The sequence below is a fragment of the Rattus rattus genome, chromosome 9 (assembly GCF_011064425.1).
Source record: "Rattus rattus isolate New Zealand chromosome 9, Rrattus_CSIRO_v1, whole genome shotgun sequence".
Classification (NCBI taxonomy): Eukaryota; Metazoa; Chordata; class Mammalia; order Rodentia; family Muridae; genus Rattus; species Rattus rattus.
The window spans coordinates 1,164,584-1,286,479 of NC_046162.1; the positions used below are offsets into that span (position 1 = coordinate 1,164,584).

The 121,896-nt window shown below is 48.0% G+C and overlaps 6 protein-coding genes and 3 pseudogenes across 6 annotated transcripts; 7 read left to right on the top strand and 2 right to left on the bottom strand.

The window, feature by feature from the left end:
- Positions 1-5,396: 5,396 nt before the first annotated feature.
- Positions 5,397-11,479, top strand: LOC116909639 (serine protease 33-like). Its single transcript, XM_032913283.1, has 5 exons — positions 5,397-5,762; positions 6,224-6,386; positions 7,668-7,948; positions 8,913-9,076; positions 10,773-11,479. The coding sequence occupies exons 1-5, from the start codon at positions 5,633-5,635 to the stop codon at positions 11,037-11,039; spliced, it is 1,005 nt and encodes a 334-aa protein (XP_032769174.1). The 5' UTR covers positions 5,397-5,632; the 3' UTR covers positions 11,040-11,479.
- An 8,247-nt stretch (positions 11,480-19,726) lies between these two features.
- LOC116909640 lies at positions 19,727-20,203 on the top strand (annotated as a pseudogene).
- Positions 20,204-22,290: 2,087 nt separating this feature from the next.
- Positions 22,291-27,299, top strand: LOC116909641 (testisin). Its single transcript, XM_032913284.1, has 6 exons — positions 22,291-22,432; positions 22,534-22,560; positions 22,835-23,000; positions 23,452-23,735; positions 26,534-26,688; positions 26,971-27,299. Exons 1-6 carry the CDS (start codon positions 22,321-22,323, stop codon positions 27,211-27,213), a joined length of 987 nt encoding a protein of 328 aa, XP_032769175.1. The 5' UTR covers positions 22,291-22,320; the 3' UTR covers positions 27,214-27,299.
- Positions 27,300-36,042: 8,743 nt separating this feature from the next.
- Positions 36,043-37,952, top strand: LOC116909824. The gene is made up of 4 exons (XM_032913540.1): positions 36,043-36,120; positions 36,209-36,292; positions 36,492-36,594; positions 37,559-37,952. The coding sequence occupies exons 2-4, from the start codon at positions 36,217-36,219 to the stop codon at positions 37,875-37,877; spliced, it is 498 nt and encodes a 165-aa protein (XP_032769431.1). The 5' UTR covers positions 36,043-36,120; positions 36,209-36,216; the 3' UTR covers positions 37,878-37,952.
- A 6,185-nt stretch (positions 37,953-44,137) lies between these two features.
- LOC116909114 lies at positions 44,138-44,614 on the top strand (annotated as a pseudogene).
- Positions 44,615-54,963: 10,349 nt separating this feature from the next.
- LOC116909489 lies at positions 54,964-55,340 on the top strand (annotated as a pseudogene).
- Positions 55,341-64,679: 9,339 nt separating this feature from the next.
- Positions 64,680-67,736, top strand: LOC116909488 (prostatic spermine-binding protein). The gene is made up of 3 exons (XM_032913086.1): positions 64,680-64,734; positions 64,846-64,951; positions 66,999-67,736. The coding sequence occupies exons 1-3, from the start codon at positions 64,680-64,682 to the stop codon at positions 67,573-67,575; spliced, it is 738 nt and encodes a 245-aa protein (XP_032768977.1). The 3' UTR covers positions 67,576-67,736.
- Positions 67,737-78,880: 11,144 nt separating this feature from the next.
- Positions 78,881-91,258, bottom strand: Zg16b (zymogen granule protein 16B). The gene is made up of 4 exons (XM_032913321.1): positions 91,224-91,258; positions 81,695-81,800; positions 81,480-81,585; positions 78,881-79,385 (listed from the first exon to the last, which is right to left on the bottom strand). Exons 2-4 carry the CDS (start codon positions 81,747-81,749, stop codon positions 78,881-78,883), a joined length of 666 nt encoding a protein of 221 aa, XP_032769212.1. The 5' UTR covers positions 81,750-81,800; positions 91,224-91,258.
- A 14,182-nt stretch (positions 91,259-105,440) lies between these two features.
- On the bottom strand, positions 105,441-109,485 carry LOC116909938 (serine protease 30). The gene is made up of 7 exons (XM_032913712.1): positions 109,339-109,485; positions 109,055-109,154; positions 108,088-108,106; positions 107,796-107,981; positions 107,434-107,705; positions 106,536-106,696; positions 105,441-106,366 (listed from the first exon to the last, which is right to left on the bottom strand). Exons 2-7 carry the CDS (start codon positions 109,104-109,106, stop codon positions 106,112-106,114), a joined length of 945 nt encoding a protein of 314 aa, XP_032769603.1. The 5' UTR covers positions 109,107-109,154; positions 109,339-109,485; the 3' UTR covers positions 105,441-106,111.
- Between the last annotated feature and the right edge of the window lie 12,411 nt (positions 109,486-121,896).

Here is a 121,896-nt window from a genome sequence, read left to right on the forward strand (position 1 = left end):
AAAGAGCATAAGAGAAACCTGACAGACAGTGAATGATACTTTTGCACAGGTACATCCTGCAACACTTTGCAGGTCTTCCCAGATCTTCGCTTGTCCTGACTGTGTAGAGAGAAATGCACCAAAGAATTTCCGGTGGGATTCTGGCTGCTTCTTGCCTTGTGCCGATTTGTTGGAGCCTCACGATTTCTGCCGGATCAAGCTGCAGCTACTGATTCGTGTTTGGCATTTGCCATTGGACTTGGACTACTGACAACGGAGATTGGAATCGCCCCAAAGAACTATTTCTAAACATGTCCACAACCACCATTTTCTATTTTCTTTGTCCCTACCTCTGGTGGGAGGTTGATGTGTTTAAGAACCTTTATTAAAGTAGGTTTTGAAAAAGATCTAACCCTACAGGCTGCCTTCTGGGTTATTCATCTCTGCGTGGTTTAATTAGGTATGACGCTCCCCACGTAGGCTCATGTATTTGAATGTCTGGCCCATTGTGAGTGGCACTATTAGGAGGTATGGCCTTGTTGGAGTAGGTGTGGTCTTGTTGGAGGAAGTGTGTCACTGTGGGGGGGTGGGCTTTGAGGTCTCTTATGCCAAAGCTATGCCCAGTGTGACACAGTCTCCTGTTGCTGCAGATCAAGGTGCAGAACCCTCAGCTCCCTCCAGCACCATGTCTGCCTGGATGCTACCATGATTCCCACCGTGATGATAATGGATCAAACCTCTGAAACTGTACACCAGCCCCAATTAAATGTCCTTTATAAGAGTTGCTGTGGGCATGTTGTCTCTTCACAGCAGTGAAACCTTAACTAAGACATTCTCTTCTGTTGAAGAGGCAACCCTGTATGCTTAACATTCCTGATCTTTCTAGTACTTATTGGTGAGCACAGGGACCTTTGGGTTCCCAACACGCAGCAACATAAAGAAACTAGGTCAGCGACCAAAAGATCTAAGGATGGATTAGCTGTAGAAGATGTGTCTAGCACAAAGAAGGCCTGGTTCAACTCCCGGTATTACAAAAAGGGGAAAAAAAGAACAAAGAAAACTGAGAACAAACAGCCTTTGGGGGGTGGGGTCTCCTAAATTTCCTTAGAAAGACTTTTTTTTTTTTTTTTTTTTTTCATTTATTTATATGGTACACTGTTTTCAGATACACCAGAAGAGGGCATCAGATCTTTTTCAAGATGAGAGCCACCTGTGTGGGCTGGGAATTGAACTCATGACCTTTGAAAGGCAGTGGTCTCCAACCTCTGAGCCATCAATTTTGTTTTTTTTTTTTTTTTTTTTTTTTTTTTTTTTTTTTTTTTCTGGGGAGGGCCTTTTAAAGGCTGCTACCACCCTCCTTGGTTTTTTTTTCAAGACAGGGTTTCTCTGTGTAGCCACAGGCTGTCCTGGGACACTTTCTGTAGACCAGGCTAGTCTCCAACTCAGAGATCCAACTGCCTCTGCCTCTGAGTGCTGGGATTAAAGGCTGCACCCCTCCTGGCTCCCCTTAGAACCCCTGGAGAGGTGCCTGCACGCATCGCATCGTGTGAGAGCAGTGAGAGCATAAGTGTGACAGGAAATGTGAGCTGTAACTTCTGGTAAAGCACTTTAGCAGAAGAGATGGATGGATGGTACGGCAGACCTGGCTAGCAAAGAAAGGGTTAAGAGAAGCAGAGGTGAGGGCCTGAGATGTTGGAGAGAAAGAAGGTTGTGCAACCTCAGAGTCTAGAGGCAGGCCTGGGGCCTCTTTGTATTGCCGTAGCAATGAGTAACGAGTGTTTTCCACAGTAGAACCCAGGCAGATGATGGCTCAGGCCATACGGTGCTGAAATTCAGAGTTAACAAAAATCCAAACAGTTGGGCATCCCTGTGTGGGATTTCCTAGATCACTTGAGGTGGGAGGGAAGAACCCTGAAATCTGGGCCGTACCTTCCGATGGCCACCTACTGAAGAGGACGTGAAGGAACAAGCTCTTGCCTTTGCCTTTGTCCTCTGTGGCAGGCTCATTGGTCCCGGTGCTGCTGTGCTCCTTTGTTGATGCTTCTTCAGGAAGCCAACGTAGACTGAAATCCAGTTGAGACGTCCATCCTCACGGACGGAATAACTGCAGGATTCCTGGGTCTGGTTCTTTTTTTGAGGGACAATAATTATGCTTGAACTAGGCAGCTCTACCACTGAGCCTAAATCCCCCAACCCCTGGTCTTTCTTTTGAGAGACAATAATTATTGAACTAGTCAGACCACAAGCCTGTAAGCCACTCTAATAAAACCTCGTTCTACACACACACACACACACACACACACACACACACACACACACCACCACCACCACCACCACCATCATCATCATCATCATCATCATCATCATCAGTTCTTTTTGAGAACCCTGATTAATTCAGATCTCCAGCACCCACCTAAGAAGCGGGTATGATGGCTTACATCTATGATCCCAGTGCTGGAGGCATAGGCAAGAGAATCCCCAGGACTTTGCTGATCGGCCAGTTTAGCTAAATCAGTGCGCTCCAGACACAGTGAAAGAACCTGTCTCCAAAAAGAAGGTGGAGAGTGATTGAGGGAGATACCCAGTGCCAACCTCTGGTCTCCACATATGTGTGCATTCACATGTGTCCTCACCCCCACACATATATGCACAACACACTCAAATACTCAAATATATATACATGCATGCACACACATTTTTTTTTTCCATGACAAAAAGTGTTAGTTGGGACGGCTCAGTGGCTGAGAGAACTTGCTATCCTTGTGGCGGCCCAGAGTTAGGTTCTCAGTACCCACACGCTACTTACGAGAGGATCTGGCATCCTTGTCTGGCCGCCATAGGCACCAGGCACACGAGCAATGCTTGTACATGTGAGAGAGGCATTCAAGCACACAAAAATGCATTGATTTTAAGGGAAAAAAGTGTTAAACTAAAATAAAGGGTTTGGAAAGTCTGAACAGTAAGCCGGACTCTAGGATCCCCATCCTACCACAAGTCAGGGTGTTGTTGGAGGCCGGCCTGCACACGCCAAGTGTCTGTGTCAGGGGAAGCGTCCCAGGTGGTGAGGTCTGACGAGGGAGAAGCATGGCGTGTTGATTATTCAGAGCAACGCTTGCTGAAATGAGGAACTTGGTAGACATGGCTGGGAAGGAGAGATCTATGGCTCCCTGCCGTCCTGGTAAAATCCGTCAGAGGCCCAGGGAGGTTTACTGGTATGGCACCCAGCAAGGAACTAGGTACCTGGGAAGACAGAAAGGGTTGTGGATGGGCATGAGACCTAAGGACCCAAGATTAACAGAGTGGACACTGGCTTTGGTCTTGGAGGAATTCTCCATAGCAATTGCTTTTTCCTAATTCTTCCCTGCCCTTCCTCTCCCCTTCTCATCCCTCTCCTCCCCTCCCTCCCTTTTAAAAAATTATTTATTTATTTATCATAGTACACTGTAGCTGTCTTCAGACACACCAGAACAGGGCATCAGATCCCATTACAGATGGTTGTGAGCCACCATGTGGTTGCTGGGAATTGAACTCAGGACCTCTGGGAGAGGAGTCAGTGCTCTTAACTGCTGAGCCATCTCTCCAGCCCCCTCTATTCCTCCAGACTGGACACCAATGACAGATGTAGAAGAGGTTCAGCCCACTAATGCATTGATATTGGGGCTACTGATTAGAACACAGGTCATTCAGAGGCAGCTGCATCACCAGAAGTGAACACAAGAAGAGGATGACTCAGAATACAGGCAGCTCTGCCAGCTACACACTCCCTCCCCTCAGCGATCACTAACCTCTTTTATAACCCAAGGAAGGGCCTTTATAAATCTTATCTTGCAATTCTCTGAGCCCTCCCCGTGAGTGTGTGTGTGTGTGTGTACTTGCACAGGCGTACGTGCTGTATACCTTATTTATTTATCCCCCTTCCTTATTTCCTTCCTTCCTTAAAGATTTATTTATTTCTATTTTATGTGTTTGAGACTTTTACCTGCATGAATCTAAGTGCACCACATGCATGCAGTACCCACAGAGGCCAGAAGAGGGCATCAGACCCCCCAGAACTAAGGTTACAGATGATTGTGAGCTGCCATGCTCTAGGAATCGAAGCTTGGTCCTCCACAATTGCCCCAAGTGCTCTTAGCTGCTCAGCGTCTCTCCAGCTCTACCCCGGTTTGTTTACTTTGAGACAGAATCTCTGGGTAGAGCCTGGGGCTTGCTGTTTGGCTGGCCCGCAAGCTCCAATGACCTGTCTTTGCCTCCCTGGCAGATTACGAGTATGTGCTGTCGTGCCAGTACAGAAAGCATTTCGTTTCAGGGGGTTAGTACATGATCGTCATGGTGGCGGACAGGCAGGCATGGTGCTGGGCAGTAGCCGAGAGCTCTGTATCCTGATCCACAGGCAGCAGGTTGAGAGACACTGGCCTGGTGTGGACTAGTGAAGCCTCCACGTCCACCCCGAGTGACACACCTCCTCTGACAAGGCCACAGCTCCCAGTTCTTCTCTTTTTTTCTTCTTTCTTTCTTTCTTTCTTTCTTTCTTTCTTTCTTTCTTTCTTTCTTTCTTTCTTTCTTTCTTTCTTTTTTTTCCGGAGCTGGGGACCGAACCCAGGGCCTTGCGCTTGCTAGGCAAGCGCTCTACCACTGAGCTAAATCCCCAACCCTGCTCCCAGTTCTTCTCAAACAGTTCCACCAACTAGAGACCAAGCATTCAAATATGTGAGCCTAAGGGGAGGGGACGTTCTCTTTCAAACCTGCACAGCCTCAAACCCACTCTTGCAGCCTAGGATGCCTCTGAACTTTCGATCCAATTGTCTTGACCTCCTGAGGACTGGAACTGCAGGTGTGTACCACAGCCAGCAACCTGGTTTATGCAGTCGCTGGGGAACCGAAGGCAGGGCTCTGTGCATACACGCAGTAGGCACCGCGCCGTTACAGATGTATTGGGGAACACATTGGAGGCAGGACGGAAGTGGACGTAGAAACTTTAACATTGGATAAAACGGGATCTGGGACTAGTGTTCTGAAGCATAATGTCATCGTACGGTGACTGAAGTCACACTTCAGCTGCTGACGTAATCACCTTGTACAGTTTCCATTTCAGTGGGGGCATCTGGGTGTTCGGAAGGCCAGTGAGCCTTTCCGGGAACAATCCTTCTTGAAAGGAGTTGCCTAGAGACCGAGTGAAGGGTAACCAACAGGATAGAAGCTTCTGGAGAAGACAAATACCCCAGGAGTTGAAAGGATGTCTTCACGCGTCCTGCTCCGGCCCAATGCTGGATGCCCTTCTGCCTGCCCCTCTCTGAGAAGGCCCCTGGAGCCAAAGAACCAGGCCCATGACTGCCCTCTGGTGGACAGCAATGGACATGAAGGCTCACTGTGGTTGGTGCAAGTGCCAGGCACACTATACAACCACTCTGCATCAATGAAGGACGAGGGTTGTAGACGATGCGATTCCTGGATCAGGAAGGGGAGGCCCAGAGGACCTCAGAGCATGAAGCATGTAGGCTCTCTGTGCCCAGGAGCGGTGGAGGTGTGAGGACTCTCCCAAGGCTACAGGATAGGTGTGGAGGCTGAGCCCCACCCCAGGGCAAGTCCTGAAGCCACATCAGCGCGGTAGTCACTCTTCCTCCTTCCTGGAGTGTCTGGCCCCAGCAAATGTAGCATGGAGCTGGCCCTTGCCGTCATCCTATATACCCTCTTTCCTGGAGTCCTTCTGGGGAGCGAGGACCTCACAACTGACTCTTACAGCCTGTCTACTCAGACGGGCAGGAGTCCCATTGCCCTGGACTCAGGTACGGTGGGGATGGGGAGCGGGGCTTCATGAGGGTACGTAGGATGCAGGTTTTGTTACATGGGTGCTTTTCCGTTTGCTTGTTTTTTGTGTGTGTTTTTTTTTTTTTTTTTTTTGTTTTTTTTTTTTAAGTTTTATTCCGTTTCTTTTAGTTTTGAGTTCGGGTCTCACTGTAGTCCAGGCTGGCCTCCATTTTACTGCATAGTTGAACTCCTGATCTTCCTGACTCAGCCTTCAGGTGGGATTACAGGAAGGAGGCAGCAGAATCATAGGTTTGGTGGCAGACCCAGAGAGCTGTCTGATCCTGGCTCCTTCCGGCCTTATATTAGAAGCCAGGCACTGGGGACATCCTCTGGTCCCCACTGGTCAAGTTCCCAGGGGCTGTGACAAATGAGGCAGGTTTGAGGGTACAGAGGAAGGCAGAATAGCCATGTGTTACCCAATCCTACCGATTTCTTGCAGTGTGTGGACGTCCCAGGGCATCAGGCCGCATCGTGTCAGGACAGAATGCCCAGCCGGGCCAGTGGCCTTGGCAGGTCAGCGTGAGGGAGGACGGGGTGCACGTGTGTGGGGGATCTCTGATTTCTGAGGACTGGGTGTTGACTGCTGCCCACTGCTTCAACCAGTGAGTGTCTCCCTGTGGGTCGTGTGGGCTGGGGCCAGTTGGATTTCCCTACGTTCCTTCCAGATGGCTTCATTTCTCCTTGAACCACGGCCTCTGCCTACTACGGCAAGAGATGAGGCAGGGCCATGTCATTTTAGTGTCTCAGTTACCTGCCCAGGTTGTCTATCTGGCCCTGGTAGGCAGTCACCTAATCTTATTCCCCAAAACTACCTCTTGGGTGGAGGGAATGGCTCAGAGGGTAAGAGGGCTTGCTGTACCAGCATGAGGACCTACCTGAGTTCAAATCCCCTGCCCAAGTTTGTGCAACAAGCTAAGTGTGGCCTATGCTTGGGGTGTATGTGGAAACAGGAGGCTCTCTGGGGATTGCTGACCTCCAGTATGGCCCTAGGTTATGTGGGAAACCTTGTCTCAAGCCAGGAGTAATGGAGTAGGACATCTGAGATTATCCTATGCTTTCTATATATGCACAAGAACATGAATGCCCACTGACACACAGACACACATGGGGAGGTCGGGAGGTGGAGAGAGAGAGACAGAGAGAGAGAGAGAGAGAGAGAGAGAGAGAGAGAGAGAGAGAGAGAGAGAGAGAGAACACTTACTGAATCAGCCCTTGAGAACCCAAGGTCTTTGTGTACATAGATGGGCATAAGTGAAGTATGAGGTCATAGGGGTGTGAACGTGGGCACAGACATTCCACAGTGCGTGTGTGACAGGGTCAGGGGACACTCCCAGGGGTCACTCCTTATCTTTCTTTCACTTTGCTTTATTGTTGTTGTTGTTGTTGTTTTTATTTTTTATTTTTTTAAAATTTATATGTATAGTGTTCTCTTTAATATGTTTGTATAGGGTGTTCTGCCTGTAGGCCGGAGAGGGCATTAGGCCCCATAATTGTGAGCCATCATGTGGTTGCTGGGAATTGAACTCAGAACCTCTGGAAGAGCAGTCAGTGCTCTTAACCTCTGAGCCATCTCTCCAGCCTTACTGTAAACATTCTTCCACACTGACCCATCTGTGTAGGTCCCAAGAGTCTAAGGGCTTGAATATACTGCTCAATAACCAGGTGACCTTTGAATGGATGACTTGACTTTCCTACCTGTGTTCCGCACCTGGAAAATGGAGGGAGTGATGGGAGATCATGGTTCCAATGATCATTAATGGTGGTCATTGAAGGAGGTGTTTGGCATTGCTTCCACGAGCTTAGCTCTCAGAAAAGCCCAGTGGCAGTATCACAGCCTCTGCCTAAAGACTCTCTTTCATTTTCTGACCTCCCTATTCTCCCAGGGACCAGCGTCTGTCTGCCTACACCGTACTGCTGGGTACCATCTCCTCCTACCCTGAGGACAATGAGCCGGGGGAGCTGAGAGCTGTGGCCCAGTGTATCAAGTACCCAAGCTATTCAGCAGAGGAGCACGGTAGTGGAGACATTGCCCTGTTGCAGCTGGCTTCACCCGTCTCCTTCAATGACTACATACTTCCAGTCTGCCTCCCGAAACCTGGCGACCCCCTGGATCCTGGCACCATGTGTTGGGTCACTGGCTGGGGGAACGTTGCCACAAATCAACGTAAGGATGTTTGAAGCTGTTGGCAGGGTAGGGGGAGTATGGGAGGGCCAGTCTTGACACCCTCCCTAGGGCTAGTGCCCACCCTCAGACAGAACCCACATGGAGTCTATGCAAAGAACGCCCACCACAGAGGGGGCATTGAAACATTGTCACAGCTCCCCACCAGCTGGCTGCTGCCAGCTTCCAGATGCCCTCCTGGCGTCTAATAACCAGAAGGATGGTGTTACATCCAGCCCAGCCTGCATCACAACCTTCCTGCCCTCCTTGCTGCCAAGGCCCTTGTGGACAGTGCTTGCCAGGGACTCATTTTTGTCTGGACAGCACTCACTATCTAATGGGGTCCTGGTTCTTCCTCTGGTCAGTGAGTTCTCGAGAGTGCTGACCCAGTGGGGTTAATGCCGGAGGTACACAGCATGATGCTTTTAAAGGCTTTTCCATTTCCGATGGTCATCTGCATGGTCCTCACCTCTGTTGTCATATCTGCAATCCTATCTTGCTTTTGTGTCCTGAGGCTGAGGGTAAATCAGATAGGTGGTCACTCTCAGTTTAGGAGACCAGAAACCTGCAATTAAGGTATTATCTGGGCTTCAAACCTTTCAGGGTTCTAGGGAGAGCCCCTCTTTTCCTCTCCCATCTCATTCCAGTGCTGTGTGATCCGGGCTCTTCCTGCAATAATCCAGTCTTAGCCTTGGAGTTCACATAGAACTCCACTGCTGTGCGCCTCCCCAGATCTCCTCTCTGTGTCTGTTAAGAGCCTGATCTGCCAGGTTGGGAACGTGAGGACGTCTCTGTCTTCACCCTCGGGTACTACCTTTGCAAAGCTTTCAGGGTTTCATGTAGGGAAACAAGGCCCTGATCAAAGAAGCAGAGGAAATGAGCCTGGTCACCGGGTTCAGTTAAACGCGTGGAGCTGGGAGGCAATGGAGTGTCCTCTTCTCCTAACTCTGCTCTCTCCCAACCCCAGCGCTCCCACCACCCTTCACCCTGCAGGAGTTGCAGGTGCCTCTTATTGATGCCAAGACCTGCAATACCTACTACCAGGAGAACTCCGTTCCCAGCACGGAGCAGGTCATTCTCGAAGATATGCTGTGTGCTGGCTTCGTGGAAGGCAAGAAGGATGCTTGCAATGTGAGTGAAGCCACAGACGGCGCCACCTTGCCAACAACCCCAGAGGGCAGGGTGTTCCTCTCCCTACCACACTGAAACCTTCCGGGGGCTTGGGCATCTTAACGATAGTAGTGCAGTACACACACACACACACACACACACACACACACACACACACACACACACACACACAGAGAGAGAGAGAGAGAGAGAGAGAGAGAGAGCATAATCAGAGGGCTGGGAGGATGGCTCATGGTCTTCATCACAACCATGAGGAACTGAATTTGAGTCCTTAGCACCCATGTATTAAAAAAACGTTAAAAAGCCAGATGCAGCCAGGCAGTGGTGGTGCACAACTTTGATCCCAGCGCTCAGGAGGCAGAGGCAGGTGAATCTCTGAGGTTGAGGCCAGCCTGGTCTATAAAGGGAGTTCCAGGACAGCCAGGGCTACACAGAGAAACCCTGTCTTGGAAAAATAAAAATGAAGAAGACTTGTAGATTAGTACAAGTCTATGACCCCACAGTGGGGGTGGGTAGAGTGTCAGAGACAGGCAGGTTCCAGGGCTTGCTGGCCCAGCCAGGCTAAGCGAAATGCACGTTCCCAAGTTCAGTGAGAGACTAGGTGGGGACATGCAATGCTGACCTTTGGCGCCTACAGGCACACACAGAATGGCACACACCTCTCTCTCACATGCCTCACCTCTGTCAAATAAAATAAAATAAATTATGACCAGAGAGCTGGGGTGCGTGAGTGAGTGAGTGGTAAAGTGTTTACCAAACGTTTGAAAGGCCTTGGGCTCCACCCTCAGCAGAGTTTAGGGGGGGAGGGGAGAGAAGGGGAGGGGGGAGGGAGGGGAGAGGGATGGGGATGGGGATGGGGATGGGGACAGGGAGGGGAGATATTGAATAACTGATTTTACTTCTATCAGTGAGGGGGAGGGAGGGGGAGGGGGAGGGGGGATGAGGAGGGGGAGATTTTTTTTTTTTTTTTGGTTCTTTGAGGAAGGGAGGATGGGGATGGGGACCAGGGAGATTTGCTTCCTAGGCAACTGTGCTTCTATCACTGAGGAGGAGGGGAGGAGGGGGGAGAGGGAGAGGGATATTGAATAACTGATTTTACTTCTATCAATGAGGGGGAGGGAGGGGGAGGGGGGGAGGGGGAGAGGGAGAGGGAGATATTGAATAACTGTGATTTTACTTCTATCCTGAAAGTTTTCTTTTGGGATCAGATTCCATCCCTTTCCTCGCCGATAACACTAGAAGCCTTTGACTTCATTTTCGGCAGGAGCAGGGCCACGTTCGAGCTTGCCTGGTTTTATCCTTTCTCGTTTTCTCTACCACACACCCCGACTGCCAAATACGTCTTTAGTGTTTCTTCCAAGAGACGTTTTAGATCAAATCAAACAAGCTGAAGGGAGAAGCAGTCAGCCGCTCTGAGGGGGCCTCCCGCTCTTGGCTCTGAACGCGCGGCTGCCGCAGGAGTTCTTATTTTATTTAGACACTAGGTCAAGTGTCCCATCTGCTAGGGACCACTGCTTCCTTCGGTTCTCAGAGCACCCATCCCTGAGACCTTCTAGAAACTCCCAATTCCACGATCCTGTCTAGTATGATGAAGAGAGACTGCCTTGGAGAACTTCAACCTGTGCTTTCTACCGGTGCGGCAAAGGTAACGTGCTCAGGCCACCCCAACACCTGTGTATTCCTTCTTTCTCCTCAGGGTGATTCCGGAGGTCCCCTGGTCTGTGACGTTAACGATGTCTGGATCCAGGCAGGGGTGGTGAGTTGGGGATCCGACTGTGCTCTGTCCAATAGGCCGGGCGTTTACACCAATGTCAGCGTCTACATCTCATGGATTCAGAACACAATGTGGAATATACCCACAGAAGGAAAAAATTTCTCCCCAAGCCTTTCAAGCACCCCACTCTCGGGCCTGTTGCTCTTTCTCACATCCCTCAGTAGCGCCTTCCTCCTCCTGGGGCCCTAACCTGCAGCCTCATCACCTCGGCATCTATATCCGGAACTTTTACCCTCCATCTGCTTCCAGGCTAGCATGGCTTCTCCCAGGGACCCCCTTCCTGTGTCCTTCTTGCACAGCTACCTGAAGACAAGCATCCCATCCATGCTCTGCCCTTTAGGGACCCTCTCCTCACCCCACAGAAGCCTCCTAACTCCCACATCACTAAGACCCTTGGGGCTGACAGCTAAGCTCTGGTCTCCTAGCCCCCGTGGACTCCAAGCTGCCTCTCACATCCTGTGGGTTTCCAGGGGCAGAGGGCAAGAGTCTTTCTTGCCTCTCACTCCCTGGTGGAGCACAGGCTGCAGCCACCTTTCAGGGTATCCTTTGGTGGCTTCTGTGACTGGGCTGGTCTTTCTATAGTGTACCTGTGTCTGAAACAATAAAGACTGGATCCAACAGCACACACTGTCCCACTGCATGGTTCCTCCTCCACTTTGAACTTCAGCCTCCACAGGCACCCAGAAGGGTGCCCCTACATGCCTCCCACATAAGCAGGCATCACCCATACAGTGTCACCAGATTCTTGTCACTCCTGTGCACACAACGCTCTCAGCCCCACTGCTTGGGAGCAGGAAAACGAAGACTCGGGAACTCCGGCTTGTCCAGGTTCTCAGCTCAGCTTCCTTGCTTATAGGGAAGGTCCTGGGGCCATTGGCAGGACTGGGGTAATATTAGGGTCACATGTAAGACATGGGGTCACTTACAGGCGCGACGTAAATCCTAGAGGCCATTGGTAGGACCAAAATGATTCTCGATATTACCGGCAGGCGGTGAAGCCCAATCACTGGGTTATGAGCAGGGCTGGTCATAGGTTGGACCTGTGGCTCCTGGGCTGGGTGGATCGGATGCCAGCTCACATTTCTAGGTGCAAATAGTTTGGGCGTGGTGCCAAGCTGGGGTTGTTTTCAACCTCTGTCCTTTGTGTCCTATCCCTCCAGGAAGGCCTGGAAACTCCCTGGGTGCATGATAGTTCGCTGGAGGGCAGCACCCTGGCTGTAGCCCAGGCACAGCCTCCCAAGGAAAGGAGTGGGAAGGAGGTGGGGACACACTAATCATGTTTGAGTGGGAGCTTCAGGACACCCCCTGTCCCACAGGTCCCCTCTGGCTCAGGTCCACCTTCGCTACTTTTGCCTGTGTTGGCAGGATTGTCAGCCTTTGGAACTAGCTCCTGCCGGCTGGGCAGCCCCAGAGGCATCCGCTGGCCCCTGGGCCTCCTGACAGCCTAGCAGCAGACAGGAGTGGGGATTGCAGTGGTGGTGGAGAAGGGGTGGTGCTGGCTGGGCCTTAGGTGGGACATCATGTCCCACGTGCACAGCATCCCGCTGAGGTAAATGGTTCACACCTGTCTCCAGATCAGTCATTCAGTCAGCCAGTTACCGTGGTCAGATATGACCGTGGTGTGGTTCCCCGTGGCTCCCAGCTGGGGTATATCAGGGAGGTGTGTGGATCTCTTTCACTCCTCCTCTCTCTCTCTCTCTCTCTCTCTCTCTCTCTCTCTCTCTCACACACACACACACACACACACACACACACACACTCTCATGCACTGCAGCTGGGGACATGGCCTCTGGACTGTCACTGTCCACTTTTGCAGGAGCCCCATGGAGTGGCAGCCTAACGAGGCAGAGTAGGGGGGTCAGGGAAGAAAATCTAATCCCTCAGAGGGAGCTGGGGACAGCCAAGGCTCCTCTGAGCTTCAAAGATCCTGCCTCAGGCTTCCAAAGAGTGCTGGTTGTACAGCGGTCTGAGGGCCGCTGAGGGAGCCCAGGCAAGGCCACTCCTGATTCCCTTGGCCCTAGGAATGCTGACAACCTGTGTGCTTCCTTTTCCTCTTCTATCCCCTCCATCCTTTCCTCCACCATCAACCCCTCAGCAGATGCTGACTCAGCAAGCACATGGCGCCCACAGGCGGCTCAGGACAGCAATCAATCACCAGGCGGCTCGCTCTGGCTCTTGAGCTCTGTGGCTGTAGAGTAATGGTTCATAGGGGTCTCTAGCATTCACGTTTGTTAAGATCAGGGTGCAGAGGGCCCTGCTGAGGAGATGCCACCAGCACAGGGACCTGAAGGGCCAGTTCTGTAGCTGTCTCAGGATAGTCTGTGGCCCCCTAGTGGCTGGGGCAGATGCAGATTTCAGTGTAAAAGGATGGTGGTCTAGGGCCAGAGAAGGGAGTCGGCTGGGCTGGGCAAGGCTGCTGAGGAAGTAGAGGCACAGTGAGACATCTCAGTGGGTAAAGGCACTTGTCACTAAGCCTGATGGCGTCACGTTGATCCCTGGGAGCCACATGGTAGGAGCAGACAATGTTAGTAAGTTGTTCTCAGACCACACACACACACACACACACACACACACACACACACACACACACCACTCCATAAATAAACACACACACACAAAAACAAGCACGCCAGCCCATATACACACGTACACACAATTCAATACACACACACACAAACACAGACACACACACCACCCACACACATAACACACACACACACACAAACACACACCAACACACACACACACACACACACACACACACACACACACACACACACACACACACACACACACACACACACACACACACACACACAGACACACACACACACACACACACACACACACACACACACACACACCCCTCTCCATAAATAAAACACACACAAACACAAGCACACCAGCCCATATACACATGTGCACACAATTCAATACACACACACACACACACACACACACACACCACCCCCATAAACACATATGCACACACCACCCCATACACACACACACACACACACACAACCCCATACACACAAGCACACATCAATACACCACACAGACACACACACACCATACAGACACACACACACCATCACACACACACACACACATACACACACACACACACATATATACACACAGACACACACACACCACCCCATAAATACACACAACCCCTCATATACACACACATATGCACACACCACCCCATACACACATACATAGACACACACACACACACATACAGACACACACACAGTGTAACAACAACAACAACAACAGAAGCTTGGACAGCCTTAGAGGTCAGTTAGGGACCTGGGGTCCAAGCAACCCCTTGGGCTGTAGTCAGGTCAGGACTGTGTCCCAGTGGGCAGGTGGCACTGTGCCTGGGTGGCGACTGTGTCTGTAGCAGCAGGGAGTACACAGAGACTGGCTGAGACACGAATGCTAGGGTGTTAAGGGACAGAAAAAGAAAATCTTGCTCCTTTACCGTCTCATACACCGGGTCCCCTAACCAGCTGCTGCCTCAGGACTCATTCTGCCCCTGAGTGACCTGGCCAGCTCCTGTGCCCACTGGGCCTTTCTTGGCAGGAGTGACTGAGCACAGCATGTGAAGCTCTGGAGATTCTTGGCCATCGTTACCACACCAGCACCTCCTGAGGTCACCATTTGGGAACCTGCAGCACCTCCTGGTGGGGTCTCTGGCTGATTGCTTCTCCCTTCCCTCCAGATTTAAGGCTCAGGACTCCCAGGAAACAGAAAAGTCTGCAGGGAGCCCCTGAAGGTAGTGCTGGGGAATTCGCCAGTGTCCCAACTCACTGTATCCTGGAGGCGACGGGGCTCAAGACACACAGAGAGACACCACACAGGTGCAGACCCTGAGACTGTTAATCATTTATTTTCTGGGACAAGCTTTCTTCGTTATGTTGCTCTGGATGTCCTGAAACTCACTATGTAGACCAGGGTAGCCTTGAACCCACAGAGATCCGTCTGCTGGGGTTTAAAGTATGAGCCATCACCCTGTCAATGATGGTTAATCTTAACGTTTAGCTTGGCGGGCTTAAGGATCATCTAGGTTGGGCTGGAGAGATGGCTCAGTGGTTAAGAGCACTGACTGCTCTTCCAGAGGTTCTGAGTTCAAATCCCAGCAACCACATGGTGGCTCACAACCATCTGTAATGGAATCTGACGCCCTCTTCTGGGGTGTCTGAAGACAGCTACAGTGTACTCACATATAATAAATAAATAAATCTTAAAAAAAAAAAAAGGATCATCTAGGTTATAGATAGCAAATGTGTTTCTGGGTGTGTCTCCAGAGATAATTTGATCTCTAGGATTCTGATCCAAGGAAAGAAACAATCTCTTGATAGATTTATAACATGATGGCATTATCAGGAGATAGTAAGAATAGATGTGGTGATTTGAACAGGCATGGCCCCCACAGGCTTCTGTGTTTGAATACTTGGTCCCCACTTAGTAGAAATGTTTGGGAAGGATTGGGGGGTGTGGCTTTCCTGGGGGAGGTGTGTCACTGGGGGTGGGCCTTGAGGTTTCAAAAGCCCACACCACTCCCAGCTAGCTTTCTCTGCCTGTGCTTGTGTCTCAAGATGTGAACTCTCAGCTGTTACTCGACCACCATGCCTCCGTGCCTGCTGGCATCTCCTGTCACAGGTCATGGACTCTCTCCCTTTGAAACTCTAAGCCCAAATAAACTCCTTTTCCTATAGACTGCCTGGGCCATGGCATCTTAGCACAGTAATAGAAAACTAACTGAGAGCATAGGTGAGGTCTAGCAGGAGGAATTATATCACTGGGGCACTGTCTTTGGGGTTGTATCCTGCCCTGTCCTTCTCGCCCCTCCCCTTTTCTGCTTTCTGACCTCCATGATATGAAGTGTTGGGCTCTCCCATACCTTTCCTGCCATCCCTTAAAGTGTGAGCTGACATAAAGCCTCCCTCTCTCAGGTTTCATTGGGTATTCTGATTATAACAAGAAGCTGACTAATACAGACCTCCTCCAGGGGTCTCCCTTTTGTACACTTTTCTTGACCTCCAGACATCAAAGTTACTAATTAATTAATTTACTTATCATTGAGTATGTGTGCATGGTGTTCTGGGGATATCTATATATCTATATCTATATCTATACACACACACACACACATATATGTGAGGATCTAATTCCTCTGGCCTCTCAGGACACCTACATGCACATACACACACCCCTGGCTCCCAACATACATACATAGTTGTACAAAATCTTTAGGGGCTGGAGAGATGGCTCAGTAGTTAAGAGCACCTGCTCTTGCAGAAGACCTGGGTTCATATCCCGGAACCCCACTTGCTTCTCACAGCCATCTCTAATGTCAATTCCAGGGGACCTGATGACCCCTTCTGGCTGCCACTGGTTCTGTATACTCACGTGTTGTGCCTGCACGCAAGCAGGCAAAACATTTTAGAATTAAAATGTAAAATCTTTTTGCTTTTAATCACATGTATGTGTGTGTGTGCCCACGGAAGCCAGCAGGACTGGAGCTGTGTTACGGGGAGTTGTGAGCTGCCCAACACGTGTGCTGGGAACCGAACCTGCGTTCTTCTGGAAGGGCACTATGTGCCGCCTACCACTGAGCTATCTGTCCAGCCCTGTAAAATAAATAAGCCTTAAAAGTATTTAATTCATATATAAGAAAGCAGAAAGAAGAATATCTAGGGAGAAGGAAACAGAATAACAAGAAGGAGAGGGCGCCTGGGCGCAAGCACATCAGGCTGGCCCTGGTGTCGTGGGCGCTCGTGAGCTGGCCCCGCCCCTTGCCAGCTAAGGCTGTTCAGGGCAGTGCTGGAGAGCTCCCCCTGGTGGTGTGGGGGCAGGACAGCTGGCAGGCTGACCAACTAGCTATCACTCAGGCCCAGATCCAGGGCTTTGAGTTGGCCCACCCCAACATCCACCCATCTAGGAACTGCTGGAGAACATGGAAGAACCAGTCCTGCTGGTTCAACCCGGCAGGACCTCTATGACATGCGGCAACAACAGGATATCTAAGAGTTGGCCCGATGAGGATCCTGTATGGATTGCGTAGTGACAGAGTTGAGCCCGAACGGGGTTCAGGTCCCAAAAAAGAGATGTGTAGTCAGCATGGGAAGGAGACTGATACCACCTGAGGATGAATCAGGAGAGCCGTGTTTATTGGAGGAGGGAGGAGGCTACCTCTTTTGTACGCTGTGATTGTGTAACGGCTTAGCCACGTGTAATATTGAAAGCAGACTTAATGATTTCAAGAGATGCATGACCCTGTCACAGATTGTTTTTAACCTATTTTGGCCCTATTTTCAACATCCAGAATGAAAGAGGCCATCAACTCGATTACACTGTTTATCTCTGAAGCAAAAGCAGGAAGCTCAGCAAACATCTAAGTCCCTTTTGTTCTCTGAGGTCCAGGACCTCACCAGGTACCCGTTTACGTGTCCGCCTGCATGGTCTCAGACTTTGTGGTTGGGAGAACCAGACACTGAGTTCTGAGAAACAAACTCATGCAAGCAATTTCCACTCCTCAGGGCGCCATGCAGGTTTGCACCGTGCAGCACAATAGCACTGAGCTGTTTCCTAGTTGGGCTCCTATGTGCCTCGGTCCTGCAATATGGCCCGTTCTCCTCACACAATCCCCAAAGGGAGGTCCTGACTTCTTACTCTTTTTCCAGTGTGCCGATCCATCCTGATTCCTTCAGTGTATGCTCCTGAGTATGGCAGAGGGGATCGAGTCAATGTTAACTTAACAGGACCTGCTCCTGTAAGTCTCGTACCCAGGGAATCAACTGTGAGCACTGCTCTGTACTTACTAACTGATCCCTTGTCCTCAACTGCCAGGTCCTCAAACTTGGTCCATTGTTTCTCTGGTTTGTGCTTTCATCCTTGGGACTAGGTGTACCCGAGAGTTTCTGGCAGCATCTCTCTGTTAATAAATCTTTAACTTCTCTGTTTTTGGTGCAAACGGGGGGGGGGGGGGGATTATGGGGAGAGGCAGAGTCATCATGCTGTATGGTTCCAGGATGGTGGGGATCTTTTCCAAAGAATTATCTTGTTTAGAGAGACTGCCGCTGTATGTGAACACATCCTCCACCAAAGCCCATAGAAAACCCCCAAAGGAAAAGCATAAGGCGTCTCTCTCATAGCGCAGAGTGAGGATTGTCAGGCAGAAGTAAAATGATGCTGGAGAACTGTGGCCCTTGACGTCCATCTGCTGGGTCTTTGTCAAGCAGCAGTGCTCCATGTGGTCCGAGTCAGTGAAACGGAAGCCAGAGACCACCAACCGGGCTCACCGTAATGAACATTTGAACGGAAAGATCTGTGGACAAAAGGGTATGACACGCTGTATACTCGACAGCTTACAGGGCAAGATGATGTTGTTGTTGTTCTTGTTGGTTTTTATTTTAATTTTAAGTTTTTATTTTATTTTGAGGGGAGGTTGCACAGGACAAATACAAATGGATGGGAGATGAGTGGGATTGGGGTGCACGCTGGGAAAGTCACAGAGAATCAGTAAAAAGTTTTAAAATAGGAGAAGGGGTAACCACAAGATGAACGTCACGTGTTTCCATTCAAGTGGAATCTAAATTTAAATGCTCTACTATTTTCTAATTAAAAATATTTGTGTCAGAGTTTTTTGCCTGCATATATGCATATATGTGTGTATGTATGTACATGTGTATGTATATATGTATGTGTGTGTATTTATGTATGTATGTGTATGCATGTGTGTATGTTATGTATGTGTGTATGAATATGCATGCGTGTTTATGTGTATGTGTGTATTTATGTATGTGTGTATATGTTATGTGTGTATGAGTATGTATGTGTGTATGTGTTTATATGTATGTATGTGTGTATGTGTGCATGTATGTATGTGTGTGCAGCACATACATGTATCAGAGGTCAAATCCTCTAGAACTGGACTTAACCTATGTTTGTAAGCTTCCCTGTGAGTGTTGGGGGCCAAACTGAGGTCCTCGGCAAGAGCAACAAGTGCTCCTCACCGCTGAACCTTCTCTCTCTAGCCCTGCACTGCTGTTTGTAATTTGGAAGGGGACCAGTGGGAAGGAGCGAAGAGAGAAGACCAAGGGAGAATATGCAAAAAGCACAAAGGTGCACACAGGATGGAAATGTCGACACTGCCTACTGCTTGTATCATAGTAAAGAAATTAATTGAAAGATGAAGATGAAAATAATTTAACCCAGACCTCCAGCCTGGGCCTGTTCACTGAAGCAGCCAAGACACTGGCTCAGCAGGGACATTGTCAACCGACACAGGATCAAGTCTGTGGTGCAGATGTGTAACCGAATTATCATTCAGTCACAAATAGAACAGGATCCTGTCCTTTGCAGCAATGTGGGTGAGACTGTAGGACACTGAATGAGTGAATTAAATCAGACACAGGATAAATACCAAGAGCTGAGGCCCCTAGGTTCATCTCATCCAATAAAACAAACCCTAAACAAAACTCAAACACCACAAAGGTTGAGTCAGGGAGGTGCCCAAGAAGAGGATGGCGGAGAGAGCAGTGAGCGGTAGGGGCCCAGGGTAGAAAGAGAAATTTCTAAAGAACCAAAGCATGGGGGGTGAGCTATGGGCAACAGCCACTGGTTGTTTCAGAACAGTAGAGAGAATATCCCTGGCACAAAGAAACGATGAATGTTTGACGGTGTGGGTTTAACCATTTCACCTAATCTGCCCATTGCTTATGTGTGCTAATACCATGCTAGCCAGGCATGGTACTGTGTGCCTTAAATCCTTGGCTTTGCCTCTATGATATGGACACGCAAAGGGTTTTTTGCCTGCATGTATGCATATATGTATGTGTGTATGCAGGCGTGAAGGCACATGTGTGCGCACACACACTCACTGTTGTTGTAAAAATATATATAAAAAAAAGTATTGTTGGGGTCTGGGGCTGTGGGCCATCAAAGTTAAGTCTGACCTAGTCTTCACTGGAGATTGGTTCCTAGCCAGGAATTAAGATGGGAACCCTTGTGACCCGTAAAGATATCCCTCCGTGGGTGAAAGTTCCTGACGACCTGAAAGATCCAGAAGTATTCCAAGTCCACACGCTGGTGCTAAAATCTCTGGCCCCCGGGGATCTCGAATGCCTCACATCGAGCAGGAGAGCCGGGCCATGTTTGAACAGAAGATTCTGGAATCTTCTACGGAGGTCTTAATTTATGGCTCTTGCAACCACTAGCTTCGGGCTAAATGGATGCTTCAGTCCGTGGCTGAGAGGTACCGCCTGCACCAGGAAAGAGGAATGCTCAGGCTGGAGGAAGCCATGAAGACCCTGGAACTGGGCCGGTGTTTGGAGTGAAGCCAGTCCAGTCAGCCTGACTCCCACTGCACACACACAGATCGAGCCGTGGCCAGTGTTTGGCTCTGGCGTGGTTTTTAACTTTGTTATATCCTTTATAGTCTAACGAGATATTCCGGGATCCCCATTGTGAGTTCTGATGAGAATATCTCTTTTTCCAAGGCTGTTATTCTAATGAAAAAAAAGAAAGAAAAAAAAGAAAAAAAAAGTATCGTTGTCTTTTACTCCACCAGGTCTGCACCGCAGTGCCCCAAGATATCTGCTAGATATCTTGGTGGAAACACATCCCAACTTCGCCGCAGTGGCCCAGTGTCTCCAGCCTATACTTAAACCCTCACATAAAAGAATACATAACTGGGGCTGGAGAGATGGCTCAGCAGTTAAGAGCACTGACTGCTCTTCCAGAGGTCATGAATTCAATTCCCAGCAACCACATGGTGGCTCACAACCATCTGTAAAGAGATCTGATGCCCTCTTCTGGTGTGTCTGAAGACAGCTACAGTGTACTCATATATAATAAATGAATAAATCTTAAAAAAAAAGAAAGAAAAAAGAATACACAACACACTTATCTTAGATCCAATTGATAAGATATAATTGCCCACTTAAACATATAAAGCCCGGGGTTGGGGATTTAGCTCAGTGGTACAGCGCTTAAGCGCAAGGCCCTGGGTTCGGTCCTCAGCTCCGGAAAAAAAACAAAACAAAAAAACATATAAAGCCCGGTACCATCCATCCCTTAAGAAAGAACATTGATAACAACCTGTAAATTCACAGAGCGAGATCTTTACGTCATTCTCCAGTCTCGGCCTCCCTCCTCCTCTCTTCGTTCCAGTCTCCTCCTCTTCCTTCAAACTTTTATCCCGCCCATCTTTCCTTCTCATCCAATGACAGGCCTCCTTCTATCTTGTACCTGCCCCACCTGTGACATCATCCCACAACTCAAAGAGAAAATAAACTGAACATGGTGGCGTATGTGTTTAGTCTCAGCACTCAAGAGGCAGAGGCAGGAAGATCAGTGTCTTCAAGATCAACATGTTCTACAGAGAGTTCCAGAACAGCCAGGGCTATGCAGTAAGACTCGGCCACAAAAACAAAACAAACAAAATGCACCCCAAAAAATAAACAAAACAAAAAACCCCCAAACCAAACAAACCCCGCAATAAAGGAGAGAATAAATGTCTAATTAAAATCTTTCTCTCTGCTGGGTGGGGGTAGCACGCACCTTTAATGACGGCCAGGATGCGGGCAGATCTCTGTGAATTCCAGGCCAGCCCGGTCAATGCTACACAGAGAAACCATGTACGGAAAAACAAAACAGTACACAAACAAAAATATCCCTTTATATGTTTTAAAATCTTTTGAGAGTCTTTACATATGTACGTGTGTGTGTGTGGTGTGTGTGTGTGTCAGGAAATTCCAGGAGGCACATGTCTGTAAACCTACTGAGGAAGCTCTGGCCCGAGGACCATAAACTTGAGTCCAGTGTGGGATGCGAAATAAATCAGTCTCAAAAAAAAAAAAAAAAAAAAAAAAAAACAAATCCCCAAACCAACCAAACAAAATACCAACGACTACGACAACGAAGCTAGAGAACGAGAAAAAGAAATGTAAATACATTTTAAATGATGCAGCAAGGAGAGGAGGAAGGCTATTAAAGAGAAGCTTGCCGCCAGCCGGTAGCCTAAGCCGGCAGGACTCAAGGACTGCCTGCTAAGGGAGAAAGCCTGGCACCTCATTTTCGTCACAAAGTCCTGTGAAGGAGCAAGTTCTTGGTTGATCCTAACAGGGATAGGCCTCAGAAGTGCTCATGAACCTTCCTGAGGGGACCTCTGGCTAAGTTTGATCCTGGAGGAAATCGTGGGCAGGGGACAGAGGGCAACAGGGGAGGCAACCCGCATCCCCTGAGCTCAGATGACCCAAGGACTGCTTCGGTTGGTACACTAAGGTGGCTGCGCCATATCAACAGCCTTAATGGATGTCCTGGAAGACAGTGTTAGGGCACCATAGTCCCCCAAACAGCCCTGGGGCCTAGGGATCTGCGTCTTCTCCAGAGAGGGCGCGGGCCTGGCATATCAGGAAGTAAGAGGGGGCGCCAGGTGGCCGGAGAGGTGGCCATGAGCGCGCGGGGCAAGACGTTGGTGCCACTGCTGGTGGTTGTGGTGGCGGTGGAGGTGACCTTACAGTCAACCTCTTCGCATGTGAAACCCGTGGATCCCGAGAAACCCGGTGAGCTGCTCTTAAGGGTACTGTTGGGGGACTGGGGACAGTGCCAGGCCGTGATGGGGAAGTGAAGGTGAAGTGTCACTTATTCTCTCCCTTCCACGCAGAACTGCAGGAAGCCAACCTATTGTCAGGTAAGGTGCTCAGAACGTGTTTCCTGCACCGTGGGCCTGAGGCGGGGGTGCACCTCAAGTACTCCTCTCCTTTGCCCCAGGATCAAGAACTCAGCTGTGTTTGATAGTAACTCACACCCTCGGCGCCGCGGTGGGGGAGGGGGGTTGGGGATTGGCGCACACTAATCACGTGGGGGAGTGTCCCAGCAGATCCACAGGAAGCCCCTCCCTTCGCTAAAAGGTGTCAGTGGCGGGTGGGAGGGAAAAAATCTGCGCTGTCTGATCCTCCTCTCAGGACCCTGCGGTCACAGGACCATCCCTTCACGTATAGTGGGTGGCGAAGAGGCCGAGCTTGGCCGCTGGCCTTGGCAAGGGAGCCTGCGTGTATGGGGCAACCACTTATGTGGCGCAACTTTGCTCAACCGCCGCTGGGTGCTTACAGCTGCCCACTGCTTCCAAAAGTGAGTCTGGAGTCAAACCCTGGCAGCTGAGGGGTGGGAAAGTCAGTATAGTAACCTTGGCCCTGAATTTGACACCTGGGTAAGCATTTTAGTGTAGCCTCAGGAGTAGCTGTGATGGGTTAAATCGGTAAGATTTTACATTAATGCCCCTGGAGGGAACCCTCTTCCAGTTATTCTAGAATGTTCTTTTAGGACATTCTCATTCCCTTTGAGTGTTTTGACTGCTCTTCCTCTTTCTTCAAGTCCTTCCCAAACATCCCCACACTAGTTTCCACGTTTGCTCAGCTCCTTTGGGGACTACACAAGGGGCTCGCCTTCTGTCTTTAGGACTGCGCCAACAGATGACAAGACCACTGGGGTAACCTCTCTTCTGCTCCTTCACTCGCAGTACCCGGGAGCAAGGATTGAGCTGAGCTCAGGAGGCTTGAACTGCACTCTCCTTCTCTGGCAGGGACAATGATCCTTTCGACTGGACAGTCCAGTTTGGCGAGCTGACCTCCAGGCCGTCTCTCTGGAACCTACAGGCTTATTCCAACCGTTACCAAATAGAAGATATTTTCCTGAGCCCCAAGTACACGGAGCAGTTTCCCTATGACATTGCTCTGCTGAAGCTGTCATCGCCTGTCACCTACAGTAACTTCATCCAGCCCATCTGCCTCCCGAACTCCACATACAAGTTTGCGAACCGAACTGACTGCTGGGTGACCGGCTGGGGGGCTATTGGAGAGGATGAGAGTGAGGCTGGGTACAGACGGGTTGGGGAGAGGGGCGCTACCCTATTCTTCCACATTAGCCCTACCCCTTCCTCCCTGGGTTCTGGGAGCCCTTCTCGCTCACTCAACATTTTCTTGTTTATTTTCCTTACTTCTGCCTACAAGGAGGACAGGAGCCAGTCCTTTCCTTCCAGACAGGAACTCAGAGGTGCCAGGGAGACCTGAAGAGGCAGGGACCCCATAGGGCCTGTAGCATGGCTTCCACAACATTGCTTCTATGAACCTCCAATTTCAGCAGGCACCAGTCCTAAGTGAGCGGCAGGAAACCCTGCTCCATCCTCCCCAGTTCCAACTGTGCACTTTCCTCCAGTCTTGGCTCGCCACTGGAATCTCTTTGGCCGTCCATAAGGGTCTAATCAAGCACCTCCCTGCAGCTCAATAAAGACCCCACCCTCAGCCCAGGAAGCACTGAGAACAGTTTCCCTCCAGGGAAGCCTGGGGCATGTCCTTTGTGCCTGGAGTGACCTGGCTCAGTTCTCTCTGACCTGGTCCATCTCTGCAATGTCCCCCAACAAGAGTATTAGCAATAGATTCAGGTCCTTTCCTGCAAGTCATGTGGTGACACTGTTGCAGGATTGGGGACCCTGGTGCATCAAGGCAACAGCATAATTTGTTTTAAACTCCATTTTAACATTTTTTTTTTAAATGTATATGAGTGTTTTGCCTGCAGGTGTGTGTGCCTCAGATCCCCTAGAGCCGTGAGTTGCTATACGGGTGCTGGGAGTTGAACCTGGGTCCTTTGGAACCAGCTCCCTAGCCTAAGAGTATAATTTTAAGAAAGGGATTTAAAGTATTTGATTTGATTTGTATGCATGTGAGCATGTCTCGGTGATGTGCATGTGTGTGCAGATGCCCAGAGAGGACAGAAGAGGGATCCCCAGGAGCTGAAGTTAGGGGTGTTTGTGTGTGAGCCTCTCGGTAATGCTGGGATCCTAACTCCAGTCCTCACAATTGAGAAAATGCTCTGAACTTCTGAGCCATCTCTCCAGCCCCCTTTGGAGGGATCACATCTATTTATTTTGTTTTAAAAAACATTTATTTTAAAAGGGTAAAGGGGCAGGCAGCAGTGGCACCTTTAATCCAGTACTCAGGAGGCAGAGGCAGAGGCAGAGGCAGAGGCAGAGGCAGAGGCAGAGGCAGAGGCAGACTGATCTCTGTGAGTTCGAGGCCAGCCTGGTGTACAGAGGGAGTTCCAGGACAGCCAGAGCTACACAGAGACACCCTGTCTTGGAAAACAAACAAAACAAAACAAAACAACAAAACAACAAAAATGTATGTGTGTTTATGGGCTTAAGTGTGTGTATGTATGTATGTATGTATGTATGTATGTATGTGTAACACACATGCATGAAATACCTGCAGAGGGCAGTAGAGGGCGTCAGCTCCCCTGAAACTAGAGCTGCAGGTGGTTGTGAGCCCCTGTGGGTACTGGGAACTGAACCCATGCTCTCTGAAAGAGCTGTAAGCACTCTTTATGGCTGACTGTCTCCCCCGGCCTGTGTTTTGTGTGTGGTGTGGGTGCAGGTTCATGTAATGGCCCACATGTGAGAGTTTCCTCTCCGTTTACCATGCGGGTCATGGGGATCAAAATTAGACTTGATGGTAAGGGCCGTTACCCACTGAGCCATCTGGTCTGTGCATTTTTACGACCACTTTCTAGCTGAGGAAATTAAGAGTGTTATGGGAAATGTCCAAGGCCCCAGAACTAGTGAGAGGAGGTGAGGCCAGGTTCTATGGCTCAGACAACATAAGGGAATTCCCCAAGGCCATACAGCTGGAACTGGCCGGGAGAATAGAGAACTCAAGGGTCAATCTGCCTGTTTGACTGCAGACCATTTCCTTCTCCCAGAAGGGTGAGCCTAGGACCCATTCCAGGCCCGCTTTGCTGCCCCCTCCCAGGTGCAGAACAGATGGACATGGTGGTGGGGTTGTCTCCTTGAGCCCCAGTTTTATTCTTAGTCTTGGTGCGCACGAGGCAAGTAGCACACCTCTGGTGTGAATATACTTCCGTTCACCCCGAAACCAGGGGGAAGCTTTGCTTTGCTACACGCTAGCTGGGACACTTTGAACAAGACCCTTAGCTGAACTGTGCCTCGGTTTCCTCTTGTGTTAAGGAGATAGCAATCTTGCTGGCTTGGTAGAACACTTCTGAGGTCTGAGATCTTAGAGGACAGGAAACAGCCACTGTAGCTCTTGTCATCCTCTGCAGAGTTGGCAATGCCTGGAGCCCAGACTTAGGGCTCCAACGATGTGAGTTCACACTGTACGCTGACAGTTCCCTTGTGCATGCTAGTAATGGGGCTCTCCCTCAGAACTATTCTTTAAATTAACGTCTCCTGATATGTTGTATTCCAGAGTTGCTTTAGGGCTCTTGGCTCAGGCCTAAGGACATCCCAGAAGGAAAGAGCACCACAGAGCTGCTTTCCCTGGTCCCTGGGTGTCTCTGCAGGATTTGGCTTGCCCCATCCACTCCAGCTCCTTCCCCTGTACATAACTTGCTTGCCAGCTTAGGCAGTGACTTCCTGTACATTCTACACCCAACCTCAGTGGGGGGCATCGACAATGCTTCCATCCACCGAGTCCTGTGATACTGTTGATTGCCTGTGACGTTAGCCTGGGTCTGCGACTGGGAGCCATTGACAGTGATGTCTCAGGCACAGTAGGTGCCCCAGGACACCCCTGTCCCCATACCCTATGCCATTTCTTCCAGGCGAAGAGAATCCAGGAGTCTATCTCTTCTGTCTTCCATCCCCTACACAGGTCTGCCACTTCCCAACAACCTCCAGGAAGTGCAGGTAGCTATCATCAACAACACCATGTGTAACCATTTGTTCAAAAAGCCAGACTTCCGCGTAAACATCTGGGGAGACATGGTTTGCGCTGGCAGTCCTGAAGGCGGCAAGGATGCCTGCTTTGTAAGTGTCACCTTGCATTACCATGCTCTTCTGGGCCCAGTACCTTACCATCCCTGGCTCCAACTTCCTCCCAGTGGAGGTTTCATAGAAGACCTCATTTCATCTCAGGATATAGACCATGGCCCCACTTTGCAGATGAGGAAACTGAGGGCCCACTGCTGTCAGGGCAAGGAGTAGGATACTCACCCAGTCTGCCAGCCCCACAGCAACCCTTGTGCCCTAGCGCCTCTCCTGGTCCCACTTGTCACCCTCCAGGCCAAGCTTACCTATGCTGCTCCTCAGGGTGACTCAGGAGGACCCTTGGTCTGCAACCAGGATACAGTGTGGTATCAGGTCGGAGTTGTGAGCTGGGGAATAGGCTGTGGTCGGCCCAATCGCCCTGGAGTCTATACCAACATCAGTCATCACTACAACTGGATCCGGTTGACTATGATCCGAAACGGGATGCTCAGGCCTGACCCAGCCCCCCTACTGCTGTTTCTTACTCTGGCCTGGGCTTCTTCCTGTCTGCTGAGGTCTGCCTGAGCCTTCGTGCGTAAAGCAGGGCACCTGTGGGGTCAGGCTGTTTCTTTTGTATCTCGTTTGCTAATAAACACATTGATAGTTTCCTATCTTTCCTTGAACTTGGGTCGGTCTCCTGGTGAGGCCACTCCATTTTTCTCAACCCAAGACTTCTATCTAAACCCTACAATCTTGACCCAGATGCATTTACCAAGCTTTGGTTGCAAACGGTAGCACTGTCTCTGTTTAATGCAACTGCAGAAATCACTATTTGTGGCTGGGTGTGGTGGCAGGCACCTGTAACTCCAGAACACGGGAGACTGCTGCAGGGGACCCTGCATCTTCTGCAAAGACCAGCACCTGGGGGAGTGAGTGGGCGTGGTCTCTGCTCCTAATAGCACAAGCTGGGTTCCCTAATGGGAGCGCTGCAACCACGTGGTGGCTCACGAGCATCTGCAATGGGGATCTGATGCCCTCGTCTGTCATGCAGGCATACATGCAGATAGAACACTCATACGTAATTATATATGTAATACACAAATAATTTAAAAAAAAAAAAACAGTGGAAGGGGGCTGGTTCAGTAAGTCTTGCTGTTTTCAAAGAAAGTTTTTTTTGTTTTTTCAACACACCATATGCTGTCTCTTATACACATCTAGATGTGTATAAGAGACAGTCCTAGGCAAGCGCTCTAACCACTGAGCTAAATCCCCAACCCCACTGTTTTCTTTTGAGACATGTTCTGAGGTTCTCTGGTCACCTCTTCGTCCTGGTCCTGGAGTCACAGCACCCACAAACCTCATCTTTTGTTGATGAGGGGCCAGCACTGTACCAACACAGGATGGACCCTCAGACTTTTTGGGATCTGACTTCACAGCACTGGAACCGGTGCTCTGGGGAAAAGTATGCGGCGTTCAAGCCTTATAGGGGCAAAGCCAAGGTATTCTGCCCACTGTTCTGTGCTGCAATGTCTAAGAGCTGAAGGAGGATGAAGGAAGGCGACACGATGGACATGAACTGAAGTCTCTAGGACATTCTAGGAGGCTCCCTGGCTAGGCATCCTCACTCTGACCCATCAACCATGTTTAAACGAGGGCCTGAAGTGACAGGAAAACCGGAAATCCCTGCTGTGTGACCGGAGTAGCCTCCTGCATGTCCATCTCTCACCATCAGGGGGCAGCCACGGGCCTGGCGTATTTACATCCTCTAGTTCTTGAAAAGTTGGTGAGGGCACAGGGGGCGAGCTAAGTGGAAAAGAGGCTCAAGGGAACATGTCAAAAACAAACGGCAGGTCACAGCTCCGAGCGACCCCTTTGTGCATGGTCAGGAGCCAGTGGAGCTGCTGGAACACGGGGAAGGGCAGCCAGCAAGAAGTAGCTTTTCTAACTAGAGACGTCTGTGGGAGGGAGGCCGAGAGCTGGGGTCTAGAGGTGGGATGGGGCGGGCGGGCCGCACGATGGAGAAGATGGTGGCCCGGACAGGGTCAGAAGTCTGAGGGACCCTCAGTGGATGGGAATGTTGGTGGTGAGTTGGGACGTGGGAATAGATACATTAGCTAGAACAAGGCTTCCGTAACTTTCTGAACTTTTGACCTTTTGACTCTTTTTCCCTAAAGAGGGTGGTGCTTTTTTTTTTTTTTTTTTTTTAAGAGCTCTATCTGTCCTGTTAGTTTAAGTTATGTGTATGTATGTGTCTCCATGTGTGGTTATGTACATCGGAGGACAGTTGTATGTAGACGCCAGAAGAGAGTGTTGGATCTCCAGGGCCTGGAGTTACACACAGTTTGAAGGTACTACCATCGGACGGAAGTGCTGTGAATCGAACTTTCTTTCTTTTTTTTTTTTTAATTTATTAGTAATTGTTCTTCTCTCTCTCTTTTTTTTTTGTGAGCCTTTTTTGGTTCGAGCTGGGAATTGAACTCAGGTCCTCTGGAAGAGCAGTCCAGTGCTCTCTAACCACTGAGCCATAGCTCCAGCCCGAATGAGCTTTCTTGACTGGAAGCCCAATGGTTCTCTTAACCACTGGGCTATCTCTCCAGTCCCTCACTGGAGAAATGTTTATGGGACCCCAATATATGAATATGTAAAATAGATGTACACATGTATTGATAATAGATCACAAAGAACCTTATTTTAAAACAATCATTTGGTATCCGTACATTTTACCATTTAAGATACATTTCTTCGTGTGTCCACGTGTGTGTCTGTGTGGGTTTCTGGGGAGGCCAGGAGGAGGTGTCAGAGTCTCTGCAGCCTGTGAGGCACTGATGTGGGTGCTGGTGACAGAACTCTGAGCCTCTGGGAGAGCAGCAAGAATTCCAGCCCCCTTTCACCATTTAAAAAGTTATTTATTTGTGTATTATGTATTTTATTGTGTACAAGTGTTCTGCCCGCATATATCCCTGCGTGCAAGAAGAGGGCATCAGATCCCTTTATAGATTGTTATGAGCCCCCATGGTTGCTGGGATTTGAACTTAGGACCTCTGGAAGAGCAGCTACTTAGCCATTAAGCCATCTCACCACCCCCTTTTCATCATTTAAAAAAATAATTATTTAATGTATATGAGTCCACTGTAGCTTTCTTCAGATAGACCAGAAGAGGGCATTGGATCTCATTACAGATGGTTGTGAGCCACCATGTGGTTGCTGGGAATTGAACTCATGACCTCTGGAAGAGCAGTCGGTGCTCTTAACCACTGAGCCATCTCTCCAGCCCTTTCACCATTTTTTAAAACGAGTGCGAGTTTGTGTGCTAATCGAGATGCTTATTTCTCTACAATCCAAAGAGAAAACTTCTGGATACCTAACATGCTGAAGAATGACATGGGACAACATTGAGTCTTTGTTTCCTGTAATAAAACTACGCACAGCGCACGTTGTGTGCACAGTAGCAACCATTGCAGTTAATAGCATACGATAGTCTTGAATCTGAGCCCAGGTACTTCAGGCAGCTCTTGTTAGCCTTGTGTGGTATGGGGGACACACGCAGAACCCAAAGCACATTGTGTGTTTAGAACCCAGGCTGCAGCGAGGTCCCAGGATGCAACATGGGCAAGCGCCACCAGAAACGCCTCACTTCGCACTCTCAGAAATCCTTTGCTGGTAGCACCCCCAACCCCGCTCTCACACTCAGTTCCAAGACCCCCCAGCCTCACAAGCTTTGAGCTAGGGGTTTGAATGTGCTAAGCACTGTCCCTCACTGTCCCTTTGCTCCCAGTGGCCTGTGAGTGATCCTGGGCAGTTTGAGAGAAAGGAGATGAGTCTAGGGACTTATCCTGAGGATTGGAGACCCAGTTGGGGTGAAAACAGATTAGAAGAAAAATGTCAGAACCTAAAACCATGCTTGCAAACACCTCCAGCGTCTGAGCTGCTGGAGCAATGTCTCCAGAACTCCTTTTGTCCTATCCTCAGCTGGGCTTTCAACACCAAGTACCCAGACTCCCACACTCAAGGGTGGGGGTGGGCCTATCACATCTCCTGTAACCCAGCTCTGACCCAAATGTGCTCCTCCAGTTCATATTTTGAACTGGTCAGAGGACAGCTTGTTGGAATCAGTTCTTTCTGCGCTGCCTATCATGTGGGTCCTGGGGAATAGAACTCAGGCTGGCAGGCTTAGTGGCTACTGAGCCATCTCACCGACCCACCGATGGAATTATGTTCATAATGAGGCAATACATGTGATTGGCACCTTGATTTTCTAAAGATTGATTTATTTAGTGTATATAAGTATGCTGTCTTCAGACGCACCATCAGAGGGCATGGGATCCCATTGCAGATGGTTGTGACCCACCATGTGGTTGCTGGGATTTGAACTCAGGACCTCTGGAAGAGCAGTCAGTGCTCTTAACCACTGAGCCATCTCTCCAGCCCGGCACCTTGTTTTCTAATACAGTGTTTTAAAGAGTTTTCTGGGTCAGAGAGTCGCAAAAATGCTTAGTGAAGGGAGGGGCATGGAGGAGGGATTTGGGCGAAGGTTGCTGGGTTTTTCATTAATATAGAAATAATTTGCCTCCCGATCTTGGTTGCTTCTTAGTGTCCTTTCCTGGCAGCATTGACGTGAGTCTATGTACAAGGACAGCCTCTGTCTCTCACTGTACACATACGCCATTTGGCTTTTGGTCCTTCGCCTTCCCCTCCCATCAGTCTTGTCTGGTTCCTGTGTTGCAGGGATCAGCTGGGGATATGTGGAGGAGCCAGCTTCCTCCTTGGCCCCAGAAATCACACCCTGGCCAAATTTCCCAAGACCAGAGCCAGGGACCCAAGATCTAGCCTCCCAGTGACGACAGAAGCTTCCTGTAGTTGGCTCCATGGATATGGCTCTGAGTGGGCTGCAGACGGAGACCCAGTTATCCAGAGTGTCCAGAGGAGTCTCTTGTAGCCCGATATCAGGAGAGGAGGGAGACCAGAGTCGTGTGTTACACCCACCTCCTACCCTACGGACTCGGCAGGCCAAGGCCCACCTCTGTTGGAGGAGAAGGCCTCATTGTTCCATCCCTGGCACAGTGCAGCCTGGGTTGTGCCCAAGGCAGTTGATAAATGCCCAGTAAATCCCCCTTTGGGGGAGTCCTGATCCTGAGGGACAAAAGGCCTGTGTTGAGCATTCTTTGGTGTAGGCTCAGGGCCAGCTCTGTGACTGAGGGGTTACAGAGAAAGACTCTTTTGAGATGGGACTCCCCCCAGACCCCCTGTGCATGTGAGGACTGTATCTGTTCAATGTGGGCATAGCTGGGTGAGTGTGTATTATCACGTGTAGGTGCACGAATGTGTGGTAGCCATTTCTACATCCCAACACCATGAAAGTGTTCCTTCCCTGAGCGGCTGGGCACATCCCATAATGCTCTCTGGCCAGGCTAAGTCAATGTATTCCTTACCCTCCACTCAAGGGGTATTTCCTTGAACCTCTACCAGCCAGACCCTCCTTTTGGCATTTGAAATGACAACCAGCCCACAAAAGTGCCCTTGGGCTGGGTTGGGACAGAACACAAGCCCCCTTTGTGTTCCCTTCCAGGCCCCTAGCTCCAAGAGCGTGTCTGCCAAGAGCTTAGGCCCTTCCGCCTTCACCTCCTCAAGGATCCTTCTGGAGCATCAGGAGGGGATCTGTTACCCTGTCCCCAACCAAGCCTCCACTGTGTCTGCAGGGTAGAGGTGTAAGGAGGGCTGGGAGGGTGAGTGAAGTGGGTGCAGCATCCATCAATGGGGCTTGGCATCTATGAGCCTCCCTAGGGAGACAGTGTAGTACTGAGATCCAAGTGCAGGTATGCAGGTCAGAGATCCCCTTCCTAGCCCCCACTAAAGATAGCTATTGACGAGAACCCTACACTCTTGTCCAGCCAACCAGGGATCAAGCTGCACTTGCTCCAGGGTAAGGAGTATGTACAGGGTCAGCAGACTGTGTGAGAGGGCGGATAATGTCTGCTCTGTGAGCCCAAAACAGTGCAGACAGCAAACACATGCGCTCAACCTTGGGATGAAGAAGGCATAAAGATTATAGAAATCTTTTCTTTTTCTTTTTCTTTCTTTTTTTCCTGGCAGATGTGGTAGTGCAGGTCTTTAATCCCAGCTCTGAGAAGGCAGGGGCAGATGGATCTCTGGGAGTAGGAGGCTAAGCAGCCCATATAGTGAGTTCTAGGCCAGCCAGGGCTACATAGTAAGACCTTGTATTCAAAAGGGGAAAGATTTATTTTAATTACGTGTGCATGTGCGTGTATGCGCACATGTCCAAGCGGGGGCAGGAGGTGTTATATTCATGTGAGTCTAGGTATCTTTGGAAGCCAGAAGAAGCCATCTAATCTCCAGGAGCTAGAATTGTAAGTGGTAGGCGCCACCTGATGTGACTGCTGGGAACTGAATCTGTTTTCCTCTGTTAGAGCAGTCCGTGCTCTCAACCTTGGAGGCACCAGTCACTTCAACCCTGAAAACTGTCATGAGTCACAAAATATTTTTCTGCTTTTTCACTTTTTATGATGATTATAAGACAGTGAAAAACATCCTCAGCTCAGAAACACATGGCAGGCCAGTGTGGCCTTTGAAGGTCTAGCTCTCTCACCCCTTGATAGGTATTAGTAGTTCCTCCTGACTCAGGAAATGGAGGTTCCTTCCCGTTCTGTAGCCCATCCCTCATCCCCAGGAAACCAGGGTCTCTAGTTCCTGGCAAGGCCATTTTTTTTTGCAAGCTGTTGTAACACACGAGGGCATCAAGACACATTGACTTGCTCTCGATCCATTCACCGAGGAGAGAGGCAGTGCGTGACATCACACCCCTCCTCATGACTCCTCAGTGCTCTGGAGCAGGGGATCGCCATGGTATCAGCCTTCTGTTGCCATGGTATCGGCCTTCTGTCACCCTAAAGATACACATCTGCTCTTTCTAGGCTTGTGTCCTTTCCATAGAATGACCCTGACCTGCACGTCATAGACATCTGGTACTTAGAAGGAAGATCTCTGTGGATTCTTACAGAAACACTGAAGATTTTCTGCAATTCTGTGATTTTTCCAGATATAAACAGATGAAAAGCTGGAGGCACAGCAGAGACCCAACTCATCCATCGCATCCCTCATGAAGCTGGGCTTTGCGTCAAGTCTGGCTTCCATACTGTATCAACAGTCATGCCCTTGTACTATCTCCAGAGACCCTGAGGATGCCCTTCCTAAAATTGCTTTCTGCCCCAGGTTGGGTACCAAATAACCTTTGTCTCCTCCTTCATCATCTTTCTCCATCCCGTCTTCCCAGACCATTCCAATGGGATGCTTTTCAGTCACTAACACAACGTCTTGACAAATATGTCTTCAGGTTCTCATGGGTCTTCCTTCAAGAAGGGGCTGAGAAGGGGCAGATAGAGGATAGACAGAGGGAAGTACAGCAGACAGAAGTTAGCCTCTCAGCACCCAAGCCCTGGAGAACATCACCACCCAGATAAAGAAGGGGCTCTTCGGGTTTGAGGAAGGGATGAAGAGATGGCTCAGCTGGTGAGACATTTGCCAACGAGCGATAAGGGCGTGAATTTGATTCCTCGCACCCGAGTAAAAAGGTTGGGTTCTGCAGTGCATGCTTGTAGTGCTAGTGCAAGGAAGTGGGGGACAGGAGCATCTTTGGAACCCGTTGACAAGAGTCCAGCTGAATCAGTGAGCTCTAGGTTTAGCGAGAGAAGGTCTAAAAACATAGGAAGAAGGTGCTGGAGAGGGGGCTCAGCAACTGTGAGCACTGGCTGCTCTTCCAGAGGACCTGGGTTGGACTCTCAGCACTGTTACAACCGTCTATAACTCCAGTTTCAGGGGATCTGATGCCTCCTTCTGGCCTCCAAGGTACAGGTATAAAAAGTAGCCCACAGACATATCCAGGCAAAACACCCATATATCATTTTTTTTTTTAAATTTAAAAAGTAGGAAAACTCCAGGTGTGGAAAACCAGACCTTTAGTCACAACATTGGGGAAGCAGAGGCAGATCTCTGTGAATTCGAGGTAAATATAGTCTATATAGTTAGGTCCTGGCCAGTCAGGATCATAATCCAAAGATCCTATCAAAAGAGGAGGAGGGGTGGGAGGAGGCCCTGGGGTTGATCCCCAGCTCAAAAAAAAAAAAAAAAAAAAAAGAGGGGAGGAGGAGGGGAGGAGGAGAGGGGAGGAGGAGAGGAGGAGGAGGAGGAGAGGGAGGAGGAAGAAAAGAAGACATTTGATGTCCATCAACACATGCATACATGTTCATGTACTCCCAACTCAACATACACAGTAACAGAAGAAAAAGGGTTTTCATATAGCTCAGTAGTAGAGCACTTGCCTAATGTATTGGTAGTCTGGGTTCAATCCCAAGTAATACACACACACACACACACACTCACACACACACTCACACTCAGATACACACACAGACACACACAAACACACACACACACACACACTCAGACACACACACACACACACACACACACAGACACACACACACACACACACACACACACACACACACACACACACACACACACACACAGACACACAGACACACACACACACACACACACTCACACACACACACAGACACACACACACTCACACACAGACACACACACAGTCACACACACAGACACACACACACACACACACACACAGACACAGACACACACACATACAAAGCTCAGTCAGGCCCCTGGTGCTGCCAGATGGGTTGGATAAGAGATTTCACTCTCTGACTTTTATCATGGCTCCTGTTATGTCTTGAGTCTCTCTCTCTCTCTCTCTCTCTCTCTCTCTCTCTCTCTCTCTCTCTCTCTCTCTCTCTCCCTCTCCCTCCTCTCCTCTCTCTCCCTCTCTGTTCTTCCTTACTACTTAATCCACCATAGAAGAGAGACCACCACTGGGAGCCGAGGGACAGGTGCAGCCATTATTATCAAAATGCCTCTTGTTTGTTCTTTAAACAGGATAGAAGGAGCAAGACATGTCTCTGGCTCTCTGAGGTTGGCAGGGGGCTTGCTCTGGGAAGAGTGCCAGACCAAGGAACTGCCTAGGCCCCTCAACGAGAGGCCCTGGGCCTGCTCTTCAATGTCTCTAGATCAGTACTTATGCCTCTCAGAGGGTCGAAATCTGCCAGGCTGAGCTGGGGAAGGGCTCTCAGCAAACCTCTCCAACTTCTAAAGTCAAACTGTGACCAGGTACCTGTGGGAGAGAGCCCAGTGGTGACAATGGAAATAAATGGCCATCAGTGTCACAGCCCTGTTGACATAGGCTACAGTGCCAAGACGGCAAACACAGTGTGTCCTGTAGCCTTCCAAAATGGCTTTGAGAACACCCCCAGGAAGAGACCCCCCACCAGCTCCTTCCTGTCTCTCTGGAGGCCTGTGGCTCCTTCCTTCTGGACAGGGGCCCAAGAGGCTCCAGGAGCATATAAGGGGAGGGGAAAGAGATCCAGGCACAAGATCACCAAGGTGAATTCTCCCAGCCAGGTAAGGTGTGTGGCTCCCAGGGGTGGGCATGGTAAAGTGTGGCTGGTTCCCTGTCTAGGAGTTGGGTGGTCTTTGCTCTTTCCCTCAGACTTTCAGATGTTCCAGCTGGAGGCCATGCTGCCCTTACTGATTCTTGCCTTCTTGGGGATCCCCGGCGTTTTGACACAAAGTAGTAAGTCAAGTCTGAAATCTGTCCCTCTCTCCTGTGGCCACCTCATCTCTCTCAACCTAGGAGACATGGGGACTGCACCCAGCCCTTGACACAGACTAAATATTGTCACAGGACTACCCTTCCTGGCTTCAAGGGTGGAAAGACAGATCCTCCACATGACTGAGTGGGTTTTGTCCCTTTGGGGGTTTTATGCACACAGGATATCATGGCTCAGAAACTGGAAAGCATTTCTGTATTGTTGCACCCGAAGGAGAAAATATAACAGGAATTTGGGCAAGTTTGAAGAATAACTACATTAGTAGGTAAGTAGGATGGGATCCTGGCCCTTACTACCGGTTCCCGATTCTTCCCATGGCTTCGGGAAACCTTTCATATTCTCCTCATGGAATCCCCTCTGGCTTCCGGTGGCTCATTAAAGTCATTTGATTGAGAGAGTCACAGAGCTCCCAGCCAAACCCTTGGCTTCTCCCTGTCTCTTCTACGTCTCCTGCACACAGGCTTTTTCTGGCAGAATCCATTTGTAAATTCTTCCTGTTGCCTCTTGAGTTGATCAAAGAAGGTTGGAGATCCTTCTCCTTACTGAAGTCAACCACGAAAGGTCCAAACTCGATAGCAAAATCGAGTGTGTCAGGTTGGGGTCTAGAGAGGAGAGGGTCAGAGTGCAGCTCTGAGGGGACATGAGCGGTAAGATATGCTGGAAGCAGAAGACCCCACATCGGTCCTCTGAGAGTGGGGGCCACCCTGCTTGAGGCCAGGAATGGCTTTCTGCTTTGTACTCAGAGAACACCAGACACCCAAGAAACAGAGGAAAGAACCAGAGGGTTGAGGAGAGCGTGTGAACAGGGCAGAAAGCTCTCACACAAGACCAAAGATGAGGGCGCTGATGAACTTAACGGGTTGGCTGGTGAAGTTTCCTAGGGGCATGGAAGGTGCCTGCTCTGAGATCTGCTGCTGGGAAGTGACCTAGGCTGAGGAAATCCCAGCTCGGCCAGGGTCAACTATAGCTGACAGCAGCTGCTTCCATTGAAGGTCTCAGTGAGCTCGTTCCCATGGTCCTCTCTGCTTGTGCAGTCTACTGTATGCATGAGGGAACGGAGCCATCTTGTAGTAGTGGGTTTCAGGTCACAGCGTTCGTGAGTGGTGTTTTCTTCTTTAGTATGTCTTTCGTCTTTAGAAGCCAAAAGAGAGCTGGGAGGGGCACCATGGACCAAGGAAGGCGGGTCATGCACCGTCTGGTTGAGTGTTTGGAATGTTTCTTTTTCCTAGCCTTCGGCTTAGATTGGGCAACAACTGGAGTCAAGAATATGGCTCTTCTGGAAAGGCTGAGATCGAAGTCAAGCTGAACCCTGAAGAGACTGTCCTTGGGTTCTCCGGAACATACTATTCCTTTATGCGTCAAATAATCATTATTACTAGCCAGCCTCGGGAGTTAATAATAGGACCTTTGAGGGGTCAATATGAGTACTCTAGCTACCCTGAAAATCCCAGCCATGTGTTCAGGGGCATTTGTGGCTATTATGTGACAGGTGGGTTAAAGGGCATCAGGTTTTTGTGGGGAAGTGTAAACGGCACATGTACAGAGTAAGCTATATGGCCACTCAAACTGAAGTGTCAGGTACTTCCAAACTGAATCCACTAATAAATACAACATCTGCATGAACTGTGTGTCCTAGTGTAATCCTTGGGTCTGAGAGGGTTCTGCGTTCAAAAATGAAGGGTGGGTAGAAGTAGATCTGGCAAGGATTTGGGCCCCACCTACAGAGACCTTAAGCTATAACATCTGAGGTGTCAGCTCAGAGACCACCCATTGTGCACTGTGCTCCGCACCAGGGGCAAACCAGCTCTCATCTGCTGGCCCTGCATCGCTCTAGTTTCTCTGTTTGTGCAAGGGAGGCCATTAGACACCTGCCAATAGCTTGTTCTCATCTGACTCTTCCTTGCACTAGGGGACCAAGAAAAGGGGGCGGTGGGAACCTGGAGGAGTTACAGAGGTGGCTCAGTGGGGAAAATGTTCGCTGTTCAAGAATGAGAACCTAAGTTTGGTCCCCAGAACCTGCACAAAAGCTGGCGCAAGTCTGCAACCACAGCAGTGGGAGGGTGGAGGAGGGGTAGAGACAGGATGGTCCTCAGTGCTCACGGGCCAGCCTGTCAAGTCAGATCTGCAAGCTCTCCTTCAGGAAAGAGATCTTGCTTTACAAAATAAGAAATAGAGACAGCCGCTGCCCAAAAACACCCAAGGTCAATCTCTGGCCTCCACAGGTATGTACACATATATAAGTGCATGCGTGCCCCACCATACTCAAACACAACACACACACACACACACACACACACACACACACACACACACACGGACACAGAAACGGGCCAGCAGTTCAGGGGATGGACCGTTTGCGATAGGGGTCAGTGCAGAAGCTCATGGCGGTTGCTGAGGTGCCTACATCCCTGGGTCCATGTGCAGGGAGGTGTGTGGAAGCATCTCCAAGGGGTGAGGCAGATTGAGGAGCTTCAGAAACTCTTCCTGGAGGGAATTGGATCTGAGCTTGGCTTTCAGAGAGGAGGGAGCATCAGCCAAGTAGATGCAGCAAGAAGGGAGCTCCAGGCCCAGGATGAAATATAGCAAAGCCTAGGACAGGCCTCTTTGCACCTGTGCTTCTCATGTTCTCACAGTCCCGCTTGCTCACAAAATGAAGGCTCGTCTGGTGTAGTGCACATGCCTTTAATTCCAGAGCTTGGGAAGCATAAGCAGGGAGTCCAAGGCCATTCTGGTCTTTATATGGGATTCTAGCACGACCAGCACTACATAGACACCCCCATCCCCCAGTGAGGAAACTGAGGCATAGAAGGCATAGGAATCTGTCCTGGATCACACAGCAGTAGCAGCAGCATAGAGGTCCAGGTGGGAACTCTGAACTCTGAACCCAAACTAAGGCAAAAGATTTCACAAGTAGGTTGGAGGGCAGCTTGGTTGGTGAGAGACTCCCTAACATTTATGAAGCCTGTTCTACCCCTTATAGCACATAAAACCAGGGGTGATGGTTTGTGCCCCTAATCCCACATAGGAGGTGGAGCCAAGGAGAAGTTCAGGGCATCCTCTGCTACACCCTGAGTTTAGCGATAGCCTGGGCTATAAGATATCTGGAGGCCAGCCTGGGCTACATGATATCTGGGCTTAAAAACAGAAAAAAACACATAAGGAAAGAAAAATACTAATAAACACTCCCCATCTGTGCATGAGACAGACCAGCAGTAATCCCGTTTGTTTTCTGTAGCACTGGGCACTGAGTCCAAGACTTGGACAACGCTGTAGCTGCCCCTGAGCTACAGCTCCATCCTCAGGAGAAGAACTTTATAATTAACAATAGTTCACTGCTGTGTATGGTGTGCACACCTTCAATCTCAGCACCCCAGGCAGGGGCAGGCAGGTCTCCATGAGTTTGACATCAGTGGCGAGATTCGGGCCACCTCTTGGAAAGTGTATGTCAGTAGCTGTGCAGAGGCAGAAGGAGCCGCTGGGATTGGCTGTGGCTCTCTCACAGGACCTTAGTGTTCACCTTACTTGAGTTCTGTCTCCTGGCTTACTAGAAAAGAAACCTTTCCTGTGTTCTTTACCTTTCCTTGAGGCTGACACTTCCTCTTGGAATCATCATCATGATCACCACCACCATCTCCTCCTCTTCCTTCTCCTTGCTCTATATATTGATTTTATTCTCTCTTTTCAAAAATGACGTATCTGTTCATGTATTTTATGTATGAAGTCTCTGTCTTCGGACACAGCAGAAAAGGGCACCAGATTCCAGTACCGATGGTTGTGAGCCACCGTGTCGTTGCTAGGAATTGAACTTAGGGCCTTAAGTACTCTTAATTTTGATCCATCTCTCCAGCACCTCCCCCCAGCCCCTTCTATCTCTAGCCAGGTCAAGTGCTATAAGTCCTTAGTGACAAGGACCACGCAGGCTTTCATAACTGCAGAAACTTTATTCAACAAGGGGATTCAGAGCCGCGTCAGCCTTGCGCGTATCAGCTGAGGGTCATCTTGACCCTGCCAGGTGAGCGTTGCTGGCCACAGGAAGTGCTCTACTCTAGTTGGCCATTTCACCATCGGCCTGGGCCCCCGGCATGACAGCAGGGCGGTCTACCCGAGCTCCCAAAGGAGGGCTCTCGGCCAGAGTTGGGCACACAGAGCAGGTGCGACCAGGAAGCACCAGCTGACCCGCACCATGGGTTCCAAGCTGCAGTTGGAGGAGCGCGCTGCCTCCAGGTGCTCAGTAGGGGGCGCTGCAGTAGCCAGCGCTCAGACCCGCACTATCTAAGCCATGCCCTGCCCTGGTTCCTAGAGACTGGCCTGGGACTGTGTCTCCTTCCTCCTCTGCCTTTTTTAGGATACCCCTTGTTGGTTCTTGAAGGTTTTTTTCTTTTTTTTTTTTTTTTTTTTTTTGTTTAATCAAGATTTATTTATTTCATGTATGTGGGTACACCGTCGCTGAATTTAGCCACACAAAGAAGGCATCAGATCTCATTACAGATGGTTGTGAGCCACCATGTTGTTGCTGGGATTTGAACTCAGGACCTTTGGAAGAACAGTCAGTGCTCTTAACCACTGAGCCATCCCACCAGTCCACACTTTTTTAAACGTAGTTTCCTGTCACTAAGGTTGCCCTAAACAAGCTATGTCGCAAAGGATGATCGGTGTGAACCCCAATTCTCCTCCCTAGACCTCCTAAGTGCTGATATTACAGATCTTCTTGACCGTCACGCCTTTGTGTGTGTGTGTGTGTGTGTGTGTGTGTGTGTGTGTGAGTGTGTGAGTGTGTGAGCGTGTGTGTGTACGTAAGTGTACAATGTCGTGAATGTGGTCGAGGGATCAAATCCTTTGTGTTTGTGTTTGACCGCAGAGGCCTTTACATCATCTTTACATGCTGAGTCATCTCTGCCAGTCCGTGGTGACGACAACGATGACGTCACGACGATGAGGATAATCTGCCATACTAAAAATTGGATGGAGGAAAGCAGTCCTTTAAACGTTAAATTTAAAAATAAATTAACAAATTTTGTTTTTTTGAGACAGGGTTTCTCTGTGTAGTCTTGCCTGTCCTCCAGTTCTCTCTGTAGACCAAGCCTGGCCTCAAACTCACAGAGGTTCACCTGCCTCTGACTTCTGAGTGCTGGGATTAAAGGAATGCACCACCACCACCTGCTTTGTTTTTGTTTTTATTTGTATGAATTCTGGTCTGCTACAGGAAGCAAGTGCTCTTGACTGGTGAGCCTTCTCTTCAGCATCCCTTCCCCAGAACGCCCTCCTTTTATTCACTCACTTGGCAACAAGACTCTCAGGGCACCTTAGGAGAGCAGCATAGCTTTGGAGGGAGACACTGGTGAGGATGGTCAAGATCTGCCTGTCAGAAGGGCAAGGGCAGCAAAATCCATTTCACATCCTGTTACAGTAGGCAGGGACATCTCTCAGCTCACACGAGTCACTTCTGTCATTACAAATGAGCCAGAAAGTCACCAGAACTACTTGGAAGAGGGACCCTTTAAGCCTCCGTGATCCTTTCTGAGGTAGAAGTCCGTCTCTTGAAGATGAGCTTCACCCTTACCTAAGACCGGGCATTCCAGACGAGTGGGCTCTCCCAGGTCAGGCTGGGGAAGCAGAGGCTCAGGGAATGCTGGGTAAAGTTGGGTGTGTGAGGCCAGAACATTCTCTCAGGGTCGCAGGAGGTGGGCACAACTGGGTGTACTGTGTAGAAGCCAGAGTTCTCCCTGGCTCTCCCCCAGCTCCTAAGCGGTATGGAGAAGAAGCAGGTGCCCTCACTCCCAGCACTCTCGGGGAAAGTAAGCAATGGGCAACGGGAGAGTTCTCAGGTTAGCCCTGAGGCTCTGGTGTTGAACTCCTGTGACCCTAAGGCTGCCCTCCAGGTGCAGGCTGGCCCTGGATGCTAAAGGAGTGACCGGTGAGGAGAGTCAAGGTGGACATGGTTCTAGATTATGATTTCTCAATTAATGGGAGACGACCACAGAAAATCATGTATTTCCAGTAATCTTGGGGACCCCTAACCACAAATTTATTTTCCTTGCTACTTGATAACTGTAATTTTGCTACTGAGAGGTGTCTCAGTTCCTAAGATCATCTGGAAATATGTGTTTGCTGGTGGTCATGGCCCACAGGTTGAGAACTGTAAAAGTAACTTTCATTCAGCTGAAATAATTGTTATCTCTGAGACTTCCTGCCTCTCTGCTAACCTAGGCCTAGTCTTGGAAGCTTCTAGGCACCATGCAATCTAATCTAGACCTAGAATGTTTTCAGTCTTTGAGACTTCATGCTCAATAAGCTCACCCTTCCTCGTTCTCCCTGATCCCTGGATGATTGGTTCAACTCAGCTGTTCTGGCTTAAACTCCTTGCCAAGCTGACTGATTCAATCTGGTCTCTCTGTCTCTCTGTCTCTGTCTCTCTGTGTCTCTGTCTCTGTCTCTCTCTGTCTCTCTGTCTCTCTCTCTGTGTGTTTGTGCGTGTGTTTGTGTGTGTGTCTTTCTCTCTGTGTGTCTGTCTCTACCTCTCTGCCTCTCCTGAATTGCTCTGATTGACCTCAGTGTAACTCTAACAATCTGCTCTAACCTTCTGTCTTCTCATTCTCTGACTCTGTCTTCACCTGCTTCTCTCTTCAACCTGTCTCTGTAAAACTCTCCAAGTAAATCTACCTTCTCCCTTTTCTCTCTGCACCTCTCTCTCTCTTTCTCTTTTTTTTTTCTTTTCTTTTTTTTGGAGCTGGGGACTGAACCCAGGGCCTTGCGCTTGCTAGGCAAGCGCTCGACCACTGAGCTAAATCCCCAACCCCTCTGTACCACTCTCTTAAGTAGCTTCCCTTTTCCTCTCCTTAAAAAAATTTATTAATGTATTATACATGACACACACACACACACACACACACACACACACACACACACACACACACACACACAGCATTCTGCCTGCACGTATGCTTGCAGGCCAGAAGAGGGCACCAGATCTCATGAGTATCTCTCTAGATGGTTTGAGCCACCATGGGGTTGCTGGAAGTTGAACTCAGGATCTCTGGAAGAGCAGCCAGTTCTCTAAACCTCTGAGCCATCTCTCCAGCCCTCCTTTCTCTTCTTATGAGGGTTGGGCCTATTCTATTCTGTCAAATATTTCTCAGAATCATCCCTTTTTCTGCCATTCTTTTTGTTTTTTGTTTTTTTTTACTTCCTTTTATCTTTTCTTTTTTTTTTCATCTTTATTAAATTGGGTATTTCTTATTTATATTTGAAATGTTATTCCCTTTCCCAGTTTTCATGCCAATATCCCCCTAACCCCTTCACCTCTCCTTCTATAAGGGTGTTTGCCTCTCAACCCTTCCCCCATTGCCGCCCTCTACCCCAAGAATCCTGATCACTGGGAGTCCGGCCTTGGCAGGACCAAGGGTTTCCCCTTCTATTGGTGCCCTTACTAGGTTATTCATTGCTACCTATGAGGTCAGAGTCCAGGGTCAGTCCATTTATAGTTTTTAGGTAGTGGCTTAGTCCCTGGAAGCTCTGGTTGCTTGGCATTTTTGTACATATGGGATTCTCGAGGCCCCTTCAAGCTCTTCCATTTTTTTCTCTTATTCCTACAACAGGGGTCCTATTCTCAGTTCAGTGGTTTGCTGCTGGCATTCGCCTCTGTATTGGCTGTATTCTGGCTGTGTCTCTCAGGAGAGATCTACATCTGGTTCCTGTCAGCCTGCACTTCTTTGCTTCATCCATCTTATCTAGTTTGGTGGCTGTATATGTATGGGCCACATGTGGGGCAGGCTCTGAATGGGTGTTCCTTCATTCTCTATTCTAAACTTTGCCGAAGCCGCACTTCCCGGGTGACTCCTCCCGCCGGCCGGGCCCCTCAGATGAGGGCTGCTCCCAGAAGAGCACCAGCAGCTCAGCCTCCAGCCACAGTTGCCGCCCCATCTGCAGTCGGCTCACCTGCTGCTGCCCCTCGGCAGCCAGGCCTAATGGCTACCACTGCAGCCGGTGTGGCTGTGGGCTCTGCGGTGGGGCACACCCTGGGTCACGCCATCACTGGGGGCTTCAGCGGAGGGGCTAATGCTGAGCCTGCGAGGCCTGACATCACTTACCAGGAGCCTCAGGGAGCCCAGTTGCAGAACCAGCAGGACCTTGCTCTCTAGAGATCAAGCAGTTTCTGGAGTGTGCTCAGAACCAGATGTCAAGCTCTATGAGGGCTTCAATGAGGTGCTGCGGCAGTGCAGGATTGCAAATGGTTTAATCTAATTAAGAAATTCAAGCGGGAGAAATGTAAACTTGGTTCTGTATAATTGATAATTACATGTGTGGATCCTTATTTCTAACAGCTCCATTACTTCAGAGTGGCCAAGAAAGAGGCTTGTAGTGTTGGTTACTGGGCAAGTGTTTGGCTTCCTTGAACTAACTATATTGTGATTGAGTTAAATAAAGTGCGTTATTCTGAAAAAAAAATAAAAAAAAATAAAAGAGGCTGCTTTCCTCTCCTCACTCTCGCTCTCTCACTCTTACTATATCTTCTTGCCCCTTACCATTCCCTCCCTTCTCTCTCCTGTGCTCATCTTGTCAGCCTATTCTCTTCTCTCTCTCTCTCTCTCTCTTCTCTCCTCTCTCTCTCTCTCTGTTTCTCTGTCTCTCTCTGTCTCTCTCTCTCTCTCTCTGTCTCTCTCTCTGTTTCTCTCTTTCTCTCTCTTCTCTCTGTCTCTCTCTCTCTCTGTTTCTCTCTTTCTCTGTGTCTCTCTCTCTCTCTCTCTCTCTCTCTCTCTCTCTCTCTCTCTCTCTCTCTCTCCAGCCTTTCTCTGTCCCTACTCCCTCAACTCCCCTCCCCATGCCATCAATTAACTCAATTCTATACTATACCATCATGTGTGGCCGGTCCCTCAGGGGGAAGGGATACCTTCCCTACCTCCCGACCACATCCACAAACATATTCCGTTTCTCCTTGTTTCTTTATAAACACAACACTAGCCAGATTGGGTTCTATTCTTCTCTTCTGGCGCCCAAGAAGAATAAACATTTCTTATGAATTTGAATGTAAGTGTTTGTCACAGGAGGCACCAAATCACGTTCAAGAACAATTCAGGGAACAAAATGTACCTCAGGTAAAAAGCTCTCTGCCTCCCTTCCTCCCCCAAACTCTCTCACAGTTCCTCCAGGCATTGTTCATCTTGTGTTGTCCTTTTCACTGTGTTAAAAAAAAAAAAGGGATCAGATTCCAGGATGAGAGCCTTCTCTCCCTCTGTCCCCTTGATTTCCGCTGTCCCTTTGTTCTGTCTCAGAGTCACTAAGTCACATGTCACTCCCTTTCACAAGCAGTGAATAAGAGCAACAAGTGCCTTTCCCTGTCCAGTGTTCTGCTTTTTAAACACCAGGCTCAATGCTTGCCCTATTTCGACTGTTTATGTGAGACAGAGTTGTGTTGATCCTTGGCCAGAGTAGCACTTGCTACTTAGCCCGGGCTGGCCTTGGACAGTTACACTCAAGTTTGTTTTTAACTGTTATTTATCTTATGTGTGTGGGCGCTGTGCATGCCTGGATGTCTGTGTACCACGTGTGCACCTGGTGTCTGATGATGGCCTTGAACTTGTGGTTGTTGCCTCAGGTGTTGAAGAGCTGGGATGACAATGGTGTCTCCACACCCCCAACCCCAGTTTGGCTTTTTAGCAACTTTAGTCAGCAGGGTGGCCCCTGAGAGAAGCGTCTGTGTAGATACTGCTCCTGGAGCTTTTAGGGTGTAAGCCTGGTCTTGCACAAGGTCACCCTCCCCCAGTATGCAGAACAGAGAAGTGACAGCAAGAGCAGAGACAGAGAGTTAGTCTCTGTTGCTACTCGGGCGAGAGCAGCAGACAGAGGTCCAGGGCTGACACCAGGTTGTGTCCTGTTCTGTGTGCGAAGCAGTAGTTTTCTGCTGACCTCTCACAGCCCCTAATTCTGAGCCATTTTGACCAGTCTTTTGCTCATTGTAAAGAGTCACTCCTCAGAGCAAGGGTGAGAGTCTCCTAAATCTATGAGTATAAACACAAATATTAAGTAGGTACTTGGTCGGGTGGTGGTGGCTCACACCTTCAGCCCCAGCACTCAGGGGGCAGAGGCAGGTGGAGCTCCCTGAGTTCCAGGCCAGCTCGGTCTACAGAGTGAGTTCCAGGACAGCCAGGCCTACACAGAGAAACTTGTCTTAAAAATACAAAACAAACCAACCAAACAAACACCAAGAAAGCAGTCTCCTGAGTATTGGAGCACACACTTTTAATCTCAGCACTGAGGAAGTAGAGGCAGAAAGATCTCTGTGAACTCAAGGATGGCCTAGTCTACATGGAGAGTTCTAACTCAGGCAGGATTTCATAGTGAGACCTCGTCTAAATGGAAAATAAAGCAAGAAGTAGTGTCATTTAACAAAACACCATTAAGTTTCCTCCAATGGGGTTGGGGATTTAGCTCAGTGGTAGAGCGCTTGCCTAGCAACCGCAAGGCCCTGGGTTCGGTCCCCAGCTCCGAAAAAAAGAAAAAAGAAAAAAAAAAAAAAAAAAAAAAAAAAAAAAAAAAAAAAGGAAAAAAAAAAAAAAAAAAAAATAAAAAAAAAAAAAAAAGTTTCCTCCAATGGACTGTGGCCTCTTTTGTCATGGGATTCTAGCCAGGTTTATACCAGATATGAAATCCCTTCAGTAGAACAGGCTTCAAATCCAATTGGAAATGACTGGCTACCTCAGTAACATAACTGCACTTGTGAGCACAACTTGCCTAGCAAGCTGGTATTCATCTTAGTCAGTGATCTATTGCCCTGAAGAGACAATGCAACCATGGCAAGTCTTTCAATAGAAAGCGTTTCATTGGAACTTGCTTGACGCTTCAGAGGTTTAGTCCATTATCATCAATGGTGGGGAGCCTGGTGGCTCGGAAACAGACATGGTGCTGAAGAACTCTACATCTGGATCCACAAGGCAGCAGGAAGACAGAGCTACTGGGCCTAGCTTGGTCTTTGGGCTTTCAAATGAAACACTTCCTTCAACAAGGCCACACCTCCTAATCCTTCTCAGGTAGTGCCACTCCCTGATGATTAAGCACTCAAATAAATGAGTTTATGGGGCCATTCTTATTCAAGCCACCTCTACTGTAGCCTACAGCATCCAGTGCTAGTTAGGATTCTGATGTCTTTTCTTTCACTGAAGCGTACATAGCCCCTTGCAGAACTAGGAACGCTGGCCAGCACAGGGTTAGTGGACCAGTTTGCATCTGTAACAAACAGCTTTGGACACCATTTTGAGGATAAAAGTGACTCTACACCTGGATGGACACCCGAGTAGCATATCTGTCTGGCACAACTCATTAAACATAGACAGACAAATGAGTTACCCATGGAAGTAGAAAGGCCCCACCCTTTCCATTTATTGAGGTAAATTGGGACTGTAGAAGCACATGGGTCCTACATGGGTTGACCCTAACCCTAACCCTAACTCTGTCAGGAAAACCAGGGTCAAAAACTCATGAGACACGCCAGTCCAAGGAAAGGATACGACTCCCTCAAACGAAGACATGAGCGTGTATCATTGTAATGGGAATGTTCCCACCATCCTGTCCTCTAACCACTTGATGTGTGACTCCAAGATGTAAGCAGAGACGTGACTGAGGGGCTGTCCATATGGCCCCCCCAGATCCCTTCTGCTCATTTGTGCCTCTGAACCTGCTGTCATTCGGACACATGGATCATGTCTGGTTCCTTACTCCTGTGTCCTCCATGGTCTCTGACCTCATCTCTGCCGCTCTGCTCACGTCTGTGATCAGGTAGCAGCCCAAGTCCTCAGCAGGACCTCTCTAACTACACCCATGGTCACTGTCTTACTGCTACACAGACTCTCTTTACCCCCTAACAGTTTTCTTGCCTCTCAGACCTCTGAAACATCTAGAATTTTGTTGTAATCTTTTGATCCTTTGGAGCAATTTAGTAAATATATATACATATGTATATATGTGTGTATGTGTAGATTATATATTATATATGGACTATCTATTATATGACATATATATCTACTATATAACATATATATATATATATATTATATAACACACACATACACACACAGAGGATGAGTATAGAGATTTACTGTGTGGTATATAGTCTAAGAGGTAATATTTATAATTTATATTGGAACAAAAGAACCTGTATTGACTTGCACAGAACGATCAGGGTTGGAACTGATCCTGGGAAATTGCCGCCAATGAAGTCACTGTACCTTGTGAAGTTTTTGTTATTCAATAAATTCTGAGAATGAGGACACACAAACATATTCATGACCTAGCATACTTATGACATCAGTGACCCCATTTCCACCTTCAGGGCACTGACGTGAGTTTTAGGTCTAAATGTTTAGGCATGGAGTACTGGTCAGTGGTTGAAAGTGCTTGCTGTGCAACCATAAGGACTTGAGTTCAGATCCCAGCATCCATGTAACATGCATGGGTCACAGGTGCCTGTAAGCCTGGTGTTTTATGTGTGTGTGTGTGGTAAGGGATTGGGCAGAGGGAAGACACAGGAAAATCACTGGGGCGTGTTAGCTCCCAACGTAGCTGGGAAAAGTGGAGTTCCAGGTTTGAGGAAAGGCTCTGCCTCAAAGGAATAAGGAGAACAGTGGTAGAGGACACGTAGTGACTTTGTCTGGCCTCTGTAGGCACAAACACACATGCCACCTCCACCACACACAGGCACTGAGTTATCTTAGTTAGGGTTTCCACTGCTGTGAACAGACACCGTGACCAAGGCAACTCTTATAAAGGCAAACATTTCATTGGGGCTGGCTTACAGTTCCAGAGGTTCTGTCTATTATCACCATGGTGGAAACATGGCATCGTGCGGGCAGACTTGGTGGTGGAGGAGCCAAGAGTTCTACACCCCTGATTGGACAGCTGTGAGGATCCTGTGTCTTGCAGGGACTGGAGCTTAAACAATAGGAACCCTCAAAGACCACCCTCCAAATGATGTACTCCTCCAAGAAAGCCGCATCTATTCCAACAAGGCCATACCCATTCCAACAAGGCCACACCTCCTAATAGCACTTTCTGTGGGTCAAGCGTATTTGAATCACCACACAAGGCATGCATAATTAAGTCGTCCTGGTCTAGCGGTGATCTTGCCTGTTATCTCAGCTGTATCCTATAGGGCATCAGGAAAATTTTCTTATTGCTCTAAGGAAAAAAACAAAACAAAACAAAACAAAACAAAACAAAAAACTAGTTCCCAGGGGAAATTTTGCTACAGGGTGCAACCTTATCACCATGGATCCTTATTGGGAACAGTCTGTCCTGGGACATTTTTGGTGACACTGGAATTCAAGGTTATGATACATTTAGGACAAGAGCACTCGAAGTGCTTGGCAGGGAGTGGAACAAACACCATGAAAACTGAGAAGGGGCCCACTCGCTCTTTCGCCCGTGTCCTCTGGGGAAGCCAGGCACCACTGGCATCTAGATACAAGCTCACTGAGTGTCTCCTGTGCTGATGTGAAGAAGGAAGCAGGTGACAAGAAGCAAAGATACCAGAAAAGTAGAGAAGCCACACTTTCATCTTGCTTTTAGTTATTTTGTACACAGAAGTGAAGAGGTAATGGTTTTTTGTTTTTTGTTTTTTTTTCACAGAAGTGTTTTCTTTTCTTTTTCTTTTTTTTAAGATTTATTTATTATATATAACTACACTGTAGTTGTCTTCAGATACACCAGAAGAGGGCATCGGATCTCTTTACAGATGGTTGTGAGCCACCATGTGGTTGCTGGGAATTAAACTCAGGACCTCTGGAAGAGCAGTCGGGTGCTCTTAACTGCTGAGCCATCTCTCCAGCCCGGCAATGGTTTTTAGTAAAGCAACTTCTAAGTGCCTGTTTCAACAGGACAAGTGTGTAGACATCTGATTACCAAAGCCTTTGGACGCAGCACCACACATCTCCCAGACCCAGAGCCACCATGGTCACTAAGCCTCACCCTTGGCCCTAGCACAAGAGAGCCTTCTTTGTCTGCCACATTAATCTTGGGGATTTATGGACTTTATGGACAGTAACGCTCATCTTCTGAGCCCTCTACAAATACCATCTGAGGAGATGCAGAGAAAGAGGAGACCTAGAGGTATTTGTGCACGGTCAGCATTAGATTGGAAACATTCTGGAGCGTTCTTGGCTGTGTCAGCCTTTTCCTGTATCCTCTGGCAGCAGAGGAGGCTGATAGGTGAAGAATTGCGTGTGGGATGGTGAAGTCCAATGTTAGGCGACAGTGTTAGTGGGGAGATAGTGATGGGCCCAAGGAAATCACGTAAAAGAGACCACAAGCCAAATGGTGGTGGCTCACACCATTCATCCCAGCACTCAGAAGGTGAAGGCAGGTGGATCTCTGAATCCAAGGCCAGCCTCGTCTATAGGGCAAGTTCTGGGACAGCCCCGGTTACTCAGAGAAAATCTGTCTTGATCCGCCCCCCACTTCAATAAACAGAGATTCACAAGTACATACAGATGTCTAGAGATGAAACTGCAGTTGCACTCTGGAGTCTTTGGTCCTTGTTATCTTCAAAAAAGAATCCAGAGAGGAATTCACAGACCACAGAGAAGAGAGCTGGCGTTTATTACAGAGTAAAGAGGAGGATGGAAGGGTGGACAGTGGCCCAGGGGTGTTGGGCCCTTTCCAAGGACTGTTTGCTGAGCAGATGGCCGACGGGCCTGCTTGGTGTGGCTACATTAGGAGGGGTGATGGTGTGTCTCCAGCTATCAGTCTATTGAAACAATTGGATTCCAAAGTCACAGCCCTGTTATGATGGGGACAGCAGAACCATTCTCATGCAATGTATTCCAGAGGGCCATGAAGTTGAGACTATGATGGGTGGCTCCTATTGGCACTCTAGGAATCCCCGGCTGGGAGAACGGACAGCCTGAAACCCTGGTGCTGGCCAGAGGAAGAATTTACCTACCAGCAAGTGATTTCCCACGGTTTTGACAACCCAGTAAAACACTGTGCAAGACAGATCAGAACTGAGGCACTGATGGCTAGGGAGGGCCACACTTCGATCAGGACACAAATTACTCTCTATTTAGACTTATGTCAGGATCCCAAAGATAGACTTGGGATTGGATGTCTCTGGGGCCCCTCATTTTTTCCTCATTCCCGTGTGACCACACCGACTACGTATCTCTTCTCTGCTTTTCAATATTACTTCTCTCTTTAATTGGCATCCAGAGAATGGATGGCCGAGTTTGTCAGACAGAAAGAGTCCAAGCCCTTCCCTTAAGAACCCTGGTAAGAGTGATGCTCCAAGTTTTCTGGTCATATTTATGGAGAGTCTCGGCACCCCAAATGACACCCTCCAGTGCTGAAGGTGGAAGAAAAATGGAAGCTGGTGGCTGTGTCTGTGGAAAACACAATGTGGAGCGGTATAGTGACTGGGACAGCTTGTTGCGCCTGGCACCCAAGGCAATTCTAGAGTGTATCTGTCTGTCTGCTCTGGAGGTAAGCAAGGCCAAGGATTAGCAGACTCTCACCAGGAGTTGTCCAGTGTATTCTCAGCCTGCGGATGAACTGCAAATCGTTCCGATGGGCAACACTGTTTGATGTAACGCAGGAGAGATCCGATCTAGCTGCTGAACATGGCTGGAAGGCACAGGATAAGGAAATGAGTGTGGTTTTGTTGTTCCCCGTTTGAGGAGCTGGGCTGACTCAAACCTGCATATGTTGGGATAATTTGTCCATTTTCATTCTGGATTTGAAAGCATCTATCCCGATTGCTACGTTAGCTACCTTATAAGTGAAGGGACTCTTGCCAGCCTGGGCGTGGTAAAAGGGCGTGAAGGAGGTAAAAGGGATCCATGTTAGGATGAAGTGTTTAATTTTAATCAGGCATGTTATTAAGGGGGCTTTTGATAACCGGACCTCAGTAGTCAGCCTCAGGAGGGGGAGGTGGTCAAATAAGGGACTGGACCTTGGTGGCTAGCTTTAGGAATATAATCTAACAGATTTTAGCAAGATAGAGGGTGTTGGGCTCAGGATGGAAGCTGGGAAAACTCACTTCAGGGAGGTGGTCAGCTCAGATCTGAGCCTGTACTGCATACTTTTAAAGGGTAAAACCGCAAGACAGGGGAGGCTTGGGTGAGCTGTGGGTGTCATCTGATCATATTTTGACATTAAAGGGTAAGCAAGAGAGTATCTGTTGGAGACTTGACCTTTTCCAGGACGCCTGGCTTCAAAGCCCTTAACTCATTCCTTTAGATACTCGGTCCAGAATCCTAAGCCCTTAACTCATCCTCCTAGACATTTGGTCTGGAGCTCTAGATGGTAGGGAGGAAAGGAGTGGTCAGCTGCAGGTAGTCAATGAGAGTTGGCAGGCCTTGGTTACAGAGTTTTACAACTCAGACACCTTGGTTAAGATAGCAAGTTGTATATTCTTTTACCAATTTGATAGGCAATGAAGAAAATATTGGGGGGGGGGTCAGGGTAGGATCAGGTCCCAAGCCTGTGAGTGTGAATCTAGCCTGACTCTATTAGCAAACTGGGACAGTTGCTTTTGGGAAGGCTGGGCTCTGGCAGCTGTCTCCTCACAAGGGAACTGGGGAGAAGGGAAAGAAGGGAGCTGTGTTAGCCATGTTCAGGCTATCGAGAGCTCCTTCACTTATTACACGGCTAGCCTAGCTGAATCAGTGAGTTCATGGTTTGGTGAGAGATCCTGAGCCCACACATATACACACACTGGCACATCCATGTAAGGACACATAACACAGGCAAAATCATCACCACCACCACCACCACCACCACCACCATCATCATCACCACCACCATCATCACCACAACCACCACCACCACCATCATCATCAACAACAACAATAACAACTACTAAATCTGCTTGCCTGTCAATTTAAGTAACATTTTGAGAGTTGTCAACTATAATATGCTTAGGTGTGGGAAACCATAAGTCTCTGCCCTCTTGGTGTGGCTCCTAAGGGGCGATTTTTATTGAATAGCCTTTATTTTTCAGTTGACACACAGACTCATGCAGTCCAGGGTGGACTCGAACTTGCTACATGGCCCAAACTGAACTACCTCCATCTCTCAAGTGCCAGGACCACAGGCCTGAGCCACCGTGCCCAGTTTGTGTGATGCTGGGGACCAAACCAAGTGCCTTTGCATTCCCAGCATCCTGTACTCTGACAGCTGAACAACACCCCCAGGTATTGTATAGTCCTTTAACGATCTACGCGTGCACTCAAACGTTATTGGTACAGTGTCCTTTCGTGTTTTAATATGTGCTAATCGCCTGATAGAGGCAGACAACTAGACGGCTGTACCATCAGTGCCAGCACAGATTTATCTATGTGAAGATTCTCAACAGGAGAAACATGCTCTCTCTGTCCCACAGCAGGTGATTAGGGGCTTAATTGTGGTGCTGGTGGTGCCTACGCAAAGAGAAAACCATTTTTGTGGTTGTATGGATTACTTTGCTATTGCTATGATAAAACACCGTGACCAAGGCAACTTCGGGAAGGAAGGGTTTGTCTGGATTAGAGTCCGAGATGGTGGGGACAGGTGTCGAGCTGGGCATCTGGGGCAGCAAGTTCAAAACTCATGTCTTCCATTGCGAGCACAAAACGGGAAGAATAAACTAGAAGTGTTTTGAATCTTTAAACTCTCACAGCCCAGCCCAAGTGACACAGTTTTTCCATCAAGGCCTTAGCTTCTAAACCTCCCCTAGCAGCGCCACCCACAGGGGCCAAGTCTCAAATGCATGAGCCTCTGGGGGACATTCTCATTTAAGGTAGCCTAGTGGTAAACGTTGTTATGTGATTGGGTATTTTAACGTCTACTGTGGCATGCACAAACATGGCAAGGTTTTGTGTTTCATTAGAATAATTGCTTATAGGGCTGGAGAAATCACTCAGGAGTTAAGAGAGCTTCCTGCTTTTTCAGAGGGCCAAAGTTTAGGTCTCAGCACCCATGTGCAGAAGCTCACACTGCCCATAACTACAGCTTCAGGGGAGACGGTATCTTCTTTGAGGACCCCTGGACCCCTCCACATATTTACCCATAATTAAAATAAAATAATTAAAAATAAAATAAGTATTTTTTAAAGAAGATAGTTACTTATGTTTTCTGAGGTTTTTGTAAGGCTTTTGGCTACTCAGAAAGGTTCCCTTTAAGTATCTGTTTATGTTGAAGTCTTTTAAATGGCCATTTTATAAACAAGTATAATTTCAAAGTGATTCAAGTACATTTAACACTCAAGCGTAGCTATGATTAAAATGTATGCCCACTGCCAAACAACCAGAGCTTCCAGGGACTAAGCCACTACCTAAAGACTATACATGGACTGACCCTGGACTCTGACCTCATAGGTAGCAATGAATATCCTAGTAAGAGCACCAGTGGAAGGGGAAGCCCCTGGGTCCTGCTAAGACTGAACCCCAGTGAACCAGACTGTTGGGGGAAGGGCGGCAATGGGGGGAGGGGGGGTTGGGAACACCCATAAGGAAGGGGAGGGGGGAAGGGGATGTTTGCCCGGAAACCGGGAAAGGGAATAACACTCGAAATGTATATAAGAAATATTCAAGTTAATAAAAAAAAATGTATGCCCACATGGAATAAAAAGTAGTAACAGAACCAGGCGGCCTCAGTCATGAAGAGTGCAGCAATGGCCAAGATTAAGGCTGGCAAGAAGAAGGAGGAGCTGTTGAAACAACTGGACGATCTGAAGGTGGAACTGTCCCAGCTTCGCGTGGCCAAAGTGACAAGCGGAGCAGCATCCAAGCTCCCCATGATAGGAGTCGCACGCAAATTCATCGCCCCCGTCCTCACTGTCATTATTCAGATCAAAAGGAAAACCTCAGGAAATTCTACAAGGGAGAGAAGTACAAGTCCCTGGACCTGTGACCCAGGAAGACGGGAGCCGTGCGCCGCCGGCTCACCAAGCAGGAAGAGACGCTGAAGACCAAGGAGCAGCCCCGGAAGGAGTGGAAGGAGCGGAAGGAGCGGCGGTACCCACTGCGCAAGCACGCAGTCGAGGCCTGAGACGACGACAATGACAATAAAGTGCAAGACTGACTTGAAAAAATAATAATAGGTTGGGGATTTAGCTCAGTGGTAGAGCACTTGCCTAGCAAGCGCAAGGCCCTGGGTTCATTCCTCAGCTCGGGAAAAAAAATAAATGAAAAATAGCTTTAAAATGTGTGTAGGGCCAACAAGACGACTCAGCAGGTAAAGGTGTCTGCGGCTAAACCTGCTGCTCCGAGTTCAATCCCTGGGACTCTCATGGAGAAAGGGGATCCTGGACAACTAACTCCTTCATACGTGTACATGGACACATGTACCCATGTGCAGCCTCACAGGGAAAAGAAATGCATTTGAAATGTATAGACCTGTATGGCTAAAGTCTACGTAAATGCTATACAACAGTCTCAATTTAACGGCATAGAAATCTAATACAATAAAACCATATGGTAAGCCGTCTCTCTCTTTCATACAATAATCTTGGATGGTCAACATGGAAAATGGCAAAACGAAACGAAACAAAACAAAACAAAACAAAAAACGGAGGGTTTTTTTTTTTTTTTTTTGTTGTTGTTTTTTGTTTTCTTTTTTTGTTTTTGTTTTTTTTTTTCATCTTTTTTATATCTAACCAACACCATTCAGATAAAGGCATGCATTCGGGAAATCTGCTCTGTACTTTTGTCCTGACTAAATTAGTTACTGTATGATATGCATATGGACACCAGACAGCAAGGGCTACAAGCTAACATCATTGAATAAGAAAGCTGGATTTCTGTCTGCTAGACATATGACCCCAGCAAACCAACAATTATGAATTTTGCTTTAAAAGAAAATATGTATGTACATGCACACATACACACACACACACACGCACACACACACACACACACACACACACATGCACATTTTTTTATTTTTTATATTTATTAACTTGAGTATTTCTTATTTACATTTCGATTGTTATTCCCCTTCCCGGTTTCTGGGCTAACATCCCCCTAACTCCTACCTCTCCCCTTCTATATGGGCTTCCCCTCCCCATCCTACCCCCATTACCACCCTACCCCCAACAATCATGTTCCCTGGGGGTTCAGTCTTGGCAGGACCAAGGGCTTCCCCTTCCACTGGTGCTCTTACTAAGCTATTCATTGCTAACTATGCAGTTGGAGCCCAGGGTCAGTCCATGTATAGTCTTTGGGTAGTGGCTTAGTCCCTGGAAGCTCTGGTTGGTTGGCATTGTTGTTCAAAAGGGGTCTCAAGCCCCTTCAGCTCTTCCAGTCCTTTCTCTGATTCCTTCAATGGGGGTCCCGTTCTCAGTTCCCTGGTTTGCTGCTGGCATTAGCCTATGTATTTGCTGTATTCTGGCTGTGTCTCTCAGGAGAGATCTACATCCGGTTCCTGTCAGCCTGCACTTCTTTGCTTCATCCATCTTATCTAGTTTGGTGGCTGTATATGTATGGGCCACATGTGGGGCAGGCTCTGAAGGAGTGTTCCTTCTGACTCTGTTCTAAACTTTGCCTCCCTATCCCCTCCCAAGGCTATTCTTGTTCCCCTTTTAAAGAAGGAGTGAAGCATCCTCATTTTGGTCATCCTTCTTGAGTTTCATGTGTTCTGTGCATCTAGGGTAATTCAAGCATTTGGGCTAATATCCACTTATCAATGAGTGCATACCATGTGTGTTTTTCTGTGATTGGGTTACCTCACTCAGGATTATATTTTCCAGTTCTATCCATTTGCCTATGAATTTCATAAAGTCATTGTTTTTTTTTGTTTTTTTGTTTTTGTTTTTTTTTTGGTCTTTTTTTTTTTCGGAGCTGGGGACCGAACCCAGGGCCTTGCGCTTCCTAGGCAAGCGCTCTACCACTGAGCTAAATCCCCAACCCCAAAGTCATTGTTTTTGATAGCCGAGTGGTATTCCATTGTGTAGATGTACCACATTTTCTGTATCCATTCCTCTGTTGAAGGGCATCTGGGTTCTTTCCAGCTTCTGGCAATTATAAATAAGGCTGCTATGAACATAGTGGAGCATGTGTCTTTGTTATATGTTGTGGCATCTTTTGGGTATATGCCCAAGAGAGGTATAGCTGGGTCCTCAGATAGTGCAATGTCCAATTTTCTGAGGAACCTCCAGACTGATTTCCAGAATGGTTGTACCAGTCTGCAGTCCCACCAACAATGGAGGAGTGTTCCTCTTTCTCCGCATCCTCGCCAGCATTTGCTGTCACCTGAGTTTTTGATCTTAGCCATTCTCACTGTTGTGAGGTGAAATCTCAGGGTTGTTTTGATTTGCATTTCCCTATGACTAAAGATGTTGAACATTTCTTTAGGTGTTTCTCAGCCATTCGGCATTCCTCAGCTGTGAATTCTTTGTTTAGCTCTGAACCCCATTTTTTAATAGGGTTATTTGTCTCCCTGCAATCTAACTTCTTGAGTTCTTTGTATATTTTGGATATAAGCCCTCTATCTGGTAGGATTGGTAAAGATCTTTTCTCAATCTGTTGGTTGCCGTTTGGTCCTAACAACAGTGTCCTTTGTCTTACAGAAGCTTTGCAGTTTTATGAGGTCCCATTTGTGGATTCTTGATCTTAGAGCATAAACCATTGGTGTTTTGTTCAGGAAATTTTCTCCAGTGCCCTTGTGTTCGAGACTCTTTCCCACTTTTCCTTCTATTAGTTTGAGTGTATCTGGTTTGATGTGGAGGTCCTTGATCCACTTGGACTTAAGCTTTGTACTGGGTGATAAGCATGGATCGATCTTCATTCTTCTACATTCTTCTCCAGTTGAACCAGCACCATTTGCTGAAAATGCTATCTATTTTCCATTAGATGGTTTTGGCTCCTTTGTCAAAAATCAAGTGACCATACGTGTGTGGGTTCATTTCTGCATCTTTGATTCTATTCCACTGGTTTATCTGTCTGTCTCTGTACCAATACTATACAGTTTTTATCACTATTGCTCTGTAATACTGCTTGAGTTCAAGGATAGTGATTCCCCCGGAAGTCCTTTTATTGTTGAGGATAGTTTTAGCTATCCTGAGATTTTTGTTATTCCAGATGAATTTGCAAATTGTTCTGTCTAACTCTATGAAGAATTGGATTGGTATTTTGATGGGGATTGCATTGAATCTGTAGATCACTTTTGGTAAAATGGCTGTTTTTACTAAGTTAATCCTGCCAATCCATGAGCATGGGAGATCTTTCCATCTTCTGAGATCTTCAATTTCTTTCTTCAGAGGCTTGAAGTTCTTATCATACAGATCTTTTACTTGTTTGGTTAAAGTCACACCGAGGTATTTTATATTATTTGGGACATTGTGAAGGGTGTTGTTTCCCTAATTTCTTTCTCGGCTTTTTTCTCTTTTGTGTAGAGGAAGGCTACTGATTTATTTGAGTTAATTTTATACCCAGCCACTTTGCTGAAGGTGTTTATCAGGTTTAGTAGTTCTCTGGTGGAACTTTTGGGATCACTTAAATATACTATCATGTCATCTGCAAATAGTGATATTTTGACTTCTTCTTTTCCAATCTGTATCCCTTTGATCTCCTTTCGCTGTCTGATTGCTCTGGCTAGAACTTCAAGAACTATATTGAATAAGTAGGGAGAGAGTGGGCAGCCTTGTTTAGTCTATGATTTTAGTGGGATTGCTTCAAGTTTCTCTCCATTTAGTTTAATGTTAGCTACTGTTTTGCTGTATATGGCTTTTACTATGTTTAGGTATAGGCCTTGAATTCCTGTTCTTTCCAGGACTTTTATCATGAAGGGGTGTTGAATTTTGTCAAATGCTTTCTCAGCATCTAATGAAATGATCATGTGGTTTTGATCTTTCAGTTTGTTTATATAATGGATCACGTTGATGGTTTTCCGTATATTAAACCATCCCTGCATGCCTGGGATGAAGCATACTTGATCATGGTGGATGATTGTTTTGATGTGCTCTTGGATTCGGTTTGCCAGAATTTTATTGAGTATTTTTTGTGTCGATATTCATAAGGGAAATTGGTCTGAAGTTCTCTTTCTTTTTTGGGTCTTTGTGTGGTTTAGGTATAAGAGTAATTGTGGCTTCATAGAAGGATTTCGGTAACACTCCATCTGTTTCAATTTTGTGAAATAGTTTAGATAGTATTGGTATGAGGTCTTCTATGAAGGTCTGATAAAATTCTGCACTGAACCCGTCTGGACCTGGGCCCTTTTTGGTTGGGAGACCTTTAATGGCTGCTTCTATTTCTTTAGGAGTTATGGCGTTGTTTAAATGGTTTATCTGTTCCTGATCTAACTTCGGTACCTGGTATCTGTCTAGGAAATTGTCCATTTCCTTCAGATTTTCAAGTTTTGTTGAATATAGGCTTTTGTAGTAGGATCTGATGAATTTTTGAATTTCCTCTGATTCTGACTCTGTCTCCCTTTTCATTTCTGAATTTGTTAATTTGGACACACTCTCTGTTTCCTCTCGTTAGTCTGGCTAAGGGTTTATCTATCTTGTTGATTTTCTCAAAGAACCAACTTTTGGTTCTGTTGATTCTTTCTATGGTCCTTTTTGTTCCTACTTGGTTGATTTCAGCCGTGGGTTTGATTATTTCCTGCCTTCTACTCCTCCTGGGTGTATTTGCTTCTTTTTGTTCTAGAGCTTTTAGCTGTGCTGTCAAGCTGCTGACATATGCTCTCTCTTGTTTCTTTCTGCAGGCACTCAGAGCTATGAGTTTTCCTCTTAGCACAGCGTTCATTCTGTCCCATAAGTTTGGGTATGTTGTACCTTCATTTTCATTAAATTCTAAGAAGTCTTTAATTTCTTTCTTTATTTCTTCCTTGACAAGGTCCTCATTGAGTAGAGCATTGTTCAACTTCCATGTATATGTGGGCATTCTTCCCTTATTGTTATTGAAGACCAGCTGTAGCCCATGGTGGTCTGATAGGATGCATGGAATTATTTCTATCTTTCTGTATCTGTTGAGGCCCGTTTTTTGACCAATTATATGGTCAATTTTGGAGAAAGTACCATGAGGTGGTGAGAAGAAGGTATATCCTTTTGTTTTAGGATAGAATGTTCTATAAATATCTGTTAAATCCATTTGGTTCATGATTTCTCTTAGTCTCTCTATGTCTCTGTTTAATTTCTGTTTCCATGATCTGTCCATTGATGAGAGTGGGGTGTTGAAATCTCCTACTATTATTGTGTGAGGTGCTTTGAGCTTTACTAAGGTTTCTGGTATGTACGTAGGTGCCCTTGTATTTGGAGCATAGATATTTAGGATTGAGAGTTCATCTTGGTGGATTTTTCCTTTGATGAATATGGAGTGTCCTTCCTTATCTTTTTTGATGACTTTTAGTTGAAAATCGATTTTATTCGATATTAGAATGGCTACTCCAGCTTGCTTCTTCAGACCATTTGCTTGGAAAGCTGTTTTCCAGCCTTACACTCTGAGGTAGTGTCTGTCTTTGTCTCTGAGGTGTGTTTCCTGTAGGCAGCAGAATCCAGGATCCTCATTGCGTATCCAGTTTGTTAATCTATGTCTTTTTATTGGGGAGTTGAGACCATTGATGTTGAGAGATATTAAGGAATAGTGATTATTGCTTCCTGGTATATTCATATTTGGATGTGAGGTTATGTTTGTGTGCTTTTCTTCTCTTTGTTTTGCTGCCAAGATGATTAGTTTCTTGCTTTTTCTAGGGTGTAGCTTGCCTCTTTATGTTGGGCTTTACCATTTATTATCCTTTGTAGTGCTGGATTTGTAGAAAGATATTGTGTAAATTTGGTTTTATCATGGAATATTTTGGGTTCTCCATCTATGTTAATTGAGAGTCTTGCTGGATACAGTAACCTGGGCTGGCATTTGTGTTCTCTTAGGGTCTGTATGACATCTGTCCAGGATCTTCTGGCTTTCATAGTCTCTGGTGAGACGTCTCGTGTAATTCTGATAGGTCTGCCTTTATATGTTGCTTGATCTTTTCCCCTTACTGCTTTTGATATTCTTTCTTTATTTTGTGCGTTTGGTGTTTTGACTATTATGTGACGGGAGGTGTTTCTTTTCTGGTCCAATCTATTTGGAGTTCTGTAGGCTTCTTGTATGTTTATGGGCATCTCTTTCTTTAGGTTAGGGAAGTTTTCTTCTATGATTTTGTTGAAGATATTTACTGGTCCTTTGAGCTGGGAGTCTTCACTCTCTTCTATACCTATGATCCTTAGGTTTGATCTTCTCATTGAGTCCTGGATTTCCTGTATGTTTTGGACCAGTAGCTTTTTCCGTTTTACATTATTTTTGACTGTTGTGTCGATGATTTCTATGGAATCTTCTGCTCCTGAGATTCTCTCTTCTATCTCTTGTATTCTGTTGGTGATGCTTGTATCTATGGCTCCTTGTCTCTTCCTTTGGTTTTCTATATCCAGGGTTGTTTCCCTTTGTGCTTTCTTTATTGCTTTTATTTCCATTTTTAATTCCTTCACCTGTTTGATTTTGTTTTCCTGAAATTCTTTCAGGGATTTTTGTGATTCCTCTCTATAGGCTTCTACTTGTTTATTTATGTTTTCCTGCATTTCTCTAAGGGAGTTCTTCATGTCTTTCTTGAAGTCCTCCAGCATCATGATCAAATGTGATTTTAAATCTAGATCTTGCTTTTCTGGTGTGTTTGGATATCCAGTGTTTGCTTTGGTGGGAAAATTGGGCTCTGATGATGCCATGTACTCTTTTTTTTTCGGAGCTGGGGACCGAACCCAGGGCCTTGCGCTTCCTAGGCAAGCACTCTACCACTGAGTCAAATCCCCAACCCCATGTGCCATGTACTCTTGGTTTCTGTTGCTTGGGTTCCTGCGCTTGCCTCTCACCATCAGATTATCTCTGGTGTTACTTTGTTCTGCTATTTCTGACAGTGGCTAAACTGTCCTATAGGCCTGTGTGTCAGGAGTGCTGTAGACCTGTTTCCCTGTTTTCTTTCAGCCAGTTATGGGAACAGAGTGTTCTGCTTTTGGGCGTGTAGTCTTTCCTGTCTACTGGTCTTCAGCTGTTCCTGTGGGCCTGTGTCCTGAGTCCACCAGGCAGGTTGCTTGGAGCAGAAAAGTTGGTCTTACCTGTGGTCCCGTGGCTCAAGTTGCTTGTGGGGGGCTGCTTTTGAGCTCTCCGTGAGGGCAGCAACCAGGAGGGCCTGCGCAGCCTTTTCCCGGAGCCCCAGTGCACCGGGGTCCCAGATGGCGTTAGGTGTTTTCCTCTGGAGTCAGAAATGTGGGCAGAGTGTAGTCTCTTCTGGCTTCCCAGGCGAGTCTGCCCCTCTGAAGGTTTAGCTCTCCCTCCCACGGGATTTTGGTGCAGAGAACTGTTGACCCTATCCCTTCAGGTCTGGGCGGTGTCTGGACTGCGGGGGATCTGCTGTTGTGCCACATGTGCACATTTCTTATCCCATAGTGGGACATAAAAGGAGAGCCAATGCCCTGTAAATGAGTCTTAAGAGAAGAATGCTTAGAAATTAGAGGATTAATTAGAAATTAATATAAGAAACATTAAATATTAGTCTTTTCTATCAAATACTATAAAATGTTTATTTACACACACATATACATATACATATACATATACATATACATATACATATACATATACATATACATATATATTCAATCTCTCCACATTGTAAAATGCTTATATAAACCTTCGAATGGTCCTCCCCTTGTAAGACAGTTATGAAGAGTATTAATCTCCACCATTTGGTAAAATGTATGGAAAACTTAAGAAGTTTGAGCTTTGTTTTATTTTATGCATATGTGAGTTTTGCCTGAGTGTGTGTACATGTACCATGTGTGTGACTGGTCCCCACAGAGAGCAGAGGAGGGCATTGGCTATCAGAGAACTGGAGTTACAGAGGGTGGCCTGCCATCATGTAGGTCCTGGGAACTGAACCCTGGTCCCTTTCGAGCGACAGGTGCTGTAACCTCTGCAGTATCTCTCATGCTTTCGCAAGACTTAAGAGTTTCGTTTGTACAAATGTTGATGTATTCCTAAGACTTGAACTGCTCACCCTTTCCTTCCTTTGCAGCAATTCTTTTAAAACCAACCAACCAACCAACCAACCAACCAAGACTGTGAGGTCATTCCCTCAGTCAATGGGTGAAAGGCTTGTGTGAGGATAAAAACCTGTTGAATTTCCTGCTTGAAATGCCCACCTTTCTGCTTTTGATCAGAAAGAAAGTTTTGCCATGTTGAGGAACTTTTTGAAACCCTGAAATTAATTTCTAGCACAGCCACTTAAAGCAAGAGCAAACGAGACTTCACTTACCCCTTCCTGCTCAACAGAAGGCCATCCTCACAGCTTACTGCACAGACACAGGGACAAGGGAGGGGAATGACATGGAAATTTTGTCTTTAGTATCTCTTACCAGATTTTTAGTTTTAAAAGGGAAGGAATTTCTTTACTGGTCCCTACGGACCCAGTATAGCATTTTTTTTTTTAAAAGAGCAAACCGAGATGATCTACCTGGATTCCCATGTAGCTTCCAGCATTTATGATACATACTTGTTATCTTCAAGGTTGCCTTGAAGTTGCTACGCTTGGCCAGTGAAGTTACCAGGACAAGCAAACACACATACTTCACTCTGGGCCAGGGGATGAAAGGGTCCTGAGGGACAAGTAAGGAACAAAGTTCAAGAAGATGAAAACTACTTGTTCAGTTTAGCTTGTAAAAGTTGATTACTTGGGAGTCTGAGGCATACATAGTAAGGTTGGTTATATTGTTTTCTTAAAGGCAGGATAAATTTAAACAAGTTGAGTACACAGTTTTAAATGGTCTCAAAGCATTGGTGGCAAGGCTGGGCAAAAGCTAAGGTTCTGAAGATGAGGTGATGAGGCATTTCCAGAGACCATTCCCATAGCAGCTATGGCTGAGTGGCATCAGGATATAAAGGGACAAGCCAAGGGGCTCAGTCCACAGAGCACAGGTAAGGAAGGAGCAGAGAACCAGTCTGGGCGCAGGCGGAGAGGCCCAATGGGGAAAGGGAGAATGGGTTGAGCCAGCTAGAGACTGAACCATGGAAGATGGATGGAGGGCTTTGGAATAGGGAGTTTCTCAAGGTGCAACTTCAGACTATGGGAGCCCAGCATCGTATAACAACATGGGGCCTACTGTTAATCAGAATGTTAGCACAGTGACGTTGTGGTGTGTGTCTGTGTGTGGGAGTTCTCAGAGTGTGGGGAAGCCATCCCTGGGCTCTGCTGAAGCCTCTTGAGCCCATGAGAGATGAGGGTTTCCTGAATGCTCCCTTCTCTCAACCTGGGATATGGGGACCTCTTACCTCTGATGTCTTTTTCTCAGAGCCTCGCAAAAATCTCACCATCTCCCTGCAGCTTCTAAGTGCCAGATTGTGCCCCAAACCCTCAGGAGCCATGCTGCTGTTGGTGACCCTGGCTCTCCTTGCCGGTCCCACCTGCAGAGCCCAGAGTGAGTACCTGAGATTCCTTTGGGGCCTTCACCTCCCAAGTCACGTCCTAAGCATAAGGGCCTCTGTGGGAGGGAGGGGTCCTCGACGCTCTCACGATGCCTCACTTTCAGATATTCTGGGGAACAATGTCGGCACCTATTTCTATGTTGCTGGTGAAGAGCATGGGCAACTTAGGGGCCTGCGGATATTCTTATCGGTAATAGACCTCATCAAAGGGTGAGTAGGACTCTGGTCCCTACAGCATCCCTCACTTGGGCACACTTCCTGTGGCTTATTTAGAACCCTGACCTGAGCGAGCCTCCTTATGGCAGGAATACCCAGGCTTGGGACACTGGACACTAGGGACGCAGCTGGAGAGGGACCTCCAACCTTCTTGTTCAAAAAGGATCATAGAGGCTTGAAGGGTTCCTCTTCCAGCGGGTTCTGGTGGCTTTAGTGCCTCTTGGTGGTGACAGAAACTGCTCACATGTCTGAAAGGCAGCCCTGTCTTCACAGGACATACAATGTGAGTGCTGCTGCACTCTGTGCCTTCGCTCTGCTGTAGAAAGGCAGCCATTCCCTTGGGACAGGCCAGGTCTTGACTCTCCTCCCCAGTGTCTGACTGGAGATCTGGGGTTCTCCCAGAGTGTGGCTGAGGCCTTGTGTTACTGTTGCCAAGTAACTGTTGGTAAATGCAAACACAGTGCCCCAAGAATAATAGACTTCCAGAGGAACACTGAAGATTCTTTTAGTGTGTCCCCTGTGCAATATTGTGGTTATCTTAATCCTTAAAAAATGAGATGTTGGGTGAGTGGGGAGAGGGCTCAGTGGATAAAGTCTTTGCTGTGCAACTATGAGGCCCTAAGTTTGGATCCCTGGAACCCATGTGAAAGCTGAGAGCAGCAGCACAGGACGGTACCCCTAAACTGTGGGAGCAGAGACAGGGGGAGCCTGGACGGCCCCCTGGCCTGAGTCTTACCCAAAAGGCGATTCTAGCTTCCCTTGGAGGCTCTGCCTAAAACCATGAGGGGTGTGCCTGGGGACGTGGCAGGGAAAGGGAGAAAGAGCATTGGCTCTGCAAACTCGAAGACCTGGGTTCAGATTTCCAGAAGCCACATTAGAGGAAAAGGAGCCTGGGGGAAGGAGGTGGCTGTTAGCTGAGCACTGGGGTGGGGGTACAGGGAGCTCCCAGGAGCCCTGGCCAGCCAGTCCAGCTGTAACACTGAGCTCCCACTCAGTGAGAAACCCTGTGTCCCCACACTAAGGCAGGTAGTCATGGACGAAGACACTCGGTGCCCAACTGTAGCCTCTACATGCTCACACATGCATCCTAGATAGGCACACAGACACATGCAGAGCACACACACACACACACACATACACAGGCACATGCCCAGGGGGAGAGTGATCAAGGAAAACACACACATACAAGGGCAAGCACACATGCATGCATCATCTACAGACACAGGTCATCTTGACAACACGGATACAACACGGATACACTCTTTATTATTTTATGTTACTGGTGGCTGAACTTACCACCTTCTACCTCCACTAAGGACTTGGCATATATGGTCCTACATGGATAAACATACACAAATACATGCACATACATGTGCACAAAATCAATAATAAATCAACGGCAAAAATGACCAAACAAACCATGTAACGGGAGTGTAGTGTACTGAAAATTACTCATGGCTATCTGAAATTCTAATTGTACTGGACATCCTTCCCGCATTCTGTCTGGAGGCTGATTTGATAGGCTTCTTACCTTGTAAGGAAAGAAAGAAGTTGGCATTAGGAACAGTCCAGAAGACTTGGGGTGGTCATGTCACTTCTTAGCTCAGTAGAACATCTTCATGGCTCCCCTGGTCCCCCCTGTTCCTCTCTCCCTGACTACACAAGCAGACAAGAGCCTGTCTCTCTGGTCTTTGCTCATAAGATCCATCTCATGTGGTCTGATCTTTGCAGTGTGGCTCCTGCCTCACTTGGGGCGGATAAGGTAGAGGGCTCCAGAGGGGAAGCTATGAGTTGGGCAGAGCCTGGCAAACCTTCCAGCTCAGGGTGGGTGCAGTAGCAGACACAGCTGCCCTGGTGCAGATGCCTGACCTGGGCCAGAACTATGAGGAGGGCTGTTTCTGTGAGAAGAAGGATCCAGGCTGGCACATGAGAGCTGGGCACTTCTGGAGACTGAGCTGTAGACCAGAAAGCAGAGTAGGATGCAGATGTGAGAAAGAACGGGTGTCCCTGAGGTGTCCCTGTTGACTCGATCTCTCTCCAGCATCCAGCTGCGGTTTGGTGGTAACTGGAGTGACGTGTACGGATCCCGGTCACTAAAATATAAAGAGTTCCTTCTGGAGGATGGAGAGCACGTGACACAGGTGAGCGGCACCAGAAAGCTCTGCCTGACTTCCCTGAGCTTAACTACTGACAAGGGGCGAGCAGTCACCTTTGGTGTTAGACGTGGCTTCTCCTTTAATGAAAGTGGTGGTTCAGATAAGTATCTAGTGACTGTCAATGGTCTGTATGCACCGGGCCTCTGCCTTAATGGGATGGGCTTCAAATGGAAAAATATTCATGATGACGTTGACAACAATGATGATGACAAGGAAGATGATGATGATGAACATGATAAGGACAATGAGGAAGACCATGGTGATAAAGACAATGACAAAGATGATGATGATGACAAGGAAGATGACAACAAGGAAGATGTTGATGATGAAAGAGATGACAAAGATGATGAGGAGGAGGAGGATGAACAGAAAGATGATGATGACAATGATGATGAAGACGATGGCAAAGATGATGATGGTGGTGGTGGTGATGACGACGACGGTGATGAGGAAGAAGAGTAGCATGTTCAGAGCTCAGCCCTGCATCCCCGCATTCCACCACCTCCTCTCAGCCAAGCTTACCCACTCACAGGGACCAATAGACCAGGTGACCCTGGGCTGGAGTAGGCAAAGTCCAAATGCCCTTTATCTCTCTGTCCAATAAAGTATGTGCATCTACGTGAGCCTGAGTGGTTGGTCCTCATCACCAAATGGGATTCCCAAGAACTTCCTTTACCTCCCCACTTTTTGGACCTACACCCGTACACTGAGTTAGGGTTTGCACAGAGAGACCCTTGGTCAACTCAGCAGGACCAAGGTCTCCAGAATGAGGTCAGAACCAGCCACTGCCTGTCTCAAAGAAGCCCAGGGCTATGAGGAGAGCTCAGTGTGTGCGGACCAAAGCTGTCAGCGACTGACTCTGCAGTGTTTCTGTCCTCTCCCTTCTGTCCCAGACACTAATCCCCCTTAGAAAGCAAGGCTACCTGGAAAGTGTTCCCCACCTAACTGGGGATTAAACCTAGGGCGTCCTGTATGCCAGAAAAGTGCTCTTCATCGCTTCTCGGCCTTTTGGCTAAGATCAAGTGTAGAAAAGTGCTCTTCAACTGAGCCACATTCTTAGCTTACACTTCTGTCTGTCTGTCTGTCTATCTATCTATCTATCTATCTATCTATCTATCTATCTATCCATCTATCTATGAGACAGGCTTTCACATAGCCCTAGCTGGCCTACAACCAAGAATGACCAGCCTGCTTGGCATAGAAAACAAGTTTCATCGAGCCAGGCTCAGGCCATCTTCAACAGCCGTGCTAGTCAGCATCTTGGAGGCCTGCCCTGGTCAGGAGAGGTCTCCAGCCAATCGCCTTGGCTTCCTTCCTCCCCTCACAGCGGCAGGGCCACACTCTGAAGAGTTTTAGAAATGAGTCTCGCAGATACTCCAATTTTGATTATAATATCTCTGGCAGCAAGGGGATAGGGCCATATATTTCAGGCCAATGAGTGTAAATTTCAATGAATGCAGCTGTGACAGATGTGGCACCTTTGTGAGAGGTGTAAGGTGATGCTCATGCCAAGGGAAGTTTGCAGAAGAGGGTGACACAAAGGAGAAGAACTTTCTCCTCCATCTCAGTTAAGTGTATTCCCTGACTGTGGTCCATGGACTCCAGGCCACTGCAACCTTCAATCAGCACTTATAACTAAATAAACTGGGACTGGAGAGATGGCTCAGTGGTTGAGAGCACCGACTGCTCTTCCAGAGATCCTGAGTTCAAATCCCAGCCACTACATGGTGGCTCACAACCATCTGTAATGGGATCTGATGCCCTCTTCTTGTGTGTCTGAGGCAGTGAAGGTGAAATAAATATAAACAAACAAACAAACCGGGCAGGGCAGCCCGGCCCTATAATCCAAGCTACTTGAGAGACTGAGGCAGGAGGATTCAGAGCTTATAACCTGGCTAAGCTTCTTACTGAGGCCCTGCCTCAAATGTTTTTTTTTTTAAAACATTTTAATTTTGGCAGTTTAAAAAGAATTATTAACTTCTATTTTTGCATTCACATGAGTGTTGCCTGGGTGTATATATGTCTCCTTCAGAGTTTTAATTCTTTTAACGTGAGAGAGCAAGAGAGGGGCAGTGTGGGGGGTTGGGGGTCTGGACAGCTGGCTCTCTTAAGCTCTGACTTCTCACAGCAGACCTGGTGTGGCTGCTGCACCCACATGGGGAAGCTCACTCCCTTCTGTAGCTCCAGCTTCAGGGGATCTGACGCCCTCTTCTGGCACTAAGTGTACATGTGCTACACATATGCACAGGCAGCCAAATGCTCACACGCACTTTATAAAAAGAAAGAAGAGAGGCTGAGACAGACGGCCATGTTGGCCCACGCCTGCCATGCTAGACTTTGGTAGAGGTAGGCGATCAGGAGTTCAAGTCTACTGCGTTAGTTGGGGTGCGCTACAGTGGCAGAACTGACAGAATGAACCTCTCCTCCCATGTGTACATATACAACAGGGACTTCTTACGGAGGCTGAGAGGCTGTGGTGCAACTAATCCAACAACAGCCGTGAAAGGGAAAATCCAAGAATCCAGAAGTTACCCAGCCCACGCGGCTGGATGTCTGCATGGGTTTTCAGTAGACCCTGGAATCCCAAAGAAGTAGGCTCTGATGCAGTGAAGGAATGCACTAGATGGAGGAGAGCTACGTGTTGGCTATTTAAAAAGAGCTGCCTTCCTAGGAGATCTATTATTTTTTTTTTAACCAATGAGAGTTGAATCCAAGTTACACACACACACACACACACACACACACACACACACACATACACACACACACACGTGCGTGCGCACTAAAGAAGAGTTGAATCAGATATATACATATATGTATGTATTTTTATTATAAGCCTTTTGTTATAAGTTTAAAGCCAATTTTATTACAAATATTACAGATTTTTGAACCATACACAACTGCACTTGGGAATCCTGAGACAGAACTTACAGTTTTTTTTTTGTTTTTTTTTCGGAGCTGGGGACGGAACCCAGGGCCTTGCGCTTCCTAGGCAAGCGCTCTACCACTGAGCTAAATCCCCAACCCCTAGAACTTACAGTTTTAAGGAACTATTTTTCAGAGAACAGCACAGAGAAGGATTGAAGATGAAAGATTTTTAAGAGTGAGAAGCAGAACCTTCTTTTTTTTTAAATTTTTTTAAAAGATTTTGTTTATTTACTTATTTTATATATAAGTACACTGTAGCTGTCTTCAGACACACCAGAAGAGGGCATCAGATCCCATTACAGATGGCTGTGAGCTACCATGTGGTTGCTGGGATTTGAACTCAGGGCCTCTGGAAGAGCAGTCAGTGCTCCTAACCACTGAGCCATCTCTCCAGCCCCCCTTTTTTCCCCTTCTTTCTTTTTCTTTTTTTTTTTTTCTGGAGTTGAGGACCCAACCCACGGCCTTTAGCTTGCTAGGCAAGCGCTGTACCACTGAGCTAAATCCCCAACCCCCCCCCGATAACCAACTTTGGGATCACTTGCTTATGTGCAGACAGAAGTTGTCAGAATCTTGGAGAATTTGGAAATTGAGTGTGCCAATGTTTTGGCCATAGATCTGTAGTGAGGCCACGCTGCAGTCGTAAAATCCAGTCCATGGAAGGAGAGGGAGAGAAAGCAGGGAGAGGGAAGCAGTCATTGAGGACTGTAGAGTCAAACCTTGTGGATAGCAGAAGCCAGTGGTTCTTACCTCAGGAGAGTCAGGGCAGCAGACACTGCAGGGGAGAACGGGTATGGGCCGGGTCTATGCAGGCCGCAGTTGTCCTACTCCTATGCTTTCTCCAGCTCCTGCTAGGTCAGGTTCCAGATCGCAAGTTACAGCAAACTTATGGTTCCACCAATAATAACCTAAAGACAGGACATTAACACAGGATGTCAGGAGGCCAGACAGAAACAAACAGGGCTTGGGGCAGAGAAAAGAGAAATAGGGAATTTCTCTCTCTCTCTCTCTCTCTCTCTCTCCTCTCTCCTCCCTCCCCCTCCTCTCTCCTCCCCTCTCTCTCTCTCTCTCTCTCTCTCTCTCTCTCTCTCTCTCTCTCTCTCCCGCACCTCCCCCCTTTTTTTTTTTTTTTTTTTTGATTCAGTAAAGTTTTATTTTCCCAAATGTGCAGCTGATTGAACCTGTTCATGCATCTTCACCAGCCACTGGGGCGTCACCACCCTTTGAGTTTCTGGTGTAAATTACTTAGGCTCTGTACTTTGAAACCAGCTTCCTAAGTCCTTTACTAAGTAGGTCCTGAAGGGCTGCCCTGGCCACGGAACCTCAGATCTCCAGTCTCTCGGAGACCACAGCTGGAGTAATAAATTATACTTGGAGACTTCCTTACAGAGTTTGTCCTACGTAGCTTTGTCAAACAGGATGAGGTTGTTCAGCTTGTCCCGAACTTTGCCTTGGGCCACTTCTTTTTGGCCTCGCCTCCAGCTTTATTTACTGGGTCTTTGTCTTTTTGGGCTGACTTTTCAGCATCTTTCTTGTTGTTGTTGTCATCTTTGGGCCATTGGTAAAGGTGTAACCTCATTTACAGTGGAGACCCCTGGATACTGAAGAGGAGGGACACGTGGGACAGCAGTCAGGACAGCAGGAGGGGTGGAGCAGGGCACACAGAGACACTGTAGGCTGCAGGTGGCAGAGCTAAGCAGGTAGGACGGCTGGCACAGGAGGCCAGAGGGTCATTCATGAGTGAGTTCCAGATATTGGACACTGAGCTACAGAATTTGGATTTGCACTACTGGACTTTTGTTTTGCTTTTAATATGAGTGTTCCTATGCAGTGCATCCTCCTGCTTGGAATAAAAGTATGTGTGTGTGTGTGTGTGTGTGTGTGTGTGTGTGTGTGTGTGTGTGTATGTGTGTGTGTGTGTCTGTGTGTGTGTGTGTGTGTGTGTGTGTGTGAGTGTGTGTGTGTGAGTGTGTGTGTCTATGTATGTGTGTGTGTGTGTGGTGTGTATGGTGTGTGTGTGTCTGTGTGTGTCTCTGTGTGTCTCTGTGTGTGTGTGTCTGTGTGTGTGTGTGTGGTGTGTGTGTGGTGTGTGTGTGGTGTGTGTGTGTGTGTGTGTGGTATGTCTGTGTCTGTGTATGTGTGTGTGGTATGTGTGTGGTGTGTCTGTGTGTTTGTGTGTGTGTGTGTGTGTGTTTGTGTGTGTTTTTGTGTGTGGTGTGTGTGGAGTGTGGTGTCTGTGTGTGTGTGTGTGTGTGTGTGTGTGTGTGTTTTTGTTTGTGTGTGTGTGTGTGTGTGTGTGTGTGTGTGTGTGTGTGTGTGTGTGTGTGTGTGTGTGTGTGTGTGTGTGTGTGTGTGTGTGTGTGTGTTTTTGTGTGTGGTGTGGTGTGTGTGTGTGTGTGTGTTTTTGTGTGTTTGTTTGTGTGTGTTTGTGTGTGTGTGTGTGTGTGTTTGTGTGTGTGTGTGTGTGTGTGTGTGTGTGTGTGTGTGTGTGTGTGTGTGTCTGTGTGTGTGTGTGTGTGTCTGTGTGTGTGTCTGTGTGTGTCTGTGTGTGTGTCTGTGTGTGTCTGTGTGTGTGTCTGTGTGTGTGTGTGTGTCTGTGTGTGTGTGTGTGTGTCTGTGTGTGTCTGTGTGTGTGTGTGTTTTGCCAGCATGTATGTATGTGCACCACATGCATTCCTGGTGCTGGACTAGATCAGAGAACGTATCAGAGTCCTAGAACTGGAGTTACAGATTGCTGTGAGCTGTCACTGGCTGCTGGGATGGAATCCTGTGTCCTCTGCAAGAGGAGCAAGTGTTCTTCAGATCTGAGTCACCTCTCCAATCAATTATTCATAGCTTGTTTGTTCAGGGTCAAGAGTCTTTGAATATTTACAGAGACATCAAATTTGTAAAGTAGTGAAATTTTTTTTAAAGACCGTGGGACTTTAAAATCGGGTTGTGCTACTTTATGTTGTGATAGGAACATAAAGTCAAGGGAACAAGAAATAAAAGATTGTGACTTAAAGTGATTGTTTGTATGTGGAGTTGACAAGGGATGGAATGTCCTGCTTAGTTAGCTTAAGGTGTCAACTTGACACAGTCCAGAGTTGTGTGAGGAAGCCTCAAGGGAGAAATTGTCTAGATCAGATTGTCGTGTGGGCACATCTGTGAGGCATTGTTCTGATGTAATGTGGGAGGGCCCAGCCCACTGTGGGTGGAGCTATCGGACAGGTAGTCCTGGGTATTATTTTAGAAAGCTAACTCTGTGATGGGTGTGGTGACATTTGCCTTAAATCCCAGCACCCTGGAGGCAGAGGCGAGTGGACCTCTGGGTTTGAGGTCAGCCTTGTGTACAGAGCAAGTTCCAGGAGAGCTAGGCCCATAGGAGTTCCTTGATTTGTTTATGAGGCTGGCATCAAACTCAGAGATCCGTCTGCCTCTGCCTCCCAAGTGCTGGGATTAAAGGTGTGCACCATCACCACCTGGCTGAGATATCCTGTCTTGAAAATAAGAAAAAAGCTTCTAGATGCAGGACAGAAAGCAAGCCAGTCAGCCATGTGCCTCTGTGGTTCCTGCCCTGACTTCCCTCGGGATTAGAAGTAGAACCAGATTTGATGGCTGATCTCGGCTGTCAACTGGACTCCATATGGAACCAAGTAAAACCCAAGCAGCTGGGCGAGCCTGGGAGAGGCTTCTTGATCATATGACTGAGGTGGGGAGACCCACCTTAAAACCGGGACACACCCTTCTGGTAGCAGCCCATGCCGAAACACGGAGGAAGGAAGACTTTGCTTTTTGTCTGCTTGCCCTAACTCTTGCTGGCAGGTTCATCTGTCCTGTGGCTGAGGCATGACTCCACAGGTAGAAGAACTTACTTCTCTGGAATTCCAACATAGACTGAAGACCAGAACCCTCTGGGACTCTTCTGGGACTCCAGCCCCAGACGGAGACTTTGAAACATTCAGTTTCATGGACTGAACAACTTCCAAATTATTTTCCTTTCTATCATGAGACAGTCGTTATTGTTGGACAATCCAGACAACAACCTGTAACCATACTAATAAATACAGACATAAACACACACACACACACACACACACACACACACACACACACACACACACGGGGTAGAGAAAAAGAGACAGACAGACAGAGACACAAATGCTTTTAGTTTGATTCCTTCTCACAAAATCTCTTTAGAAACTCCTGGAAAATATAGGTGAAATGAACTACTTCTTGCTTCTGCCATGGTTTAGAACAATATACATATATTTGTTATATATTATATATATTGTTATATATTATATATATTGTTATATATTATATATATTGTTATATATTATATATGTTATATATTATATATTATATAATAATATATTATATATTATATATTTTATATATATATAAAATTTGGGCTGCGCATGGTGGCTCATGTCTTTTATCCAAGTACTTAGAAAACAGAAAACAGAAGATCTTTGTGAGTTCAAGAACAGCCCAGTCTATAAAGTAAGTTCCAGGCCAAACTAAGGCCATACAATAAAACACTATTATACAACAACAACAACAACAACAACAGCAACAACAACAACAACAACAGCAACACCCTATATTTTACTTCCAACACTAAATGGAGCCAAGCAGTAATGGATAAACAGCCGTGGTGCATGGTGATGTGACACTAAGTCTTCCAGTTCCTTCTTATTTTTACTACAGGTTTTATGCTCAAAGCCTATGCTCTGGCAGGTCCAAAAACACTGGCTTTGCTGTCTGTTCCTAGCAGCCCATTACAGAGTCAACTAGTGGTGAAAAAAATGGAAGGCCTGTGTGCAGCCGCCTGCTCAGCCCTGAGGGGAAGGGAAGGGACTGTCAGAAAGGCTTCCTGGAGAACCAGTCCTCTGAGGGAGGACCAGCTGAGTCAGGGAAGAGGGTATCCCAAGGAAGGATAATCACAGCCAGGGCAGAGCCAGACAGTCACGGAGACAGATTTCCACACCACAACTCTCACAGTCCCCCACCAGCCTGCTTACAGGAGATTTTGTGAGAAGGAATCAAACTAAAAGCATTTTGAATAAAACTTCCATTTGCAATAGGGGTCAAATGCGTTTAGGTTCCCAAGGCCTCCCTGGGTGGCTGACATGTTGTTTGGTAGAGAGAGACACGCACATAGCTAACTGATGTCGTGGCGATGGGAACAGACAGGATAAATGCACACAAAAGACATGTTCCTAAGGAAGACGCCTGTCCTCAATCCTGGTGGGTAGGATAATGGAACGGTAACATACCACAGGTGTCTGTGGATTCAGCCTTTATCTCTCTGTAGCATCTTGGCTTGGGGTCACAGTTCAGTCCCTGGGTCTGCTCTACGGCCCTGATCAATCACTATGTAATATTTTGTCATCTGCTTAAATAGTTATTGTCTTAGTCAGGGTTTCTATTCCTGCACAAACATAATGACCAAGAAGCAAGTTGGGGAGGAAAGGGTTTATTCAGCTCACACTTCCACACTGCTGTTCATCACCAAAGGAAGTCAGGACTGGAACTCAAGCAGGTCAGGAAGCAGGAGATGATGCAGAGGCCATGGAGGGATATTACTTACTGGCTTGCTTCCCCTGGCTTGCTCAGCTTGCTTTCTTATAGAACCCAGGACCACCAGCCCAGGGATGATACCACCCACAGTGGGCTGGGCCCTCCTCCCTTGATCACTAATTGAGAAAGTGCCTTACAGCTGGGTCTCATGAAGGCCTTTCCACAACTGAGGCTCCTTTTTCTGTGATAACTGGCTTGTGCCAAGTTGACACACAAAGCCAGCCAGTACAGTTACTACGATGAAAGTTCAAAGATACACTCAGCTGCCGAGCCTGTGCCGTCCTTGGCTGGCAGGTTTTGCTGCATAATTCAAATAAAGGTCCTGCTTTGCTGGACTCTTGTGTCTGCTTGAGTCGTTTTGGTTTTCAGACACCAATAATTCACATAAACATCGTTCTCTTTTCTTTACTTCTATTTTTATATCTTGGGGAGGGGAGGCTGAGAACATGTGTTAGACGTTAAGAGCAAACACATTAAAGAAGTCTCGTTTGCCTATAACCAGATCCAGGTGATCTAATTATCTTCCCACCTCTAGGGACCCCTGCACTCACTTGCATGGACCCAATCAGACACAATTATACACATGATTTCAAATTTCAAAAATTATTATAAATTCTTTTTCAGACTGAGAGGTAAGCCCAGGGCCTTGTGCAGACTATGTACGAACTTCTCCATGAACTATAGCCCTGCCTTTGTTTGTTTGTTTGTTTGTTTGTGTTTGAGACTGGATTACAAACCTAGACTGACCTTCGAACTGGCTAGCTGAGGGTAACTGTGCTGGATGTTCTTGATGGTAACTTGACTCCTTTTAGGATGAATTACAATCCAGAAATGGAGTCCTCCTGAGAGAGGAACCTTCTGCTCAGTTTGAAGAGGACGAATCCACTTCTAGGGGAGCTGTTGAGGCAGAAAGACACACACACACTTCTGGTCCAGAGCTCACGGCAGGAAGACTCACCTTGATTCTGCCCCACACCTTCTGCTGGAAGCCTATTTAAGGACGTGGGGAAAGGACGCTTCTGCCCTTGCCTGTCCTCGCCTTCCCCAAGTCCATTCCTTCACTGCATCAGAGCCTACTTCTTTGGGATTCCAGGGTCTACTGAAAACCCATGCAGACATCCAGCCGCGTGGGCTGGGTAACTTCTGGATTCTTGGATTTTCCCTATCACGGCTGTTGTTGGATTAGTTGCATCACAGCCTCTCAGCCTCTGTAAGAAGTCCCTGTTGTATATGTACACATAGGAGGAGAGGTTCATTCTGTCAGTTCTGCCACTGTAGCGCACCCCAACTAACGCAGTAGACTTGAACTCCTGATCGCCTACCTCTACCAAAGTCTAGCATGGCAGGCGTGGGCCAACATGGCCGTCTGTCTCAGCCTCTCTTCTTTCTTTTTATAAAGTGCGTGTGAGCATTTGGCTGCATGTGCATATGTGTAGCACATGTACACTTAGTGCCAGAAGAGGGCGTCAGATCCCCTGAAGCTGGAGCTACAGAAGGGAGTGAGCTTCCCCATGTGGGTGCAGCAGCCACACCAGGTCTGCTGTGAGAAGTCAGAGCTTAAGAGAGCCAGCTGTCCAGACCCCCAACCCCCCACACTGCCCCTCTCTTGCTCTCTCACGTTAAAAGAATTAAAACTCTGAAGGAGACATATATACACCCAGGCAACACTCATGTGAATGCAAAAAATAGAAGTTAATAATTCTTTTAAACTGCCAAAAATTAAAATGTTTTAAAAAAACATTTGAGGCAGGGCCTCAGTAAGAAGCTTAGCCAGGTTATGAGCTCTGAATCCTCCTGCCTCAGTCTCTCAAGTAGCTTGGATTATAGGGCCGGGCTGCCCTGCCAGGTTTGTTTGTTTATATTTATTTCACCTTCACTGCCTCAGACACACAAGAAGAGGGCATCAGATCCCATTACAGATGGTTGTGAGCCACCATGTAGTGGCTGGGATTTGAACTCAGGATCTCTGGAAGAGCAGTCGGTGCTCTCAACCACTGAGCCATCTCTACAGTCCCAGTTTATTTAATTATAAGTGCTGATTGAAGGTTGCAGTGGCCTGGAGTCCATGGACCACAGTCAGGGAATACACTTAACTGAGATGGAGGAGAAAGTTCTTCTCCTTTGTGTCACCCTCTTCTGCAAACTTCCCTTGGCATGAGCATCACCTTACACCTCTCACAAAGGTGCCACATCTGTCACAGCTGCACTTGAAATTTACACTCATTGGCCTGAAATATATGGCCCTATCCCCTTGCTGCCAGAGATATTATAATCAAAATTGGAGTATCTGCGAGACTCATTTCTAAAACTCTTCAGAGTGTGGCCCTGCCGCTGTGAGGGGAGGAAGGAAGCCAAGGCGATTGGCTGGAGACCTCTCCTGACCAGGGCAGGCCTCCAAGATGCTGACTAGCACGGCTGTTGAAGATGGCCTGAGCCTGGCTCGATGAAACTTGTTTTCTATGCCAAGCAGGCTGGTCATTCTTGGTTGTAGACCAGCTAGGGCTATGTGAAGGCCTGTCTCATAGATAGATGGAGAGAGAGAGAGAGAGAGAGAGAGAGAGAGAGAGAGAGAGAGAGAGAGAGAGAGAGAGAGATAGATAGATAGATAGATAGAAAGATAGATAGATAGATAGATAGATAGATAGATAGATAGACAGACAGATGTAAGCTAAGAATGTGGCTCAGTTTAAGAACACTTTTCTGTCATGCAGGAGGCCCTAGGTTTAATCCCCAGTTAGGTGGGAACACCTTTCAGGCAGCCTTGGTTTCTAAGGAGGGTCACTGATCAGGACAGAAGGGAGAGGAGGCAGTGGCTGGAGAACGGATGGCTCTGAAGAGGCACAGGAGGCCATGACAGCTGCTCAAACACAGACAGGACCACTGCAGAGCCAGTCGCTGCCAGCTTTGGTCCGCACACACTGAGCTCTCCTCGTAGCCCTGGGCTGCTTTGAGACAGGCAGCGGCTGTCCTAATTTTGGAGACCTTGGTCCTGCTGAGGTGACCAAGGGTCTCTCTGTGCAAACCCTAACTCAGTGTGCGGGTGTAGGTCCAAAAAGTGGGGAGGTAAAGGAAGTTCTTGGGGAATCCCATTTGGTGATGAGGACCAACCACTCAGGCTCACGTAGATGCACATACTTTATTGGACAGAGAGATAAAGGGCATTTGGACTTTGCCTACTCCAGCCCAGGGTTACCTGGTCTATTGGTCCCTGTGAGTGGGTAAGCTTGGCTGAGAGGAGGTGGTGGATTGTGGGGATGCAGGGCTGAGCTCTGACATGCTACTCTTCTTTCTCATCACCGTCGTCGTCATCACCATCGTAATCATCACCACCATCATCATCCGCACCATCATCACCATCATCACCATCTTTGTTATTGTCTTCGTCCTCAGCATCATCATTGTCTTTGCCTTCATCTTCCTTCTTGTCGGAAGCCTCAGAGCTGCCCACTGGCTCTCTCGGAGGCTCGGTGGCCTTCAGGTCCTTTGTATTAACTTCCCATTTGAAGCCCATCCCTGTGATGCAGAGGCCTGGTGTGTGTGTACCATTGACAGTCACTAGATGCTTGTCTGAACCACCACTCTCATCAAAGGAGCGGCCTGTTCTAACACCAAAGGTGAGCGCTCGCCCCTTGTCAGTGGTGAAGCTCAGGGAAGTCAGGCAGAGCTTTCTGGTGCCGCTCACCTGTGTCACGTGCTCTCCATCCTCCAGAAGGAACTCTTTATATTTTAGTGACCGGGATCCATAGACGTCACTCCAGTCATTACCAAACCGCAGCTGGATGCTGGAGAGAGATTGAGTCAACAGGGACACCTCAGGGACACCGATTCTTTCTCACATCTGTATCCTACTCTGCTTTCTGGTCTACAGCTCAGTCTCCAGAAGTGCCCAGCTCTCACGTGCCAACCTGGATCCTTCTCACAGACACAGCCCTCCTCACAGGTCTGGCCCAGGTCAGGCATCTGCACCAGGGCAGCTGTGTCTGCTACTGCACCCACCCTGAGCTGGAAGGTTTGCCAGGCTCTGCCCAACTCATAGCTTCCCCTCTGGAGCCCTCTACCTTATCCGCCCCAAGTGAGGCAGGAGCCACACTGCAAAGATCAGACCACATGAGATGGATCTATAGGCAAAGACCAGAGAGACAGGCTCTTGTCTACTTGTGTAGTCAGGGAGGGAGGAACAGGGGGGACCAGGGGAGCCATGAAGATGTTCTACTGAGCTAAGAAGTGACATGACCACCCCAAATCTTCTGGACTGTTCCTAATGCCAACTTCTTTCTTTCCTTACAAGGTAAGAAGCCTATCAAATCAGCCTCCAGATAGAATGCAGGAAGGATGTCCAGTACAATTAGAATTTCAGATAGCCATGAGTAATTTTCAGTACACTACACTCCCGTTACATGGTTGGTTTGGTCATTTTTGCCGTTGATTTATTATTGATTTTGTGCACATGTATGTGCATGTATTTGTGTATGTTTATCCATGTAGGACCACATGCGCCAAGTCCTTAGTGGAGGTAGAAGGTGGTAAGTTCAGCCACCAGTAACATAAAATAATAAATGTGTATCCGTGTTGTCAAGATGACCTGTGTCTGTAGATGATGCATGCTTGTGTGCTTGCCCTTGTATGTGTGTGTTTTCCTTGATCACTCTCCCCCTGGGCATGTGTCTGTGTGTGTGTGCGTGTGTGTGTGTGTGTGTGTGTGTGTGTGTGTGTGTGTGTGCTCTGCATGTGTCTGTGTGCCTATCTAGGATGCATGTGTGAGCATGTAGAGGCTACAGTTGGGCACCGAGCGTCTTCGTCCATGATTACCTGCCTTAGTGTGGGGAGACAGGGTTTCTCACTGAGTGGGAGCTCAGTGTTACAGCTGGACTGGCTGGCCAGGACTCCTGGGAGCTCCCTGTACCCCCACCCCAGTGCTCACCTAACAGCCACCTCCGTCCCCCCAGGCTCCTTTTCCTCTAATTATGGCTTCTGGAAATCTGAACCCAGGTCTTCGTGTTTGCAGAGCCAATGCTCTTTCTCCCTTTCCCTGCCACTTCCCCAGGCACACCCCTCATGGTTTTAGGCAGAGTCTCCAAGGGAAGCTAGAATCGTCTTTTGGGTAAGACTCAGGCCAGCGGGCTGCCAGGCTCCCCCTGTCTCTGCTCCCACAGTTTAGGGGTACCGTCCTGTGCTGCTGCTCTCAGCTTTCACATGGGTTCCAGGGATCCAAACTTAGGGCCTCATAGTTGCATAGCAAAGACTTTATCCACCGAGCCCTCTCCCCACTCACCCAACATCTAATTTTTTAAGGATTAAGATAACCACAATATTGCACAGGGGACACACTAAAAGAATCTTCAGTGTTCCTCTGGAAGTCTATTATTCTTGGGGCACTGTGTTTGCATTTACCAACAGTTACTTGGCAACAGTAACACAAGGCCTTAGCCACACTCTGGGAGAACCCCAGATCTCCAGTCAGACACTGGGGAGGAGAGTCAAGACCTGGCCTGTCCCAAGGGAATGGCTGCCTTTCTACAGCAGAGCAAAGGCACAGAGTGCAGCAGCACTCACATTGTATGTCCTGTGAAGACAGGGCTGCCTCTCAGACATGTGAGCAGTTTCTGTCACCACCAAGAGGCACGAAAGCCACCAGAACCCGCTGGAAGAGGGACCCTTCAAGCCTCTATGATCCTTTCTGAACAAGAAAGGTGGAGGTCCCTCTCCAGCTGCGTCCCTAAGGACTGTCCAGTGTCATCCAAGCCTGGGTATTCCTGCCATGAGGAGGCTCGCTCAGGTCAAGCTAGAGAAGCAGCAGCCAAGAAGATCCTGGTAATATATGGGGTGTGAAGCCAGGAAATCTTCTGGCTTCATTCCTACAAGGAAGCCCTACTCACCCCTTAATGAGGTTTAGAAGACTTAGGAAGATCCGGATGCCCTTGAGATCCCCCACATCTTCACCTTTAACGTAGAAATAGTTGGCATCTTTTTTGCCCTGGACATCTGAAAAGTGAGGCATTAGAAGTGTTAAGGACCACTCCCTCCCCAGAGGTCCTTATACTTAGGACAGGACACTGGAGGTGAAGGCCACAAAAGAGGCTCAGGTACTCACTCTGGGCACTGCAGGTGAGACCAGCAAGGAGAGCCAAGGTCAGCAGCAGCAGCATGGCTCCTGAGGGTTCTGGACGCTGGGGGAGGTGCCAAGACTCCAGGAAGCTCTGAGGAAGACATGGGATGTCAGAGGTCTCCAGGCCTCAGATTTGAGACAAGGGGACACTGGGGAACCCTTTTCCCCCATAGACTTAAAAGGCTTCACCCACATGCCCACACTGTGACCCCGCAATGTCACTGTGCTAGCATTCTGACTAAGCTCTGAGAAAGACAACCATGTTGTCACAGTCCACTGGGCTCTCCATGCCTGAGGCTGCGCCTGGAGAAACCCCATATTCAAAGCCCTCCATCCATCCTTCATGGCTCAGTCTCTAGCTGGCTCGACTCATCCTTCCTTCCCCCCTCTGTTCCCTTCTCCTGCACCAGGCTAGGTCTCTGCTCCTTCCTTACCTGGGCTGTGTGCTCCTAGCCCCTTTTTCTTGTCCCTTTATACCCTGATGTCACTGGGCCAATGCCACCGTGGGGCCTCCCTACTTCCGCTCTTGACAAACTTTCCTGCAAGAATGTGGGGCTACTTCCAGGACATGCTGGACACTATTTGTGTTCCTCTCCACTGCCTTTGAACAAAACCCCACAGCCCGTGCCGTCCTCTGCAAATGCAGGGAATATCCTGTTGAATCCCACCGGGTCACAGGATGGTTTTACTGCGGAAACAGGGAGACTTGTGGTCACACTTGGCGGTTTCCATAAATCCTGGCAAAGCGGGTATCCAGAGCCAAGAGACAAGTTTGTCTTAAGCAAAGGAAGTGTGCAGAGTCACGAGCTCGTGTGTGTGGAGAGCAGATATGTCTTGTGCATGACTTCACTGGGAAGGACGGGCTCAGGCATCGGTCCCATCTCCCTCCCACCACCCTCCATTTTATGGATTGATCGCTATCTGAGACCTTTCCAGAGTCTTCACTTACAGCATCTGTTTCCAAACACTGCTCATAGCAGCTCCCACCCGTGAGCAGCCAGAGTTCTCAGCACAGCCTTGGTCTCGGCAGCGCTGAGGCTACCTCTGCTGTCTATTTTATAGTCAGACAGTGAGAACCAAGTGGTTTAGCCCTGATATGTCAGCCTGGCCTTGGGACACACAGAATCTTCCTGCTCCCATCTCTCTAGGACACATTTCCAGGGTCCCCAGAAAATCTGGCCCCAGGTTGGGCAGTTGTTCCAGGGTGACCAGCTCTGCCAACTTGAGTCTTTTACACGGTCTCTCCGGTTCACGGTTCCCGAGCTCTGGGCTCTCACCCCTTGTCTGGGACAATGAGTCCATGACCACACTAAGAGTCTTCTGCACGGACCAGCAGGCCAGAGATGGACTACTACCCAAATAGATAGCCATTCTCTGAGACCCGCGAGGAATAAGCCACTCGGCCTGGTGTGTCAGGTGGGAGCTGGAGTTCTGGCAGCTGCTCCACCAAGAAGAGAGCCCACATCCCCTCTCCACGTCGTCTAGAATGTTCCGAAGCCCAGGTTCCATAACTCTGTCTGTCTATCTGTCTGTTTGTCTATCCATCCATCTATCCAACCATCTATCCAGCCACCCACCCATCTGTCTGTCCATCTGTCCATCCATCCATCCGTCTGTCCATCCATCTATCTATTGATCTATCTGTCTGTCTGTTTTTTTAAACAGGACCTCACTCTGTAATCCAGGTTGTCTCTGAACTTTTTCATGGTGGAAGTCCCCCTGCCTCAGCCTCCTAAAAGCTGGCAATATGTGCATGAACCCCCAGGCCAGACTCGAACCCTCTTCACTTTTTATTTTGAGATGGAGTTTCATCAATTTGTCCAGGTTGACCTTGAAGTGACTCTGTAACCACAGTGGTCTTGAATTTGTGGTCCTCTTGGGATTCCAGGACAGGACTGGGGTCACAAGCGAGGCTCCAAACATTTTATTTTTAAAGTAGCTGAGTGTAGTGCCACCTGCCTCCAGCACCCGTGTGGAGGGGACGGATCAATTCCAGGCCTAAGGCCAGCCTGAGTTACACAGTGAGATCCTGTCTTAGGAAACTGATGATTAGACACATCCCCCAAATAAAATATACTTTCTGTTGTCATTACTGTGTGTGTGTGTGTGTGTGTGTGTGTGTGTGTGTGTGTGTGTGACTGTGTGTGTTTGTACGTGTGCATTTGTGCATGTGCATGTGTGAGTGTGTTTGTGTGCATGTGTGTATATGCGTATGCATGTGCGTGTGTGTGAGTGTGTGTGTGTATGTGTGTGCATGTGCATATGTGTGTGTGCATGTGTGTGTATGTTGGTTACAAACCTTTTGCCTGCCTTGCCACATACTTAGGTTGCAGACACTCACAGCCTTTCAGGGTTTTTTAAAACCCAGATTCTGGGTATCCTAACTTGGGTGTTCAAGCTCATGGGGCCAGTTATACCACCTTATTTTTTAAGGTAGGATCACTGAACCTAGAGTTTTCTATTTGGGCTAGAGTCTGGCGAGCAAATCCAGAGGACCTCCCTGCCTCCACCTCCGTGGTCCTGGGGTTCAGAGTGGACCTCAGCACCCATCTCTTACGGGGGCACTTGGAACCCAAACCTAGGTCCTCACACTTACACAGCAAGCGTTTTTACTCAGTGAGCTGTCTCCTTGGCACCCTAATAAGGCATTTCTAAAGGACAAGGACGCATCAAATATCGCACAGGCTGGGACACCTTTAAAGAGCATTCACCGTTTATTGACAGTTTGATTAACCTGGGGGGTGGGAATGACCGTGCTTGTGTTTATGAAACTTGACAACAGTAACCCAAAATGCTTAGGGTGCTGTAGGAGAATGGCAGAGCCTAGGAACAAACCCTAGGGAGGACGGTTGAGGGCTGGCCTGCCCTAAGGGACTGAATGACCTTTCTTGGGCAGAGGGAAGATCCAGAGTGGTGAAGGACACCCAAGATGGCGTCTGTGTGCCGGGGTGTGTATCTCTCAGTTCATCCAGTGGTTTCTGACACTACCAAGAGGCCCTAAAGTCACCAGAACTATCTGAAGGGGGCTTCCAAGTCTCTGTGATACTTTCTCAACCAGAAGTCCCCACCTCCTCCCCCACCGCCTCCCTGAAGAGGAGTTTCACTCTTTCCCGAGCCTCGGCATTCCAGCCTGTGTGGGCTCAGGTCAGGCTGGAGAAGCAAAGGCAAAGAAAACACTGGGTAAAGTTGGGGCTGTGAGATTCGCGAATGTTCTAAAGACTCCAGCGATAAGCCACAAGCGGTGGGCACAACCAGGGCACGCTACAGGGAAGCCCAAAAGCCATAGCCCTGCTCACCCACAGCAACATTCTCGTAACACGGATATCCTGGATTTTCCCCTGATCTTCACCTCTGATTGCCCTGCAGCCCCGAACAGAGGACCAGAAGGGGTGGCATTAGGAGAGTTCTCACAGCCACTCCGTCATCCCCAGAGGTCCTCTTGCCTAGGTCAGGCTTGGGAGATTATACATCAAGTGTGGGAATTCACTCTGGGCTCTGCAGGTGGGATCAGCAAGGAGAGCCAAGGTCAGCAGCAGCAGCATGGCTCCTGAGGGTTCAGGATGCAGGGGGAGGTGCCAAGAGTCCAGGAAGCTCTGAGGAAGACATGGGATGTCAGAGGTCTCCAGGCCTCAGATTGAGACAAGGGGACACTGGGGAACCCTTTTCCCCCATAGACTTAAAAGGCTTCACCCACAGCCCACACTGTGACCCCGCAATGTCACTGTGCTAGCATTCTGACTAAGCTCTGAGAAAGACAACCATGTTGTCACAGTCCCCTGGGCTCTCCATGCCTGAGGCTGCGCCTGGAGAAACCCCATATTCAAAGCCCTCCATCCATCCTCCATGGCTCAGTCTCTAGCTGGCTCGACTCATCCTTCCTTTCCCTCTCTGTTCCCTTCTCCTGCACCAGGCTCGGTCTCTGCTCCTTCCTTACCTGGGCTATGTGGCCCCTTGACTTGTCCCTTTACAACCTGGTGCCACCCGGCCATATATCTTGTGGGACTGTGGTTCCATCTTGGGAAGAATGTGGGGGTGTATCCAGGACATTGGGGACATTGCACCCACAGTCCCTGAAGAAACGAACCTCTTCTTTTGTGCCACCTGTCAAAGCCGTCTGTTGTTGAGAACCCTGGCCATGGCGTAGGAAGAATTCAGAGCTAAAGAAATAGAGATGGGGTCACACTTGGTCCAGGGACCCATGATTGTCCCAAGCTCCCAAGATGTGCAGAGTCACAGGCAAACTTCCTGTCTGTGATGATCTCACCAAGAGGGATGGGTCAAAGGCAGGTCTGTGGATGGCCGCCTTTGGAGACTGTGTATGAAGGGCACAACCCTGTCCTTCCTCTGCTGGGCTGTAGTCTGCTGCATGCCCGTTCCCCACTTCCCAGAACTACTCCTGCCAGCCCCCGCTCACTGGTCAGGGTTCCCAACACAGCCTTAGCCCTCCAGGAAGCTCTGGTACCTACTTACAGCTGAGATGCCAAGTGCTTTATTTAGGCCCTGATAGCGGTCACCGTGGCTCAGTTCGGTCAGCGTCTAGACTCTTTGTGGGATACTGTGATGCATGGGGTGGGAATTCATTCCACAGAAATGCAGCCCGGAAAAGGAAACCAAGAAAAAGCACCGAGTTCTGGTGCCTTGGGCTGGGACAGGAAGCCTCACCTTCAGGTTTACTGCCACTGTAAGCCCTTTGCTGTTTGTCCAAGGCAGCTTCCTGGGAAGAAGAGGGAGGGTTGGGACTCCAGAAAACTGGTCTAGGGATTTAGGTGGATCAAGCAAGGAGACAACATTATTTGTCCATCACAGAGCTGAGAACAAAGGGTAGACATTTACTTCACTGAACACGTGAGCAAGCAATCTGCTCAGAGGGGAGGTGCGGGCTTAGGTCCTCCATGGAGACCTGAGAACCAGGCTGAACAAACACCTTCTTTCAACATGGCCTTTCCCCCTCTCAATAACGAGGGGACCAGAACCCAGCAGCCTCCTAGTCTCCACTGGCTGCATGGGTCACTGTCCCCATCAAGGGGCTCTGCTGTTTCCAAGGACTGCTCTCCAGGAAGGGATGCAGACAGCTGGCCCTGGAGGTTCCCAAGAACTGCAGGTGAGCTAAGAACACTTTCTGCACCCTCTAAGGAAGAGACAGCTCCTGCAAGGGAGGTCCTGTGTGAGTTCACTGGCCTCTAGAAGGCTCCGTGTCCCACGGCATCTGAGCCTGAATTTGTCCAGGGTATTGAATATTACCCAGGGCATGGGCCTTTGTTCTGGGACCAACCATGTAGAGCTATTTACGGCCATGATGCTGTGGAGTGTTGCTGCCCTCTAGTGGAGAAATGCAGAGATGCGGCTACACACTAGACCGCCTTTGAAATTCGTTAAGCTAAGGACTAGAATCCCTGGCCTGGAGGACCCGGCTATGACAGAGGCAGGCACAAAACCACGGTAGGATTAAGTTTCGTTAAAATATGACTCTGAGGAGTATAGCTGGGGCTCCTCACCCTGCCCAACTCTTCTCCCATCCTGCTCATTAGATTCCCAGAGGATCTAGTGGGGTGTCAGAGCAGGGTCTGTTTGCTAGGGCTCCAAACCTAAAAGCCAAGAGTCTGTGCTCCCCATAGACTCTTTGACCCTGGTTCCAGTCACTCTGGGATCATCCAAATCCATTTATATATTGTGAGAGTTTAGCAAATATGAATTATTATAGTAAACATACCAGTAAATTCATTATTTAAGAAAAAATACCATTTAACCAATTTTATTTTGTATATAATTAATTTAAAATATTTTTCATTTTTTTAATCTTAATGTGTAGGAATGTTTTACATACATTTTGTGTGTGACTGGTGCTCTCAGTTGTCAGAAGAGGTATCTGATCCACTGAAACTAGAGTTACAGATGGGTGCTGGGAGCTCAACCCAGTCTTCTGCAAGAGCAACAAGTGTTCTTGGCCACCGAGCCATAGCTCCCGCCCCTCTTTAATTCATTTTTATTGCTTATTCTTTTTTGAAATAGCATCACTATGTAGCCAGGGTAGCATGAAACTCATGGCAATCCTTCTGCCTCAGTACTGGGATCATGGGTGTGAAACACCGGGCCCAGATCATTTAAACCAGGTTCAAGTATACACTGCAGTCCTGTCAATGGGTTCTGGAACTTTTTGTTATTCCACATGGAACACAATAGCCAGCCTCAATACTTCATCTCGTGTCTCTTAATGAGGTATTTTTTTATTTTATGCGTGTTTGCTTTCTTATCTGTCTGACCTTTACACAGGGATATCGTCCACCTCCTTGCAGGCACACAGCCATTCGTGCAGTTTGCTTTCTAGCTTTCTTTGTCTTGCTTTCTGGGGCTTAATCATCTAAACTTCGTTACTCAGTTGCACTTTCCTGTTCAGGCTTAACCGACTTTATTGAGGTCATAACTCAGCAATAAAAAGCCCGTGTGAGCCAGGTGTGGTGAATACAAATGTTTTCCCAGCATTCAGTGGGCCAAAGCGGGGAGCATCTGAGCTCAAGACTAGCCTGGGCTACAGAGTGAGAGCCTGCCAAAAAGAAACAAAAAGCAAAAACAAACGTAGTTATGTTGACAGTGCGGTCAGAAGACTTTGAGTAAATGTGCACACTCCCATGTCCTCTGCTGTCACTTAAAGTAGGAAAGCTACCTCCAAGACATTCAGTGTGCCCCAGAAGAATGCCAGACAGCTCCCACCCCTGACTAGTTTTGCCATCTCTAAGATTCGTGTAAAAGAAATGGCCAGGAGGCAGACTTGTATTCCTTCATCTGATACTATGTTTCTGAGAGTCTTCTGTTTTGTAGTTCACTTGTGTCCTAACTAACTCTCCAGCCGCTGTGACAAAATGCTCTACAGAAGCCACTGAAGGAGGAAATGGTTTATTTTAACTCACAGACCAAGGTACAGTCTGTTATGGGGAGGTCAAGGTTTGAAGCCGCTGGTCACATTCCATCCATAACAAGGATACAGAGAACCATGAATACAACCTGCTTCTCAGTGCCCTGTCTTTATTTTACAGTCTGGAAGCCCGCTGTGCAGAGAATGGCACCACCCACAGTGGGCAAGACTCCCAGTATCTACTAACGCGATGAAGACCGTCTCTGGAGCTTGTCTCCCATCTCCCTGTGATTTTAGATCTCATCAAGTTGTTTATTGAGGTTACGTGTCCTAGGTAAGCTTTGTCTTTTTTTTTTTTTCTTAATTTATAACCCCTTTTTTATTCATTTATCAGGTGGTGGGCATTTGTGCTATTTGTTAGGGGCTGTAAAATCTTGGGGGAAGTGAGGTTTATATTCTTTCTGAAGTGGAATTAACGCTCCTAATGGAAGTGAAAATGTTTAAAACCATCGGAGTATGATGATGCACATCTGTGGTCCCAGCACTTTGAAGATGGAGGTTATAGGTCAACCTCAACTACATGACAATTTCAAGGCCAGCCTGGCCACATGAGACCCTGTCTCAACTCCCACCCTAGCCCCAAAACAAAGAGAAGAAAGGAAGCACCAACTCCGTAAGTGGCAGTACCTCCGGTCTTTCCCTCAGAAGGAAGCTCTTCCCAGACACTCGCCATCCTTGCTAAAGTTGGTGTTGTTACTCTTTTTTATTGGGACTTCATTAGTCACTTTCCTGTAGCTGTGACTGAAAGACCTGAGGAATGGACAGGCCAGCAAAGTGCCTCAGCAGGAAAAGCTGTTTGCTACGAAGCCTGAACAATCTGAGTTTCATCCCTGGGACCCACGTGGGAAGAGAGCACCAACTCTCACTCTGACCTACAGTCGTGGGCGTGACTCAGGCCACACTCACTCCCACAGATGTTCATAAGCATAAATTAATCCAACACAGCACCCCGCCATCACCACAGGGTCATACACATAATTTAAAATAAAAAAGTACTTTTAAGCAAATCTTTAAAACCCACAGGAGAGGCAGGATGGGATGTAAAGTGAATAATTAAATTAATTAATGGGAAAAAAAAATCACATGAGAGACCAGGTGGTAGTGGTGGACTTGGGAGGCAGATGCAGGTGGATCTCTGAGTGTAACAGACAGACAGACAAATAAACAAGCTTTTGAGAGAATTTCCTCAGGGACAGCTTTGTCTGGCTCTCAGTTTGGGAGCTCACAGTTCTTGGTTGCTTAGTCCCACAGGCTTGAGCCGAGCATCATGGCAGTGACTGTGACAGTTCGCCTTAACTGTCAACTTGACCCATCTAGAATCACCTGAGAGACATGCCTCTCCAAACATTAATTGAGGTAAGACGTCAAAAAGCCTTTTCTCCCCTAAGTCGCTCTGGTCGCTGTCAGACAGCACGAGAGACAGAAGTGAAAGGAAGACCGCGACCAGCATCATCCAACAAGCTCCCATCTGCTAAGTGCTCTGCACAAGAGCCCCAGGGGACCTTTCCGATGGAGATGACAGCCTGGACCACTAATGAGGACGGGGGAGCCACTTTCTGGTGCAGTGCGTGTGTTGTCCATCAGAATGGCTTCTTTCGCAAGCCTCTGCACAGATGTCTGATTTTTTGTGTCTGTTTTAATAGGAAACCCCTGTCTTGGAGAAGAAGATGGAGAGAAGTCTAAGGGCAGTGTGCAACGTGAACAAATGAGGGGCCCCGGGACATCAAGATGGCTCAACTGGTAAAAGCATTTGCCACCAAGCCTGATAGGTCCCCTGGACCTACATATTGGAAGAAGCATCAGCTCCCAGAGCTTTTCCTCTGACTTTCGAACACGCACCCTGGGACACTCGTGAGCAAGCACACACATGCACACACGTGACAGATAAATAAGTAATTTAAAAATACTAAAAAAGGGAAACAAAAGAAGATCTCTCCCTTCCGGGTTCTGCTTGCCCTGCCCATTGCTCGCACGGGGGTATCAGAGAGAGGTGGGCAGCTGTGATTGGTCTGCCTTCCTCTGAGAGTCTCGCCTTTAAAAATTCAAAATAGAAATTACCCGCCTTGAACATAATGCCACAAAACATGCACACGCGTCTTTAAAAACTCAGGCATGCACCTGTAATCCCAGAGCTGAGATTCACAGACGCTTAGAGCTTGCTGGTTAACCAATCTAGTCAAATCAGAGCGTTCTGGAGTCAGCGAGAGATTCTTTCTCGAAAAGTAATGTGAACAGTGAGTGAGAAATACACCCAAGGTCAACCTGCCCTGCACACATGCACACAATGTGCACACACCTAAAAATGCACACTTTTAGTGTTGTTGTAAAAATATAAAAATAAAATAGTATATTGTTGGTCTTTTTCCCCCACTAGGTCCGCACCATGGTGCCCCAAGATATCTGCTAGATATCTTGGCAGAAACACATCCCAGCCGCACACTTTCCTACACTCAAACCTTCACATAAAAAAACACACAATACAATAATCTTTGACCCAATTGATAAGATATAATTGCCCACTTAATCATACAAAGCCCAGCACCATCCATCCCTAGGAACATTAATAACAACCTGTAAATACACAGAACAGAATCTTAACATCACCTGCCATGGCTTCTCTCCTCTCTCTCCCTCCTGTCTCTCCTTTCTCTGTTCTAGTCTCCTCCTCCTCCTTCAAACTTCTCTCCCGCCCATCCTTCCTTCTCCTCCAATGACAGGCCTCCTTCTATCCTGTACCTGCCCCTCACCTGTACTTTACAAATTCAATGGGGAGAAGGCTCTGGTGAAGTCACCTGATTCCTGAGTATGTGACTGGGCTGCTGTCCTTGGGGCAGTGGAATTAGCATCAAAATACAGATAACTTCAGGGCAAACCACAACATTTTAGCTTGGGTTTTACTGCTGTGAAGAGATACTATGACCAAGGCAACTCTTATAAAGGACAACATTTAATTGGAGCTGGCTTACAGGTTCTGAGGTTCAGTTCATTACCATCATGGCAGAAAGCATGGGAGTGTTCAGGCAGGCATGGTGCAGGAGGACCTGAGAGTTCTACATTTTGATCTGAAGGCTACCAGAAGATTGTCTCCCAGGCAGCTAGGAGAACGGTCTCAAAGCCCACTCCCACAGTGACACACTTCCATCAACAAGGCCACACCTACTCCAACAAGGCCCTAATAGTGCCACCCCCTGTGCCAAGCATATTCAACCACCATAGACACATAACAGTTGGGCAGTGGTGGCACACCCCTTTAACCCCAGTTCTCAGGAAGCAGAGGCAGGTAGATCTTTGTGAGTTTGAGGCTAACCTGATCTAAACAGCGAGTTTCAGGACAGTCAGAAATACATAGAGAGACTCTGTCTCATAAATAAATAGATAGATAAACAAACAAATAAACAAATAAATAAGCAAGCAAGCATATAACAAAAAGAAATGGTTAGAAAAGTAGAAAGACATTTTGGCAGTGAGCAAAAGAGAATTGAAATAGAGTTGTCTGGAAAGTCAAGGGCCGGAGCTGTAATTCAGTAGGCAGAGTGCTTGCCTACCATGCAAGAAGCCTCGGGCTCAACTTCTAACACGACATCAGTCAAATCTGATCATAAACACGAGCATAATTACCATGCGCTAATAAATTGTGTCACTGGAGTCCATGGTTATAAACTCCTAGCATTTGGAAGGAAAGAGGCAAGAGGATCAACCTGGGCTACATAACAAGTTCAAGGCCAGCCTGAGACAGACGGGACCCTACGTCATCAAAAATAAACAAGCTGGTAGAGAAATATATGCATTGAACACAAATTCAACAGGAAGTGATGCTTCATTCCTGCAGGCTGCAACAGGAGGATTACCACAAGTTCAAGGCCAGACTAGGCTAAGGAGTTTGACACTGTCTCAAGAATAAATCAATAAATACATACACAAATAAGATCCATTAGCCACATAGTCACTGGTGAGTGTGTGTGTGTTTGTATGTGTGTGTATGTGTGTGTGCACGTTTGTATGTGTGTGTGTACCTGTATGTGCGTGTGTGTATGCATGTGCATGTATATGTGTATGTGTGTATGTGTGTGTATGTGTGTGTGCACGTTTGTATGTGTGTGTGTACCTGTGTGTGCATGTGTGTATGTGTGTGCATGTTTGTATGTGTGTGTGCACATGTGTGCATGTGTGTGTGCCTGTGTGTATGTGTGTGTATGTGTGTGTGCACATTTACCTGTCTGTGCGTGTGTGTGCATGTTTGTATGTGTGTGTACATGTGTGCATGCATGTGTGCCTGTGTGTATGTGTGTGTATGTGCTCCTGTGCATGTCCATGTGTGTGTGTACATGTATGCATGAGTGTGTGTATATGTTTGTATGTGTGTGTGTGTGTGTGTGTGCATGTGTGTGTGTGTGTGTGCATGTGTGTGTGCCTGTGTGTATGTGTGTATGTGTGTGTATGTGTGTGTACATGTGTATGTGTGTGCCTGTGTGTATGTACGTGCATGTTTGTATGTGTGTGTTTGTGTGTGCATGTGTGTGTGCCTGTGTATATGTGTGTATGTGTGTATGTGTGTATGTGTGTATGTGTGTGTACATGTGGATGTGTGTGTCTGTGTGTATGTGTGTGTACATGTGTCTGTGTGTGTATGTGTATATGTGTGTACATGTGGATGTGTATGTCTGTGTGTATGTGTGTATGTGTGTGTATGTGTGTGTGTTCATGTGGGTGTGCAGGCAGGCATGTAGAAGCCAGAGGACGTTGTTGGGAACTAACTGTCTTACTCTTTGGAACTCTTTCTTGTTGGCTCAGAATCTGCCAGTTCAGCTAGACTGGCCAGGTTCCTCCTGCCTCTGCCTTTGCAGAGCTGGGAGTTTTAGCCAAAGCCACCACATCTGGGTTTCATTTGTTCATTTTGTTGTTTTTTGAAACCTGCCTTCTGGGGCTGGATCCTTGTGCATGCAAGGCAAGGGCTTCATCGCCTGAGCCGTCAACCTAACAGCCATTTTGTTTTCAATCAGATTCTTCCTTAATAGAGCAGGCCAGGCTTGTATACAAGACAATCCTCCTGCCTCAGCCTCCTGACTGCTGGGATCACAGTACAAGCACAGACTATCAGGGGGCGCGGACTGGAGCAGGAGAAACAGACTGTGAGCAGGAGCACACCTGTGTCCCTGTGGCTGGGAGGGCACAGACAGACCAGAGCAGGAGCGGACTCACTGTGAGCAGGAGCACAGACTGAGCAGGAGCACAGACTTTCCCATCCTGTAATGAGGCAAACAGGCTCTGCATCAGATAAGCACAGACACCGACTTCATGCCACGGACTGCAGGAGCCTGGGACCAGGAAAGCCTGCAAGGGGGACTTTCCAGAAAGACAGCAGGTGCTCAGAATGTGCACACAGACAGACTATGGCTGCCACCTGGCTTCCTGGTCAGCCGTCAAACGCCAATCAATAGTAAAGATGTTAGATCACCCGCAGCAAGACAGGCAGACTGTGCAGGAGCAGACAGTGAGCAGGAGCACAGACAGACAGACAGTGAGCAGGAGCACAGGCAGACTGAGCAGGAGAACAGACAGACTGTGAGCAGGAGCACGGACGGTGAGCAGGAGCACGGACAGACTGTGAGCAGGAGCACAGACAGACTGTGTGCAGGAGCACAGACAGACTGTGAGCAGGAGCACAGACTGTGAGCAGGAGCACAGACAGACTGTGAGCAGGAGCACAGACAGACTGTGAGCAGGAGCACAGACTGTGAGCAGGAGACAGACTGTGAGCAGGAGAGCACAGACTGTGAGCAGGAGCACAGACAGACTGTGTGCAGGAGCACAGACAGACTGTGAGCAGGAGCACAGACAGAGCGGGCGCACGCACGGACTGTGAGCAGGAGCACAGACTGACTGTGAGAGGAAGGACAGACAGCATGTGAACGGACGGACTGTGAGTAGGAGCACGGACAGACTGTGAGCAGGGACAGGCACAGAGCAGGAGCCGGGACTGTGAGCAGGAGCACAGACAGACTGTGAGCAGGAGCACAGACAGACTGTGAGCAGGGCACAGACTGTGAGCAGGAGCACAGACAGACAGACTGTGAGCAGGGCACAGACACAGGAGCACAGACAGACTGTGAGCAGGAGCACAGACTGTGGGCAGGAGACTGTGAGCAGGAGCACGGACTGTGAGCAGGAGCACAGACAGACTGTGAGCAGGAGCACAGACAGACTGTGAGCAGGAGCACAGACAGACTGTGAGCAGGGAGCACAGACAGACTGTGAGCAGGGAGCTGTGAGGAGAGCACAGACAGAGCAGGGCACAGACAGACTGTGAGCAGGGAGACAGCAGGAGCACAGACAGACTGTGAGCAGGGACAGACTGTGAGCAGGAGGACAGACTGAGCAGGCAGGACTGTGAGCACAGACAGACTGAGCAGGAGCACAGACAGACTGTGAGCAGGAGCACTGGACAGGAGCAGGAGCTGGACTGTGAGCAGGACAGACTGTGTGCAGGGCACAGACAGACAGCAGGAGCACAGACAGACTGTGAGCAGGAGCACAGACAGACTGTGAGCAGGAGCACAGACTGTGGAGCAGGAGCACAGACTGTGTGCAGGAGCGGACTGTGAGCAGGAGCACTGCATGAGCAGGGACTGTGAGCAGGGAGCAGGGAGCACGGACAGACTGAGCAGGAGCCAAATGGACTGTGAGGAGGAGCACAGACAGACTGCAGGAGCACAGACTGTGAGCAGGAGCACAGACAGACTGTGAGCAGGAGCACAGACAGACTGTGAGCAGGAGCACAGACTGTGAGCAGGAGCACAGACAGACTGTGAGCAGGAGCACAGACAGACTGTGAGCAGGAGCACAGACAGACTGTGAGCAGGAGCACGGACTGTGAGCAGGAGCACAGACAGACTGTGAGCAGGAGCACAGACAGACTGTGAGCAGGAGCACAGACTGTGAGCAGGAGCACAGACAGACTGTGAGCAGGAGCACAGACAGACTGTGAGCAGGAGCACAGACAGACTGTGAGCAGGAGCACGGACAGACTGTGAGCAGGAGCACAGACAGACTGTGAGCAGGAGCACAGACTGTGAGCAGGAGCACAGACAGACTGTGAGCAGGAGCACAGACAGACTGTGTGTAGGAGCACGGACTGTGAGCAGGAGCACAGATTGTGAACAGGAGCACAGACAGACAGACAGACTGTGTGCAGGAGCAGCCTGACCTGCTGTGCACTGTTCTAATGCCAAGTTTCAAGCTATGCCACAAACAACAGCACAAGCCACTTGACAGACATTCAAAGCTTCCTGGGAGAGCATCCTAGACTGTATCTCATGACCTACCTGTCCTACGCTTGAGCACAAGCCCTGAATAGAAGCCTTATTCCAATGCTGCCATTGGCCTTTTTGTGATGTTTATCTGTATTCCAGTGAAGGAACCCCTGCTGAGCCAGTCGCACTGTCAGAGGAAGGAGGAGGTCGAGACAATGGGTAGGAAATCCGTGGTGGCAGAATTGCCTTCCTGGCCCTGCACAGGGAGGTTGAATCCTGCTGAAGAGAGCGGGGATGTGCACGAGGTGGGATGCAATGATCAGATTCGGGGGTTGTGGTTGTTGAATGAGGGGATCAGTGGGTGGGTGGGTAAGTGGAGGTGTATGTGGGTAGATGGATGAATAGGTAAGTGGATGGACAAACCACGAGATGGGAAGGTGGATAACTGGATAGATTGATAAAGAGATGGGAGCATAGACATATGGGTTGACAGGCGAGTAGGTGATATTAGGATGAGTGCGTGGATGAGTGGATGAGTGAATGAACCTATCGATGAGTGTACAAATAGTTACGAGGGTGGGCATACCAGTGAGCACAGAGATGTCTGAATGAAGGGGGCGGGGAGACCAGCATTCAACTTGTGGTAATTCTTACACAACTGTTACTCATTTAACCGTCTTAAACACCTTGTGGGGGAGGTTGATTGATTCTGATTCTTTTACTGCTGAGAAAGTAAAGACAGCAGAAATAATTTTTGTGGCGAGGTATGAGGTACGCTACTGAAACCCAAATCCCGCCCCTCCTAGCACACCCTGTGCCCAGCCCACCATCCTGAAGGGAATGGCCATTTCTGAAGCTTCCTGCACCATCGCACCAGTGACCTCAGCATCCACATCGTGGAGGGTCTTTGCTTTGCAAGCCTGGAACCAGCCACATACGGTGCCACAGGCACAGCCCACGCGTCCCTGAGATCACCGCTCACCGACTTATTCCAAGTGCCGGGAGGATCTACCGTACCCTCAGCCCTGGGCTACCGCTGGGGAAGCCCCGTTGGCTCCTGGCTTAGTTCCTCATCTCAGCCAACCATTGCCCAATTTGACCTTTGGACCGAAATCATCTTGTGGGTCTTCTGAACATTTGAGTAAATTGTAACTACTTCCTTATCCTTGTTCCAGCCTGACTCTGCAGGGAGCATCTGTGGGTTGTCTGTGTTGGCCGCGAGCTGCCTCCTCTTGTGTAACACGGAACTGGGAAGTTCAGCTAAACCTGTCCAAGAATCAACTTGTCACCAGATCTGTGTCTGAGGGAGGCCACCCAGATCACACGGACAGTGCAGCCAGAGGAGGTGCCTGTGACAAGCCCCTGTGTAGACAAGGATGGGTACAGTCACCAGGGTGCCACAACCTCTGCTCCCTCGGCTCCCATCTACCCCCATCCCAACCCCAGCACCTCCTTGCCTGCTACCATAAACTGGGAGCCAGGTGAGAGGGCATCGTAAGTAGAAATGCCCACCTTGGCACTACCATCCTGGGAGAGAAGCCAGGCTAAGAGATGACTAAGGGGACCCATGTTTGCACAAATTCAAAACCAGGCTGCAAAAACTGTGATGTTTTTCTGGGTTGCTTTCTGCTCCTTCCTGGAGGCTGTTGTTGGGGCAGTGGGGTGGGGTGGAGGAGTCCTTTGAGGAGGGGGGAATCTACCCCTGGGAGACAAAGGTTGGTCTACACATGGAGGTACACAAGCTCCCACAGATGCATGGAGAGACACACACTTAGCCTGAATCGGTGTGTGTGGGGCGTCTCTTAGACCTGGCTGTGAGGTCACCTGAAGAAGGGATAGGGGCTGCTATCTAAGGAGGACTCTCGTTTGGAGACCTCCCAGGGGTTGACTCCTGCAGGACAGTTTGCCGATTGTCATGGGCTAAGCAGGAATGCAGAATTGAAACCAGGTTTAGTGGCACGTCCGTGTGACCTCAGCACTCTGGAGGTGAAAGTGGCGTGCTCTGGAATCAGTCATCAGCAGCTACACAGTAAGCCAGGTCCAGGCCAGGCAACATCAGATCCTACTTAGAAAACAAATCGTGAAACAAAACTGGATGGAAAAACTGGGACTTTTTTATTTATTTATTTATTTTATTTATATGTTATTACACTGTAGTTCTCTTCAGAAGAGAGCATCCCATTACAGATGGTTGTGAGCCACCATGTGGTTGCTGGGAATTGAACTCAGGACCTCTGGAAGAGCAGTCAGTGCTCTTAACCTCTGAGCCATCTCTCCAGCCCAAACTGGGGCTTTTTTTGTTTGCTCCACTCCACTGTCCTCTGCTGACTTCGGAGAAGTAGTTACCCTGAGGCATGAGGAGACAATGTATTAGCAAAATACTTGACCTTGGACATCAAGAGAAAATGAGAGACAAGGTGGGCTCTGAAAGGCAAATTATTTCAGCAGACTCCAGTTCTGGATTCTGAAAGAACAAATGGGGTAGAGCAGAATGCAGGAGGGGGGGAGGCACAGAGAAGAATTATGTAAGGAGCGGGGACCATGGGAACAGAGCAAAGGATTCCACAGCACCCAGAATGATCGACATTTCTTCCCAGACATAACAAAGAGGGTCAAGGGTGCCTCTCCTCTGAAAGGGCAGAGGGTCCAGGGCTGACAGGTCTCTTGTCCACAGGTCCTCTCTCTCTGCCCTGGGCAGTCAGCAATAGATTTGGGTGTGATGTGCGTGTGTGTGTGTGTGTGTGTGTGTGTGTGTGTGTGTGTGTGTGTGTGTGTGTGTGTGTGTGTGTGTGTGTGTGTGCGTGCATGTGTGTGTATGTATGTATGTATGTATATATGTATGTATGTGTTGCAGTAAATATTTTTTAAAAATACCTAAAGCTTTAATCCCACACTAGCAACGGCACTGTTGGGACACATGGCACTGCGGGGTGTCTTTGTCTCGGTGGCTCCGTGCTGACCCCAAGTACTCATGGACCCAGGCGGTCCACAAGCCGCTCCAGCGTGGCATCTTGCCACACTGGTCTCTAGTGTTAGTTCTAGCACTGGAGGGCCATATGGAACTAACCATAATTTATCTCGGGTTAGTATCTCTCCTGGCAGCTCTCTGGTTCCAGCTGCCTGGTAAAATCAGGGCTCTAGAAGTCCAGCATGGGGCGGCCTATCATGGCTCCCAGCCACGGACTCTGCCCACACTCCCGCAACCGCCCCCTGGTAGTTAAGGTAAAATCTCCCAACCACCCAGTGAAATCAGGACTCGATAAGCTGTAATTTATCAATCAGATTTATATGATAAATTCTCAATCCACAATACATCCACACAATAAACTCACAACCAAGTGATAAGGATGTAAACTGCCCACCTAGATAAGATAAATTGACCTATAGAAATCCATCCCTTAAGAAATACACATGGGGTGGGGGATTTAGCTCAGTGGTAGAGCGCTTGCCTAGCAAGTGCAAGGCCCTGGGTTCGGTCCCCAGTTCCAAAAAAAAAAGAAAGAAAAGAAATACACATAACTACCTAGGACCATTTAAGACCACCCTGATCTGGGTCATCCTTCTCCATCTCCGTCTTGATTTTCTCACTTTCCCTTCTCTCTCCCCTTACTAAAACTTTGTCCCCGCCTTACATTTTTACTGTCTAATCATGGCCTTGACCTAACTTGTGCCAGCCCTCGCCTGCATATGGATATCAACCCATACTTCACCCTTTCTGTCTAATTAAAAAAAAACATTTTTTCCCAATTATTTGTCTAGTAAAACTATTACCATTCTGTAATTTATAAAGTATAAAATGTATCTAACACCCAGTCCAACATTTTATCAGTTAAACAGAACATTTAGTTATCCATTCCAGCTTAAGAAAGTCTTAAAATCCATGTTGTGCCTTGGCTAGCTTGTGTACTACCTGATAACGATCTAATTAAATATGTATTCTCAAAGTTAAACAGCCTGGGTAGGCTATGAGACTATAATCAGTCTCCAACCCTATTAAAAATCTGAGAGTGACCAATATTATCAGAAAATATAGGAAGCCTAACACGGCTTCCGGAACTGAGGCAGGTTGAAGAGACAGCTGTCTGCCGGCACAGTCCCCTATTGGAAACATAGAAGACCCCCAGTCTTCAGCCTTCTGACCAGGAATCTCACAGACCTTAGTAAACGGGAATAAGGATTAGCTCATTCTGTCTCTGCAGAACCAAGCTGTCCTAACCTGTAACCGTGTCCTCTCTAGGACAGTGCAGATCTGTAGAAGAAAAAGGCAATTTCTCCCCAGTGGCCACCGAACCACAGTGGACCTCACCTGGACCTAGAGATGCTCAGCTGCTTTCTTGAGTCCACAAACGGGGAGCTGTCGGCATGAGCTGTGTCTCAGCAAGTGAGTAAATAGCATTAAATGTCACGTTTTGCGGATTTCTGACATTTTTGAAAACCCTCTAACTGTAAGTAATCTGGACTGTTGTCCGTTAACTATCTTAATAAATTATCTCGAAAGCACTCTAACAATAAACTTAGGCCCATGATAGCAATAAACTTTGCTATCTGGCCCTTAACTCACATGTTTAATCATCTCAGATTAGTTTTCTAATAGCAGTAAAGGGCTGGGTATAAGCCTTGTATACTTAAATGTGTGGTATAGGCAAAATGCCTATATATGAGAGTAACAATAATAATTTTAATTTTAAATCAATAAGAAATACATATCAGGGGCTGGAGAGATGGCTCAGTGGTCAAGAGCACTGACTGCTCTTCCAGAGGACCTGAGTTCAAATCCCAGCAACCACATGGAGGCTCACAACCATCTTCTGGTGTGTCTGAAGACAGCTACAGTGTATTCATATAAATAAAATAAATAAATGATTTTTAAGAAAAAATACATATCAAAGAAAATCTAAACTTGTATCAAATAAATTCTGTACCAATGTGAAAGATCATAACTCTGGCTTAGTAACAAATACAAGGATTTTTACCAAATGAGATTATGGCTGTATAGTCAATTCTAGCTAATTCCTCCCTGTTAAATCATGACCATTTCTAAATTCTCTAGAAAGACAACCTTAGAATAACCACTTTAAGCCTCCCAAAGTTTAGGGAATTGGGCGACGACTCTTAAATAACTTCTTCATGCTGTACGTGGGCGTTGAAATATCCTTGGGGTTAGGGGGGGTAAGGAAAATGGGGGAGTTGGTGTAGTCTGATGTCTGTCTGGACTGGACCTGGCTGAAAGTCCCTGAGATCAGGAATCCAAGCAGCCCAGTTCAGCATTCTGAGAGTGAGCCTCACCAGGATGGACATTCCGCCATATATAAATCTCAAAACAAAACTTTAGTACCATCAAGATATCTTTTTGTTTGATTCTCTTGAGTCTAGTTGAGGTCCACCCTTATCAAATCCAATCAGTATAACTCTGGAAGGTGTCCAGAGCCTGATCACGCCTTTTAAAAACACAAAGACAAAATCTTTCTCCCAAAATAGCATGTGCTTTAGGTTGTAACCGGAAAAGTTTGTATCTTGCACTCTCTCCCAGAGAAAGAATATAACCACAGGACTCAGAATCACACCCATTATGGAAATTAAAACAATTTAGGAAACTGAAGTAAACTAAACAAATTTGCTCAGGCCTGTTAGGCCTTTTTAATTTGTCATGTCAGGAAATCAACTCAAAATTTCAGTGGAGCCCACATTAAGAGAATATGGGCCTCCTGCTGTGGTAAATATCAAAACTAACCACAAACACTCGCTAGCCAGCATCAATGAGCCATATGACATTAGCGGGTGATTCATAAAACAATTTAATCACACTTTTATTAATAACAATAGGAAGTGAGCAACTTGTCAAACTAAGGTTTTAGCCCAAAATACATCTGTCTGTTAAGCTCTCTACCTGGAGCATCAGACTTTTATTTATTAATAACTTCTATAATCTATGTCTGTTTCACTCTCCCTGGTGTTCAGACTTCTCTTTTATAACAACTTTTATAATTGGCAAATATCACCACTCTCTACTTGGAGTCAGTGACTGACAGGCAGCTTGTCTAACCAGGATTTCAACTCAAATCTCCCCGGGAGCCCATGTTAAAGAATATGGGTATCCTGAAAAGACTTAATAAAGTATTATATCTTTATACCAACTTTAAAACAAATAAAGCAGGCTGGAGAGATGGCTCAGTGGTTAAGAGCACTGACTGCTCTTCCAGAGGTCCTGAGTTTAATTCCCAGCAACCACATGGTGGCTCACAACCATCTGTAATGAGATCTGATGCCCTCTTCTGGTGTGTTTCAAGACAGCTTCAGTGTACTTCTATATAATAAATAAATAAATCTTTAAAAAAATAAAACAAATAAACCAAACCTAAATTAAATCATTTTCCAAACAGCCTTTGTTAAGGAAGCAGGCAGCTTCTAATCTCTGTGTCCAGGGCAGCCTTCACTTTTCACAGCAGGGGACCTAGAGCCTCCAAGCAAACTGTCTTTGTGTTTCAGCACCACACACACACACACACACACACACACACACACATGCTTGTGACATCACGTGACTCAACATGGCGCTGGCTCTTTCTCACTCAGAAAATAAAACTCAAATCTTAGCATTTAGGCTGATAAACTTAAATTTTTAGTAGATTCTTGCCTAACACATTGGTTTGCCACCTGTATATAGACATCAACCTACATGTGTGCATGTGTATGTGTGTCTGTGTATGCATGCATGTGTGTGTCTGTGTGTATGTACCTGAGTGTATGTATGTTTGTGTATGTATATGTGTATGTATATGTGTGTGTATGTATGTGTGTATATAAGTGTGTGTATGTATGTGTGTGTATGTATGTGTGTATGTGTGTATATGTATGTGTATATGTGTATATGTGTGCATGTATATGTGTGTATGTATGTGTATGTATGTGTGTATGTATGTGTGTGTACATGAGTATGTGTATGTGTGTATGTATGTGTGTATGTATGTGTGCATGTATATGTGTATGTATGTGTGTATGTATATGTGTGTGTATGTATGTGTGTATGTATGTGTGTGTGTGTATGTGTGTGTGTATGTACATGAGTATGTGTATGTGTGTATGTGTGTATATATGTGTGTGTATGTACATGAGTATGTGTATGTATGTGCGTGTATGTATGTGTGCATGTATACGTGTGTGTATGTATGTGTGTATGTATGTGTGCATGTATATGTGTGTGTATGTATGTGTGTATGTATGTGTGTATGTATGTGTGTGTATGTACATGAGTATGTGTATGTGTATATGTGTGTATGTATGTGTGTGCATGTGTGTATGTACATGAGTATGTATATGTGTGTATGTGTGTGTATGTATGTGTGTGTATGTACATGAGTATGTGTATGTGCATATGTGTGTGTGTGTGTATATGTACATGAGTGTGTGTGTGTATGTGTGCATATGTGTGTGTGTGTGTGTGTGTGTGTAGGCCAGAAGCCAACCTTGAGTGTTTACCTCGTTTGCTAGCCGTCTTATATTTTGATACAGGGTCCCTCTCTGGCTCGGAGCTCGGCTGGCTGTTCAGAAAGCCCCAGAGCGTCTCAGCTCCTCCTCCTCAGCCCTCAGAGGCTGGTGCTCCCTGCTGCACCTGGTATCTTCACATGGCCGCTAGGATCCAAGCTCGGGTGCCCATGCTAGTGCAGCAAGGACCTTACCAACTAAGCCACTCCCATTCTGCCCCTTGGCTTTGCCAGGCTTCTCTGGCCTCACAGTCCTCTCTAGGGAGCACTCCAGACAGCCACCAGGAGTGAGCAGAGTTTCAGGAAATAGCGCTGACTCTGAGAGGTTTGGATGGTTTTCTCAAAGAGGGTAGTTGTCTCTTCCGCAGCCCCTGCAGCCCAGTCACCTCATCTCACACAGTGGGAGCTTCTCTAAGTTCCCAAGAAAGGCTGAAATTTGCAAAGGTCTCTCTCACCTTCTCAGGCGCCCTCTTGTGCATCTGATAAAATCCAGGTAGAGGGCGCTCACCAACCAAGTAGGTAATGGCACCCACAGCTGTTACACAGCACCTCCAGTCTAGGTTAGGAGTGTGCAGTAGATGTTTTGTGGGTCAAAGCTAGCAAAATGAGGACCATATGGCCTTTAAGTGGCCATGGTAACCACATGCTGGGACTGACTGAGTCAGGATGATTATCAAGCTTTTGAGACACTTTCAAGGAAAAAAAATGGGAATTTTGCTAATAACCATCCAGAAGAAGGACCACAGCAATTCCTACTGTGAAGGCACTGAAGAAATGGGCAAACTGCCTCGGCCTTTGAAAAATATTTCCAAGACGTTATTGTTATTTTAAGACTATGATGTATTGCCTGCATGCATGTAAGTGCACTACATACATGCAGTGCCCATGAAGGCCGGAAGAGGATGCCAGGTCCTCTGAAACCATACCTACAGACCATTGTAAACTACAGTGTGGGTGCTGGCGGGTACTGGGAATTGAACCCTGACCCTGTGGAGGAACAGTCAGTCCAAAAGGAGCCATTGAGCCATCTCTCCAGCCCATGAAGAGATATATATATATTTTTTTTAAACATATGATTGCTTTACCTGCATGCACACCTGAATACCAGAAGAGGGCATCAGATCTCAGTACAGATGGTCCTGAGCCACCATGTGGTTGCTGGGATTTGAACTCAGGACCTCTGGAAGAGCAGTCAGTGCTCTTAACCTCTGAGCCATCTCTCCAGTCCCACGAGGAGCTATGTTTAAATCTACCATAGTGTCCTTTACAATTTGGAGAATAATTTATGGCAGCGATGCTTGCAATTTTAAATGAGTGAGATCGTTAAGTATATAGCAAATCAAAGAATAGAAAGAAAAATAAAGAAATCCTTTTTTAAAAAGGGGATTGAAGAGATACATAAAATAAATAAATAAATCTTTAAAAAAAATCAGCTGGATTCCCAAATGAACTGTCCCTCTGTGGTCAAACTTCCGCTTCTCTTTTCCACGGCGGGTGCTTTTATAGCATGGAATAAGCGCGAGGAGCTTCTGTTGACAATGCTCCACTTTCTAGCAAATCTGAAGGACACCAGGTTTTTACTCCTGCCCTGTCTGCTGTGGTATCTCCCTGTCCTAGAGCAACAGGAGCCAGCCCATTACTAGACAAGGGACCATGAAGGACACTTGGGGGCAAGCATGCTTGGGTCTTAAGTGGATGGGGGCAACCCTATTGCCAGAGCGAGCTACTCAGAGAGCTCAAGCAGCACATGACAGTTTACCAATTAGATGTATGCTACACATGGTTACTTCTGCAAAATACAATGCAACTGAATTGCTTAAAAAAAAATGTGAAAGAAAGGAAGTCCCAGGGTCAGACTGAACAGGTGTAAAGTTACTCTGTCAAAGGATTTCTTTAAAATATGTATCATATTCTGGGGGCTGCAGAGATAGCTCATTGGTTAAGAGCACTGGCTGCTCTTGCACAAGACCCAGTTCAATTCCCAGCACCTATGTGGCAGCTCATAACCATCTATTAATGCTAGTCTGTAACTCTAGGTTCAAGAGATATGCATGAGCACTGCACAAACACCCACCGGGATACAATAAACAAATCTTTATAAAAATTAGTTTATTTTTAATTGTGCGAGTGTTTGCGAATCATGTGTGTATGACCTCAGAGGACCTCGTGCCGCTGTAAGCGCTGGTGCTCTGGAAGTCTCTGAACTGCTAGGCCACCTTTCCGGTTCCATGTCAAAGGAATTCTTTTCTCCCAGAACAATGGTGCGTTATGAGTGAAGAACAGAAGCCAAGTGTGGTGATGCGTGTCTTTAAAAGATACATTTGGGAGGCTGAGGCCAGCATGGGCCATACAGTGAGGCTTCCCTCTAGGCTAGAGCATAGACCATCCATGCCTGTTTAATGGAGATTCTACCCTAGCAGCTAGCTGTGTGACCTTAGGAAGCTCGCATGCCCTCTCTGAGTATCTCTACTTCCCAACTGCAGCACTGTTGTGTGACCAAAAAAAAGAGTTGGTCCAAGTAGAGCTGACACGTACCAGGCCTGTGTTAAGTGACATGTAGGTGGCTGCTTGACTTTGATAGGATGTGTCCCTGTGTTCCGAATTACTATGTCCTTAAGCTCCGTGAGTCACTGCGGCCTCCAAACCTCCCAGGCTGTCACCTGCAAGACCTCCATTCCAGGTTCATTTGCTCAGTGTCTATTTTGAGCTCCTGAGTCTCCAAGCCCAGCAGAAGAGGATCCAGAACTCTAGAGCTCACGATTCACAGGGACTCTGGCAAGGCAAACGCCAGCAACACCAGCAGCAGTATTGGATATGCCCCAGAGGCTCTGGAGCGGCATCCGTAGGCATCAGAGTGGTTCTCCGCCAGGGTTCTCTGAATCCAGTCTACGTAGTCCGGCACCCGAGTATAGACACCAGGCTTGTTTGGCCGAGCACAGCCAATACCCCAGCTGGTGATCCCAACCTGGATCCAAGAACTATTGATGGCACAGACAAGTGGGCCCCCAGAGTCACCCTGAAAGAGAAGGAAGAGGGCCCGGTCAAGAAAAACATTTAAAAACACCCTCTGGCCAGGCCAAAGAGCCTAGGAGAGAACTCCGGTGTTCCTAGATTCCCTGGGACATGGGACATGAATACAGACAGCGTGACAGGAGTGCCAGGGAGACCCAGAGGGCTGTTGTCACCTGGCAGGAGTCTTTCTGGCCTTCTACAAAGCCAGCACAGAGCATGTCTGACTGGATGACTCTCTTCCCTGACAGGCTGGTCTCCCCGATGTGGTACATCCTTTCACAGTCCTCTGAGTCCAAGAGAGGCACAGCTAACTCCTGGAGGACACTCGCCAGCTCTGCACCAGAGAAAAGCCTGGTCTGAGTACAGCCTGAGGCCCATCATGCAGACAACCTGGGTCTCTGTACTGTATGGTTTTGTGTGTCAACTTGACACAAGCTGGAGTTATCACAGAGAAAGGAGCCTCCCTTGAGGAAATGCCTCCATGAGACCCAGCTGTAAGGTATTTTCTCAACTAGTGATCAAGGGGGGAGGACCCAGCACATTGTGGGTGGTGCCGTCCCTGGGCTGGTGGTCCTGGGTTCTATAAGAGAGCAAGCTGAGCAAGCCAGGGGAAGCAAGCCAGTAAGTGTCATCCCTCCATGGCCTCTGCATCAGCTCCTGCTCTCTGACCTGCTTGAGTTCCAGTCCTGACTTCCTCTGGTGATGAACAGCAATGTGGAAGTGTAAGCTGAATAAACCCTTTCCTCTCCAACTTGCTTCTTGGTCATGATGTTCATGCAGAACTAGATTGACTAAGACAGCCTCCTTCTATCTTTCTGTTCTCTAGTCCCTCCCATGTCCTCAAACCAGAAAACAGAGTCAGGGAACAGGGTTCGAGTCCTGTCTGCCCCTGTAAGCTCCCATAATCTCATGGTTGCGGAGCCTCAGCTTACCCGTTTCTGCAGTAGGCAGAAACCTGGACACTGGCTGGGCTCCCCAAATCTACCATGAGTGGGCCCCTTGGCAGCATGTCTCCCAGACAGGTCTTGCCCTGGGCAGGAGTAGGGACTGGGTATGGACATATTCCCTTACCTCTTTCGTGGGTAGCCCCCCAGCCTGTTACCCAGCAGACAGTCCCAGGGGTGAGAGGAGCCTGGGCTTGTGGGAGGCAGACAGGAGAGAACTGAGAGGGCTGCAGAGGAGTGTCCAGCCGCAGCAGAGCAATGTCTCCGCTAGACGCATCTTCCCAGAGGTAGGTGGGATACACAAAGATGTCCCTCACGGCCACTAAGGTTGAGTGGGGTTCCGTAAGAGAAAGTGTCAGTCCTCCAACCTTCACGTGGTAGAAACTGGAGTTCAGAGGCCTAGGAAGAGACAGGCCCAGCCATGGAGGCAGCCGCTGCAGAGTGACAGGGTCAGGAGAACGCAGCCTCTCTCCACCCTACCTCACTAACCTGCGGAAGCAGTGGGCAGCCGTGAGCACCCACACCTCGTGGATGAGGGAGCCCCCGCATATGTGGCCCTCTTTCGCTGTCCTCAGGCTGACTTGCCAAGGCCATCGTCCTTCCGGGGCATCTTGGCCACCCACAATCTTCCCAGCACCTGTGGAGTGGAGTGACCCCACACTGCAGAGGGACCTTCTCAGAAAGTCAGTCCCTCTTGGGTCCCACCGTCTCCATCCACTCCTCTCATCCCCTGCCCTGGACTTTTCCCTGGGAATCTCTGGGCTGTCCGTTACCTGAATGCAATATATCTCCATGTCCTCCTGAAATACAAGAGAAGGTTTCTCAATGGGCTCTGGTTAATGCAGACACTCACAACTGGCCAAAACACTAAGAGCAAGCAACCGGATGCTCAGCCCTAAATGGGACAACCTGTATCTACGTCAACACCCTCCCAAGCTCCAGAGCATCACAGAAGAGGGGGCAGAGAGAATGGACGCCGGAGGATGGGGAGGTGTGCTGCGAAACGCTGTCTTCCAGATATGACGTGGTGGGTGCATCCATGTAACCACTCATAGCTGCTGTAGAAGCCGGCATAAGACCTGTGCAAGGTCAGGGAGTCAATGCTCGCTCCACGGCGGATGGGCAGTGACTCCTCAGACCCAGCCTAGCAGAGGAGTTATTGCAGCTGATGGCTGGTGGGTAACTGAGGGTAATTTTTCTTTGGGGTGTGACCACCGATGGGTTGCCCACACTCCACTGGGTGGTCCACACCCATGTGCGGGTGAACAGCAGTGGCTGGACTCTGGGTTGCAGTAAAAGGAGAAGAGGGAGAGAAAGGGGAGATGACGATGATGTTGGGAGAGTTACGTGTTGGGCAGTCCCAGGGGAGGTGGAGAGAGGGGGCAGGCAATGGATAGGATCAAAATAGATTCTATGCACATGAAATTCTCATAGAATTTAAAAACAAAAACAAGAGAAGGAGCCTGGCGGGGGACATTTCATTCACAGAGTTATTGTCCCCATGGGGCCTGACTCAGGAATGGTGCCCCACTCAGAAAGAACAACCGGCTTCTCTTTGCCCCTCTCCCCTCTTGTCTTTCTCGGAGAATCGATGGACACCAGGGGTTTGGTCTCCTACTCTCGGCCTCCTCCTGGTTCTCTAGGGAGAGTGGCTGAGGGTCATAAGGAAGCAGGAAGATGGAGGAAGGGTGTGGAGGCCATCATGGGGGGAAGGAGTTGGGGAGGAATGAAGATTCAACACTCCTCACCTGTCAGGATCTGCAGCAAGAGAAGAAAGATGCACCTTGCCCAGGACTCCATGGCTCCTCTCTGGTCCACGGCACAGTGGGGTCAGAGTCCCTGAAGCATCTAGGGGAGGATTGCATTTCAGTGTTCAGAGGCAATTAAACTGGAACCCAATTACCCGACAGGACCCGCCCAGTCAGGCTCCTGTTCTGCAGTTCCAGGGATGTCGTTTGGTGAAGGTCAGGAACCAGAGGTGACAGGAGCTGTCTGTCAGTCCGCCTGTGAGGTTAACATAGGGAAGTCTCACCCATTCTTCAGGAAGGTGGGGGCCCCGTTGCTTTACCCACTCTGTCTAGGAGACCCAGGGCTCTACCAAGGAAAATCTGCCCTCCCTGGCCCCACACCAAACTCAGAGATGAGAGAGGAACACCTAAGCCCAGGTTCCCTTATCAATACTGTGGCTCATGGGCCTCTCTTGGCCAACCCTATTTAAGAACTAGGAGCCAATGGGAGTCCTTGTTGATCACTGTGGAAACAAATAGCCAGGGTTTGCCCTCCAGTCCAGGAAGTATCAACTCAGAAACACTCACTGTTTTTTCAGGAAGATATTTCCTTCTGCTACTATGACGACTTCAAATTTCCACTACCATGCAAGGGACAAAAGACAGACTCGGGTCCACCTCCAGTCTTGCTGAGGACACAAGGCCTCAAGCCAGGACTCCAATGAACCCCCTCAGTGGGGTTCGACTACTATCTGTTTCCTGAATCAAAGTTTCTGAAATGAGTCTTCCCTCTGACAGCTACACTGCTCTCCTATAGTGCTGGCCTCTGACTCTTAGCGGCTATGGAGTCTCCTGGCCTCCTGTTTGCAGTTTTCTCAGAATTTCTAGGGCAAACTTGGCCCTGCTTCGTCTCTGATGCAGGAACAGGTAGCCTAGAACCTCAAGCTCATGGCTTCCTCTCCGTGTCCACTGGCTTCTCAGACCTCAGAATTCTGCTCCATGGGCCCTTCACAGCTCTAAATGTCAGGAGTTCCTGGCCCTCACTATTCTCCTAGCTGTCGTTAGCTTCTTAAGCGTTTAAAATCGTTTTGCTTTTTCAGGTATCTGCTTAACTTTAGAGCAAGCTGATAATTCTTTGCGTAAAATTTTCATCGCCCTTGTTACAGGGTTTTCCGTGACCTTATGTCCCCCTGCCAGACACGCCTGGGTTTGAAGTACAGGGCTGTGTCCCACTTTGCTGCATGTGTTAGTAAGGCACCCATCTGTGACAGGAATGTTCCCCTCTAGGGGTCCAAAGGCTCATTTTGAGCCTCAGTGTAGACAACATCATCAAGTGATCAAACATAGCAAATAAATATGGAACAATGAGTTGCTAATGATACAACAAAAATGTACCTAATCTCTCTCTCTCTCTCTCTCTCTCTCTCTCTCTCTCTCTCTCTCTCTCTCTCTCTCTCTCTCTCTACCTTACTAGGGAAATAATTTTGTTATGTTGAGGACAGCCAAATAGTGAAGAAAGCTGTCTCCTTGTGGAAGAATTCCATCAAGGGAATGAGGCACATGAACGTGTCGCAATCTAATGAACTCCTTGGTCAAGCAATGATAGTCAACGACTTCTCTCGTCGTCTCTCGTGCTAGCCCCATTCATCACTGACAAAATGCCAGAGCAAGTCAATGCAAGGGGGTGGGGGCAGGAGATGGAGGTCTGTGCTCACAAATTAGCACTAGGGGAGCCTGGTGCTTTAAGTTCACAGAGTTGGTCTTTCCAGGGAAGGAATGCAAACCCCGTTATCCACCCAGAAAGCTGTGAGTGGGCATGCTGTCCAGTTCGGTGACCTTTGCTCCGTGTGGCTAGAGACCTTTCTAGTCCTGGATCATCCCCTAGACCCTTATTGTAAATGTGTTTTTCTCAGTCAACCTATCTTTATGGATTTTACAAAGAGGTCTTTTGCTTTGATTGTTTGTTTGTTTTCTTTTGTTTTTGTTTTGTCTTTTGAAACAGGGTCTTGTTACAGTTGGCAATTAACCTTTCAAGTCAAACCCTTGCTATTCATCCCAAAGTTCTGAGTTCCTGAACTATCTCTCTCTCTCTCTCTCTCTCTCTCTCTCTCTCTCTCTCTCTCTCTCTCTCTCTCAGATTTAATATGCCTTTAACAGCTCAATGGTTAGATCACTCCAAAATGTCCATGTGCCTAACCTCCCCTCTGATACTCCTGAGTAATACTTACTAAAATAAATATTCCATCTTTGTTGTTCTAGACCCAATCAGGGCCCCCCCGGGGCTGCTCTTCCCAGCTCTTACAGGATTGGTATGCTCTCTCTACTGCTCTCTCTTCTGCGAGTCTCAAGTCTGAACCTTCTCCTTTCCCATCTTGGTGATTCTCCCTCCTTCCTCTGTTGGTCCCCTTGCCCTAAATTCCTGCCTCTGTCTCCCTGCGCAGCCATTGGCCGCTGGCAACTTTATTTACCAATCAAAGCCAACAGTGGACAGGGTCCCTCAGGGTCTTACGTGCGGATTCTGGTACAATTTTGGGAACCCAAATAACACCATACAAGCATTAAACCCAATCCACACTCTAGCTCTAGCTGTCCTGGAACTCACTCTGTGGGCCAGGCCGGCCTCCAATTTACAGAGATCCACCTGCCTCTGCCTCCTGGGTGCTGGACTTAAAGGTATGAGTCACCATACCTAGCTTAAAAAAGTTTCAATGTAGTATTAATCCCACTGGACTAAAATAAGACCACTACCACAAATTTTGAGCCAAATTTGAAGCAAGCCTTATTAAATACTGGCCAGGACAATGGACACTTGCTAGCATTCTGTCTAAGCTCCACCCGACAGTTACCTGGCAACAGCCAGGTGTGCCTGACACTATAAAAGGGGCTGTGTGCCCCTCCTCACTCTTTTTTTTTTTTAAAGATTTATTCATTTATTATATATAAGTACACTGTAGCTGTCTTCAGATACACCAGAAGAGGGCATCGGATCTCTTTACAGATGGTTGTGAGGCACCATGTGGTTGCTGGGAATTGAACTCATGACCTCTGGAAGAGCAGACAGTGCTCTTAACCGCTGAGCCATCTCACCAGCCCCCTTCCTCACTCTCTTGCTCCTCTCTTGTCCTCTCTTGCTCTCTTGCTCTTACCTGTTCCTCTTTTGTCCTCTCTCCATTCCCCTTCCCGCTTCTCTCCATGTGCTCATGGCAAGCCTCTTCTCTCTCTCTCTCTCTCTCTCTCTCTCTCTCTCTCTCTCTCTCTCTCTCTCTCTCTCTCTCTCAGAAGGTTTCTCTGTGTAGCCCTAGCTGTTCTATAACTCACTGTAGATCAGGCTTGCCTGGAACTCAGAGGTCCACCTGCCTCTGCCTCCAGAGTGCTGGGATTAGCGGCGTGCACCACCACCACCACCTGCACGGTAATTTAAACCCAAGACATAACCCTAGTCCTCACAGTAGCCATGTCAGATCTATATTCCACTTACTTCATTCTTCAAGGAGATTTGTATATACTTTGTTGTATAAATGGGATTGAGTTAGTTATCACCAGAAAAGTTTTCACCAAGTTGTGCTGTGCTTAAATATGCCTAAAACCAACGGCCTGGGGTCAGACTTCCCAAAGTTTGAACCAACACCAGCTACTGAGGTGTACTGAACCAACTGACTTTTCCCTCTGTGGATCTTCTCTCCGCAGGCCTCTAAGGTCTCAGACACACACACACACACACACACACACACACACACACACACACACGACACTCTAAATTCAGCCACGCACTCTAAATTCAGGGCGTGGAGCTGGCGTATTGCAATCAGCCCAGGCAGGTAGAGCATCCTGGTAGAAGGGTGTGTGGCTGAAACAAGCGGGTCTCATTGGCAAGTGTTTGCTATGCAAACATTGAGGAGCTTAGCTGGAGTCTCATGCAAATGTCTATGATCACAGTGTGCCCCTGAGGGGTGGGAGATGGAGACAGGAAGCAGAAAGGCCTGAAAGCCTGGCTTACCCAGTGGGAAGAGATCGTCTCAAACTAAGGACTGGTTGACCTGATCTCCACCGGAGTGCCGTGAGGGCGCCGGTGTGCCCAGCCCAGCTCTGGATTTAGAGAGACCCTGCCTCACCTGTGCGCATGCGTGCCTTCTCCCTCTTCTAAAAACAGAACAAAGCTACGGATATTTTCACTCTGCTCATCCATTTTACAGATGAAAATGAAAAAAACAAACTCTCTAAAATCCAGAGTAAGGAAGGGTTAGGCACGTTGCTCAATCCATAGACATATGTCTAGCATACACGAGGACCTGCCTTTGATTTCTGTGCCACAGAAACTGGTTGGGGTGGTGCAAGCCTGTTACCTCGGCCTCTTGGTAAGAAGCGGCAGGAGGATCCGGAGTTTAACGCCACTTGCTACACAGAGAATCTGAGGCCCGTGCGAACAATAAATAAAGCGTGACTTAAACCAAAACAATAGACTTCAGAGTGGAGATGCCCAGCGTCTGAGTCACCCAGCTAAAGGGAGACGGTAGAGTGAGCACAAGAAACGGCCAGGTGTTCCTTTCGCAACTGGAGTGAGATAGGGTGGCCGGCTTTGTGACAAAGCCAGCACCCACTAAGTTTGCAAGTGGAGACTTCCTTCCAGGCAGTCAACAGCCTGTGTGAGCTCACAGCTTCCCTACCTCCCCAGGAACACTAAATCACGCGGCCCCACCCACAGCTCTGGGTTGAAGCTCTCCAGACTCCCAAGTTCTGTTCTTTTTCCTTCAACAGTTTCTGAGTTTAAACCAGTTCAGGAGAGGGAGGGAGAGAGAGAGGGGAAGGAGAAGAAGGAGGAGGAGAAGGAGGGGGAGTTACTAATAAATTAATAATAATATATAAATAATAAGAATAAATAATGCTTAATAATAGAAATATAAACAGTCAATCCCACAGGAGGGATGCTGAGGCAGTTTAGCCGTGAATGACTTGAAAGGGAATTGACTGGATTGAGATCTAGTCAGAGGACATCAGCCTCTGGGTCGGGTGGGGCAGGGGTGCTGCTTTGAGCAAAGAGAGGGGCAGGTTTTTATTGAGTTTCGAGGGGAGGGTAGCTTCTTGTAATTTTCTGCTAGCCGAGGCTCCGTGTCAAAAGATGTTTTTCTTCTTACTCGAGACACCGGTCAATTGGACCGTTGGCCAGCTCACCCTAGAAACTACTGAGCACCCCTTGTAGTTGATACCATCGCTCTACACAAACATCCTGGCCCTGTGGTTTGCTCTGGGCCGGATGACAGGTGAGAACAGCTGAAGGATTGCGCACAGGGCGGGGTAGAAGAAACTCGCCGGCTCCAACACGCGACAGGCCAAGTTCACCGTGTGTCACAGCCTTGGACAAAACGTTCCTCCAGTGATCCATCCACGCGTCCATGTACAGTTCCAAAGGTTTAGGCTGGGGAGGGGAAAGACACAATGTGGAGGCAAAGATGTGACCCATCAGACCTCTGAAAACCAAGGTGAAGTCGGTGCCTTCAACTCCACGAGAGGGAACCAAGGCAACTGTCACCACCGCCCATCCATCACAAGGGTCTTCACGGCAGATCTAGAGGCAAGTTAGTGAGCGGTGGGACTTCCAAAATCAGTCCCCCCCCCTTTTTTTTTTTTGGTAAGTTTTGAGACAGGGACTCATGTAACCCAGGGTAGCCTCGAACCTGCTGCTGTGTAGCTAAGGCTGGCCCTGAACTTCAGGTCCCCCAGCCGTCACATCCTGCCTGAGTTCAGGGGTTAAGGGCAGGCATGCACTGCCATAACCTGGCTCGGAATGAGGATTTTTTTTTCAGGTCAATGAAGGGCAAGCAGAGCTAATGGATTCTCTGGTAAATTCTCCCTTGGTACCTAACACCTGACTGATATGTTTCAGGGGGGTCTTTAAAGGATGGGTGTTTTGTTTGTTTTGTTTTTGGTGCCAGCATACTCAGACCAAACGTTGACCAGACTAATGGAGATGAACTAACAAAAGAACAGCTTTGTGGACTGAGTGTGAAATACACTCAGAGGGTGTTTCACTAGCTATCTTAGTGTGTGTGTGTGTGTGTGTGTGTGTGTGTGTAGTGTGTATGTGTGTGTGGTGTGTGTGTGTAGTGTGTATGTGTGTGTATGTGTGGTATGTGTATTTGTGTGTACACGTATGCATATGTGTGTGTGTGTGGAGTGTGTGTATGTGGTATGTGTGTGTGTGTGTGTGGTGTGTGTGTGGTGTGTGTGTGTGTGTGGTTTTGTGCATAGTGTGTGTGTGTGGTGTGTGTGTGTGTGTGATTTTGTGTGGTGTGTGTGGTGTGTGTGTGTGTGTTTGTGTGTGTGTGTGTGGTGTGTGTGTGGTGTGTGTGTGGTGTGTATATTGTGTGTGTGGTGTGTGTGTGTATGTGTGGTGTGTGTGTGTGTGTGTGTGTATAGTGTGGTTTGTGTGTGGTGTGTGTGTGTGGTGTGGTTTGTTTGTGGTGTGTGTGTGTGTGTGTGTGTGTGGTGTGTGTGTGGTGTGTGTGTGTGTGTGTGTGTGTGTGTGTGTGTGTGGTGTGTGTGTGTGTGTGTGTGTGTGTGTGTGTGTGTGTGTGTGTGTGTGTGGTGTGGGTGTGTGTGGTGTGTGTGTGTTGGTGGTGTGTTTGTGTGTTGTTGTGTGTGTGTGTGTGTGTGTGTGTGTGGTGTGGGGGGTGTGTGCGTGTGTGTGTGTGTGTGTGTGTGTGTGAGTGTGGTGTGTGTGTAGTGTGTGTGTATGCATGTGTTCCTGAGCACACATATACCACAGTGTATAGAGGACAGAGAACATTCTGTGTCATTTCCGTCTCTCCTTCCGATGCGTAGGTCCCAGGGATCTAACTCGGGTCCTCATGCTGGACAGGAGATGAGGCGTCTCTGCAGTCGGGTTTCAGAGTCTTTAGGAGATGAGGCTTAGCTGGAGGAAGAAGGTCGCTGGGGGTTGGTCCTTTGGAGGTGCGTTTTTCTTGGCTCCTCCCTGCCATATTCTCTCAGCTTCCGTGAAGAACATTGGTCCCATGCTCCTGCCTCCATGAAACTTGAAAACTGTGAATCAAAGTGAATCCTACATCCTCCTCTTGGGTGTTTCTGTTGGGTTTCATCATGGTGACAAGAAGAGTAATGAATGCAGATGGGTTTCCCAGTTCCCACGGGGAATCTAGTTCTCGATGGGTCTCTGGACCTGGTCACCCGCTAGGGCGCTTGGGTAATCCCTGGATAAGGCCAAGTCTAATGGGAGAATGTGATGTTCAGAGGAGGAATGAGATAGGCGATAGAGAGGTCTGCACCGTTGGCCAATCAAACGTGTCACAGCAACTGTCATTGGATAACGGCCCTTCACTAAGTTTATGACTGAGCAAGGACATATTTTGGGACAGCAAGTGGACCAAATGAAAAGATAAAGATTGAACCCCAATAGATAGGATTCTTCCTTCTTTTTTTAAAGGTTCTATATTTTATTATTGGACAAACCATACCCCCAATTTAGACACAAGCAAGTCTCCACGTTGTTGAGCTCCACCTGGTAGGATTGCTGGATGATGGTAATTCCATATAAGGATCCATTGTGCGGATCCTGACGGACCCGGCTTCAGGCTCCTACAGTGTCGTCTCTCGGAGTTGTACCTGATTTTGTTACCAGTTTTCATCCAAATCTGTTGCTGGGTAGGATGGTTTTGCTTGTTTCTTGGCCAGGAATTGATTCTGAAAGTCTTGTGAGAAGACGTGGCAAGAAGCCAAATCAGGTGTAGGCACACGGTGGCAAAGGAAAGGAGAGGAGGGGTTTCTTAAGATGATCAGGGCTGGCCAGGGCTCAGCAGCAGGTCGGGTGCTTGCTGCCAACCCAGAAAACTGAGTCAGATCATGGGATCCACAGTAAAGAATGGACTCCAGTTGTTCTCTGAGTTCACCTATCTCCCACAGCTCATACATCACTACTCATACATCACAAAATAAACAAATGATTGTGAAATTAAAAAAAAAATTTAAAAGAGGCCAGGCATGGTGGCACATGCCTTTAATCCCAATACTGGGAAGGTAGAAAGAGGCAAGCAGTTCTTTCTGAGTTCCCAGCGAGCCAAGGCTACATAGTAAAACCCTATCTTAAAACAAAACAAAACAAAACAAAAAACAAAACAAATCACCCCCACCAACAGCAACAAACAAACGAGGAGTCCAGTCCATGCTAAAGAGTAATAAATGTTCTGAGAGAAACAGAAAGCATGGAAGACGAGAGGTAGAGGGCTGGGGAGCCACACTGATATAAATACAGTGACCCATGGTCAGAGGTCAGAGGTCAGGAGGAAGTAGACCACAGGTCACGGAGGGAGGAAGGAGCTGCAAGGGCAAAGGTCAGAGCCAGAGACTTGCCTGTCGTGTTCCAGAAGATAGGTGGGGAGCCCCGGGCTGTAGTGAGGTGATCAGGAGTCAGGAAGGAGCCTTTCAGGATGCCACTGCCTCTGAGTTGGATAAGAAGCCGCCACAGGGTTTCAGTAGGAGAGTGACATCATTTACTTTAATGTTGCTTGTCCCTGTTTCCTTTCTTTCTTTTCTTATAGTTAATGTTTTACTAATATCCACAATGTAAACCGATACATACAAAGTGTCTTTGTGATCCCTTAGGACCTAAGTCAAGACATCATATAATTCCCAAGCACCTTTGACTCCTAACCTCTGCCAGTGCTGTAGCCAGCGCATGGCCCCTTTTGATAATTCCGGTTTTACTTTCACAGGCATTTGTCCTGGACTCTTCTGCCCACTGATGAAAAAAGAGTAAACGATTCAAACAAATCAGGAGGTCAAAGCATGTCTGCTGACAGAGGTGTGGCTTCTTCTGCTTGAGGAAGCTGGAGAGGGCATGTCTTCCCTGCAGGTCACAGTTCCTTCAGCCCCAGCTTCCTTCTGCAGTCTCTGGTCAGTTCACCTCAGACCAGCGCACCCCTTCACACACACACACACACACACACACACACACACACACACACACACACACACACACACACACCTTTTTTTTCTTTTTGAGTAAATTCCAGGTGATTATCTGTTCACTCAAGAGTTAAGAGACATTTGGGATGTTCACAAGGATTTTGTTGATTCTAAATAAAGTTGCCACAAATATTTGTTGTGTTTTATAAAAAGATAGAGAGGGAATATGTTTGGTGGATGTGTAGTTGGGTGTTGGGGAAGGGGGTGCCTCTGTGGGCCCATACTGAGGCATCCCTTCCCCGTGAGGGACCAGCCTTAGATGGTACAGTATAGAATAGAGCTTATTCAGGGCATGGGGCGGGGGGAGGGGAGATGAGGGTGGAAGCGCATTGATGGAGTAGAAACAGAAAAGAAGAGAGCGTAAAGGAGTAGAGGCCGGCCATGAACACGTGGAGAGAGAGGGGGGAGGGGGAAGGGAATGGAGAGAGAGTCGGGAGGAGCCAGAGGACAGAGCCAGAGCAAGAAAGCAAGAGAGAGGAGGGGGCAAGCAGCCCCTTTTATAGTGAGTCAGGCAAACCCGACTGTTGCTAGGTAACTGTGGGGCGGAGCCTAGACAAAATGCCAACAATAATGGCCCACGGCTTTTTGTCTGAATCTCTTTTCTTATGGCTAAATCTGAGTAGATGCAGCAGGTACAACTTTACAGGATCTGAAAAAGACTGAGGAAGCTCTTGGCTCTCACTGTGTATTACCTTTGTGTCACTGGGACAAAAATGCCTGCTGACAAGTTAGAAGAGGAAGAATTTATTTTGGTTTCTTGGTTTCAGAGAGTTCGGTTATTCTGTGTGGACCTAGCATCGTGGTGCTATGGCGTTCCTGACCCCTGGGGAAAGACCATAGACTCAATCTAATTATAATTAAAAGGTTTATTGGGGGTTGGGGATTTGGGCTGGAGGGGCTTGCCTAGGAAGGCAAGGCCCCGGGTTAGGTCCCCAGCTCGAAAATAAAAAAAAAAAAAAAAAAAAAAAAAAAAAAAACAAATAAAAGGTTTATTGGGCTGGAGAGATGGCTCAGGGGTTAAGAGCACTGACTGCTCTTCCAGAGGTTCTGAGTTCAATTCCCAGCAACCACATGGTGGCCCACAACCATTCGTAACAGGATCCAATGCCCTCTTCTGGTGTGTCTGAAGACAGCTACAGTGTATACATATACATAAAATAAATAAATAATTCCTTTAAAAGAAGGTTTATTAATTAGATGCCCGCAGGACAAGAATTTCTGAGCCAAGTTTGAAACTGCCTTACGAAAAGAGGTAAGGGAAAGATTATTTTTAATTGATTACTTGAGAATCTCACATCAGGCACCCTGATTGAGTCTTCCCGTGTCTGCCCCCCTTCTTTCTGACCCACTCAGCCCCACAAATAAAGCAGAAGAAAACAAGTTTATCTTGTACTGTCCCTAGACTCAAATTCCTAGTGTCTAGCCGCCACACTCTCTCTCACCCCCAGGGAGGATGAATCTTTCCCTACCTGCATCCACACCAGAAGCCATCACCTGAGGAAAGCCTGCCATGACTGGGGAGTGATGGGGCCAGCTTTCCCTAGACGGGTGAGGCCAGCTCAAGGGAAGGGTTTTTAAAGGCGAAACCCACAAGGAGACCTTGGGTGTCTGCACAAGCGACCCAAGAACTGTTCTATTCTCCCTAATTAGGTGATCAAGGTAACCTCAAAATAGTCCTTGAACGCATGCACAAGCAGGTTATGGCAGCCAAAAGGTAGGTAGGTAGTCATGTCGTAACAAGTAGGCAGGCGGTCAGGGCTGTACACTTCTGGGTCAGGGTCACTGAGTTAGGGGTGCAGGCAAATTGTCTTCCAGGGACTGGAAGTCTAGTGGGTCCCGAGATGGATGCCTAACATAAAATGGAGTTTCTTCCGGCATCACAATGGCTGTGGAAATGTGTGATGGGGCAGAGCAGTTTACCTCACTGTTGATCATGAACCAAGAAGTAATGCTGGCCCTTCCTCCCCTTCCCTGGTTATTCCCCCTGGCTCCCCAGCCCACGTGTGATGCTTCACACACTCACCCTGTCTCCCCTTCTTAATTAATCCTTTCAGTAAGTGATCTCATCAAGGGTAAGCTTTACCAGTCTCCTAGGCGACTCAAACTCCTGCCAGGCGGACAGGGAAGACCAGCCATCTATTAGCAATGTGAGCGTCCTGGTCACTACACATCCAGCAAGGGACAGTTGCAAAGATGGATTCTTACTTTTGCTAAGGTGCAAAATGAGCTGGTGGCAGGGGCCGGGCTTGGAGGGGAAAGGTAGGGTTTGGGTCAGATTGTGTTCTGGGTGAGGTTATTTGTCATCTGCATGGAGGGGTTGGTGGCCGATGGACACATGGGGAGAGCATTCCTTTTGGAGTCACCTGTCCATGGACGAAGGTAGATGATGCTGTGAAACCAGATGGCTCCACCCCAGACCTGAATATAAATCGGTGAGGCAGGACAACAGCCCAAGGGTTGACTGTGGCTCTGTCACAAGGGACTGGAATGAAGAGGAATCACTAGGATGGTGGGCTGTCCTTTGAAGGCCAGTGCCAGCATTTCTTCTAGGCTCTGCCCCACAGTTACCTGGCAATGATAAGTTTCTATGAAAGGACTGGTTGCCCCCTCCTCACTCTCTTGCTCTCTTCCTTCTCTGTCCTTTCTCTCCCCATCACCCCCCCCAAACACACACACACACACACACACACACACACACACACACACGTGTTCATAGCCTCTCTCTCTCTCTCTCTCTCTCTCTCTCTCTCTCTCTCTCTCCTCTCTTTCTCTGTCCCTACTACCCCCCTCGACTCCTTTCCCATGCCCTAAATAAACCCTATTCTATACTATACCGTCCTATGGCTGGTACCTCAGGGGAAGGGATGCCTCGCCATGGACCCGCAGAGCCAGCCCCTTCTCCCGTACCATACAGCGCTTTCACCAAACATATTCCTGGCTTCTTTCTCTTTTTTATAAAACACAACAAGCCAGGGCGGGCCTTCTACATGGGCAGTGGCGATCATGTCCTAGAGGCTCTCGTCTGCCTTGGGCTACCCATGGCTATTTGCAGACGCTCACAGGAACCAGTCCTTGGTCACCTGGGTGGATGATCCATGAACATGAGGGTCAAAGAGTGACTCGGGAAGGACAAGCCATTCTTCTGCCGCCATATGGAGCCCACACAGCCCAGTCGAGCCTATAAAAAGTGGCAGTTCAGGGAGCTTGAAGACACAAGACTCCTGGAAGACATCAGGGAGACTCTTTCCTATACTGCTCTGTGGACTGGGATGTCTACTGGAAGAGTAAAAAAGCAAAGATGGACTCTTTAATTAATACGGGATAAAACCCAAGGACACCTGAAGACAACTGGAGGACGATTTGAGAATCTAAAATTCTAGTGAGCAGGTTGGAGCCCAAATTGTTCATCATCTGGGTAATTATTTTATTGCAATTTGATTATGGGGATGACGTCTAACTGTACCTCTTCCATAACTTGGAGACCTCTGTGATTTTTTTTTTTAAGACCAGCCTTCATGGTGCTTTCTAACACTTAAAATCTTCCTGCAAGTTCTAAACTATTATGAGATGGAATGCTTGCGGCAAGTATGTCATTAGGAACACACTGAATATATATATATATATATATATATATATATATATATATATATATATATCCAACTGTCAGATCCAAAGGAAACTCTGCTTCCCCAAGTTCTGGGTGTTAGGTAAAAGCCAGCAATCCTCAGGAATTTGTGAAGCTGGCTCCCCTCTACCAAAAGAAGCCGGTTCCCTTGCCCTTGGCAGAGGATAAATGGCCTCCAGGCTCCTCAGTGTCTGTCACAAGTACCCATTACAAGGTTCAAGTGCATGTGAGCATCCCTGCCCTTCTCACCTCCTCCCCTCCC

Coding starts and splice junctions, on each gene's coding strand:
- LOC116909639 (XM_032913283.1), top strand. CDS start 5,633: ATGGAGCTGGCCCTTGCCGTCATCCTATATACCCTCTTTCCTGGAGTC. Junction 6,387..7,667: donor GCTGCCCACTGCTTCAACCA/GTGAGTGTCTCC, acceptor CTATTCTCCCAG/GGACCAGCGTCTGTCTGCCT. Junction 7,949..8,912: donor GAACGTTGCCACAAATCAAC/GTAAGGATGTTT, acceptor TCCCAACCCCAG/CGCTCCCACCACCCTTCACC.
- LOC116909641 (XM_032913284.1), top strand. CDS start 22,321: ATGAGCGCGCGGGGCAAGACGTTGGTGCCACTGCTGGTGGTTGTGGTG. Junction 23,001..23,451: donor GCTGCCCACTGCTTCCAAAA/GTGAGTCTGGAG, acceptor CTTCTCTGGCAG/GGACAATGATCCTTTCGACT. Junction 26,689..26,970: donor GCGGCAAGGATGCCTGCTTT/GTAAGTGTCACC, acceptor GCTGCTCCTCAG/GGTGACTCAGGAGGACCCTT.
- LOC116909824 (XM_032913540.1), top strand. CDS start 36,217: ATGTTCCAGCTGGAGGCCATGCTGCCCTTACTGATTCTTGCCTTCTTG. Junction 36,293..36,491: donor CGGCGTTTTGACACAAAGTA/GTAAGTCAAGTC, acceptor TTATGCACACAG/GATATCATGGCTCAGAAACT. Junction 36,595..37,558: donor AAGAATAACTACATTAGTAG/GTAAGTAGGATG, acceptor TCTTTTTCCTAG/CCTTCGGCTTAGATTGGGCA.
- LOC116909488 (XM_032913086.1), top strand. CDS start 64,680: ATGCTGCTGTTGGTGACCCTGGCTCTCCTTGCCGGTCCCACCTGCAGA. Junction 64,735..64,845: donor TCCCACCTGCAGAGCCCAGA/GTGAGTACCTGA, acceptor CCTCACTTTCAG/ATATTCTGGGGAACAATGTC. Junction 64,952..66,998: donor GTAATAGACCTCATCAAAGG/GTGAGTAGGACT, acceptor ATCTCTCTCCAG/CATCCAGCTGCGGTTTGGTG.
- Zg16b (XM_032913321.1), bottom strand. CDS start 81,749: ATGCTGCTGCTGCTGACCTTGGCTCTCCTTGCTGGTCTCACCTGCAGT. Junction 81,586..81,694: donor TCTCACCTGCAGTGCCCAGA/GTGAGTACCTGA, acceptor CTCACTTTTCAG/ATGTCCAGGGCAAAAAAGAT. Junction 79,386..81,479: donor CTTCTAAACCTCATTAAGGG/GTGAGTAGGGCT, acceptor ATCTCTCTCCAG/CATCCAGCTGCGGTTTGGTA.
- LOC116909938 (XM_032913712.1), bottom strand. CDS start 109,106: ATGGAGTCCTGGGCAAGGTGCATCTTTCTTCTCTTGCTGCAGATCCTG. Junction 107,706..107,795: donor GCTGCCCACTGCTTCCGCAG/GTTAGTGAGGTA, acceptor GTCTCTTCCTAG/GCCTCTGAACTCCAGTTTCT. Junction 106,367..106,535: donor GCCAGAAAGACTCCTGCCAG/GTGACAACAGCC, acceptor CTTCTCTTTCAG/GGTGACTCTGGGGGCCCACT.